The sequence below is a fragment of the Lepidochelys kempii genome, chromosome 1 (assembly GCF_965140265.1).
Source record: "Lepidochelys kempii isolate rLepKem1 chromosome 1, rLepKem1.hap2, whole genome shotgun sequence".
NCBI classification, from domain to species: Eukaryota; Metazoa; Chordata; order Testudines; family Cheloniidae; genus Lepidochelys; species Lepidochelys kempii.
The window spans coordinates 35657277-35758439 of NC_133256.1; the positions used below are offsets into that span (position 1 = coordinate 35657277).

At 42.8% G+C, this 101163-nt stretch overlaps 1 protein-coding gene across 1 annotated transcript; it reads right to left on the reverse strand.

The window, feature by feature from the left end:
- Nucleotides 1-1078: 1078 nt before the first annotated feature.
- Nucleotides 1079-80240, reverse strand: ALKBH8 (alkB homolog 8, tRNA methyltransferase). Its single transcript, XM_073338719.1, has 12 exons — nt 80201-80240; nt 75994-76183; nt 67963-68203; nt 66424-66555; nt 65421-65516; nt 63935-64039; nt 61513-61583; nt 30226-30332; nt 25863-26014; nt 22693-22958; nt 3622-3771; nt 1079-1792 (listed from the first exon to the last, which is right to left on the reverse strand). Exons 2-12 carry the CDS (start codon nt 76120-76122, stop codon nt 1223-1225), a joined length of 2019 nt encoding a protein of 672 aa, XP_073194820.1. The 5' UTR covers nt 76123-76183; nt 80201-80240; the 3' UTR covers nt 1079-1222.
- Between the last annotated feature and the right edge of the window lie 20923 nt (nt 80241-101163).

Below are 101163 nucleotides of genomic sequence, written 5' to 3' on the forward strand. Positions count from 1 at the left end.
CAGGAGACCTCAGTTCTACTCCCACCTCTGTTACTGTGTCCCCTTGGGTGGCTCACTTCATAGAATCACCTCTCTATGACTCTGTTTCTGCTCCACCCTCCACCCTCTGTCTGTCTTGTGTATGTAGACTGAAAACTCTTTCAGGAGGTACAGTAATGCACACAATGGGGCCCTAAGCCCAGTTGGGTCTTCTAGTTACCATCATAACATAAATATTACTACGACCAACATCCTAGCATTAGGGACTGACACCATCAGGTCTCCTCACATCTACCTTTAACATGTTGTTGGGATACCATTGCTAGTTTCTCTTAGTCTTATTGAAATACTGAGTTGTAGCATTTGGATGCTGAGTGAAAGGTTTCCAAGGGTCTGCCTACAGTTTCTACCACTGCAGATCCACTAACAGTAGTAGTGCGGGAATAGATTGTTAAGTCTAGAGATGACAGTGGTTAAAATGCCTGCAGGCAGTCTACATTCGGGCTCCCAACACTAAAGCTGCACCAATGGAAAGTCAATAGTGGAGAATTTAAAGAGAAACATTACTAAAAACAAAGCCTAAGAAAATGAGAAATTAGCAGTGTGGTGTCCTATCAACATCTTCTGCCAAAGTGCCTAACTGCACTTTCTTTCCACTTCACCAACCAATAATGTTACACCAAAGTTAATTTCCTGATAATGGCCTTGGTTCTCTGCTCTAGTACTACCCTGGTGGATTGCAGTGTTCTACCCTTACCAAGGTCAGTTCAGTTACACTGGCATAAAACTGGCATAACAGAGTGGATAATCAGGCCATGTGTCTTTAAAACTATATACCCTCGATGAAATCCTGGCCTCACAAAGTCAATGTGAGTTTTGCCACTGACTTTCACACGGTCAGAATTTCACCCCTTCTCTCTTTCCTATTGTGAAAAGTAAAATAAATTCCTCTGTTAATACTTAATTTATAATTATAATACTTAATAAATTTCTCTGTTAATACTTCTCTCTTTCCTATTGTGAAAAGTAAAATGAATTTCTCTGTTAATACCAAATTTTACTATAATTTTAGTAACACAAGGAGACAACTACCAGTATCTAACCTTGGCTAATGTCTTAAAATAACTGTGTTTATTGTACAATTTTAAAGGCAGTAACAACTACAGGATGGGTTTTAAAATGCCTCTGCACAGTACTACCACACGCAAAGATTTAGGCTGAAAATAGCGTCTCTTTCAGCGGGTTACTGTTTTTCAAGAACCACACACCAGTTTCCCTGATCATAGTAACTCTTTTGAATTCTTATGCAATCCAGGGTTTTGCAGGCTGCTTCCAGTTCTCCTTCACAGAACACATGATAATAGCGGTGGAAAACAGGACTGAATTCTTGCAATTCCTTAGAACCAGCTGGAAGCTGAAGGACTTTGGCATATTCCCCTTTCTTGTTAGTGCCCCCTTTCAGGTGCCAGGGAACCAGCACATCTTGAGAATGAAAGGACGTTCTGTTAGTATGAACAGGCAGCTTGGAGTTAATTACCTGCTTTGCATTGCTGCCTTTATCCTTAGAGTCATTAAGGATTTGGTCAGAACATGCTGAGTCTTGGCTACCATTGTCATGCGTTTGATCACAGAACAATCCCCAGGCCACATCAGTATTGATTTCCTCTTCTTTCCCTTTACTAGCTCTCATTTCCTTAAGGTACTTTGACTTCTGTTTGTTGTATTCTTGTTCCATTGCCCAGACATAAATGAGTGCCTTTCCGCCAGGCCTTAGGAGCCGGGCTAATTCACAGACAGCAGCCAGTCTTCTTTCCTAGTAATGAAAAGACTCAGTGAGTACATATGCAGTTAGTACATAAGCAGGAACACAACGTAATGGAACTGACAGCAACACCACTGCTGCAATGAACAGAAATGATTCCTCCCTGCTCTACCCCCAGGTACGAAACAGACTAGAGATATTTTTTTTCCATCCTACTCTTTGGTTATGTGTTCTTAGCCTGACAGAAGTGAGCATACTCCCCACTTGTGGGTGATGATGAGTAAGGGGGCAGGGGAGTAATTCATTCATAAAGTAGGTTTCAGAGTAACAGCCGTGTTAGTCTGTATTTGCAAAAAGAAAAGGAGTACTTGTGGCACCTTAGAGACTAACCAATTTATTTGAGCATAAGCTTTCGTGAGCTACAGCTCACTTCATCGGATGCATCCGATGAAGTGAGCTGTAGCTCACGAAAGCTTATGCTCAAATAAATTGGTTAGTCTCTAAGGTGCCACAAGTACTCCTTTTCTTTATTCATAAAGTAGTCAACCACTACTCAAATGGGCTAGACCAAAGCTACATGGGAACTACTTTTTGTCTACAATATGTGGTAACATCAGCTGTATTGATTTTATTTATTTTTATTACAAGTAGCACTCAGAGGCGCCAATTGAGATACAGGCCCCACCCTGCTGGGTGCTGTACAAACACACAGTCCCTGCCACAAAAATCTTACAATCTAAATAGACAAGACAGACAAAGTGTTGTGATCCCCACTTTAGAGAGAGAGAATTGAGGCACAAAATCTCAGACTGAGCCAGGAATTTAATCAACATCTCCTGAGTCCTAATGCAGAGTCTTCCTCTCAAATGTCATTAATTGTAACAAGAGCAAATGAAACATAGATGACTATACAATCAAACCAAATTCTTAAGAGAAAGTGGAATACCACCATGGTGGTCTGCACAGAGTGGGAAAATGACAGGGACAGGGATACCACTGCAGATTCTGATGTCTAAGGAAGTCTTTGAGTTGTAATACAGATCTATTGCAACCTTATCACCTAGGACAGCACCCAGCAAGCAATGGGAAGTGACTGGAGAAGCAAAGGCAGCTGATAAGGAGGGGAAATCACATGAAGACAATTTGTCAGGAGGAGCAGCCGTGAGTCAGGTTAGCTGGTGTGCTCTGCCTGCTGATCATCACACTAAACTCAGTCATTTCTCTGTCTACTGTGTCCTCCTTCCTTTTTGTCTGTCTTCTTCACATCTTTCTCATCATCTGCTTAGATTGTAAACTCTTAGAGGCAGGGACTCTACTTGATGTGTCCAGTGCGTGCACCCTAATCTCTGAAGGATGATTCTAGGAGCTACTGCAATACAAATTATTACTATTATTTATATTTGTATTATAGTAGTATCTAGAGGCATCAGCCCCATTGTGCTAGGCACTGTATAGACACAGAGCAAAGAGATGATACCTGCCCCAAAGAGCTTACATTCTAAATAATCTAAACAAATATTAAATCTATATAATAACAACATCAAGATGCAGCACAGCCCAATCTTATCAACCACCCCATGTGTAACATCTCTTCACCTTATGATCCTTTTAATGCCAGGGAGTAGGGAAAGTGTTGGAAGTTTCTGAGGCGGAAGGAGTTGCAGGAGACAAGAAGAGAAAGGAATGAGAAGGGATGAAGTGGCTATATCCATCCCCTCAGGCCTTCATCCTCCCTATCTGTACTTTCTCCTCTTTTCTTTCCCTCTCATTTCCTTACACTCCCACATTCTCTCCTCTTTTGAGATCCTCTTTTGCCATTCACTTTCCTGTGGGACAAGCTGGTGACCTCTTGTGAGATCTACAGATGTGAGTGGACTTACTGCTGTAGAAAAATGGTGGATTACAGCAATGGAGATGCAGGCATCACAAGAACTATTTCGAACTGGCACAGACAATGCGTCACAAACAAAAGCCTGGAATTTCTTTTCTCCACAGATGTCCACCAGGTTTTGGCTACGATCACAGCCAATCTGTAACAGAAAGGGTATTGTTAAACTGCTGGTTTTCACAGGAAGATAGTTACAGGAATGGCTCCATCAATTTCTTCTGTTCAGACACTACACTGGATACATTTTAGTAAAAAAAATAAGTTTTAGTTAAAGGGAGAAAAAAAAATAGTCCAAATTATTTTTTTTGTTGCTGCTCATTTAAAATTGGCCTGTGGGGTACTGAACTCTCCAATTATTGCTTATGGACCCTTGATTCTGAAAAGCATGAGCTAAAATAGCCTTGGGACTGCTTGGGATAGTTCTCAAGGTACCCAGGCTATGAACCACCTTGTTACTTCCTGCCTCCAGCATGAGGGAGCCTTGCCTGTGCTAGCTGAGGGTTTGCTCCTTAACACCACCAGCCTGCCAGGCACTCAAACACTCTCCTCAGGGCTATGCCAATCCCGTCTTTACCTTGCAGATTAACAATCGATGTGCCCCTGTTCCCTTGAAATATTCCCCTGTGATATCCATCCCGACACTGGCTACTCACAGAAATCCCACATCCCCTGCTCTCAAAGGAACAGTGCACCCCACTTTACCAGTTTTACCTTATATCACCTATATATCCTGTATAATGCACAGCACTTGTGAGCACTTATAACAAAAGAAGCTTTATTTAAGAAAGAACAGGGATTCTACTAGACAAGAGAGATGGAAACAAATGGTGACAACAGAAAACAAAATCATACAACGCAAATTAGGGTCTGTGCTTATTAATGACCTTTCCTATTTAATAAATAGGTTTTCTCCACCCCAAAAGTTCAGTCTGTTGCAGAGCTGGCTGGCTTCTCAGGAACCAGGATCCAACTTTTCATGACACCACCGCCCCCAAGATATCTCCTCAGTGAATGGATGCAAAGTGTCTTTCTCCACCCTGTGATATAATGAATCAGTCTTTTGTCTTTACTCACAACCAGGGTGATTTCTGGTCTGGTATAATGTTCCCTTTTTACCTCAAAGTGGTTTCAATTGTTTGCAGTTGTCTTTTGTGATTTTCCATTCACTATTCAGAAATGGGGCAAAGCTAGACCACCACAGACTAACCACAGAGAGGTGATAACTCCCTTCTGCTTAAATGGGCCATCACCAAGTCATCTGATTCCCTCGTGACTAACTTTTACTCCAAATCTATAAGGCATCATTTCAATATAGTTACATTATGCCTTAAATATTACTGTACATGCATCTTTCAATGATTATGAATATTGATAAGTTATAAGTTTTCAGTAGAGATCTCACATGCTGTCCTGTATGGATAAATACCATGGAAGTGGTGTATTAAGTGTTGTGAGTTTATCATATCTGAGACATGAGTTGCTTGAAAAGAACAGAAAACCCTTTGCCAGTTGGCACCAATGGGCCTCTGTGACACTGCTCCAACTTACATTACTGACATTTGGTCCTTCAGGTAGACAGGAACGGGGGAATGGAGTTCTGTCCTGCTCCTGATATTCTTCCTCTTCCTTCCAGCTGTTGGCTTTACACAGGGAGAAGTACCTATGTAGCTGCACACAGTCCTTCACCACAGGAACTGTTAATTGGCTACTTATAATCCAACCACTCTGCACCTTGTGTCTGACTAGTAACCCCTTAGGTATTTAAAAACGTGGGTAATATCCAACAGGTCAACTGTAGTATCAATGGTAAAACTCTCATTCACTGACTTCACTGGAGCCAGGATTTGGCACCCAGATGCCACCTTTTTGTCTGATAAAATTTTAAACAGCTAAAATACTGAACTCCCCATAGTTGGATTTTCTAATGGAACAAAGCAATTCAGCTCTAACTCTGGTGGTGCCAGTCGTGTCGCTATAGTATTTGCTATAAAGATTCAATACACATCGACACTTCGTAGTTTCTGTTTGAGTACGGAAATGTGAAATGTGTAGGTATACACATCCCAGCCCCAAAATATCATCACAAATACAAGGGTTAGAATTGAATGTTCAGCCCTTGTGTAACTTTAACAGAGTCACAGTATATACCAAGGGAGATGGGCCACAGGGTCAGTCTTAGGGCAGATTTCATAATATGGTATTTACTTAGTTTGTACTTCCCTTTGCATTCAAGTCAAGAGTGAAGAGAAACAGCATCTACAAACATCCTTTTACATGCCTTACATCAAAAGAATAAATCCGCGATCAGCAAGGTCCTTCTGTAAAACAATCCTGCAGTGATGCATGCATCTCTTTGATTTCCAGGTCTGCCACCTGTATTGAATTTAATAGTCATGTTACCAAAATATAGTCCAAATGCATGTTGGCTGGGAATATTAAATTTATTTTTGTTTTAAATAATCATCAATAGGAAGATAATGGAAAACAAGATTCCTAAATAATATTTGCTGGCAGTGTTTGTTTTCTTTGAAACAAAAAGAATTCTAAGTCAGGCGGAATGGGAGAAGAATAGCAAACCACGTGTTCCAGAGTAACAGCCGTGTTAGTCTGTATTCTCAAAAAGGAGTACTTGTGGCACCTTAGAGACTAACCAATTTATTTGAGCATAAGCTTTCGTGAGCTACAGCTAAATTGGTTAGTCTCTAAGGTGCCACAAGTACTCTTTTTCTTTTTGAAACCACGTGTTCTGACTAATCAATTTACTAAAGGTGACAGCATAGTTTAAATTTAAAAAAATCTCTGCTGCATTAATTTGTAAAAATTACTATATCGAGAGAGAGTGTAAGAAACAGCTGAGTTATCCATAATACCATCACATTTTCTGGGTTCAATATAGCTTAGCTTTTGAGAATACAGTTAAGGCTTCTTTGCAAATTCCTACAGGGGCTGGCAGAATCTGAGCATGCCCAGTTACCTACACTGGATGGTTCCAGCTTTCCTCTGAGTGCCACCCTGCACTGGGCTTGGATCACAGGTGCCTGGATCTTCTGTCCAGGTAGGTGTTACACCCCTGCTCCGCCTGAGGCCTCACCCCTGCTCCGTCCCTTCCCCCAAAGCCTCACCCTCGTCCTGCCTCTTCCCACCCCTGCTCCGGCCCCTCCCATCCACAGCCAAACAGCTGATCAGCAAAGCCCACCAAACAGCTGATGGGTTTTTTTCCATGGGTGCTCCAGCCCTGGAGTACCCATGGAGTCAGTGCCTATGACTTGGATCCTCCCTTTTAAGGAGCTGCCCCCTCCACGTTTGACAGGCCTCACAGGTATACCCAGCTAGGACTGACTGTGCTCAGAGGAGCTCTTTAATCACTTTCTGACTGCAGTAGGATCTTATCCCACAATACACCCACTCACACCTAAGGACAATTTGGCCCTACACTTGTACAGTAGAAATGGGCTTGGTAGTGTGAATTAAATAAAAGCCACAGAAATGACCTTGAAAGAAACCACACTGTACACTAATGAAATCCAGTGAACTGAAACTAACTGAGAAGAACAAATCACATGACAGCCAGAATGTCAGGTCCTAATTTGCATCTAAATTATATGAAATAATTGTGAAGTCAGGCTTACTTATAATGTCATACTTATTAAAGTGAATCCACTTCCCAAAACAAAAAGACTGTATCTTGTGATGATCAAGGAGACCTTGAAACATGTTGGTTACAATGCACAGTGGATCTACAAAAGGTTCACTAGGCTTAATATAACATTGTATTTAATGTAATTATGATAGAACCTGTGTGTATATGCATAAGTACTGAACACAGAGAACCACCATAAATCTGTCTCTTACAGGAGTTAAGCAAGTTTAAGATCCTTACTAGGATTAGCACAGGATGATTTTTTATATATAGTTATCAAAGAATAATTACGATATTCCAGCATTTTATATGTTACAGTGTGAGAACTATACACATACTGTATCACTTCAAAACAAATACACATTGGCTTACGTCTTTTAAAAACAATGAGCCAGATCCTCAGCAAGTGTAAACTGGGTGAGTTCAATGGAGTGGCCCGTTATTTTTATGAGTATTTTTTTTCCATAGTGAAAAGGCAGTTTTGTCTTGTGAGATGTTGTCTGGCATTTACTGCCAGAGACAGAGAGTCAGAACTCTGGGCTCCTGTTCCCAGCTTCGTCACTGACTTGCTGGAGTGAGCTAGGGAAAAATATCACTTCACCATCAGAGTGATATGGTGAAGCTTCATGTTCACAAAGCAATTTTAGGGTCAGAGAAGTGTCCCATATTATCATCTAGCATACCCTCTCCCTTACATTGCTCTCTGATTAAAAATAAAATAAATAATTAAGAAAATGCCCTACGTATAACAGGGAGCATTTTAGTTTTTGTCAAGATAAGTTTTTAAATATTGTTTTGTTCAGCAAGGGATGCTGTCTTCACTGTTATTTTCTGGAACAGTGGGGAAAGGAAGGAATTATTATTGTGTGTCCAAAAATGTGGTAGGAACCTGACAAAAATGAGTGAAGATATCAGTCAGCTGTACAATGGTAAGTTACTGAATGGTCTTCCTCTTGCATGTCTGTGCAGCACCTAACCCATTTTTTGAGCCATCACAGCCTAGATAACTAATAATAGTCCTGGAAATCCCTGGAGTCTTTGGTTAGTTCCTCAGCCAGCATCTTCACCTCCTGTTTATCCTTCTCCTCTTCTGGTTCTCACTATATGCTCTCTTTGGAAGACCTCTGGGGCTTGACCTACTACCACTTCTGCTAGTCTCATTTCTTTCCTCTTGTGGCGCGTTATGCGATGGAACCCCAGCTCTTTCCAGGATTTTTCACCCTCGGCCACATCTCTCAGAATTTAAATGCAATCTCTGTAGGAAAACCAAAGTTTAGGGGGAAAACCCCAGTGCTATTTTTACGTTGACCTGACACAGGTGTTTTGGTAATGCCGCTGACCTTCCTTTTCTTTCCCCAGAGTTTCAGCAGGGCATGTCCTTCTCTAACAATTCTCACTAAGGGTACGTCCACGCAGCCTGTGGCAGTGAGACTCCAAGCCCAGGTCGAGAGACTCAGGCTTTTGGGTCTCACGCTACTGTATTAAAAATAACGGTGTAGACGCTGCAGCGTGAGCTCTGAAACCTGGGGCAGGGGATGGACTTTAGAGCCTGAGCCACAACTTAAGAGCGCTATTTACACAGCTATTTTTATCACAACAGCATGAACCCCACGGAGCCTGAGGCTGTTGCTTCCCATGAGCCTAGGCTCAGAGGCTCTCTGCTGCTAGCTGACAGACCAGCCATGACCCTGGTTCTCACGCAGCAAGATAACCATATCCCCATGGCAAGACCTTGCAGCTGTGTCCACAGGACATGGCGTGCTCAGTCTACATGCATAGGAGTTTCTTCCTCTTTCCCCAGGAGTTCTCTGCAGCATTTCCATATATAGTTATACATTTTAAGGCCAGAGGGGCCCAGTATGATCACCTAGAATGATCTGCAAAACACAGACCATAGAATTTCACCGAGTGATTCCTGCATCAAGCCCAGCACTTCTGGTTGAGCAAAAGCATCTCTTTTTGAAATTCATTAAATCTCAATTTAGATATTTCAAGTGATGGAGAATCCATCACATCCCTAGGTAAGTTGTGTATTTTTAAGGTTCCCCCTTTTCTTATCCGTTTTGGGAATCCTTTCAATCTTATTTCAGCAAATCAAGCTCCTTGCTTGGAACCACCTGAAGTCTCTTATCTGTGTCAGGTACTGTAGCTGAATGTTCAGTTGAGCATAGCTCAAGTCTAATCATGCTAGCAGCCAGGAGTTTTACACCTTTTATTATTTCCTTGAAGGAGGCTAGCATCTCAGGTTTAAGTGGTTTTATTTTAGACAGCAATCCCCTAATGGCTGCCTTTGTGGCACACACATTCCTACCTTTTTCCATTATTCTTTGTGAATAGAACACTGGCCCACAGGGAGTTCCACAATGGATGCTGCTGCTTCTCTCTCGTAGCTTGCAAAAAACCACTTAATGTAAGCATTGCATTTCTGCACAATACTTCCAGGGTTGTAATCTTTAGACACTCGTTAGTTGCAGTTTCAGGGTCTCCTTGATTTTCTAAGGCCTCAGCTACACTGCAATTTCAGTCTGTGATACAGTTCCACCAAGGCAAGCCACTTAACGTAGACATGGTTTACAGTAGCATATCCAACTCTGTTTTACACCAGAATAAGCTGCACTGGCAAAAATCATATCTGCACTGGGGTTTGTAGCTGGGCAGGTAAAACCCCATCATAAACAAGTTCTCAGTCACTTAAATTGCCACATGTGGGCTATGGATGAGCAGTGCTGCTAAGGAGCAGACCATGTAACCCATTAGACCGAAGAGAGAAATGGAAGAATAAAAGGGAAGTTATAGGGAAGGAACGTGGGGATTGAGAAAAATGGGAAGAGCAGTGATTTGTAAGCATTTCTGGCAGCCCCTACTGTCACTACTGGACTTCTAGCAGCCCAGCTGCCATGGTTTCATCCAGAGATGGCTGCATTTCAGTGGTGAGTAAAAGGATTCTAATAGCATATAGTTAGTAAAGTCATATGGAATGGAACATGGGGACAAAAGATGCTAAATAAAGACACTATTAATGCCATCACAACCTGGGAGAGGCTAAGTCCTCAGCCAAGATTAGGTAGAGATAGAAAAAACACTATTATGTTGCTGTGACAGAATACACCCCACATGTTGTTGTAATAATGTCTGTACAAGGCATGCCTTGTGAGGTATCATTTAAAAACTCATGACTTGCTGATCAATGATACAGCAACATGCACATAGCAGTGCTGTATATAAAGTTATGAACATAAGCTGAAAACATGACTGAAGTATGTTTCCCAGATAAGTCTGGGAAGTGGCTAAACCAATTCCTCGGAGACAAAGGGCAAGCTGACGCCTCAGCCAGGTGTCAACAAGGCTAATGGACCATTCCCTGCTAAGTGGCCATTCTTTGGCAAGGAAGGGGGCAGCAAGGACAAAAATCTACGTCTTAGCAAAGAAACAGCATGGAGTTTCCTTTCTTCACCAGACTGCCTGTAGCCTTGCTCCCAGCTGGAAATGCTTCTCAGAGCGGGGCAGGACTATAAAAAGAAGGGGCAGACACCCCAAAACACCCCTCTCTCTTTCTCCCTATCACCTCATTCGTCACACCTGAGAAGACAAAAGGAAACACCCATTGGACTCTGGAGGGGTCCAGACCTGAGAGTTTGGTCAGTAATCTGCTGGAGCATGTGGTAAGAAAGTCTGCTTTGCAACTCAGTTAGTTTCTTAAGTAGATACTAGTAAACATGTTATCTTTATTTTTCTTGTAACCATTCTGACTTTTACGCCTCATTACTTGTACTCATTTAAAATCTCTCTCTCTTTGTAGTTAACAAACTTGTTTTATTGCTTTCTCTCAGCCAGTGTGTTTAAATTGAAGTGTCTGGATAGCTATTTAAAATAATAAAATGGCATATTATTCCTTTAAAGGAATAGCAGATTTAATATATTTGTACTGTCCAGGAGAGGGCTGGACAGTACAGGACAGACATTTCTGGGGGAAGATCTGGGTCTAGGGGTATGTTGGGGTCACCCTACCACATAGCCCAGGCTGGTAAGAGTCACAGTGAGACTGGCTGGCTACAGCATGCACAGACATAGCTGGGAGTGACACACATGCCAGAGGCTGTTTGTGAGCACTCCAGGTTGGAGGCTGTAGTAGCAAGGCACTGTAAAGGGCACCCCAGGTTACAGAGCCAGGGTGACACAGCTACTCATTAATCTGGATTGTGCCCCGGTATGTCATAGTATCCCATCATTATATATATTCTTTGTACTTTACCTCATTATAACTAACTCCACCTAGTGGAATTAGTTCATTTCAGTCTCTTGGAACCTGATTGATTCAACTCATCAGACGCAGATAGAGAGAACAACATCTAATTCTGAAATCCAACCACCAAATGAAATTATATGGCTCCCGAGAGAAACATTTCAGCTATAACTAATAGCATGAGAGTCTTGAGGAACCAAATTACATTCTAGCAAGTGTGCGCACATGCACGCACACACACACAGAGCAAGAAAGACGACAGTACAGCCACAGCAAGAGAGAAAAATTCCCTTGCTTTAGCTGGTCTGAGTCAGACCTTTAGGATTTCTTTCACGTAGTGTTTTGTTTTCTACTGCACAGAACCAAGATGCCTTTGGAAATAATATGCTGCGTCTAAAACGGGAGGTTCATCTCTCACTAGCATAATATCAGAATCAACTCATATACATCAATATGTTCACTTGTTTTGTGCTTCTTGCTCACCTGTTCTTTTGGAGCTCTTCAGCCCCCAGCCACCCCACCTCAAGATCTTTCACCCCTTCAGTTACTCTTTATTGAGAGAGCAGGGCAATGGAGGCTCCCCAGAACAGACTGCCTGCCCAGTGTTTAGTCAGCACTGTCTGACCACTACCCAACACAGAGAACTGGCTCCAGGGATACTTTGTAAGTCAGTTCTTCCTATCTGCTTTCACATGTCACCAGGTTCACTGAAATGCCATCTCCTCTGGGAGGACAGCATAACCAATGGAGCCCTGATACTTCCACCAACTTGCACTAATAATGCACCAAACCTTTTACTCCCCTTTCTGAAAAAACAGCACATTTTATGTGATACTCCAAATCCTGGCTGATCCTAGACTGGGAGGGAGAAAGGAGTGGGGAGAAAGAGACCCATGTCTCCCTGCAGAAAAGGTAAAGTGCTATATAAGTGCCAAGTAAATACTTAAATTAAGTAAATCATTAATTAAAGTTTGTAAAATACTTTGAGATCCTTGGACAGGGGCTGCTACAAAAGTGCAAATTTGCTACACTAAAATCCACCATTTTACATCTTATGTATTACCACAGTTCTCATTAATGTCAATATTCTTGCCAAGGTCTACTTGATACACTTTCACATAGTCACTGTTTGTTTGCACTTTCCATCAATGTGTCATCCCAATTAAAAATGGAAACTCTGAAAATGCAAGGCTACAATGCCCTTGAAGCTTATGCTGTAGCTCTTTGGAGATGCTGTACCTTCCCATGTGCATTCACACATGACCACCCCTGCTTTGGCATGCTGAAAACTTGGAGTCAGATCCAAAGCCCACTGAATTCAATAGGAGTCTTTGTATTGACTTCAGTGGGCTTTGAACTTAGGTCATTGTAGTGGTCTAGGCTGAAATACGGCATTATAAGAAAACAAAAGCCCTAGACATAGATATCAAAGTCGTACTTAAAAACAATGACATAAATGTAACAAAAGCCAGCTAAAAAACCCAGGGAATTGTTTGGTGAAAATCAGTTCCTCTGGCTCCTTTGCATATACTACAACAATGAAATACCCATGTGAGCCAAAAAAACACTGGGATCTCATATTTTATCAGATGCACAATCTTCTGTCAGTTTCTGTCCTAACTAAATGAGGCTCTGATTCCATCTCTCACTCAAAATTCTTCACCTGAGTTTCTTATTGTCATGCAATTGGTGTCCTCTATTGTAACAGAATAATACAGCCATTACAGCATAGCTGGTTTTGTTGAGTGTGCCTGAATTCATGCTGGTTCCATTGTCACACAATAATACCTGCCTAGACAAGGCTCTGTGTAATCAGCTAAAGAAAGTCAAGCAAACACAATAGCACAGACAGCTGTGGGGACATTTTCAGACAGTGCCTAAAGATTAAAACACCGTGAAACGTACCTTAACTTTGAATTGCTGTTAGAGCTGCTATTTAAAAGTACCCTTTCTAAAAATGTACTGAAACCTCTACAGCACACTGCCTACACGCAGAAAATACTTGTCTCAGTTCCTTCTCTTTACTTTCCAATATCTGCAGGTCAAAATACTTCAGGCGGCACAGTAGCATTGATATATTTGTGTGCCTTAATAAAATAACTCAATTTCTCAGCGATGTGTCACTGTATCCTGTCCTAGAGTATCTGGGCTGAGAGTTCTGAATAGGCATTATGAATACAGAGAGACCTTTTAAAAGGAACGAATAAGTATTGTCCTGTAAGGGCAGACCACAATTACTGAGAAAAACGCTGGGTCAAATACCTCCCTCAGTCAAGGGAGAAAAATGGAGGAAAGATTTTATTCTCTGTTTCTTACTCCTGGGGGAATTCTGCACCAAAAAATTAAAAATCCTGTGCCCAAAACTTAAAAATTCTGCACACAATATTTTAAAATTCTGCAAAGTTTATTTCTCAAAATAACACTACATAATCACCGAGGTTTAAATTATTTTGGTAATTTATTTCAAAATACCTGTCAGCAAGTATGTCTGAAACAATACAGACACACACAAAAATTCTCCCTGGAGTTGAGAGTTAAAGAAACCGCTATGACAACCCAGTTCCTGTTTCTCAGCAGTGTCCTCTATGTGCGAGCTGGGCTCTGCCAGGTCCAGTGGCCCCTGGTGGTAGCCAGCAACACTGCAGCCCATTTCTGTGGGGGAAAGGAAATTATGCACAAAAAACATTAATTTCTGCAAAATTCTGCATTGCGTAGTGGTGTAGAATTCCCCCAGGAGTAATAGTATCTACAGACCAATCCTGTTATCCTGATACTTCACCTGCCAAAACAAGTGTACTCTGCAAATTCCCCCCCACCCTTCAGTTCACACTCATATCTGACCCAAGTCAATGGGGCTAAAACAATGTATGAAATGTGATCGGGCTCAGACATACTCACTGCAAAAGCCCAATAAGCACCAGCAGGGACACAAGGGACAGCTGCATCCTCTCCCTGGAGTAAAAAGGGCAGAGCATGCTGACGAATCCAGCACAATAATTCTATAATGAAGCACCAGTCTATAATGAACCCCAACGGCACCTGCCACTAAAGATAATGCTTACATGTTGCCCCATGTTCTAAACTACTTCCTGTGGGACTGTGCAGCAATGCTTCAGGGAAACAGGTACAAAATCCCTTTAAGGGCTATATTTTCAGAAGGGCTGAGCCTAACTCTCACACAAATTTGCACCCACAAAATAAACTATGGGCACAAACCAAAATATATGCATGTCCAACTTCCTGGTATGCTCCCACAATCATAGGAACAGCCCTCCATTTAGTCCAGTATACAATCCCAGACAGTGGCCAGTACCAAGCACTTCAGAGGAAGGTGCATAAAAACACCTTAATGGACATTTATAGCATAAACTACCCCGGGATAAACATCCTCCTAAGCTAAACACCAGGTGATAGGGGTTATGTTCTGAAGCCTGGAGGTTTATATCACTTATAAAAAAAAATTCTCATTAGCTATGGAACTATTTAATCCTACTCTGAATCCTGTTAAGCAGTGGTACCTTGTGGCAATGAGTTCCATAAGTTAATTATGGACTGTGTGTATCAATTTTAAATAGGGTCACCTTTCAATTTCATGGTCCGGCCTCTTGCTCTCACATTATGAAAATGGGTAAACAGAAGTGCCTGATCTACCTACTCCTGGACCCCAAACATGCATGGATTTAAACATGAACAGAGTTGGGGCCATATTGATCTCCTCAAATGAAACACTTTTAATATCTTCAGTCTCTCTTCATACCATAGTCTCTCGATGCCTGTATTCATTTTAATCCCCAATCCCTAGACCTCTTATGTTTCTGCTATGTCTTTTTTTGAGATAGGGCAACTAGAACGGAGCACTGTATTCCAGGGAGGGAATCCCATTAATTTACAGAGTGGCATTATAGTACTACTAGGATGATCCGAGGAATGGAAAACTTGTCTTATGAAAGGAGACTCAGGGAGCTTGGCTTGTTTAGCCTAACTAAAAGAAGGTTGAGGGGAGATATGATTGCTCTCTATAAATATATCAGAGGGATAAATACCAGAGAGGGAGAGGAATTATTTAAACTCAGTACCAATGTGGACACAAGAACAAATGGATATAAACTGGCCACTAGGAAATTTAGATTAGAAATTAGACGAAGGTTTCTAACCATCAGAGGAGTGAAGTTTTGGAATAGCCTTCCGAGGGAAGTAGTGGGGGCAAAAGATCTATCTTGCTTTAAGATTAAACTCGATAAGTTTATGGAGGAGATGGTATGATGGGATAACATGGTTTTGGTAATTAAATATTCATGGTAAATAGGCCCAATGGCCTGTGATGGGTTTTTAGATGGGGTAAGATCCAAGTTACCCGGGAAAGAATTTTCTGTAGTATCTGGCTGATGAATCTTGCCCATATGCTCAGGGTTTAGCTGATCGCCATATTTGGGGTCGGGAAGGAATTTTCCTCCAGGGCAGATTGGAAGGCCCTGGAGGTTTTTCGCCTTCCTCTGTAGCATGGGGCACGGGTCACTTGCTGGAGGATTCTCTGCTCCTTGAGGTCTTCAAACTACAATTTGAGGACTTCAATAGCACAGATATAGGTGTGAGGTCTTTTTTAGGAGTGGTGGGTGAAATTCTGTGGCCTGCATTGTGCAGGAGGTCAGACTAGATGATCATAATGGTCCCTTCTGACCTAAATATCTATGAATCTATGAATCTATTTTCATTAGAATTCTCTCTCATTTTTTACATAATCTAACATTTTGTTGGCTTTTTTTTTACTATTGCCATGCCCTGAGATGTGTTCATTGAGCTGTCCCCAAGGACACGCAGGTGTTTTTCCTGAATTGTTAGAGTTAATTTAGAATATATAACACTTATGAGTAGTTTAAATTATTTCTTCCAATCTGCATTATCTTGCATTTGTCAACCAATTGCATCTGTCACTGTGCTGCTGAGTCACCAAGCTCTCTTAGGTCTCTCTGAAAGTTCCTCATATTCGTATCTAGCCTTGACTACCCTTAATCATTTTGTGTCATCTGTTAATTTTGCAAAATATACATCAGTGACTGTGAGTCTTGATCCTTGATCCACAGGGCATGTCGGCACTACCAAGCTCCAACCTGCCCCTAGTGGCCTGCTAGGCTAGCCTAGTGGCTAACTGTTGTCAGAATAGGAACTGAACTCTTACAGAGGACCCCAGTCCTGGAATCCAATTGGGAGACTGCTAGGTGTCCTGATTGGTTCACAGCATCTATATAAATCCAGCTCAGGAACAGGAAGTTGTCCATGCAACTGGACTCCCCGTGCTTTGACTGTTCCCCTGAGATACCTGCTCCTACTGCCGATCTCCCAGTAACCTGACCCTACCTGCCTCCTGACCTCTGTTTGCCCTCTGGCCTGTCTCAGACACTGACATCCTGGTATCAGACCTGACCTGACTCCCAACCCCAGCTCTGACTAGTAGGTCAGACCATCCACATCCCAGTTGTGACATCTGTTCCTTATAGCCCACCCCTTAGCTATTAGAACAAACCAGAGTCCGTCCTGTGCTCAGCTGACCTGAGTCTTTGAAAAAGTGGAGGTGACTTACCTGTAACTGGAGGTTACCGGAGATGTGTTGTCCCGATCTGTATTCCACACCTGAGTCCACATGTGCACCATGTGCCTGAGTCCAGAGATTTTTAGTAAGATGTGCCCATAGGTCTTCACATGTGCAATTGTTTTCCTCTTGCTCTGAACTGAGGGCTGTCAAAAACCTACAGCTAAGTAGCATAAAATCCCTCCTTTACCTGTAAAGGGTTAAGAAACTCAGATAACCTGGCTGGCACCTAACCAAAAGGACCAATAAGGTGAGAAGATACTTTCAAATCTGTGGGGTAAGGTTTTTGTTTTGGGCTTGAGTGTCCTCTCCGGAGACAAAGAGAGAGATCAAGCAAGTCATCTAGCTCCTACTGAATGATTCATCTAAACTTACAGACATAGTAAGTAATTGCAAGGAAATGCGTTAGAGTCTCTTTTGTTTAGCTTGTGAATTTTCCCTGTGTTAAGAGGGAGGTTTATTGTAACTTTGAAGTTTTCCCTAAAAGGTAATCCTCTATGTTTTAAATCTTATTACTGTGTAAAATTACCTTCCATCCTGATTTTACAGAGGTGTTTCTTTTACTTTTTTTGTCTTTGTAATAAAGTTCTGTTTTTTAAGAATCTGATTGGTTTTTAGTGTCCTAAAAACCCAAGGGGCTGGTCTGTGCTCACCTGGTTTACCTATTTGGTTGGTAGATTATTCTCAAACCTCCCCAGGAAAGGGGGTGAAGGAGCTTGGGGGAATATTTTGGGGAAACAGAAACTCCAAGTGGTCCTTTCCCTGAATCTTTGTCTAACTCACTTGGTTGTGGCAGCAGTACCCATCCAAGGACAAGGAAGGATTTGTGCCTTGGGGAAGTTTTTTACCTAAGCTGGTAGAAATAAGCTTAGGGGGTCTTTCATGCGCGTCCCCACATCTATAGCCCAGAGTTCAGAGTGGGGAGGGAATCCTAACAAGGGCATAAGAGGCAGTGTGGAACAACACCTCTCCAGTTCCTTCTCTTATCATGAATCCTGTCATGATCCTCAGCAGAGGGGACGAAGGGTGGACACTGGAATACAGGTAGGAATACAGGAATACACATCTCAAAGAACCTTCAGTGACAGGTAAGTCACCTCCTCTTCTCCTTTGAGTGTTGGTCCCTATGTGTATTCCACACATGGGAGATTAGTAAGCAGTAGTCAAACCAGAGGCAGGTGCTAGGATTCAGATGGCATGGATGTCTGTAGTACTGCTGGTCCCACAGCTGTATCTGCAGTAGAGGTCTGTAGTACTGCTGGTCCCACAGCTGCATCTACAGTAAGGCATAACACTTTGCAAAAGTATGGATAGAGCTCCAGATAGCCACCCTACATATATCTAGCAGAGATACATCTCATAGAGATGCTGTAGAGGTTGCTTGCATGCTAGTGGAGTGGGCTCTCATCCCCTTCAAGGGTGGGGGGGGGATACATACTAGTTGGTAACAAAGGATGAGGCAGTCCGAGGTCCATTTAAAGAGTCTCTGCACAGACAGTATTTGACATCTTGATTGTTACCCTAAGGTGATAAATACTCTAGGTGTTTTCCTAATTGCTTTTTACCTGAAGATGGAACCCTAGTGCATGTCAGATGACTGGAGATTGAAGCTTTCTTCCCTCACCAGAAGCATAAGGTTTTGAAAAAATACCAGTAAGTGGATGGTTTAATACATGTGAAACTCAGAAATTACTATAGGGGTGAATTTTAGGTGGAGGCAGAGAGACCTTCTCTTTATGAAAAGTGGTATATGGTGGATCTGCCATGAGCACTCCGAGCTTACTCAGACTTCTGGCTGATGTGATGGCAACTAGGAAGGCAACTTTCACTGAGAGATGGGACATGGAACAAGTAGCTATTGGTTCAAAAGGAAGTCTGTAAGTATTGAAAGGATGATACTAAGATCCCATTGTAGTGTTGGTTTCACCACTGGTGGGAAAGTTCTAATGAGTCCCTTCAGGAATCTAATTGTGACGAATCTTTGGCAGAACTTGTGGTGTTCATGGGATGGGAGGAAAGGTATATCTGAGGTGGTCCATCCAAGGTAGCAGAAGGGAATCGCTCTTGAAGCCCTGACCCAGCATTACTCTGGAGCAGTACAGGGGGAGTTACTTGTTCACCTGTGAAGTGAAGATGTCCCCACAGAATGAAGATCTTGTTCAGGACAGAATTATAAATCCCCCATTCGTGTTCCATGTAAAAATATCTGCTGAGACTGTCCTATAGGGAGTTATGCACATCAGACTGTATACTGCCAAGAGAGTTATGTGGTTTCTAATGTACCTAATTCAATAAATTTATTGGTTCTACATACAAAGAAAGGGATCCTGTCCCCCCCTTTTTGTTTATGTAGAAGATAGTCATCATGTTGTCTGACATCATCTGGATATGGTGGAATCAGATGAGTGGAAGGAATGCATTGCAGGCTAGATGTACCGTCCTTAATTCCTGTAGGTTGGGATGCATCTGGCCTCTCAAGAAGGTTCAGGTGCATGGTGCAGTGTGACTGTCCATGTGGGCTCCCCAACCTAAGAGGGAAGCATCTGTGGTGGGTTGTGCACCAGGCAAGAGAAGCCATGACCTTGGTCAGGACTGTTATTCTGGCATTGATGGTGTCTTTGTCTGGTGAGTAAATGGACCGAGTCCACTTACCAAAGCCTAGGATTCTCACTCAATATTGAGAAGACTAAAGTGCTCTATCAACCTGCTTCAGGCCTTGCACATGATCCACCACATATCACCATTGAGGGTCAGACTTTGGAGACAGTTGAGCACTTTTGCTACCTCGGTAGCCAACTTTCTCAAAATGCAAAAATCGACTGTGAAATCCAGCACAGGATCCAGTGTGCAAGTGCTTCCTTTGGGAAATTTAATCTGAGGAGTTTTCACAGATCATGACCTACGGCAGGACATCAAGATCCAGGTCGATAAGACAATTGTTGTTCCTACACTCCTCCATGGATGGGAAACTTGGATGACCTATTGACAGCACCTCAAGTGCTTGGAGAGGTATCACCAACTATGCCTCTGGAAAATCCTTTGTGTAAAGTGGCAAGATAGCTGAACTAATGTCAGCACCCTCGCTGAAGCCAATGTCACCAGCATTGAAGCAATGATCCTCATGCACCAACTTCACTGGGCTGGACGTCCTGTGCTGATGCCAGACTCTCGCCTCCCAAAACAAGTCCTCTACTCTCAGCTCACCCTGGGTCAGTGATCCCATGGGGGTCAGAGGAAATGCTACAAAGACACACTGAAAGTGTATCTTAGGAAAACTGATGTGGACATCACTAGCTGGAAGGAGCAAGCCACTAACTGACCCCAACGGTGTGCATACATATCTGTGAGTGGAATACACAGAGGGACCATCACTTGAAGAACTTTTTCTCTCTAGTTAGATGTGGAGATTTTTCTTTCTGGAGAGCGCTCAGTCAGGAATGAAAGATTGCAATGTACTTGACATACCAGTGGACTAATAATTATTTTCAGGCTAGAGGGGTCAGGCATAAACATGCCTGCTTATAAATCAGTTCTTTCTGGCTTGTAACATCAGTAATGCAAACAGCTGTATTACAAACAGCTTATGTTTTATAGTGGAGTATAAATAGTAGGACAAACTCCTAGATAGATAAACAAGTCAGACTTTCATTATTATTAATGAAGGGAGGAGAGTGAGTGTGTGGGGATGTGCCAGAGGGTAGAAGATACAGTTGAGTGACAGAATACAGGAGATTAGTGAATGTTAGTGATGGGGGTGTCTTTGATGATGGGAAAAGAGAAAGGAATCGATAAGGAAGATGAGAGAAAGAACAGTGATTGAAGGGAGACAAAAAACTGCAAGAACACAATCACAACAATGAAAGGAGAAAGGTCAGAAGAAGAGAAAAAGGGGCGATGGAAAACTTATACACCACAAAAACTGGTAAGAAAGGAAAAGAGAAACAAGGAAGAAATGTTACACCAAGATTTATTGGGCAGAATGGACATTAAACGGGAACAGAAGCAATAACATGTAGGAGACCAAGTAGGCCAGATCGTTAGGTGGCATAAATCAGTGTAGCTCCATTGACTTCAATGGCTCTATGCCAATTTTAACCAATGAGGATCTGGCCCAGTATGTTTGGGTTTTTTAAATGACTACTGAATAGCATGCAAAATGTCAAAGGTTACATTAAATAAACTGATAAAGAATAAAACATGGATAGAAAAGATGAACAAGGAGACAGGAGAACCATGCTGCAGGAAGTTCACCTTGGGCAGAAAATTGCCTACAGCTGCCCCTATTATGCATGCCAGGCTGAAAGAGTTTGAATGATGCCCTTTTATTTTACACTTTTTTCCTTGTTTGTTTATTCTGAAACGTAGGCCCCAAATGTGCAAATGGGGTTTTAGACTACAAGCTCTTCATGGGGGTCTTGTCTTTGCTTCTTTCATGAGTACTTTGGCACATTAGAAATAAATACCACGGATAATAAAATCCACAGAAGGTGTGGTACCTACTGACTATAAATTATGCCCGTGTGTTAGCTTCTGTCTCTAGCAAAGTGCATCTGTGTAGAGATTTAGTGGATGTTACACACTACGGGGATCTCATGTCATACCCTGTTCCATCAGCAAGAGGCACTCTACTGCTATCTACTAGCATACGTGGGAACTGGATATTTTTATACAGATGCATCTCTCTGGCATATTTTTTAACAATTCTGCTTTTTGATATTTGTTAGATAAAGATGTATCACTTGCACAGAGTCAAATGCTCCCCTTCACTGTGTAATGTAGAAGGAAACAAAAGAGCATAAGGAAGGGGTGAAAGGTCACAAAAAACAAAGTGGGGGAGCATGGTGGCTTACTGGCAGCTCCCTTCATCCCTGAGAACTCACAGAAGCCCTCTTTGAGTGTGCTACGCAGCTGGGTTTTTGCGGGGAGAAGACGACTGGTGAGCACTTTACTTTACAGGCTCCCCTCAAAACTTGGTAGAGTTCTAATTGGAGGTTTGTGTTGAACTTGATACTCCTTGAATATCCACTTTCTTGTCTGTGGCTGCTTCTGAATACACTCAACATGTGTTTGTGTAGGGGTGAGGGTTGGTGTGCAGTCATGACGAGGACAGCCAATGGCAGCTCAGTTCCCAAGTAAGCCATGTTGCCAGAGAAAGAGGACCATGGTGCAGTATACAGAGGGCACACCTTGCAGATACACATTGGAGATCTTATTGGTACTGCAGTTTCAGAGACATGTCCCACATCCCTTCCACCCACCTTCCAAGTGGAAAATCTACTGGGACACCTGGAATTGTCTGACCATTTGCCCCTTTAGCAGGTTTTTCACAGCAGTGGTGAATACAGACCATTGTAATTATTCACTACAGTTTTCCACTATGACATACTTTGATTTGTAAACCAAAAAGAAAAGGCGACAAATGGAACGTGCAAACTTAGGACAATCGGTAATTGCTCTTTGGGGTTGGGAGCATCTTATAATTCCGTGTTTGTACAGTGCCTAGCCCAATGGGGTTCCAGTCCATGACTGGAGTCCTAGGTATCACAGTAACACAAATAACAATAAGAGAAGACAAATAACATCAGTGACTTACCATGTACAAGTCCTTGTTGATTCCGAGATATTTCCCATTTCCACAACCTATGTCAGCCACTATAGAGCCTTTTGGTAAAGTCCTAAGAAACTCAACAATTTGGGGCCACGGACTATGCCTGGTGCTGCTGAAGTGTGTTGCGATCTCTTCATACACCTTGTGTACGTACTCTTGTTCCAGCTTTGGGGCTTCTGTCTCACTGTCATGGAATGAGGGTGCTTCCTCTCTTTGATGGCCTTGCTGACTGTCACATACAGAAGGGTAAACTAGGGTACAGGAATAAAAAATCCAGATAGGAAACTTTTAACTTGTTGGTTACATTTACTTAATAGGAAAACAAACAAAAAAAAAAAGAAAAAGAAAAAATCCATTAAAACCGTAGAATATAATGAAGGCTTTGTAAAAGACATCTGTCAATATAGCTGAACTGCAGATCAAATTGTAAAAGTCTGAAAAACTTTAAAACAAACAGCCAGTATATTAGTCAACGTACTAGCTTACTAGAAGCTTGTTGTAAAATGATCATCTGTCATGTTATCCAAGATTCCCACCAGCTTTTGCATCCAAAATGATACATTACCACTCGTGTCGAAGATCATGTGCTTACTGTCATAGAGCCTCTACTACAGCGTGTAAGTTTTAAAGGTGAAATTCACCACTGTACACACGGGCTACACCGTACACACCACTTAAATCCCTATTTTGAGGGCTTAAGTGATGCATATGTGTTGTGATGTCTTATATGGTCCCCGACACCATAGTATCTGAACACCTCACAGTCTTTAATGTATTTATCCTGACAACACCCCTATGAGATAAGGAAGTATTATTGTCCCCCTCCCTTTTTTTTTTTTAAACAGATGGGCAACTGAGGTACAGAGAGACTAAATTACTTGACTAGCCCAAGGTCATAGGCAAGTCTGTGGTGAAGAAGAGAATTTAATCTAGGTATCTGAAGTCCAAGGAGAGTGCCCTCACCATTGGACCATGTCTTGGCCTTTCCCTTAATTTCACCCAATAAGGAGTATGGGCTTCAAGCCTCTAGAAAGCATCAATTTGGTATTTTTAGATGGCAGCCTCCCATCAGGATCTTCCGACATTCATTTATCTTACTTTTCATGTCTGGCCAGATCAGCCCCAAAATAGAACCTGACTAGAGTCAAGCTGATTAGGAGCAATCATGTTATTTTTTTAGGAACTGTCCCAGATGGAGATGTCATTAGAGGAGATTTTGGAACAAACTGATAAATTAAACAGTAATAAGTCACAAGGACCAGACGGGATTCACCCAAGAGTTCTGAAGGAACTCAAATGTGAAATTGCAGAACTACTAACTGTGGTATGTAACCTATCATTTAAATCAGCTTCTGTACCAGATGACTAGAGGATAGCTACTGTCATGCCATGTTTTTAAAAGGCTCCAGAGGCGATCCTGGCAATTACAGGCCAGTAAGCTTAACTTCAGTACCAGGCAAATTGGTTGAAACTGCAGTAAAGAATAGAATTATCAGACACATAGATGAACACATTTTATTGGGGTAGAGTCAACATGGTTTTTGTAAAGGGAAATCATGCCTCACCGATCTACTAGAATTATTTGAGGGGTTCAACAAACATGTGGACAAGGGGAATCCAGTGGATATAATGTACTTAGATTTTCAGAAAGCCTTTGACGAAGTCCCTCACCAAAGGCTCTTAAGCAAAGTAAGCTGTCATGGGATCAGAGGGAAGGTCCCCTTATGGATCAGTAACTGGTTAAAATATAGGAAACAAAGGGTAGGAATAAAAGGTCAGTTTTCAGAATGGAGAGAGATAAATAGTGGTGTCCTGCAGGGGTCTGTACAAGGACCAGTACTATTCAACATATTCATAAATGATCTGGATAAAGGGGTAAACAATGAGGTGGCAAAATTTGCAGATAATACAAAACTACTCAAGATTGTAGACTGCTTTGGATGTAACTAAGACTTACAAAGGGATCTCAAAAACTGGGTTACTGGGCAACAAAATGGCAGATGAAATTCAATGTTGATAAATGCAAAATAATGCACATTTGAAAACATAATCCCAACTATACATATAAAATGGTGGGATCTAAATTAGTTGTTACCACTCAAGAAAGATTTTGGAGTCACTGTCGATAATTCTCTGAAAACATCTACTCAGTGTGCAGCAGCAGTCAAAAAAGCTAACAGAATGTTGTGAATCATTAGGAAAGGGATAGATGATAAGACAGAAAATATCACATTGCCTCTACATAAATTCATGGTTCGCTCACATCTTGAATATTGTCATCCCATCTCAAAAAAATATATTGGAAATGGAAAAGGTCAACAAAAATTATTATGGATATGGAACAGTTTTCATATGAGGCGAGATTAATAAGACTGGGACTTTCCAGCTTGGAAAAAAGATGACTAAGGGGGATATGATAGAAGTCTATAAAATCATGACTGGTGTGGAGAAAGTAAATAAGAAAGTGTTATTTACTCTTTCTCACAACACAAGAACCAGGGTTCACCAAATGAAATTAATAGGCAGCAGGTTTAAAATAAACAAAAGAAAGTATTTCTTCACACAACACACAGTCAACCTGTGGAACTATTTGCCAGAGGATGTTGTGAAGGCCAAGACTATAACGGGGGTCAAAAAAGAACTAGATAAGTTCATGGAGGATAGGTCCCTCAATGGTTATTAGCCAGGATGGGCAGGGATACAAAATCATACTTTGAAGTGTCCCTAGCCTCTGTTTGCTAGAAGCTGGGAATGGGTGACAGGAGATGGATCAATTGATGATTACCTGTTCTGTTCATTCCCTCTGGGATACCTGGCACTGGCCACTGTCAGAAGACAGAATACAGGGCTAGATGGGCCATTAGTCTGACCCAGTATGGCCATTCTTATGTTAGACAAAATTCTCCTGCTGTGGAGATGTATGTGGGAAAAAGTATCCATTCACTGATACTGTATCATATTGCTTTTAAGAGGAAACAGTGCCCAATAAGCTTTGTTCTGTGGCTTTGTTCTAAGGAAAATGCAAGCTTTGAATGTGAAGACTGTTCATAGAAATTATATCAAAACATTCATTATATAAGATTTCAAATAACTGTGCTTAAGGGTCCGATAAAAGGACAACACACAGGATTCAATGATCAACCCAAAACACTTACTGCAATTGCAAGGGCTTCGCCTCACTTTCCTAAAAGTAAACGATGTCCTTGTTCCCCTCCTGTTTAATGTCAAATCTCCAACATCAGGAGTGACTGATCCAACTTTCTGTCGCTCAGATGCATGAACAATATCAAACTTTCGAGGCGTGATCCTAATACAAAATAAAGTGATTATTTAATCTGCACTGGGCAAACTGCTCATTGTGACAGATGGAGCAATTTCCAGCCATATCCTTGAGAGACCTCATTGAATTTAATTTAAGTAGCTTTGGGGTCCATTGTACTAAATGAATGGTTTATGATTATTGTGAGCTAGGATTGTATGTACCCTCTTGAGGGGGAGGTGAATGCAAATTCCCTGCTTCCAGCTATGCAAAAACCCAGCCTTTTGAAGCAATACCCTGAGGAGTCCAATGTCTGATTTCTTTCTCATGGAATCTGAAGCTCAGAGGCCCAAGCTGAACAAAGGAAAGATTGCACTATTCACGAGTGTGCTAATTCTCAGCTAAGGCTGATATGAACTTGTAACCACAGGAAAACCCCCTTGTGGGGTTTGAAGACTGACTCCTACCAGAGCCCTTGTTAGAGTTGACTTCTGGTAAGTGACTTCTGTTCAGTGACTTCTGGTAAGCTTATGTATGTTCTTTTATTGTTTTTTATGTTTTTCTGTCATACGTTTACCTTCAGAATAAATGTGCTTGCTTATAAAGAGCTGACTGGTAACTTAACCATGGCAATTACACTGTTTATAGCCTTCAAAGAGAAAGCAACGTGCAGGCACTGGCCTGTGTAGGCAGTATGGCTTGCTGGGAATACCAAAGGGTAGGCAGGGAACTATGCGGCCTGGAAAAACTCTGGTCTGGAGGGAGAGAGACACGGGTCTCTGCCCAGGAGAGGAGACAGTTGGGGAGCTGGAAGCCCAGAGTGGGTACCTGTGAGGGATCATGGAGGGGGAATACAGGTGCAGTGACCTTGAACTATAACACTCATAACTAAGGCTGCGTGTCTGTCACTGAAATCACTGATTCTGTGACTTCTGCAGAAGCCAGTGCAGCCCCTGGGCCAGCCACACTGACGGCTGCTAGGGCAATATGTATGTGGGAGGGGGCTCAGGGCTGGGGCAGGGCGTTGGAGTGTGGGGCGGTGCTTACCTCGGGGGTGGGGGGCTCCCCAGAAGCAGACAGTACATCCCTGTAGTTGCCCCTCCTGGGGGCACCGCTACCACAGCTCCCATTGGCTGCGATTCCCCACCAATTGGACCAGCGGAGCTGGAGCTTGTGGCAGGGTCAGCATGTGGAGGCCTCCTGGCCCTCCCTCTCCCTAGGAGCTGCAGGGACATACCAGCCACTTCCAGGTAGCTGCGCAGAGCTGGGTAGGAAGCCTGCCAGCCCCGCCAACCCTCCCCACACCCAGCACCAGCAAGGGTCCCGGGCCATGCGCCGCCGCCCGGTCCCCTCCCCTCCAGCACCAGCGAGGGTCCCACGCCACCTCACCAGCACCCACAGAGACCCCAGACCACCCCCCCATAGAGCACCCACAACACCCTGGCCCAAGTTTTATTTAGGGGTAAATAGTACAAGTCATGGACAGGTCACGGGCCATGGATTTTTGTTTAGTGCCCGTGACCTGCCTGTGACTTTTATTAAAAATACCCATGACTAAAACGTAGTCTTACTTATAACTAATTATATTTTTAGAGGGCAATTCTTAAACAGATCCTGCTATAAACTTTATTCCAACATACTATTTAACGCGCTCTTGCTTCTCTAATTACAAATATGCAACATGCAATCCACGAGCATTACACATGCTATATAGAGTGGTCTCCATTAAGGGGGCAGGATTTCCAACAGTTACCACACAGCGATATCTGAGATACCTCAGCTACCCTCATACTTGAGTATCTGAGATGCCTCCAGTACTACTGGGTGGCAGCTGTGAGCAAGTCTTTCCTGCATGAAGGCAACTCGCTGTTCTGGCACCACAGCGGCCTCTGGTGGGCAAAAGGCAGAACTGCAGCACTTCTTAGGCAAAACGTATTTTATGCAGGAAAATACAAAATTATGCGGGACAGACGAATTTTCTCATCCGCAGATGCGCAGAATTCCACCAGGAGTACCTCTTGCTTATCAATGTACACAGTCTCCCCTATCAGTATGTTCAATGAAGTGGCCTCTTGTATCCTTCCACAGAGAGAAAACTAGGGGGCCCTGCCTGAAAACCAGAATGCAGCAAATTAACTCCCTGTCTGCATCTTCCACAGATCTAGAAAGGAGTTATGAGACAGGGCTGGGAATAGAAGACTTAATAAGGCAGTCCAGGGACACCTGGAATCTATAGAGAAGCAGCTACCTGTAAGCCAGAAGGGAGGAGCCTCTGAGAATGCACAGCTCCAACTGCATGGCCAGCTTATGTACGTCAGCCTAGGTCCATTGAAGTCACCGCTATTGTGGGGTCATGTGGTGGCCCATTGTACCAACTTACGCATTTGTATTCAACCAAAAAAAATACCCATTGGAACCAAAATGAAAAACCCATAAGGAAGTGCAAGACTAATTGTATTGACAAGGCAAAATGAGTACTTTGTGCTCCATATCTCCTTTCCGATATTGTCTAATTTGTTTCTTAACCCTATGCTGCTCTTAGAAACAAGAAATGACACTTTTCCCTACGTACATTGTTAATAGGATTAAATGAAGCCTCTGATTTCCCTGGCCTCCAAGTACATGCAATGAAAACATTTCCAGAATGATTTCAAAATTGAACCTCTTGCTCTCAGTAATTTGATTTGTAAGAAGTAGATAAAAAGCAATTCAGATGATCTTAAATACATCATGATTAGTTATATTTGCAAATGAAGTGACTACATTTGCTTCCATAGCAATTATCTAATTTTGTAGAGACTGCAATTGCATGCTTCACTGGTAGGCTACACACCACACCAAATGTCTGTCTAGTTGTGTCTACTCTCCTTAGTTTCTTTACTATGAAGCACCAACTGTTAAAAGTGTCCATTTTAGACACAAAGGGCCAGATCCTCATATGGTGCAAATGGACATTGCTCTATTGATTACAACAAGTGGCATTTGAGAGCAAAGAAACTAAGGGGAGCAAACACAACTAGAAAGATATATGAGGTGGGTGTTTTGCCTCCTAAGCATATGCTGAAATCAATGAAGCTATGCCAATTTGCATAAGCTGAGGATCTGGCCCACAAATGCCTTTTCAAAAAATATATGTGGCTCCCTTTGAAAATGTAGGACAAAGCATTTTTAGGAAAGGTGAATAAAAGCCTGGCCAGGAATTACTGCCTCAAGGAGAAAAAGTCCTGGGATCCCTGGTTTGAATCTGTCCCAAGTCCATGGACCTAGAAGACACTGATCGTCTGAAGACGTGTGAAATGAACTGGCGATCTCAGTCTGGTTCTTAGTTGACATGTGTCCATAGCACAAAATCCACCACAACTGGCATCCTTGTTGGAAGTCTCAGCAATAAGGAGAGGGAGCTGACATGGTAAGTGAACTGTATTCTTAACCCTGGCTAGAGATAATCCCTGCAGAGGAAGGTTGAGAGAGGACAGTGCAAGAAGCTCATATTACATGTTGGATCTATTCTGTCAATAAAGAAAGGGCTTTACTGCCCAGAGCATTCAGTATGATGGACTAGGGAGACAAATGAGCTGATCCCATATGCCTATTTCTATGTTCCCAAGTTCCTGTCATACTTGTTTCCCAGTTGTGCATGATTTTAACAGTTTGTCTTTAACCTCTATAATAAATAACACCTCAAGATGTATTCATCAGGAAATCCCTACTGCAGGAACCGCACTTTGTTAAGGCCACTTTGTGCTGTATAAGCAGTCCAAAAGTGGCCATAACCCAATTGGACACAGCTGGTAGAAGGGCCCAATCCCTGTGCTGACAGAGGTGGGTCCACAGCCTCCTGAACCAAACCCCTCTCCCACCCAAACCCAGGCATAGGGAAGGGGAGGGAGATGTGTCAGGGGTCAGGCATGGGTTGGACAAGGTGGGGTGTAAACTGGAGTTCTATTATACCCAATCCTTCACCAGCATAAGGTCCCTGAGCAATCTTATGCCAGTGGTGAAAGTCAGGGCTACCCCTTTGCAGCTGTGAATCAGGAAGCAGCAAATGATTTTCTATAGTCCCCTGCTTTTTCACTTGGTCTGAGCACACTTTGAATAGAGGGGAGAATCGTGGCCTGTATATTTAATGATAACATTAACATCAAGTCAATTTCCTTCAGAACAGATTTAAATATAGTACATTAAGTGGCGAAAAAAAGTTCTAGCCACCTCCCACTTTATGTAAGTAATGCAGTCATTATAGGAGTTTCCGCACTTACCCATGAGTCCACAGATATCTAGATTCTCCAGTCATCACCAGTAAACTCCGTTGAGGAAGCATAACCGCCACTGTACGGCCGTCTGGGTGCTTAAAATCCATCACAATCTAAAAACAAAGACAAAATCCTTCAGAATTATTAGTACTTATGCAGCCCCCTGTAAGGGCATGGCACCTGCAGACAAACAAAGCATGCTGGGCCAGATCTTCAGCCAGTGTGAACTGGTGTACCTCCATGGAACAGCCACTTCTTTCTTGAGAAGCAAGGGCTTCAAGTTCTCCCCACAGTCCTTAACATCTCCACCCTTCACTACTGCTAACTTCAAGCATTCAGAAGTCTGAGGCAGGCCCAAAAAACATGAGATTTGTTTTTGTTTTTTTAAGTCTCCAAACTTTAAAAAATTAATTCTTTCTATCGTAGGTACTTATATGGCCCCCTTCACTGCAGCATCTGAGCATCTCACAGTCTTTAAAATATTTATCCTCACAACACCCCTATGAGGTAGGAAGTGGTATTATCCCCTGTGGAAGTATAACATTGTATAAGTATAACGTTGTATAAGGGGACATGCTGGATACATTGTATATGAGAGGGCATGCCAAAACATGTTACAAAGTATCTGAGGGAGCACACTTAGGGACAGTTAGCTTTTGAATGGAGAAGCAATTAAGATAGAGCCAGCACGTCTAAGAAGCAGGCATCAGAATGGAAGGTATGAAGGGCAATTAGTTAGGTTAACTGGAAGCTGTTAAAGGAGATTGTTAAGGGTGGCAGGTAATTGAAGATACTTGACTGGTCTCAGGGATCTCGAAGGGTGGTGACTAAAATCTTTTTCTTTTGTCTGTAACTTCTCTGTAACTTGTTCTCCAAAAAACTGTATAAATTAAGAGACACAAGCCCCTCTCGGGGGGCTCACTTCTAAATGTATTAGCAGAGCAGCGTTGCTAATAAAACAGAGTGGTCTGATAAATTGTGAGTCTGAGTCAAACTTTGACACCCCATTTTACAGATAGGAAACTGAGGCAAAGAAACACTAAGAGACTTGCCAAAGGGCATATACAAGAAGTCTGTGGCAGAGTAGGGAATTGAACCCACGTCTCCCAAGTTCCAGACTAAAGCCCTAACCACTGGGACATCCCTTCCTCATTTAATTTACCTTCTGGTCTCTGAACAATTAAGGTGTACTCAGGTCAGATTTTCAAGTTTAACCCTTATGGTTGTGGATAAGAGGCTTTTTTCCCCCTACTAAAAGCTAAGATTCCACAAAATCAAGCAACTCCAAGACTGGGGCACCAAATATCATTAAATTTGAAATAAAATAATGAGATTTGGCAACACTGTTTTGTTCCTGGCTGCCTACTCCCTGGATTTGTTGGTACACATTTTCCAAACTGGGGAAGTCCCTGATGAGGAAGACAAGGAGCAGGGCAGATAGATGGCCCTTAAACAAACTAGTTAAGGGAAGACTTACCCTGAAAGAAAGGAGGACCAAAACATATGAGAGGCAATGTCTCCAATTATGCTGGAGACCGAGTGTCATGCACTGGACAGTGCTGCCACCTCATTTGTAACCTATCAAGTGTGTGATTTTTTTTAAAAAAAGAACTTTTTATAGTATGTTGAATCCAAACAAATTGAGCTGTGTCCAGCCTATGGATGTACAGAAGTTTAGTAAAGATGAAATGGTACAGTGATCAGTCATTTAGCTGAGAAAGAAAGAAATGTGAGACAGGGAATCTCATATGTATGCTCTTCTTCAAATGCTGCAATTAACAATTGAAATAGTTTTCTTTAAAATACATCATCACCAGTGAACACTGGGAAAATCTATAATGGCATTTAAATACATAGGAAGAGCTCACTGTTGTTCATGTTGTGGTAGCACCCGCCATCAAGGCACCACTGTCCAAGGGTTGTAGGAACACATACAATGACATGGTCCCTCCCCTGAAGAATTTACAATCTAAGCTGAGACAAGAAACGATGAGTTTAACAAACCACAGCGTTGAAAGGGGAGGGAGGAGGAGGGTAATAGGAATAAGCTTACATGGCTACAGGTCACCTGTGTTGCACTGTTTGATGGTTCTGAACCATAACTATACATATAACTAAATAGCAACCCCCACCTGCCCCCACCCTCACACTTATCAATTGGCAGTTTCCTGTAGGCATCATGGGAGAAGTGTGTCGTGCGCAGGAAGAGGCCATTGGCTTTGTATGGGGAGGTAATTCCAGGGATAAAGGGTGGCATGAAGTGGACACATGGAGTGTTAAGGCTGCTCTCACTGGCAGAGCAAAGAGGGGCAGGAAGGACAAGCTAAAGGATAAAAGCAGAGAAGCAGGGACGGGCAGACTTGTGAAGGGCCTTAAGGGGGGGAATAAGAAGCTTTAACTAGCTGAAAAAGGCATGGGGCGGGGCAGGATAAAACACCTGAGATGACACACTGAGAACGACAGACAAGGCAGAGGATCTTGGGAGCTGTGTTTTGAGTTAACTGGATGGGGCATGTGGATGTTAGGAGGCGAGAGAGAATAGGTAGTCAAGGCAGGAGAACATGAAGACCTGGATGAGAGAATTTTAGCTGCCAGGACAATGAGCGAAAGCTGCATTTTAGGATTGGTCTACAAGCAAACCTGCAGTGAAATCAGTTTTAGTTCACTCCTTTGTTGTTATTGGTTTTTATCAACTGAAGCAAAATCGAAATAGGACCCTTTCAATCTGGAGTAAGAGTACCCACATGCAGGTGTGCACCAAAATAACAAAAGGTGTGAACTGAAACCAATTCAGTCATTTCAGTGTAAGTCTGTGTGTAGTCCAGCCCTCAGAGACGCTGCGGAGGAAGCAGCAGCAGAAACTGGACAAAGCAAAGGATAGGGCCCAGTTTGCAGGCCTGAATAACAAAGAGGATGGCAACGTTGCTGACAGAAGGAAAGGGGCAGGGTTTTGACAGAAGATCAAGAGTTCCATTGGGCCATGTTAAGTATAAGATGACAGAGTCACCCAGGAAGAGATGACAGAGAGATGGTCTGAGATGAAATTTGCACTTGCTCAAAGCTCAAGTCATCAGGTCCTGTGCGGAGAACTTAACAGGGATGGGGCAGAATCCACCTCCAAAACCACAGGCAGGACACAGAGCTGCAGCACCGCCCTGCTATTGCTTCTATTTCAGCCTATGCACTGGAACCATGGCTTTGGTCCCTCATGCCTCTCATATGAGGATACCGGGCCATGGGATCAGCATACATGTGGATCCAGTAGCCTCTCCCTGTACTCCTTGCTCATCAGCTTATTCAGGCCTGGCATTGAGGCCCCTGCATGGCTGCTCTATTTCCGCTCACTCCCTTCTCTGTGGAGGGAAAATGTGAGACTACTTAATAGCATAGAAGCCTTGTGGGGCTCTCCCCTTCTGACTGAATTACACACTTATTGCATATAGCCAGTGCCCATTCCAGAATGGATTAACCAGTTACATTTCAAGAGTTACTGATAAAAGATTAATTTACTTGGCAAAGAACAATTATACTAAATGTACATACTGACAGTAAGGGCAGGAGTTGTCTCTGGCTGAGAACTGGGGACTGGAAGTCAGGACACTGGCTTTCTTTGGGACATTGGGCATGTTACTTAATCTCACTGGGCCTGATTCTCACTGCCACAGCATTGTAAAGTGGCCTGAGGATAAATGGGAATCTGGCCCTCCTTGCCTCTGTTTACTCATCTGTACAATGGGTAGAATATTCACATACTCCACAGGCATGTTGGGGGAGACAGTCAATTATTGTTTGTGAAAGCAACTGGAGATCCTCAGATGAAAACCCCTCTCAAAACGTATTTATTAACAATAAAAGCTTAGTATTGGATGCACCTAGAGCAAATAATAATTTGACTTTTTTTGTCTCAGCAACATATCTGAGTGTCAGACTAAGAGCCAAAATTTAGGAATACACTATGAACATCTGAGAGAAGTGACTGTAATTCCTGTTAGTGTTTCTTTTTTCCTCCTAGAATCATCAGACCTGAAGACTTAAAAACCTAAACAACATAATTTCTGCCACTCTTAGACTCTAGTACAGTAAAGAACATTTGACCCTGCTGAGTTTTTGATGACTTCTCTCCTCGTCTCTGAAAGAAATATTGCTGACTGAAGTAGATAATATTCCCATACTTGTGTGTGTTGTTTATTCTATCAGAACATTCAGTTGTTACAGTCAGACACATAAAAAGGAAAGATTAAGTCATTTGGTCCTCTTTTTAATTCACTAAGGACTCACAATCAATAAAGCTACTCTGCCACCACTGAATCAATCTGCCTCATGACAGCTCTGCTACACAGGAGCTATTTCCAATTACTATTTTTGTTTTTTACCCATTATCTTTATTCTCTGAGGTGGCAAAGTCAATAAAGATCAAATTTTCAGCTAGCCCATGCTGCCTCACTGGGGGTGGCAGCTGATGATAAAAATTCTGGATGCTTTGATCTTATACACCCTTTACAATCTTTTCTATGGAAAAAAAAATGTCTCTCCACACACCAAAAATCTGAAAGATGCGTAAGTTGCTAATAGTTCCCCTTATAGAGGAACTATCATCATGATGATATGATATGAGGAACTATCATCATGAATACCACATCATGATCCTGGGTTATTTAAGGGATAATGTTCATGATGATGGAGTAAATGAATCAGTAAACAGCTTTCAAAGATGGCTAAACATCAAAGCAAAGCAGACGCCTACATCCTGAACACTTTTCCTATTACATAAAATATAGCAAAATTCAAAGAAAGAAAAAGAAAAAGAGAAAAAGAGATAAAATAAAAAAAAGAGTACGAGAATTCTGTGCTGCCTCTGAGTTGACGTTGTATTTCATGAAAGGCAAGGAGGACAGAAGTGAAAAATTGTCCAGGACTCTAGAAAGGGAGTCGTTGTCCAGAGGTGGATAAGGAATGATGCAACTGGACTTACATAATGGCAAAAAGGACTTCACTCTTGGCTGTGAAGGACTAACTTTCCATTTTTCTGGGATTTGACTCTGGTGTAATTCATATTCAATATTAATCTAAAACTTTATGGCAAGGATGGTTTAGTGGCTAAAACACTGGGCTGGAAGTCAGACAATATGGAATATTATTCCAGGCTCTGTCACTGATTTGCTGTGTGAAATAGGGTAAGCCACAGATAGGTGTCGACTTCTTCTGGAGCCGGGGGGTGCTCAACCCCCCTCTGCCCTAGCCCTGCCCCAACTCCACCCCTGCCCCGCCCCTGCACTGTCCCCTTCCAATCCCTTCCCCAAAGTCCCTGCCCCAACTCCACCCCTCCCTGCCCCTATTTGACTCCTTCCCCAAATCCACACCCCAGCCCCGCCTCTTCTCTGCCTCCTCCCCTGAGCATTCCATGTTCCCGCTCCTCCCCCCAAGTGCTTGCTACAGGTATTTGGCAGCAGCAATGCTGGGAGGGAGGGAGAAGCGGAGACGCAGTGCGCTGGGAGGCAGAGGAGGTGAGGCCGGGGGGGGGCGGGGAGCTTGGCTGTCAGTGGACGCAGAGCACAGAGTCGGCGCCTATGAAGCCACATAACCTCTCTGTGCCTCAGTTTCTCAAAATGTAAAACAATGCCTACCTCATAAGGCTCCTGTGAAACTAAATGACCCAATCCTGCAAATAAGTCTGCCTGAACAGACACCCTGTGCCCACACAACGCTCCAGGGAAATAATGGGATTCCATGTGAGTGCTGGAGTCTCTCTTCACAGAGTCACTCAAAAGATTGATGCCTAAAATATTACTGTTGGTACTGTGCTTTGTGATTAAATGCAAAGAGCACATTAAATGTCAGCTTACACAAGTTCTCAGCACCAGAATTCTGAGTAGCACTAGAATATAGTGGGGGGAACAGGGGGAGAGAGGTGTCATTTCACCAAAATAATCTACTCATTTAAATTATATCAGATCTAGAAAAACATGTTATCTAATCTATCCAGGTATTTATGGTGCACACATGACCACAGAATCTGAATGTGCTCTGAAATATGAAACTATGACGAAGTTGATATGCCTCCTCACTTCTCACCCTCAAAATCTCAGGACACACACACAAAATCAGACAAACACTTTATCTGATTTATGCCAGAACATATTAACAACTTAGATACTATGCTGATGGGAGTCAGATAAGTAACAGATTTTCTTTCACCAAAAACTGTTCAGTTTTCCCTCAAAACGTATAACATTCTTTTGATACTTTGCTTCATCTATCAGTCACAATGTGTTGCTTATACTACCCTGTTTTGTTAACCCTTCTTCTTAAATGTAGTCCATTATACTGATTTTCAAACCATTAATTATCGTCTCAAATACATTATTGGCATCATTTCATTTGTTTCTTTTCAGGATCTTATACAGCCAGTATCTGCTTGATAACCATAAGAAAGGCAGCATAGCTAATGATCAGGGCAGGATACTATGATCCTGAACTCTGTGCCCAGCAAATGACTCAGTGAGACAGATTCTCTGTCTGCTCGGCTCCCTTTGCATGATTCGGGTGGTGCCAGGGGAATGGAAGGCAGCTGCAACTTCCCCACGGGGGGTTCCTATTGAATGCTCCGTCTGTGCGCAGCTAGCAGATGGGTCCTTGGGAGTGGTTACGAGCTGCTGCAGCTGGGCCTAATGCAGAACTGCCCAGAGGAACAGGCAGCTGCATTGATCTCCCTCACCGCCCCCACTCTGCTGCGCTCTGTGGTATCCGACTGCAGCAGTGAATACTGGCCACTGGCCTTGGGCTAGTCACTTTATTTCGCAGGGCCTCAGTATTCCTCATCTGTAGCATGAGCATCAACACTCCTTCCTTTCTTCAAAGGCATACTGCATGACTGAACTCACTCATGTTGGTAATGAGCTTTGAGAGGTTTGGCTGGAAGGTGAGGTAGAAGTTCAGAGTATTAGTATATTCCTAATCTCTGAAGTCACTTCCATCAGATGGTCTGCCATTGCAATAGCCCATGTTTCTGCAGTCCTTCCTAATGTGTTTGCTTGCCATTCACCAATCATTCATCCTCTCCAAACTTCCACATCATTAGTAGGCTACTAAAAAACAAACCATCCAACCAATCACACACCACCTCTGCAATGCTAAAGACTCTCACTATCTCTCCTTCCAAGGCTCTTATTTCTTCAGCATGCAGGAATGTAATTCGTCAGGCCCTCCTGCTTTCTCAGCTTCCCAATTACATAAGCGGCTCCCTGTGCTAAGCCTCAAAGCATCTGATGTTAGAATTTTGTACCTGTAGTGGAGAGGTAAATCATTTCATTGGCTCGCTCTCTCCTTCGCCACAGTTATAACCTAATCCCCTCTGGAAAGTGTGATCCAGCCCCAGAATGTGACCTTCAGCTCCTTCGGTCATTACTGAAACAAAGATACAGTCAGGTTCTCAGCAGTATCTAGTTTATTACATTTCACTAACTTCCCACTCTCACCCTTTAATGAAGGGCCTCTCTAACTGCGCTTGGCCACTTGCTTTCTGAGTACTAAAAGTTTAACGGCTTAGTTTTCAATTTATTTCTTCTACTGACCTAGCTTTTCTTAGCAATATTTTACCACTTGAAGGCAGTGGTCCCCAAACTGTGGGGCACAACCCCTGGGGAGGAGGGGTGCGGAGGAACACTGAGGGGTGGGATGCAGTGGGGCCTGGATCAGCCCCCACAGGGGGTGCAGAGAGAGCTCCATCCAGCCCCGCTCCGCCCCCAGCCCAGCTCTGGCCCCAGCCCCAGCCCCAGCCCCACTCCGCCTTTTTTTCCTTGCAAAAATTACTGCCTGCCCAATGTGTCCGAATGTGTGTGTGTGTATTAAGAGAAAACATGCCCAACACCTGTTAGCTGCCATCTTACTGTCTACAAAATGTACGCAAATATATCCATCTTTGCTGTAACCTTGTCCTCACCCCACCCATCTGGTTGTCCACCTCCTGAACCTTGTTATAATTCTAATTTGTGCATTTTCTGGGCAAGGACTGTCTTTTTGTTTTTAGTAATTTGTACAGCACCAGTACACTGGGCCCCCGACTAGGTCCTACAGGCAATTTAAGGAATAATAATTAAACTGACAATAACACTGGACAAAGAATGTGGTGAATGGGCCTTGGTGGGTTCAGAAAATGCTGCCAAACCTGAAGCAATAGGTAGCCTGGGGCATGTGAGGAACCACCCCCGCACCACGGATAGGATGAAATACTAATTTGTTGTTTACTGCTACTGCACCACTGCCATGTGGTATCTGTTATAACAGCATGAGAGTGAGGACGTCCCCTCTGCTTTATGGCCCTGGCTAGAGCATACTGAAGATTCATCCTCCTCCCAGTTAGTCGGAAAACTGAGTCCCCTCTCTCCACAAAGACAGCTCTGGAAACATTCCCTATCTTCCCCACCTCTGTGAGTCTGAATCTCCTGCCCTCCGCACATTAGCATAGGAATCAGAGGTAGCTGGGGGAAAGGAATGAATTTTGGGCCTTGTAAACAAGGGGTCCAGTTGGATTGATTCCCAGGAGAGCAAAGATTTGTTCTGCCTGCCCTGTCTTAACTGCAACCCCATCCCCTGGCACTGTTCTAGCCACACCACCATGTTCCCAGTACGTTGCATCTGAAACTCCCACTCAGTAAACTGCATAGTACTCAATGTCCATACCTCAGCCGGACAAAAGGCTAAACTGACCTCGCCCGGATTTGAACCTGTGGTTGTAAAGAGATTAACACTTCTCTGACTCCAGCTCGTAATGGCCCCGCAGGAGCTGTTTCAAAAGGTGTGTATTACCAGAGCACAAGTCACACACACACTTTCCTGACCCTCACATGCCCCTTCCAAGAGATGGGTGGGATAGCATCTAGGGATACCCCTAGGCAACAGGAATCACCAAGCGGCCTGGTAGGGCAGCCTTATGTCCTCTTTGTGCTGCAGCATTGAGCAGTGGGAACATATCGGGGGCCCAGAATCTGGTCCTATATATACAAAAACAGTTACACCACACAAAAGTAAAGTCATTCCTTAGCAACCAAAATCGCACGCCTTACAGAGACCATAAAAATAATGAAAGCCATCTTCTTGGCCAATGTTGTCTCACAGGGCAGCGAAGTATAATTTAAACACAGCATGACTTTCTTTGAAATAGATTTCTTTAAATTTATTTGGGGAGATTGCTTTATCCACTTCCCGCCATAGCTGTGCTCTTCTCCACGTCTCAAAAACTACCATAGATGCATGAAAAGTCGTGAAATGTAACATTTTAAATAGGTAAAAGAAAAATCCATAACTGCTAGGCAGCTGGTATGCTGAGACCACTGGATATCATGCTGACCAGTACTGTTTCATTGCTTCCTTGAACTATTCTCGTCAGACTATCTCTATTTTCTTCTGCCTTATACTTTGCTTTATCCACCTGTCGTCTATATTGTTACACTTAGATTACAAACTCTTTGGGGCAGGGACTGTGCCTTTGTTATATGTTTGCACAGTGCCTAACACAATGGGGCCCCGGCCACTAGGCTATACCATAATACAAACAGTAATAAATCATCCTTTATTCCATAGGTGAAATCTTAGCCGCACCGAAGTCAAAAACTCCCTCTGACTTCAAATGGGGAGAAGATTTTATCCTATATATTTATCTAGAAATCAAAATAAAAGTGTTGACAGCCAAAGAAAGAACAGCTTATCAATGCGGAATTCAATTATATGAATTCAAAGAAATTTGAACCCAATTTCTAGATACATTTGGATAAAAAAGTTGAGATACTCAAAGAATGGCAGATGTCCATTTCACCTAGCCCCCTTCCTTCCCTCCTCTCCTATTCATGTGTTATCTTCTATTTTATTACCGTAACCCCCACTCTAATGTGCTACGTCTATGTAGTATTTTCTGGTCTCACAGTTTTGATGAGCTGTAAAACTGCATGATTCTATCGGAAATTGTGGGAAGCATTTGGAAATACATACAAGCTGTACGTCATTTACCTTTTTGTACTTTTCATTGTCTATTTCTTTATGACAATCAATAAGAAAAATCACCAAAAAAAACAGAGATAAAGAGACCTATAACAAAGACATACATAATGTATAAAACCATGTTCATCTCCAACAGAATCAATGCTCTCCACAGAGTTCTCCTGACCTACCCACTCTAAAATCCCCAGCCCTGCAGTGAAAGATTGGATGAATAGACAAGCTGTATCCATACCAGCATTAATGGTTGGTGTATTGAAAAAAACAGGGTGTGTGTGACCTTGTAAGCAGCAGGGAACCCTTCCCACTGCTGTGGTATGACCAGATTTTCTAAGTAAAAACTGGGGTATCAAGGGGAAGATGAGGAGCAGCTGCCTTGGGAGGGCACTGGTAGTGGGGGCGGAGATAAAATGGTAGAAAGCAGACAAGGAACAGGGAAGGAAGGGTGCTCATTCTTCTCTCCCCTACCGCCCATTCTCTCAGCCTCACAATCAACCCCTGGCTCCTTCCAACAATTCCTCTTCCCTCATCAAAAGGACAAGAGCTCTAGTCAAATTCCCCACATGCTGGAGCAATGGGCTTCCGTAGGCTCATCAACCGCCCTTGTTACTGGGAATCCACACCTAACTCCCCACACCTCTCCCTGGGCTCAGAACCCCTTCCCATCCTGTGACTCTGAACACAGGTTTAATAGCTCCAGCTGGAGTGCACTTCAAAAAGGAACTGGCATATAACTAACACACACACACAGTCAGAGCTTCATCAAAGTCAATGGAGCTCTGATATTTTAAACCAGCTGAGGATATACCCGTAAAAGTCTAAACACTGCTGAAACAGACCCCAATTACGAAAATGGACACAGAAGATACTGTAGCATGCAAACTGCTCAGCTTTAAAAAGACAGTGCAAAGGCAGATCGATTTTATACTCCATTTGCTACAATGTGTTCAGATCGTATCAAAGACCAATTTAAATTCATGAGAGGCAATATGCCATGCTATGGGCTTAACAAATTAAGCTTGTTTCTTTTCTTAAAGACTAATTGTGACTGGTTCTAATTTTATCCTATGGTGGCTTTATTTGTATGCATGAACTTTTAAATGAAATTCACCACCGTTCTAAAATAGACTCCTATAACAATAGAGAATGTCGTCACTGATGAGATGAAATTAGCTTTCTTTATTGAATTCCAGAACTGAAATATTACTGAAATGCAACAGCTAAAGATAATGATTTTCTAATGCCCTAAAGTTCAGCTTATTCACTGTTAATTTATGGCAGGCAACAGGGGTTTCATTTCATGCACCATGTACTGATCTTCCAAAAACAGCAAGGAGAACGAAAATAATTTCTGATAAGGCTCTTCCAGAAATTAAGATTTCTTTTTAAAAAATCCCACTACATGTCCACCAACAGGTAACAAAATTGATATCTCTAAGATCAGATGCAGACTGCTACATTCCAAGAGAGGTTTTGGATTCTAGGGCTTCAGAGAGAAAAGCTACATACACAGCTGTCTAAAACTTACTGTAGTTTAAATTACAAGCTGTTTTAAGTTTTGCTCCATTACAACTTTTATGGGCTCACAAGTAGGATTTCATATTTTTCCCTAAAACAGGCGGTCCCATTGTGACGTTGCAATCTATATGTTTATGGAAATAAGCTTAAGTGTAAATATAACATAACTGGAATATGCTTTATGGTAGATAGGCACTGCAACATATCTTTGCAAAGGTTATGATCTACTGAATATATTCATCCTATTTGTATGCATGTATCATTTTTATATCTGAAGTCATGAGTGTTGGTTCTATGCTTGTATTTGAAGCGTTTACTGTAGGAAACACATAAGGGAGGTTTGGCCAACATATTGTGAAGGGACTATTCAAGTAATTGGGAGTACTTAACTAACAATAGACATTGGGAAAAAGAAAAGGAGTACTTGTGGCACCTTAGAGACTAACCAATTTATTAGAGCATAAGCTTTCGTGAGCTACAGCTCACTTCATCAGATGCATATCGTGGAAACTGCAGCAGACTTTACATATACACAGAGAATATGAAACAATACCTCCTCCCACCCCACTGTCCTGCTGGTAATAGCTTATCTAAAGTGATCATCAGGTGGGCCATTTCCAGCACAAATCCAGGTTTTCTCACCCTCCACCCCCCCACACAAATTCACTCTCCTGCTGGTGATAGCCCATCCAAAGTGACAACTCTTTACACAATGTGCATGACAATCAAGTTGGGCTATTTCCTGCACAAATCCAGGTGTTCTCACATCCCCCCCACCCCCATACACACACAAACTCACTCTCCTGCTGGTAATAGCTCATCCAAACTGACCACTCTTCAAGTTTAAATCCAAGTTAAACCAGAACATCGGGGGGGGGGTGGGGGGGAGGAAAAAACAAGAGGAAACAGGCTACCTTGCATAATGACTTAGCCACTCCCAGTCTCTATTTAAGCCTAAATTAATAGTATCCAATTTGCAAATGAATTCCAATTCAGCAGTTTCTCGCTGGAGTCGCCAATCCACATTTGAGCTTTCCTGGGAATGTTCAAACTAACATGTAAACAATGACATCAGCCTGCAAAAAGCTGAATCATTCATGGACATGTGACTTGCCCAGGTGGCTACAAACTCCATCTTGTTGCTGTGATTTTGCACAGAAGAACAAAAGGGTTTCCACCCACAAGAGAGAGAATATAAAAGGCCCTGGAAGTCTCTCCATTTTGGTCTTCAGCTGGCTCAAGAGATGCCCTCTCCACCCCAAAGAGATGCCTAAAAGAAACTGGAACAAAGGACTGTAACTATGGGGGTGTGCGTGATTGCTGGACCCAGGCGATAAACTACAACGTTGGTCTGAAAAGGATTGTACCTGAGATAACAACTAGGGTGAGAAGTTAGTATTTGTATCTAGAACCTTACTGTATTAAGTTAACCTTGCGTATTTTGATTTATTTTACTTAGTAACTTACCTTGTTCTGTCTGTTATTACTTGAAACCACTTAAACCCTATTTTTTATACTTAATAAAATCACTTTTGTTTATTAATTAGCCCAGAGTAAGTGATTAATACCTGGGGGAGCAAACAGCTGTGCATATCTCTCTATCAGTGTTATAGAGGGCAGACAATTTATGAGTTTACCCTGTATAAGCTTTATACAGAGTAAAACGGATTTATTTGGGGTTTGGATCCCATTGGGAACTGGGTGTCTAGGTGCTGGAGACAGGTGCACTTGCAACAGTGCTGGCAACAGGAGCACTGGCAACAGTGTTTTCAGTTCAGTCTGCAGTTTTGGGGGCGTGGTTCAGACCCTGGGTCTGTGTTGCAGCAGGCTAGCATGTTTGGCTCAACAAGACAGGGTTCTGGAGGCCCAAGCTGGCAGAGAAAACAGGCTCAGAGGCAGTCTCAGCCCATCAGGTGACAGTCCCAAGGGGTCTCTGTGACCCAACCCATCACACCCATTCCTAAAAATATAATCAGTGATAAGCATGGGGGGAGGGGAGGGGAAAGAGAGGATCTAGTTTCATTTATTTGTAAAGTATACAGATGTACTATTTCAATCTCATTTGAAACTAGATCCAATTCATCTTCCACTGAAGCCAGTGGAAAGGCTCCATGATACTTGATCTTCCTCCAAAGGTACGAAACATTTTAGGATACCTAGCTATAGTCATACTCCCCATTACATGGAAGACAATTAGAATTCTCTAAGACAAGCTATGGAATAACAAGACACTTTAGTAAGCGAGGTGATTCCACTGGAAAATTCCGTCTATGCATTTGTATATCACACTAAAACCTGAACAGCCAGGCAGCCACAAAGTGGAAATGAAATGATGCTGCCTCAGCACACAAAACAGGAATGACACTCTACAGAAACAGCAAAAAGGCTTGGAGGCAATGGGCAAGAATCAACAATGCTCTGCTAATTCAATATCAGATTGATAAAATAATTTTGTGGAAGTTTTGCTTGTTTGATAAGAAGCTGGAATTGTTTCTCAGAAGACCTGAAAACCCTCAGCAGATTTCCAATGCTTTTTTTTTTTAAAGTCCACTTTCTCTTAGGTGGATTTTTGGTGTGGTTCCTGAACTATTTCACCTGTACTGTGTATTTTTCAAAACCCCTTGTACCTTTGCACTCAATATCAGATGGAATTTTTTTTTTTAGCCTAGTATCTTCCCAATTACAATTTCACTGTCTCACTTTCCAAAGTCTTGGGTTGGGGGCTGGTGAAGCAGCTCAGTGGAGTTGTAGTGAACATCACTAAGTCTCCCTCCACCCCTTATTCAACTCTGGGTGCATGGAGTAGAGTGGCGGTACTTACTTGATATTCTCCCCGGGGAACAAACGGGATAGGAGAGAAGCAGGGAATGGGAGGAGCCCTGGCTCTGCCTCCTCCAAACATCAGCCAGGGTGCATGGGGAAGAAGTAAGCTGCTCCAGAAAAAGTGGTGAATTAACTTACTCCCCTCCCCGAGCAGGGAACAGGAGATGGACTGTGACCCATCAAGTCATGATTCATTCTCTGGTCTGCTCCTACAGTGGTGAAGCTACAGGCTACCCCTTACTCAGGGCAGATTGTAACATTACCGAGAAGCTGGATATGATTCATAGATTCATAGATATTTAGGTCAGAAGGGACCATTATGATCATCTAGTCTGACCTCCTGCACAATGCAGGCCACAGAACTTCACCCACCACTCCTAAAAAAGACCTCACACCTATATCTGTGCTATTGAAGTCCTCAAATTGTAGTTTGAAGACCTCAAGGAGCAGAGAATCCTCCAGCAAGTGACCCATGCCCCATGCTACAGAGGAAGGCGAAAAACCTCCAGGGCCTTCCAATCTGCCCTGGAGGAAAATTCCTTCCCGACCCCAAATATGGCGATCAGCTAAACCCTGAGCATATGGGCAAGATTCATCAGCCAGATACTACAGAAAATTCTTTCCCGGGTAACTTGGATCTTACCCCATCTAAAAACCCATCACAGGCCATTGGGCCTATTTACCATGAATATTTAATTACCAAAACCATGTTATCCCATCATACCATCTCCTCCATAAACTTATCGAGTTTAATCTTAAAGCAAGATAGATCTTTTGCCCCCACTACTTCCCTCGGAAGGCTATTCCAAAACTTCACTCCTCTGATGGTTAGAAACCTTCGTCTAATTTCTAATCTAAATTTCCTAGTGGCCAGTTTATATCCATTTGTTCTTGTGTCCACATTGGTACTGAGTTTAAATAATTCCTCTCCCTCTCTGGTATTTATCCCTCTGATATATTTATAGAGAGCAATCATATCTCCCCTCAACCTTCTTTTAGTTAGGCTAAACAAGCCAAGCTCCCTGAGTCTCCTTTCATAAGACAAGTTTTCCATTCCTGATTCAACAGTGTGCCCTTGTTGCCAAGAAGGCTAACGGCGTACTGGGCTGCATTAGTAGGAGCATTGCCAGCAGATCGAGGGGAATGATTATTCCCCTCTATTCAGCACTGCTGAGGCCACATTTGGAGTACTGCGTCCAGTTTTGGGTCCCCCACTACAGAAAGGATGTCGACAAATTGGAGAGAATCCAGCAGAGGGCAACAAAAATTATTAGGAGGTTGGGGCACATGACTTATGAGGAGAGGCTGAGGGAACTGGGCTTATTTAGTCTGCAGAAGAGAAGAGTGAGGGGGGATTTGATAGCAGCCTTCAACTACCTAAAGGGGGGTTCCAAAGAGGTTGGAGCTAGGCTGTTTTCAGTGGTGGCAGATGACAGAACGAGGAGCAATGGTCTCAAGTTGCAGTGGGGGAGGTCTAGGTTGGATATTAGGAAACACTATTTCACTGAGAGGATGGTGAAATGCTGGAATGGGTTACCTAGGGAGATGGTGGAATCTCTATCCTTAGAGGGTTTTTGAAGGCCTGGCTTGACAAAGCCCTGGCTGGGATGATTTAGTTGGGGTTGGTCCTGCTTTGAGCAGGGGTTTGGACGAGATGACCTCCTGAGGTCTCTTCCAACCCTAATCTTCGATGATTCTATGAACAAAATTAATGCGCAAGTAAGAGGAATGAGTCCACCAACGCTGGGGCAGGAAGCTCATTGTTTGCTGGTGAGAGCAGTAAGAGAGTTAGGAAAAGGGGCTCTGTGACAGTCTACCAGGAGTGGCCAACCTGAGCCTGAGAGAGAGCCAGAATTTACCAATGAACATTGCCAAAGAGCCACAGTAATACGTCAACAGGCCCCCATCCGCTACCCCCCTCCAGCACCTCCCACGCACCGGTAGCCCTGCCAATCAGTGCCTCCCCCTCCCTCCACACACCTCTCTCCGACCGCAATCAGTTGTTCTTCAGTACGCAGGAGATTCTGGTGGGGAGGGCGAGGAGCGATGGTTTGGCAGGCTTGAGAGAAGGGGCAGGGGCCTTGGGGGAAGGGACGGAATGGTGACAGGACCTGGTGAACAGCAGGGAGTTGAGCAGTGAGCACTCCACAGCTCATTGGGAAGTCAGCATCTGTAGCTCCAGCCTCGGAGTCAGAGTCTATGCAAGGAGCTGCATATTAACCTCTTAAGAGCCGCATGCGGCTCCAGAGCCACAGGTTGGCCACCCCTGGTCTATACCATTATGTTCACCACTTTACAGCATTACGACAAATTCTGTACAAGGTATGCCTTGTGAAGTATCATTAGAAAGCTCATAATCTGCTGAACATTATTGTCCCAACAAAGTGTGTGCACCAACATTGTATGTGAAGTTATAAGATTTTATTGTATAACATTCCTGTAACATATTCCAAGTTAGAAAAGCAGGCCCAAACCAGTTTTCAGAGACAAAGACGCTGGCATCCCAGCAAGGTGTTAATGGACTATCACCTGCTTAAGCGGCCAATCTCTGGCAGAGAAGGCGTGAACAAGAAATTTGCATTTCATCTCAGGCAGTTCAAACCTCAAGTCCACAAGAGACTGTTTGTCACCATCACTCAGCAAGGATGTTTTTAGCACATGGAATTGCATTATAAAGCGGGGAGAACAATGCTTGACCTCACTCTCCTCCTTCATCTCTGCTCATGACATCAACGACTCTTAAGGAACTAAACTGGGAGTGGGGGCTGCCAGCAGAGTGCAAAGCTTATGCTGAGAAAAACCTTTTTGCTTTTAAGTTCACTTTGCTTATTCAGTTTATTTTCTTTGTAACCAATCCTGACCTTTATGCCTTATTACTTGTAGTCACTTAAAATCTCTCTCCTTTCTGTAGTTAATAAACTTGTTGCACTGTTTTAACTAACCAATGTGTATGGAGTAAAGAGTGTGGGAAACTCCATTTGGGATAACAAAGCTGGTGCATATCATTTTCCATTGATGAAATGAGGACTTCATATGAGCTTGTTTTGTCCAGTAGTGTGCTGGGCCATACAAGAGGCACATATCTGGGGGGAAAGTCTGGGACTAGGGAATCTACTAGTGCTCTTCTGCGGTGTAGTTCATGAGTGGCTAGCTAGTAGTACTCAATACAGTGTAGCTGGGAGCAAGTTACATGCTGGAGGCTGTGTATTAACAGGTCAACTGGCTGTTCACCAGTCCAGCAGCGTAGAAGGCGTCCCAGGTTGGAGAACAGAGGAGAGACAGCTATGCAGCAGTGCTGATTGTACCCTGGGTATGTCACCAGCTCCTACAGAGGAGAGAGGTGAGAGCCAAATTTCCTCAGCTGCTCTCTCAGGTGAGGCCCTAGGCAGTGAAAACAAAAGTTCTAAGGCTCACTCTACTATTCGCCAAAATGGGGGGGGGGGGCAGAATATTTTTTTTAAAACATCCTTTAAAAATTCAGATGTTTTTGTAGCTTAACTTTGGCTTTGTACCTTATACAATAGTTGGTGGGATTGGGGTGAGGTAAGAATCAGATGCTTCTGTCTTGCTTCACAGCAAATGACTGTCAAACAGTTCCCACAGAAATGACGAGAGCATCATAATTCTTGGGGCAATTCTGTATGAATGCTTGTCTTGACAGCATCTCACTGTGAAGCAAGGTCTGTAAGTAGATTGCAGCAGCTTTCATGAAAATAGATGCTTGGCCATGTCGTCACTCACATTGGGTGTCTGCAGTTATCTTTTGGCAAAGTGAGGAGTTAGCTGAGAAGCAGATGTCATGGGAGGGAGAATGGGGAGGTGGGGATTAGGAATTTACAGCATGGAGTCCCATTTGAACAATTTATATGCAAGAGGAACCTGAGCTTCGACGAGCCCTGCAAAGATGAAAATAATAACTGATCAAGTGGAAGCAACAGTAGGACATGAAGGTGACGGAAGGAATCTTTAATAAAAACAGGAAAAAAAGAGAAGGTCAGACACAAAAAAACTGGGATCAGTATGTTTTCTGAATAGAATATTCTTTCTTGCCTAAAAAATAGTGAATATATGTCAAATGTCACCAGGCAGAGCTGAGGACTACGTTTTTGTTCCCTTTCTCTGAGGGCCAAATTCAACACCCTTTGAAGTAAATAGGAGTCTTTCCTCTGACAGGCTTTGTATCAGGACCAAGCTCAGTGCAGAGTAGACATTGCTTTGGTAATAGACATATAGGCCACACATATTCAAAGAAAACGTCACATGAATGTAAGCTGCATCAAACGGTTTACCTTACTTGACTCTACAACAATTTGGCATGTTCACAAAACAGCATTGCTTGGCACATCCACTCCAGATGCCTTACAACTGTGATTACACCAATGCATTCTGGGATTCTTAAAGCATCTATCCCATGATTAGGGCCCTACCAAATTCACTGCCATGAAAAACGCGTCACAGACCGTGAAATCTGGTCTTCTGTGTGTTTTTACCCTATACTATACAGATTTCACAGGGAGATCAGAGTTTCTCAAACTAGGGATCCTGACCCAAAAGGGAGTTGCAGGGGGGTCACAAGGTTAGTTTAGGGAGGATACAGTATTGCCACCTTTACTTCTGCACTGACTTCAGAGCTGGGAGGCTGGAGAGCAGTGGCTGTTGGCTGGGCGCCCAGCTCTGAAGGCAGCACCCCGCCAGCAGCAGTGCAGAAGTAAGGGTGGCAATACCATACCATGCCACCCTTACTTCTGCACTGCTGCCTTCAGAACTGGGCAGCCAGACAGTGGTGGCTGCTGACTGAGGGTCCAGCTCTGCCCAGCGCAGAAGTAAGGGTTGCAATACCATACCCACCGCCAGCCACTGCTCTGCAGCTCCCAGCTCTGAAGGCAGCGCCGCTGCCAGCAGCAGTGCAGAAGTAAGGGTAGCAGTACCGCAACCCCCTCCTTGCAAACCCCCCACGCCCCAACTCCTTTTTGGGTCAGGACACCTACAATTGCAACACCGTGAAATTTTATAGTTAAATAGCTGACATCATGAAATTTACTATTTTTAAAATCCTATGACAGTGAAATTGACCAAAATGGACTGTGAATTTGGTAGGGCCCTACTCATGATGCCCAAAACTGCTGATGGGAGCAGGAACTTTTTCATTACTTCCAACCATGAGCTACTAGGTTGTGGCATACCTTCAGGGGGATTGGATAAACAAGTGCACCTGCAACCCTTGTGGCATCCCCCTCTAGTGCAAAGAAACCACGGGAGACTGCACCAATCCAGGCACCCAACCAATGCTTGTAAAAGGCCTGGGATGGCAGTTCTATGCAGATGCAAGGCATGCTATCCTCATTGCAAGCTCAAGGGAATCCATACAATGGTTTGATTAGGTGACTTTTCATGCAGTGAAGACAGACCCTTCCTATTTCAAGCACAATTGCTTGGACTAACTCCTAGGTTTTATTCAAGGTTAAACTGCAGTGATTAAAATATTAAGTAGGATATTTTTACAGGGAGGTGCAAAGGCTCTAACACACTTTTTAAAAGAATGTTTGCTTTTATTTAACAATTTCACTTACTACAGTTATGCTGTTAGTGTAAAGAGGGAATAACTTTGTTTAAACTCTCTTAATTACCACTAGAACAATCAATCAATCCCATAAAATACTGTATGCCTGTAGTGAAAGACAAATAAAGGAAACAAAAAGGCAGACGAACATTAACCTGAGCAGGTGTCTAAAGAAGATAAGCAAAAAAAAATTGGGACAGCATGGCTTACGTGAAGGTAAATACTGTCTGTCTAACTTGTTTGAATTCTTAGAAAGAGTTAACAAGGCAGCAGGTAAATGAGAACCACTAGATATAATCTAGAATTTCAAAAGGCTTCTGATAAAATCCCTCTCAAGAGGCTGTTAAGAAATCTTGGTTTTACTACAGGGTGAGAGGCAAAGTCCTCACGACTTCTAGGTCTTTACCCATATGGATTAGAAACAGATTAAAAGATAGGAAACAAAGTGCAGAAATAAACAGCCCCAGTTCTCAGCACGGAAAGAGGTTAATAGCGGAATGCCCCATAGGATCAGCGTTGGACCAGAGCTGCTCATGAATATCTTTAAGGATTTTATGGCCTGTCTTTTTCTGGTGTTCCCTGCTTCCAAAATGCTGGATAGAGCCACAGCCACATCTGTCCTTTCAGATTGAGAGCCTTAATAGCCATAGTTAGACTATCCAGAAGAAATTCTAAGATGTGTGTGACTTTGGCGGAGTTTAGGAACACACCAAGCTCTCTGCACCACAATTTAAACCTGACCCATGAATCTGACTGATTAGCTGAGCATCCTGAAACTTCCCTTGTCCAAAAAAAAAAAAAAAAAAAGAGGCCTGTTGCAAACAGACTGTTCCACTTCACTGTTTGGGATGACGGGGAATGGGACTGCACTGCACCACTGGGGTAGGAGATCCAAGGTCAGGAAAAACGTCCGTCTTGCAATACAAAGTTATAGTCTGTGTTCTATACAATAGTACATTTAGGTACTTTACGGGACTTGCATGCCTTCTTCTAAAGCATACAGAATACACCAATGTCAAAGACAAGACATCAAATGACACAGACCATTGGACTGTTCTGATATCATAATTCCTATGTTTCTACCTTTTTAACAACGAATTACAAGCTAACTGGGACTCATTTGTGATACTGTGTTAAATGTCAAATTAAACCAGTATCAGGAAGTTCAAGGAGGGAAAATCTTATTATTAAGTTCCTTTCACAGTCACTGCAGGTCTGCAAAAGGAAACCCTAACTCCTTTCACAATCTTAAACTTTGACTTCTGAGATCATTGCAAAGCTAGCCTCAAATAGAAGCCATGCTCTTCTGATAAGACGTTGTAACTTATGCATCTCTAGAGACCTCGTATGGAGGCAGAGAAAATAACAGCTTCCAAACAGTGGAAGTTATTTGTAAAAGAGCTGCTGTGTCCTGTTTCGCTGCATTTTGTTCAAACAATGGACACTTTCAGGAAGAGGAGGTGGAACAGTTAAATCCTCAGGATTCGTTTTATCCCCTCAGCTTCTCTCTTTTTTTTCCCCCCCTATTGTGACATTTTCTCAGCAAAGAAAGGAAAATTGAACTCAGTGCTCAGTCGTCTTCTTCCCATTATTATTATTGATATTGTAGTAGCTCCTAAAGGCAAGGGGAATATAGTGATTGGTATGCCCTATGGAAGCCCAACAGGATGTTTTGGTGGCCTCACTCAACCCTCTGTAGTTGCCCAAAAGATGTGGGTCACTCCAGCTGAGTTCAACGCTGCAAGGTGCTGAGCACTTCCTGCAAGCTGCAAATGGCCTCAGCTCCCACTGAAGTTCAGTGGGAGACAGGACTCTCTGTACCTCTCCGAAGGTGCTATGCACGTCTCAGAATTCGTCACTGTCTTTCTCTCCTTTAATCCCTCCAGCTCTCCTTTGCTGTTCTGTAAACCTATCTCCTCTCCCTTCTTTGAGCTCCTACCTCCCCACTTCAAGGCCGGGTTTAGCCTGCCCTGTAACCTCTTTAGAGGAATATGTGCTGTCTTAAATAATGGCAAGTACTATTTTCTGTATTGTTCCTTCCCCCCATGATAAAGACATGTGTAATCACAATAAAAGGGAGGGGAGAAAAACAGCTGGGGCTCAATTCCCTACTCCATTATACCTGTCTTACAGCAGCATCACACCCTGGATTCCAGTAGAGTTACAACCATGTAAAACTAGTGCAACAGAAAGGAAAATCAGGCTCCCTATTTCCTTTTTGGGAGATTACTTTTTAAACATTTAGGTGCATGCTCCGTGAGCTGCTAAATGCTGTCCTCTCAAACGCAACTCTGCCTCTGGCATGGGTAATGGTTTTCTGTGCTTTCTAAACAAAGAATGGGAGGCAGAAATCATTACTAAGTTTATCACAGAAACAAATTAGACTTGCACAGGTTGATCTTAGAAAGGAATGGTCTGAAGAACTTTCCTACTGGATGGACTCAGCCATCAGTAAGAAAAGGAAAGATGCTGAACACTGGGTGTTACGTGGCAGGATATTATTGAGGTAAATACCTCCGTAGATTTGAGAGGAAGGGTGGTCCACTGGTTAACGCACTAGACAAGAACTTGGGAAACCCTGCTCCATCACAGATTTCCTGTGTGACTCAGGCAAATCATATAGCCTCTTCATGCGCCAGTTCCCCATCTGTAAAATGGGGATAATAGCACTTTCCTACTTCAAAGGGGTGTTGTGAGGATAAATGCATTGAAGATTGCGAAGCGCTCAGATAATATGGTGATGGGGGGAAAGGGGACGCAATAAGAACCTAGGATGGATTTCAAAAAACTAGATTAGCCATTTATATGAATGGAAATAACATTCAGCAGTTGTGCTAGCTAGAATAAAAGTTAGAAGGGTGCTCCAACCTCATGCTTGTATAAGTTGCTCATCAGGCAGAGGTCAGAATGAAATATTGCCCCATGGCTTAGTACAAACATAGATTATGCAAATGCATTATGTTTTTCCTTCTTTTACAGCATGTAGTAGTGGCCCAGCTCAGAGACAGAACAGTGGACCAGAGAGATTCCTAGTCTATTTCTTCGTATTTAACGAGTTTATTACGGTAGTGCCTAAGCTTTAGGGCAATTCTTTTTTAAAAGTATGGTATTTCTCCTTTGGAGAAGGATAAAGGGAAGATCAGCAATACAATGATTATATAATTTTTTTCATTAGGGATGCAAAGCAAGCTGGAACAAGAAGTCACAACCAAGAAGAACAGGGAATGACACTCAGGCTGAAATCAGGAATAAATCCTGTTCAATCATACACTATTCAGGTGGAGCTAATGTAATTAAAAGATGTAAATGGACATGCCAGTGAATGTTAGAGAGACAAGGTGAGTGAGGTAATAGCTTTTATTGGATCAATGTCTGTTGGTGAGAGACACAACTTTTCAAGCTACACAGAGCTCTTCTTCAGGTCTGGGAAATCTGTTCCACCTTGCATTGTGCTGGGTCACTGGGAGTACCCTTCCCAGACTTGAAGAAGACCTGTGTGAGGCTCAAAAGCGTGTCTCTCTCACCAATAGAAATGGATCCAATAAAAGATATTAACTCACCCACCTTGTCTCTCCGATATCCTGGGACTGATACAGCTACAACTACACTGCATTTCCCAGTGAATGTGCTAGATAAATGTGAAAGGATAAGGAGAACAAAAGACGAGTACAAAAAGCATGCTGTAATGTAATGCGCCATCAGAAATGGGCATAATTTTTGTACGTGGGGGGAAAACTGTTGGGCTCAGACAAAGAAATGCTAAAATAGCTAAGTGCGTACTACTGCAGCCATGATTAACATATTAAATGCAGATGAGGGTCTAAACATGCAAACAATGTGTATTACCAAAGTTTAAACAGTTAGGTACCAGAAGGAAAGGTTGTCAAATAATGCAGTAATTTATGGGCCATTGGGATTGTTTTACGAGCCCTTAAATATACACTTTGGCTACCTCCATCAGAGAAGTGTGTTAACGGTCTATCATGAAAAGGCATTACAATTTTGGGCTGTACAGGAACAGACCTTTCTGACAGACTGTTCCCAATGCTTACATCTAAATGTTCAGCGTGTATTAAAAAAAATAAATTGGGTAGGACTGGATTGGTCACGGGAGCGATAAGAGGATACAGAGCCTCTCTCATCTAGCCAACCATTTCCAGTGCAAGGACTTTCTAATAGCCAGATGCCCACATTGGTAAAAACACTTTAGAATAAAATAGAAACTACTGCCTCAAAAGCAAGGCCAAAAACTGAATGGACATGAAGATAAACCATGGCTAGAGGAAAGGGGGTATATCCAAAACAGGGCTGGGCAAAATGGGGGAGCATGCACTGATCCTCCTCATGTTATACTCACAGCTGGTCCTAGAGACATGAGAGACATCCACAGTTAGTGGAAAACATTGGGCCTAAGCGACCTGCCCAAAGCGAAAGAGGAAGTCAGTGTCAGAGCCTCAATTAGAACTCCAAGGAATTCCTGACTCCCAGTTCTGTGCTCAGATAGCATGACTGTGCCTCTCTCCCTCGGTCTATCCGCACCAACTCAATCACAGGCTAACAATCGGGTTACGGTTTCATACCTCCAGGGCCTGATTATCAGCATTCAATCTCCACTTGTGCAGGTGCGTCTTTGCAGATGCACATACTCGCATTCTTTGTGCACTAGTACCTGAATGAGCAAGTGACAGCATACATCACCCACACGTGTAGTCATTAGTTCACAAGACCCCACTGAAAATTAGACCCTTATTGTCCACTGCTATATAAATTTAATGGTCTCATTGGGATTGTTGCTGCTATTTACACAGCACCACAGATGTATGTGGCAACTAACAATGGCTAGAATACAGGCAACGTCCCTCCCCCAAAGAATACAATATAGCAATGGGAGTAGTTCACAGTTGAGTTATATGCGGGTGTCCATGCATGTAAGTACTGCAGAACATGTATGTTGCCGGCACCCAGTGCCAAGAGGCAAAACAATAACAGGGGTTTGTTACCCAGTATGATTTATTTAATAATCACAACGGGGTGGAGAAGCAGAAAAGTTTATTTGCAGCTGCAAACAAGGTACAGGGAGAATACAATTTTAAATTTTGCACATTAGAGCAGGTTATTATATATATTTTTATATTTTTAATGCTATTGCACTATATATTAGCTCATGAAAATTTTATATAAATATTTTGTTTTTTATATGGGTTACAACAATATTTATTTTTTGTAATTTTTAATAAGCATTTTTAGTAACTTAAACAACTAGCACATTTTGTTTGGCTTTGTAACTGTTTTTTTTATTATTTTTAACTTGGCGTTAGCAAACTTTATACCATAAGGTATTATTTGCGGCTGCAACATTGTTTTAAGAGCAAAAGAGTTTATTTAAACCGGCCAGGCTTGAATTTTATTAAGGGGGGTTGAGAAGAAGCCCTTAGGCCTTTAGCAGGGAGACTTTTTTGACCCTTATGGCCTTTTATTTTTTTAATTTAATTAGTGGCTATGCTCTGGGGTTTTTAATAAAAATAAATATTCTAAAAAAAAATTATTATTTGAGTTTTATTTTTTTTTTATTTATTAGCGGGCTATGCATAAAATTAAAATTTTAAAAATTATGTAAAATAAGCATTTTTATACAAGACTATATATAACACAGTAAACATAACATGATTAATATAGGAAAAGAAACTTAAATAATTGGCTAAACAACTTACTTAGCCACGGGGAAAGGCCCCAACCAGAAAATAGAGAGCCTAACCAATTTTTTTTAGTTTACTGATGAATGCTTTTTGCTAGCTGTTTTAGGCGTTGTAAATTAGCTTTTACGGATGGCCCTGAATTTGTTATATTAAAGCAATACATGCCAGCAAACTTTTGGCATAGGTGACCATGGTGTACAAGCAAATAGTTTACAGCCAGCCTGTTTTGTAGCATACCCTGATGTCTTTTTTTTTAAACTTATGTGAGAGTTGGGCCACGACGGTTGAGGTTAAGTTAATGGCCTTTGCCACCGTGCGTTTACTGCACTCTGGGCCAGTGCCAGCCAGGTATTTACGGGTACAATGCCTGAAACAGAAGTAGCGGTTAGGCACATGGCCAAGAGGGGGAATAAAATATATTTATTTATTTATTTGTTTGTTTTTTCGGCAGGCTGCTGTTTAAATAGTAATTTTAGTTTAAGATTTTTAGTGGAGGGGGCTGAATGCACAGTTTATTTTTTAGCTGGGGGGTTGATACCGCTTTTAGCCGGGTATAATGAATTTAATTTTTGTGGTTTTTGACCTTTGCTGCCGTGTGGGAGACCAGCAGGACGGTATAGGGTTTATTTACTTTTTTTGGAGGGGGTTGTTTTTTTTAGGTATGTACGAGCACTGAATTACCAGGCTGCAGGGAGTGGATGGGCGAGTTTAAGGGTAGAGGCTGGGAATTTTTAGTATACCTGTGAAGAGACAAAAGAACAGCAGAGAGGGAACACATATACTGAGACAGAAACCCATTTTTTAATTTTTACTTTTTTTTTTTTTTGACACAACCGGTGTATTATTTGTAGGCCATGCCCTTTTAAACATAATTTTAAAGGGACTAAGCCCTAATTTACTTTTTGGGAGAGCACGGATGCGGAGCAGAACTAGGGGCAGGGCATTAGGCCACCGTAGGGAGGCCTTCTGGCATACTTTTGAGAAATGTCGCTTAAGGGTCTGATTGGTTTGCTTTATTACCCCACTGGCTTGCGGTTTTTACGGTGTATGGAGTTTTTAGGGAATCTGTAAAGCGTTTGAGATGCTTTTGACGATTTTTAACGTGAAGTGTGTTTTATTGTTAGATTTTATTTACTGGGGAAGTTTAAAGCAAGGAATAATTTTTTTAACAAACTTGAGAGCCACTGTCCTGGCAGTGCAATTGTGACATGGAAAGACTTTAGGCTATTTGCTGAATTTATTTACTATAATAAGGAGATAGTTGAACCCTTGGGTCCGGGGAAACTTAGTAAAGTTTATTTGCCACACGTGTCTGGGGCCTGGAGTGGGTTCCAGGGCTGCTGGTGGTACTGGGTGTCTTGGTCGGGGGCTATTTTTTTGACAGACTAGGCATTTTGCCTGTACCTGGGCAGCCAGGGGTTTGAGTCTGGAGGTTATGAAGTACTTTTTTATTAGTTGAATAAGTGCCTTTTTGCCAGCATGAGTGGTTTGATGTAATTTTTGTAATACTGGAAGAATTAGGCCTTTTGGTAAGAGGACTTTTTTTGGGGGGGGGGGGGGGGTTGAAGCCTTTTTTTTTTTTTTGGAGACCAAGTTTGTTAGCTAGCTGTTTTTTTTTTTGTTGTTGTTTTTTAGAATAATGAGGGGTTGGGAGCTCCCCCACTGATGGGATAAGGGCAAGCATATAGGTGTTTTTAGTCTGAGGGGACATCAGGGTGGCAGCATGCTTTGCCTTTTTATTTGCCCTGGCATTATTTTTAGTTTTATTTTGATTTTTTTTTTTGATGGGCCTTATAGTGTACTACTGCCACTTCTGAAGGGAGTTGCACTGCCTTTAGAAGCCGGAGAATTTGGGGCCCATACTTGACTGGAGAGCCTTGGGCTGTTAGCATTTTTTTTTTTTTGCTTTTAAAGGCCAGCATGAGCATGCAGCACACCAAAACCATATTTGGAATCAGTGAAAATATTGACTTGGTTTTTTTTGGACAGTTTGAGTGCACGGGTCAGGGCCACTAGCTTAGCCAACTGGGCAGAGGTGTCAGCGGGCAAACTTTTAGCTTTTATGGTGTCATTGAGGGTTATAATAACATAACCCGCCCTTTTTTGCCTATTTATTACTATGCTGTTACTATTAGTGTACTACTTATAGTTTGCATTTGGGAGGGGCACATTTTTTTAATTTAATTAAAGGGTGGCTAGAATATTGGGCATTTATGATTTTTAAACAGTTATGTTTTTGTTTTTTAGTTTTTGGTAAGAGGGTGGCAGGGTTAAGGGATGGACAAGGCTGCAGCGTGACCTCAGGGTTTTTTAAGAGCTTTGCTTGGTATCTTGCCATACGCACTTGTGTGAGCCAGAGGCCGCCCTTAACATCCAGTAAAGCGCGTACCATGTGTGGTGTAAAAACCTGCATTGTTTTTTTTAGTGTTAGTTTTTTTGCTTTTGCCAGGGTCAGAGCGGTGGCTGCCACTGCCTGCAGGCACACTGGCCAGCCCTTGGCTACTTGGTCTAGTTGTTTAGAAAAATATGCCACCGGACCATTTTATGTTTTTAGCAGCTGTGTGAGTACTTTTAGGGCCACCCCCTTTTGTTTATGTACATACAACTGAAATGGCTTGGAGAGATCTGGCAGACCTAGAGCTGGGGCTTTTATTAGCTTTTTTTTTAGGATTTTAAATGCCCTGTCAGCCTTTGGGGTTTAATGAAAGGGGTTATGGTTTGCTTTTTTATACAGTTGTACAGGGGTTTAGCTCATAGTTTAAACTTTGGGATTTATATTTTACAGAAGCCTGCCATCCCCAGAAATGCTCTGAGCCGCTTGCAATTACTCGGAATAGGAACTTGGCATATGGCTTTTTTTTTTTTATTTGAAAGCTGGCGTTTCTTTTGCCATAAGTAGAACCCGAGGTACTGTATCTGCGGGAGAGCAATTTGAGCCTTACTTTGTGTTACCTGATATTTTTGGAGTTTTACAAAATTTAGGAGACTCACGGTGGCTTTAAGGCAGGGAGTTAAGCTCACAGTGGCAATTAACAGATTATTTATGTATTGCAAAAGGAGGGCTTTTTTATTATTTTATTCTTTTAGGTTTTTGGTCAGAGCCTGGCCAAAGAGGGTGGGGGAATTTTTAAACCCCTGGGCTAACACTGTCTAGCAAAGTTGCTTTTTAACTTTGTTAAGGTCTTTTTATTTGAAGGAGAAAATTTTTTGTGATGAGGTGTTAACTGGGATGGCAAAAAAAGCATTTTTTAAATTAAGAACTGAAAAATGGGTATACTGTCGGATTGTGTTTTGAATGCGCTGCAAAAAGGCTCCAGGGCTTTTTTGGGGGGTTTTGCACTACTTTATATGGTTTAGTTTAATTATTTTGTCTGACAGCTGCGTGACAGAGTCCATACAGTAGCAGCTCTTTATAGGAGGTGAGGTGGGTCATAGCTTGATTGTTATTTGGGTCCCACCTAGGATTTTTTATGGGAACCTGATTATTTGGGATTAGGACATTGTTACGGTCCTGGTTATATTGCCTTTTTGCTTTTTTTTTTTTTTGCTTTAGCTATGATTTGTTTTTGTTTAACCTCAGTTAATAATGTTTGCAGAAGGACATTACAATGATTTTAGTTTGGCTTGTAGCTACTAAGACATCTCTCAAAAACCGATACAAACTTGCTTGGGTTGATAGAAAATTTTTTAGCCTGTGCTTTGAAAGCGGCCAGGTTTATAGGATTAAAAGGTGCATGAGTATAGACCTGCATGGTAAGAGCAGCTTGTTTTTTTTATTGCATTATGGGCAATTTTAGTTTTGGTAAGTAACGGGTATAGTTTAGCAGATGGAGCTGAACCTTACTATGAGCTTTACTAGGAATTTTACTTTGAGTCTTGCTTTGTGTGGGTGTAGGGGCCGAAGGAGCCTCAGTTTGTGTGGGTGTAAGGGCTGAAGAAGCCTTACTTTGCGTGGGTGTAGGGGCCGAAGGAGACACCGGATCTGCCATTACATTTGGGGTGGGGGTCCGGGGACTGACGTTAATTGCTACTGGGCCAATCGGGGTTAAATTACAGTATTGTAAAATATTAGTAGGAGACCACAAGGTTATAAACAAGTAAGCATAGGAATGCTTATTTTACTTTTTTGTTTGTTGACAGAACAGGAGTAACTGGAGGATTGTATTATGATTTAGTGATTTTCCAGGAGGCCACTGTTTTTGGTATTTTAATTGGTACTGAGGCCAGTTAACTGTATAAAATTGCTTAAATTTATTTTTAGTTATTGGATTTGATTTAAATACTTCTTAATTTACTAAAATATACTTTAGGGGCATGCACCGTACTTTATCTTTTGTGCTCTGTTTTTGTTTTATACTTACAGGGTAACTTTGGGCGTTTTTAGGTTTTAACAGAGCATATAATTTGGATTTTAAAAGGTTTTTATTTTATTTAAGGGACTGGTTTTTTACTGTTGCCCACAGCTGTTTTTTTACTATATGAGTGCGTTGCACTGTTGTGCCCTTTGGGGTTGATTAAACTGTGTTTTTTTTGAGGCCCCCGATGAACTTACCGGTGCGCGCTGGGCGTTGGTTTTTGCCACAATTTTTGACCGCCGGAAGGGATTTGGGCAAGGCTAAATTGCAGGCTTGTTGCCCCACGCTGGGCGCCAAAAGCTGTTGCCGGCACCCAGTGCCGAGAGGCAAAACAACAGCAGGCGTTCGTTACCCGGTGTGCTTTACTTAATAATCACAACGGGGTGGAGAAGCAGAAAAGTTTGTTTGCAGCTGCAAATAAACTTTTCTGTTTCTCCACCCCGTTATAATTATTAAGTAAAGCACACCAGGTAACAAACCCCTGCTATTGTTTTGCCTCTGGGCACTGGGTGGCGGCAACATGTAGGTATTTAGGAATGACAGGAAGGAAAATGGGGTTGGCACTTAGCCAATGTTTGTTGTGATGCTGTTCCAAGCACAGAAGGCACAAAGTAGAGAGTGGGTACGTATGCTCTCATACCACGGTGATAAGTGTGACAAGAACTGAATTACAAAGCAGAATAGAAAAAAGGGTGTGGAGAGGGAACGGAACTAGGAGCAGAAAAACATGGATTCTATTCCCAGCCTTGCCAATGACCTGCTGTGTGATCCTGGCAAGTCCCTTCACCTCTCTATGCCTCCATTTCTCTTCCCACCCTTTGTCTGTCTTGTCTGTTTCGGATGTAAGCTCTTTAGAGCAGGGACTGTCTCTAGCTAGATGTCTGTACAGTGTCTACCCCAATAGGAACTCTACGAGCTACTGTAATAAACACAGGAATAATAGGAGAGAGGCTTGGACAGACCAGAGAGAAGAGGAAATGGTACAGGAAGAAATGAGGTAGAGACATACACGGGAGTACTAATATGAGAGTTTTGAAGGTACTAATAAAACTGAGGAAGGGCAATGGACAATTGAGTCCTAGTAGTTTAAAACAGTCAGTTTCATGGAAGATTTTATTCTATGGTGAAGTCCTAGCCCCACTGAAGTCAACGGCAATTACTTCAATGTTGCCAGAATTTCACCCCTTTAAGTATCGCACTATTGTTACAGGTTAACATGCCAGACATCTGACGCAAAAGACTGAGAAAAAACGTCATGTAAAACATGGAACCTTTTATTAAGATCTACTCAGATCTTTACTTTTATGTCATTTGAGTACCATCAAAATATAAAAAGAAATATTAAGCATACCTCAGCTCCTAAACTGAGAGAGGTTATTTCATCCTCAAACGCAGAATGAGTATCAATATGAGGAGGAATTCCTATAACACAAAAACCAGAGAATGAATAAATAGTCACTGCAATTATATTGAAATACCATCACTTTTAATGTAAGCTTCTCCTAAGTCCCATTTTCACAGCTGTTCACATGTAAACCATAACACAGTAACCTCGTGCATTTTTATGCCTACTATGTGTAGTGCAGTACTACAGCAGATCAAAACATGGAATTTCCTTCCCCTCCCATGGGAAATTCTGATATTTCAACAGTTGTTTTCATCCCAAATCAACATTTGTTTTCAAAATGCACTGCAGTAGCTCAGCCACAGGGAGACTCCAGTGCATCATGGGAGACATAGTCTGGCTAGAAAGCAGGGCCCATGGGGAGAATGGGGACACAAAGGACTTGGAAATATAACTTCCCTATGGCACTGCAGCTGCTCTGGCAGACACACAGATTAATGAAAAGAGAAAAGGAGTACTAGTGGCACCTTAGAGACTAACCAATTTATTTGCGCATAAGCTTTCGTGAGCTACAGCTCACTTCATCGGAGTTTTTCCACTTAATGCATCCGATGAAGTGAGCTGTAGCTCACGAAAGCTCATGCTCAAATAAATTGGTTAGTCTCTAAGGTGCCACTTGTACTCCTTTTCTTTTTGCGAATACAGACTAACATAGCTGCTACTCTGAAACCTGACACAGATTAATGGCGACCTGACCCCAAATTAAACATTTTGTTTAGATTCTCCTGATCAAAACTTCAGTCAAAATTGATCTCTCCCTGCAGAAAGTTTTGATTTTTACAATATCCCATTTTCCAACAGGAAAATGTTTTGTTTTAATTGTTTTGACCAGTCTTATATACAGTACCAATATCAGAAGCCAGATTTTGCCCCCAGGTGCACATGTATTGACTTCCATTAGTTTCAAGAGGAGCAATGTACTTAATCCCATACAGAACTACATAGGTTAAGCATCTTACAAGAAGTTCACTATATTACAACATGGTTACAATATGAAGTGTAGAAATTCTGCCCTCAGAAATATATTGAAGTCAGCCTGATAAGACATGTGCATCTATTATTTCTTCGTAGCAGCATCCAAACACTCCATTCAGGATCTCATTGTGCTAGGAGCTGTACAGACACATACTAAGAGACAATGACCTGAATTTTTGAAAGTGAATAGAGATTTCAGGTGCCTGAGTTTTTGGATCTTCAACTTGAAATACCTTATAGTGGCCTGATTTTCTCAAAGTGACCTCAGAAAAATCAAGCCCATCTAAAGGTAGCCACCCAAAAACTGAGGTTCCCAAAATCACTAATCATTTTTGAAAACTGAAGTCAGTGTCCCTGCGTTGAAAAGCTTAGAAGGTAGGGATAGAATTTGACTCAGTACAGATACTGGATAGTATTTATATCAATGTACTGGATTGCACATACTGTATGCTAATTAATGTCCTAAATGATTAGAGCTTAAGAAAGGTTTTATATAAATTCTGTATTCCTGGAAGAAAATTACAATTCATACTAATTAATTCAGATAACTCAGACAGCAGCACATAACCATACCAATTTAACTGGCTGTCAGATATGTGAACGAACAGGGTCAGATGTCTAGACCCTAGGTTGGCAGATAATAAGTACACTGTCAGAGATTAATTCTGGAAGGGAAGTGTTTGTCCTTCATTCATAAGGACAAACCAGATATATTCCAGAGACTGGAAAGCCAAAGCCAGGTACCTTGCCTTGATGACTGAATTCAGTAAAAAGCACAGCATATGCTTTACCCTGTGGATGCATGAGTGGAAGTAACTCTCTCTTCTGTCCTACTGAGTCTGGAAGAGACTGTTGGAGCAGCACTCCCTTCCTCCAACATGGGGATACAGTCTGCATCATCCTGAAGATTCTCTCATATGTACCTATAGAAGGGGGTTTCTTGTTGCTTGGCAAAACATGGCAGGAAAGGTTTGAGTTTGGCCAGCCCGTTGAAAGCCCTGCAGTTATACTTGGACCAGGTGATTTTCCTGAATCTTTATCTCAGGAAGTGAGTGAAAAATGGGTTTGGTTGATCCTGTCATACATGGACTGTTTACCTCTCCAGGTTACCAACTCTTCTATTACATAATCAGCTTCCGTGACCTGGCCTAAGACTCTTGGGCCAGATTCTAATCTCAGTTACTCATTTTCAGTACCAGGATATCTCTAAATGTGAGTTCCCAAGTTAGGAAGACTGCATCCAGACACTGCCCTCAATTCATGAAAGCCTCCCTGTGGAACTTAGCAGATGCAGAAGTGCTGTCTCCGAATCATACCCATTGTAGTTGGTTTTCTGTTTTCAATTCTAGATAAAATATTGAGTTTGATTTTTTTAAAGGGCAAATGCACTTACCTTGTCCAGGTTCATACTGGTTTATTGTCAACTGATCGGGTTTATGTTTGATATATCCCTGCTTCAAGCACTTCTCCAGAAGCATGCTGCAAATTCCCGGGAGCCCTGTTATTACAAACAGAAGTATAAACCAGATGTTTTCCTACTCTTTTTTTCTGCTTTTGGTGAAGGAGAAATCTAACAACTGGACAAAATACACAGAAATATGATAAAATATCTACAGCCAAAATGGGGCTTGTAAGTCACTGCACCCCATCAATTACACAGGCAATATTGTACTCACTATGATGTGTGCATGGAAATAGTGGGTCTAATCCTGCAAACCCTCTACATGTGTAACTTGCATAGACTGTAAGTAGTTCTTAGAAGCCCGCCACACACAAAGGACTGGCAGCACTGGGCCCATTGTTTGTATGTGCAATTTCTATTGTCTGTGAACATAAATAACTGGATGCCAAATTCGGTGTCATTGAAATCAATGGCAAAATCCCCATTCACCCCAATGGGTGCAGAATTTCACCCAGGTGCACAAGTGCTTTGCACAAAATTAAAGGCTGAGTTAGGACCCTGTCTTAGGGCAGTCCCTGCCTGGAGCACCCTTCTGTGGCAGGCTGCTGAATGACAGAATGCCTGCCTCAGTTTCCCTCCTGCAGACTCCTCCAAAATAGTCCACAGAATCTTTCTGGGGGCAAATATAGCCCTTGTAGGGTTATCTTATTAAAAAAGTACAGTCCACATAAATCATAACAAAAGTCCCATTATCATCGTCCAGTTTTCCCCCAGCATAGTGCAAATAGCACATGCAAAACATAGCCCTGGCATCTCTTACTACACCTGCAGCCTGCTCCTGTCCTTGTACCAGGACAGCCACTGGGCCCTTCCAACCAAAGTGCAAGCCCACTCTTCCCAGCTGGGACCCCGACGGCCTCTCTGCTGGGAGCATCCCTCACACCTACCAGCCCTCTCACAGTTCCTCTCGGTCTCACTCTCTGGCCCTGAAATGTCAATGGGTAAGCCCCTCTGCTGTTCCCCAGCTGCCAGCCCTCTCCACCCTTAGCTGCAGCAGGCAACTTCCTCATATAGCGGTTGCTCAAAAAAGTGACCAAAATTTAGAAGTTCACAATCTACATTTGGCTAGACCTCAGTGAAGAATGGCATCCATGACTGTTTTAAAAAGTTTGAAAAAAATACCAAGTTATAAGTGATTAAAAATGGGTTCCATCCATGCATGCTAAAACATGATTTACTACAGCACTGATTCAGGAAAATATCCCTATTCAAGAAGGGTGTTTAAGCGTGTCATTAAATTCCATTGAAGTTAATTGGATTTAAACACCTGTTTAAGTGCCTTCTTTAATCAAGGCTTTAGTTATACAACTTCCTGGAACACTACACTGTACTGAAGTTAGGTTCTGTGTGTATCTGTTGGAAAACAGATTTAAAACAAATGCCATTTTAAAATGCCTTTTCATAGGAAAGTTCTCACCTCCATGCAAGGGTTTATCTTTGTCTACATTGTTGTTGTCATATCGAAACTCATATCCAAAATGCTTTACCCTTCTGTGTTTTAAAGACTTCTGGGCTGTGAAGCAGAAAAATTAAACAATGTAAAAATATTAAAATATGTAAAATATATTAATTTACACAATTCGCTATGCTTGCAGGGTATTTGCCTATTGCCTATTCCACACAATCTCTGTGCAGCTCAAAACTATTCAATAGTTGAAAACACTATTATTTTTGAACCTCAATATACAACTCAACTTTCCCATGTACTAAGAGTGACAAAACAACACAGAGCTTTAATACCACTTCTCTTTGAAGTCAAAAATGCTTTTACACATAGCAGCAATCCCACAGACATCAATGCTTACACATGGGAGCAAAGGCTGTAGGTCCCTGGACCGTGTGTTTGTCTCTCTCTGACAACAGTACCAATTTTCTTGAGCCATGGCTGACACTTTGAACAAGCTCATGATATGGACATAATAGGAACTTTCACTTCCTTGCATCGTTACACTTCACACTAACTAAAGTTAATATAATGCTTTGTGCTGTGTCAAGGAGTAAAAGTTACTTTGTAATATGGAAGCTAATTGGAAAAAATAACTGGCTTTGTTAAGAAATTTATTCCACAGAGCTCATTTGAAACTACATGAGCAACTGGGAAGGGAGCTTCTTTGACTTCTCTTTGGTCAAAAGCTCCAGCTCCCAGGCAGGCTATCAGATTACAGGTGCTGCATTCTCAGAACAAACTCACTGACTGACTACGCTGTCAGGAAATGACTCTACAGTAGCTGCTTCTGGAAGCAGGAGCATAACTCAAATGTAACTATAAGATATAAAACTCAATTTTAAAGGGACTAAATATACAGAATGATTTTAAGGAATAAATTGTACAAGATGCAGACTTCGTGCAGAAATTAAATTTAACAAAAGGACAATTTGCAGTTATTTTTGAAGGTCTCACCTTCTATGGTTCTACTAACCATTTTGAATGACTTCATTTTCTGTCCAATCAATACTTTCCAACATCTTTTGTTCTTCTTCAGGAGACACAAGCTCTTCAACCATCATCAGGCCTGGAGGCAAGCTAATAGGTATAATGTCCTCCCAATGCACTGTGGGTATAAAAATAAAACAGTGCTACTGCTTATGGAAAATGATCCCCTTGTGTTCTTTTATCAATAATGATAAACCCTAGATAGATCATCATCATCTGAATTAATTATCCTCCTTGGTAGCATAAAACAGGATCAGAATCCATGTTCTGTGCTATACAACCCAATTCTCAAATTTCACTGTGTAGGACCCGAGAGACTTAGTGTTTTCCACTCTCAAAAAATATCGGATTTGTCTGTCAAAATAAAGGTCAAAACTTTCCCATGCGTTTCAGGGGAGATTCTAGTTGGATTCAATTTTATCTTGCCAGGACTCAGGATTTGTCACTGCTCATGGTTGACAAGCATAGAGTACAGTGAAGAAAGTATCATGTCTGAATGCTATATGCTGTTTCTTAAATGTAAGAAATGATATAAAATTAAGATGGTCATTTGTAGCTGTGCAACCAGATGTGATCAAATGTTCACTACAACACCTATCTTAATAGAAAATGACTTACGTAACAGGCTCCCATCTTACAGCCCTATGAATTATTATTGAAAATTATCTGTACTGTGGTAGAGTTTAGGGGCCAAGATCAGGACCTCATTGTGCTAGATGCTCTACAAACATAGAGACGGAGTTCACAATCTAAACGGGCAAGTGTTATTGTTCCTATTTTACAGATGAGAAACTAAGGTGCAGAAAGATCAAATGACTTGGCCAAGGTCACACAGGAAGTCTGTAGAATGGGAATTGACCTCAGACCTCCCAAGTCCCAACCTATTATCTTCACCACAAAGACTATCCTTCCTCTCCAGCAACAAATGGTTCGGCTCCAAGCTACCAGAGAGACCATCTCTCTCTCTCCACCTGATACGACCACATGTGCTCACGGAGGTGTTCCTGCTGCAGCCTCCTAGCATTAAACAAGAAGGAGCTGCTAGCAGGACATTTTCTGTGAAAGGTCTTTAGTTCTGACATTCACTCCATACCTCAGTCTACAAGAGACCAGATTTCAGGGTATGCTACAAGACCCCTCTTTTTTCCCTAGACTTTAGTTAATGAGGAAAGTAGATTATTGTTCCTATTATTGTTTGATCCTTTTGGGCAATTAATTTTGCTTTTCAGCTTCCTGGAAAAGCTGACCCTTATATTTAATACATGTATTTATTCAGCCATATAAAGTATTGTTTCAAGCATCCACAGATTGCTCTAAGTTCCATATAATAGAAGACAAAAACCAGGAATGATTCACCAAACACAGTTCAAAAATATAAGGTGAATTTCTGACCCCACTGATGTCCATGACAAAACTTCCATTGACTCTCATGGAGCCAGAATTCCATCCACAGTTCCACTATAACAAGCAACTGAAAAGCAAAGGAAGAACAGTGATGCTTTATGGGATAGCAGAATATTGATACCTTTTTCCACAAAGTTAACATACAGAGTAACATTTTGGTTGGAGTCCTCCAGTGTTATCTCTTTCCCATTGAGAGTGTCGTAGGCTTTCTTTGCTTCTTCTGTCGACCCATATTTCATAAATGAATACGGTTTATTTGGAGGCATTAAGAGTGCTTCCACCAATCCACATTCCTCTACTAGCCTGAGCAGTTGGTGTCTATTCACACCATTACCCAGACCTCCATTGGCAACGACCAAGCTCTAATTTAAAAAAATTAAATAGACACGTTAGTGGTCACCACTGATTTGTTTACTTGAAAATAGCATTTCACAAACAAAAGTGTCATAAAGAGAAATGAAGCTATTATCTCTAAATTGGTCTGTGATTATTCTGTTTGATTTCCCAAAGGAAATGTTTCTATTTCAATTAATCTGCGGTTATCTGAAGCCCAGAGCACATTAGTACAGCACACATTTAGGGGACAGGCTTTTAAGAACAAGAGCATTCAAGCTCAGAGAGACATAACATGCCCATGTTTGTGTGTACAGACACCACAACTGTGCCTGCAGACAGGTATCTGTGCGGGCGGTGGGAAGGGGAGTCTACACATTTACAATACAGGGATGACATGTGCCTTGCACATGCCCTGAACATTCTTGTCCCTCAGCTACAGAATTTATTTGTATTTGCAGATTCCATAGCCAACAGTTGGCTGTAAGTGTCCTTCAATACCCTTGAAAGGGTGGAACAAAAATAAATCCCATTGCATTAACTGTATCCACCTGATTTTTTTCATGACAGCCAAGTGCTATGACTCCCACAAATGAACTCAGAGAGAACTGAGCTCAGCAGCCAATTTCTAAACTCCCCCAATAACTTTTTTGAAGGAGTGGCCTCCAACATCATCCTCAACATTTTTCTCTTTACTCTCTTCCCCAAGGAAGGGTAACCCTTTCCTCTGTCTGAGGAGAGTCTGATGCATTCATTAGCATAACCCACTCATGCTATTCTTTCATTGGGCGAGGGGAGGAAGGCCACTTGAGAGCAATATGAGGTATCCCTCATGCCCCATGTTAGGGACTAACATCCAACCAGTGCTGAGCAGAATCAGCTCAGAACCCAACTTCAGACCCCCTTCAGGGTACTTCTCTGAGTTGATGCTAGCTTGCTGGGGATGCCCCAAAATGCTAAAAGTAAAGATATATTGGTGAATATATATATTCTATATATAGTATATATCCTGCTGAAAGAATAGAATCACCCATTATCCAGGGGGCCGCTACACAATTCAAAATACAGCGTTAGGGCCACAGTTCATCCTCCAAACACTTATGCACGGGAGTAGTCTCAATGGGACGAGTTGCCATCACTGATGTGCCAGTGTCTCAGTGCAGCGACACTCAGGGTATGGCTACACTGCAATGCAAGCCTGGGCTCAGACCCAGACTTGAGCTCAAACCCCTCTTCCATTTACACACAAGCCTGGCTGACTCAGGCCCAGGCCCCAGGACTTTGCAGGATGAGTCGATTCGAGCCTAGGTCCCACTGGCACTCGGGCCCAAACTCCATCATTTTGCATATGTGGATGCAGCTCAGGTGAGAGTTAGCCAATGCTATCCCACAAACCCATCAGACACTGTTCTTTATCCTCTCTATCCCAAAAGTAGCCAATTGACCCCCAGGAAATGGAAGCAACCCCGCTTGTACAGCCAGGCTGCGTTTAACCCTTCCATTTTATTCTGACCACTGAGCTACAGAGTAAACCTTCTCTGTCGTTAGCTACAGCCATCAACCAGAAGTCATCTTTTGTCAAGCGTGCCACTTCCTGGTCTCGAGAGCACAGTCAGATTTTGGTGAATCTCTGATGTGAGGCCAGCAAAAAGATGTGTTTTAGTAGGAGTACTAGCAATGACCACGTGTAAAAAGAGATAGAGAAGAAGCTGGCAGTGCTGGGAAGTCACTGGACCAGTGACCACCCAGAAAATGGATCAAGCAGCTCAAGACCAACTACTGGCAATCCAGGGATGAGAACTGCACCTCTGAGAACCCGCCTTCATCCTGCACCTTTTATGAGGCGTCTGACTGGGTGTGGGGTACTGCACCGAGAACGGAGCCAATAGTGCTTACAGCCTGGGTGGCGAACTTCTGATCTCTGAATCCAATATAGGAATGGAAGAGTCCAGCAGGCACCGACTCAGGCCAGCAAAGTCACTATGGTGCTGGAACCGGTCCAAGGACGCTTTGCCACTGGAGCAGCTGCAGCATATCCTGGGTCCGGAGGAGCCTTTTGTTGCCCCCCCCCCCCCCCCCCCGCCAGCTTGAGCAGCAGCCTGCCACAGAACTGGAAGAAACAGAATTAACCCAAGAGCCTGGTAAGTTTCTGGCTCCATGTTTGTTCTGATTAATATAGGAATGGAGAGGATTTCCGGATTATGAAGCAATGCAAAAGTTATTACAAGCTGTGGCTGCAGCGGGTAGCCACTCATGGCAGATTGCACGGACAGCACTTTGGCGCTGGGGCGTTATAAAAATAAGAACTTTATATTTTTTTCCCTGTGAGTACACTGCTCTGTACTTATACAACAGTGTAACGAGCCACCTGTAAACAGTGAACTGTCCAGGTGGTGGTGGTGCAGGTGGGGGTTGAAATGTGGCCCATTTAAATATGTAGTCCATTGGTGACAAAATCATTTGTCCAAAATAGGAGTGGAGGGTAAGTATGCCATCCGGAAATGTGTCTGGGAGGGGATGGGGTGGCCGTGGAGTTCTCTTCGAGTCCATATTAAGGTGTGTGCTTGCATGCAGTCATAAAAGCCTGTATGAGACGCTGTGGGAAGACAGTAAGCCATACAGATGCTAGCGCAGCATCTTGTTGATTCCCCCCATGAATTTTGACCCAATCCCAGGGGCTGATAGCTGCAAACTTTTCCCGAAGCAGGAACTCCAGACAGCTAGGCACATTTTGGGAAAGGGCATATTTTCGAGGGCCACCGCAGTAGCTGACCAACACACTCCACTCACAGATGTGCTATTCGGGTACCATAAGTTTGAATACTTTGGTGGCAAACACAGTTGGCTTGCCTGCCTGGAAATGCTTTAATATTGCTATTTTTGTAACACAAATAAAGGCTTTTATTTTATTCAGAGAGTTTATTGCCATCACTACATCATGACTTACAATGTTTGTTTTGAATAATAAAGATAACCATAGGGTAAGGAACAATGAGCAAGTTATAGCCATACACAATTTTTCAGTACCTCTAGGTACAATCAACCAATAATGAAAATGCACAGTTCCCCGTCCATTACATTAACAGTCAGGTCATCCAAAATAAAAATATGTGAGGGCAGGTCTAGGTTGGATATTAGGAAAAACTATTTCACTAGGAGGGTGGTGAAACACTGGAATGGGTTACCTAGTGAGGTGGTGGAATCTCCATCCTTAGAGGCTTTTAAGGTCCGGCTTGACAAAGTCCTGGCTGGGATGATTTAGATGGGGTTGATCCTGCTTTGAGCAGGGGATTGGACTAGATGACCTCCTGAGGTCTCTTCCAACACTAAACTTCTATGATTCTATGAATATGCCCCATTCACTGTGTACAGTGACAATATCTCCCCTCACACACATTTCAATGATGTATTGTCACAACACACATTTACTGTCAACACTGATGTAGAAAAACATTCCTAAACATGCAGTTCTCTCTCTTCCATTGGCCCATGCCAACCCATAATGTGGGAGCACAGAACATCCCGGATTTGTGTTCTTTGGGTGCATCCTGCCGCAGCTGTCACAGGTGCACTTTCTTTCTGGCTGAGTGTACTGATTCAGCAATCCATCACTGCCATAGTTCCATTCAGGGGCAAACAGCTCACCTTTGGCTTCACACAGATTGTGAAGAGCACAGCAAGCCACAGTGATGCGGACAGCATTGATGACACTGGAATCCAAACACGTAGACAGTGCCAGGGGGATTTCAGTCAGCCAAATGCACATTCAACCACCATTTTGCACCTGCTCAGAGTGTGATTAACCCTTCTTTTGCCAGGTACCGAGCTCAGGATACAGTTTCATAAGCCAACGTAAAAGGGGTTATGTGGGGTCCCCCAGGATAACAGTGGGGACAGTAACTCCATTTATGACAATGTCCTTTGGTGGAAATAGAATCCCAACCTCTCCATAAAGGTAGACTCCCGCCCAGCAGAAAACCCTGGCATCACGATTCCTCCTTCCAGTGCATCGCACACTAGTGTCCATAAATCAGCTTCTGTGGTCCACAAGGGCATGCGTAACAGCAGAATAGTGCCCTTTGCAGTTTATGTACTCATTTGCTCCCTAAGGAGCACAAGTCCCATCAACGGCTCCGATGCAGTTTGGAAAGCTCATTCTCTCAAAACCAGCAGTTACTTCACAAATATAGTTTCTGTCCACCGCAGCTGGGTAAACCACTTGCCTGATCATCTCAGAACCTACATCACCACTTTACCCACAGTTGATTTTCCAACACCAAATTGGTTAGCAGTAGACCTGTAGCAGCCTTGAGTAGTCAGCTTCCAAAAAGTGATAGCAATCCACGTCTGGATCAATATGGTCGCCCGCACACAGGTCTCACGATGCTGGAGGGACAGGACAAGCTGCTCACAAAGTTCCAGGAATGTAGCTTTCTTCATGCGAAAGTTCTGACCCCATTGCTGGTCATCCCAGGTCTGCATAACGATGGGATCCCACCAATCTGCGCTTGCAGCCCTACTCCAGTAGCACCGGTCTACATAGAGGACATCAGCAACTATACTGAGAGTCGCGAGTCGTACCAGCCAGTACCATTCTTCCATATCTGTATCGTCGTCCTCCTCCTCCTGCTCCATCATTAGCTCCAGCAGGTGCTTTCGGAGGGTCACAAAACATTGCTGAAATGTGCACCAGCATCTCATGGACGCTTCGCCTGTTTCCTGATACAGGAGTGGAAGCCCAAGCAAGAGAAGTTCTTCAAATGGTGACTCCTCCATGCTGCTGGCTTCAGTAGCTGGGAGCATGCACGTCAAAACAATGGCTTGGCAGGATGTGTTGGCGGGCTGTGACAACTTCCTGTGATGTGCGGGATGGACTGTCAAGTTTTTCAATGCTGCACCATGAACCAAGGGCTAGAGCATCCACATTTTGGGAGGACGCTAAGTACTCTGGCATATGGTTGGTTGGACTCGGGTCTGCATAGTGCAGTATGGATGCTGGTGCCCCAGTGTGGGGCCCTGACTCAAAATTTCTAAACCTAAGGCCACCAATGAGCATGGACACTCAAGCCCCTGACTTTTCAAACCCAGGGTCTGCAGACGCAAGTCCCACTAACCCTGGGCTTGCATTGCAGTGTAGACATACGCTCAGCTGCCCCAGCATTGCTTCATGGCGCACTGAGGAGTAGTACCAGGGCTCTCTTAAAGCACTAATGCCACAGCACAGACTGAGTCCCTCAATCACAGGCTTCCCACAAAGTCCCCGTCTCCCCATGCCATCAGGTTCATCACAAAAAGATGCAGACTCAAAATGGAGCTGATAGCTGAGCTTCTGAGACTCCTTCATATGGAATTTCTCTCTCTCTCTCTTTCAGGGGTGGAAGAGAGCGAGCCAGCCCCGCTGTTTATTTAGGTTCAGTTGAGTAAGGAGGAATCACCTTTTGAGTGTTTAATTTTAGAATTTCAGAAGTGGCTGATACGCAGTGTTGTTGTAGCTGTGTCGGTCCCAGGATATGAGAGAGACTGGGTGAGGAAATCTCTTTTATGGGACCAACTTCTGTTGGTGAGAGAGACAAGCTTTTGAGCTACACAGAGCTCTTCATCAGGTCCAGGAAAGGTACTCTAAGCATGGCAGCTAAATACAAGGTGCAACAGATAGTTTAGCATAAGCAATTACCACATATTCTGAGGGACCATTCAAGGTGAAGTGGCCCATTAACATCCCTACAGTAATACGACAAAAAGGGAGGGTTAATGGGTTACAGATTGTCATAATGAAACATCAATCCAATGTCTTTATTAAGACCATGATTTTTAGTGTCTAGCAAAGTTATGAATTTAAACTTCATCTTTTGAAAGTATTGGGCAGGTTCCCTTTGAGGTTGAGGACTGATAGGTCAACATAATTTTGTAGTGTAGACAAGCTCTCTCTCAGGAAAATAATAAAAGACAAAAACACAACATCACCTGTGGGTGAACGTTTTTCACAAAGATCTCACTCTATATCTGACCTATCAGTCCTCATCCTGTGTAGCATGAAAGCTTGTCTCTCTCACAAACAGAAGTTGGTCCAATAAAAGATATTACCTCACCCACCTTGTCTCTAAAACTAGCTGATGTCCAAAGATTTATCAGAATGTGTGTGTGTTGGGGGAGTGTGGTTGTTTTGCTAGTGGAACTAAACAAAATATGACAAAATTTCAAAAAAAGCATTTTAAAATATTTCCTCTGCAAAAGATTGTCCATATTTTTGCAAAAATTACAGACAAAGTCCAATTGTCTTCTGAATAGTTATTTTGCCAAGTTTGGATAGTAAATCAATCATTTCAGTGTGAAACAGAGTGATTTTAGTCCTCCTTTAAGGGCAAACTAAATGCAACCTTAAGTATGCAGTCAATATTGGTGCCTTCATATAATTATTAGCAAGCATATGCTGTTATTGGCCTAAAATGGCATATCTGCCTTTCACACATTTTTTCTCCTCAACATCTTTCCCAGAATGAGTCAGCCAATCTTTTTCTAAAAGTATTTCTATAAATGCTCTATTACCTTTTCTGAGAGCAGATCCTAAAAAGTTTTGTTGTTTCAAATTATAGTGTCTAATTATTCCAAATGAGAGCAAATTGGCTTGAAAATGGGAGGAAAAGATTTAATAAATGGAAAAGGATGACAGTACTCTTAAAATCTTAACAAGGAGTGCTAGGTGACATGTCTGAATAACTACTGACAGATATTTCTATTATGGAATCTCAGGACAGTGTCAGTACTTGTGTACTGTAACAAATCACATTTTCCAGAGGTTTACAATGCAAACATAAAAAAAAAAAATCATTCTGGCTTGAAACCTATCAAACAAAGTCTCAATGAAGAGGGAATTTCAGGAAATTCATTACCTCATCTGTGTATTGTCGCTGTATCACAAAGTTCAGAGGATTTTCAAAGTCTCTGGGTTAAATTCAGCTACAAATTCTGACTATTATTACTAAATTATTTTCATTTGGATTGCTGTAACACCTACAAGCCCCAGCCACGGACCAGGATTCCACTGTACTAGTGCAGTAAAAACACAGAACAAAAAGACAGTCCCTTCCCCAAAGAATTTGCCATCTGCACTAGGTTTTCAAATCATTATTTACCTACATCCTCACATGGTTTTAAATCTCAGTGTAAACCAGGCCCAACAATTTGCCTTAAAACAACTGCCAAGATTGCAATGGCAACCGTAAGACTAGAATGAGGAAGAGCCCTGAGACAGACAGGGCAAGACATGGGATGACAGTTTACAGAAGAGAAGCTGAAGTGAGATTACTAGCGAGGATCGGATTAGTGTTGGAAAAGATTTCTAGGAGTGGGGTTTAATAGTGAGTTTGAAGGAGAGAGATTATGCTTTGTGGAGAAGCATGGAGGGAAGAATAATGAAGGCACAAAAATGAAAGCAGAGGAGACAAAGAAAGTAATATGGGAAACGGAATGTGAAGCTCTAACATGTATATTAATGGATGAAGGTAACAAATTTTATTAGTAACATAATTATGGCTATCAGAACTTTTCCCAGCCACATGAACTATCCTTTCAGCCTAAAAGACCTAGTCCAAAGACCATTAAAGTCACTGGGAGTTTCTCCATGGACAAAGAGCTTTGACCAAAGCCCAAAGTGCAGTTCTACTTTGGAATCAATGTGAAACAATCGACATGGAGTCTCACTGCCCTTTTCACAGTCACTTTTCAGAGCAGAACTGCACTTTATCCAGTATATAGGGGAGGCTAGGATATGGATAAGCTGTGCAATCAGGCTCACATAACAATTGGAACCTCACGTCACCTTTGTGGTGTGCGATACACACTCGATGCCCTCATGCCTCATTAAAGTGTTTCTGGCCTTGATCTGTTTCCTCAATAATTTCTTCTCAGACTTATTCCGTTTCAGATTGTTTTGACCGGTGCTGTCCATTTCTGCACTCGAGATTTGCAAAGACAAGGCCACAGCAGACGGGAGAAAACATTCAAGATTCCTAAAAAAAAAAAAAATAAAAAAAAATGAATATGTCATTTATTCAAAGGCCATTTTAAAATAATTTTTAAAGAGCCACTGACAACATAAAACTCCTTTGTAAAAAATCCACTATTTCTATTACTAATAACACCTCTGTTCTAATACCATGTTGAATACAAATCCCTCACAGATCTTGGGCGAATGTCCCATTTTTTCCCCCATTTGAAAAATGGAGAACAAAATTCACCTAGTTCACACTGTTTCGGTGAGATTATTCACCTCCCTCACAAGTCCTTTTTCAGGTAGGAATGGGGAACTTCATTTAGCTTACAATTTTGGAGGGGATGGGGGGAGAGGATCACAAAATTAACTTGAATGCAGAGACTGTTTTTTCCCCTTCAATTCATCCCCACAGGATTTTTTTTTCTGGGGGGTGATTCATGCAAGATAAAGGGCAATCTATGCTATATATTAGGGAAGAAAAAATTCCCAACCAGCTCGGCTGCTATGAGGGGAGTCCTAAGTATAGTATATAATGCCAGATGTTTTTTTTATTTCAGTGTTTAATCTCTTCCCCATTCTGTTCCTTTATTCACAAGCTTGCAACATTAATTTTTCACCCTACCTGCTCCTCCACTATGGTTTTTAAGGGGAACTATAATTAATAAAAAATGGAAATAACAAATTTGGAACCCTGAAATGAAACAGTGCTGAAGAAATTCCTTTGAAAAAAAACCAAAAACCAATTCTCTCTCTTTCCCTCCCCGCTTCTTAAACCCTAAGGTGAATTCAAATGCTTGTGAAAGAAAATGAATTGCCAGCACTGGAAAGTGATGTCCTCGATCAATACAACAAGTTCCAGCAGGGACAGCAGCAACAGCTCTGTTCTGAAAATGTGTTTCAACTGATTACTCATAGGGTTGAGGGGGGTAGGAGAATTTCCATGCTCATTCTGTCTTTGACCTCTTTGCCAAGTAGTGTCATGCAATCTTTGAACAGCCAGGTTCTCACATTTACAACTGAACTGAGAAAGGGGATTCTCTGCTGGTGCAGTTACTTTAATACCATGCTGGGGCACCAGTTCAGACGGGAAAAGCACTCCCTAATGAAATATGTCACTTACATGACCACAGAAACACAGATACAGAGGCAGAAAAGATCTATGAAGCTACCTAATCCATCTTCCTAACAGTGTGTGATTATTCCCCATTATTACATTTATTAGTGGCAGTCCTATCTATTTTAAAAGTCCTGAGTGATGGGGCATTCACTGTCTCCTTTAAGAGACTATTCCAAAGGATAACAGATCTCAGTTTTAGCCTATACTCAATTCTGATTTGCCTTTTCTGCATCCCAGTACTCCCTGTTTTACTAGTGTAAATGACCACTTGCCCTCCTGCGGTCTCCTATGAATGAGAAAGCTAGAGGAAGTTGTGGGCTCAGTCCACAGCCAGGTCCCTTGAAGGGCGCTCACATTTGCCTATGAAAACTGCAAATTCAGAATACTTTTCTTATCTGAAATAGATTGCAGTTGAAAACAAAACAAAATAATGAAACACGTGGAACATAGCAATGCCTGTAATGTGTATTTCAGAATACAAGAAAACAAGAATCAGCCAGGTAAAGACAAGGGAAACTCATACCTGCTTAAACAAAAGGTGCAGTGAATTTAGTTTTCACTTGGGAAAGGACAACACAGAGAAAAATATAAGAACAAAGTTAAAACTTCTGTTTATCTTTGTAAGAACACATTTTGAGAAATCAGTTACACAATTTTCCTGAGAGACTTGAAACTAGACCTCTTTTATTGCTGGAGCAATTCTGGTCTGATTCACTAATCAACCACTCCAGAATCAGCCCAGGGACTTGAATATCAAAGGCAAACACAGGTTGGGATTTAAGGACAATGGTATGGCAGACTCTATAGGAAAGCTTGCACACTGTCTGCCTGCACATATTGGGGCTGATTTTCCACTGTCTTGTACATTACATATCCATTTAAGGCTCAGTCCTATGTCTATTGAAAACAATGACAAAGCTCCCATTAACTTTAATGGTACAAAATCAAGCCCTTTGACCTTTGCATGGTGAGTGAAAAACTCTATCATTCCCATTTTGTAACATTTTTTTACCCACTTTGCACTAGGTCAAAATTACCATAGAAGGTACAAGGCAATGGAGACTCAAACGCCTTATTATGGACCTTAACTCATTTGCACTGAAAAACAACCCCTCAAAATGCATCAAAATTAAAACAAAAACACAGGAACAATCATGCTCTACCAGCAGTTTTAGCTGTGAATATAATGATCCATATCATGCCACAATGAAATTAATGGAAAGAGTTAATGGAGAGTTTTGCTCAACAATGGAGAGCCTGGACTGGCCCCATATGTTTTAGGAGCAATTTCTGAAGAGAACAGCAAGATTAATTTAGATTGTAGTTACGTATGCTAGTTACCAGCAGATGGAGCACTATGCCCAGTTATAAAGTGACTGACTTCACTTTGCAGGTGCTCAGAACTTCTGGAAAAAGATTCCTAGATAGACAATGGACATAAAACAGAGAAAAGAAGAGAGGAGGGCAGAGGGAGCAATCCTTCAAATCCTATTACCTATTATTTCCATAATGTCTTGATGATGTTTTTAATATTGCCTATAAAATGTAGCGTATTCATGATAACATGTCATATATACAGGTTTCAGAGGAACAGCCGTGTTAGTCTGTATTCGCAAAAAGAAAAGGAGGACTTGTGGCACCTTAGAGACTAACCAATTTATTTGAGCATGAGCTGTTAACTGTTGGTCCAATATATAACTTCTCATAGACACAATAGTCTTATTTTATACCCTTTAACCATTAAGACCCCCATCCTGCAATGAAAGGCAACTCCTGCACCTGTATGGAAGTCCACTGACTTCAATGCAGGTCTACATAAACATATTGCAGAATAAGGGCCTTATTGTGTAAGATTGCTGACATGAAACACTAATGGGTGACAAGATGGACTTCCGTCTGAATCGCTAAAGTTCTGCATAATCTACTTTGCATTTATTTACAAAGTCAAAGATTATAATTGGAGATGAGCTCCAGATGCAAGTTTCAGATACAGATCAGGGCTGCAAATATCACAAAGTCTGCAGTGCTTTGAACCTCCCATTTATAAAGGTGGGATCATTTGCAAAATTTGAATCTAGGTTTGTATTTTAAAAACCGACTCCCAACATTCAGGACTGGCTAGATCTAGAGGTCTGATCTGGGCTCAACCTGTCACTAATTATAATAATTCCAGAAATTATTATTATTTATTCACCCGTCAAGATTAGATTGGGTTCAGCCCCATTGTGTTGTACAAACACACAATAAGAATGTTCCCTTCCCCGGAGAGCTTACAGGCTAACTAGAGAAGACAGGAAAGGGTGTGAACCAGTGCTTAATTTGTAACGCAAGAGGTGCCAGGGCTCAAGCAATTTTTTTTTACATTCATAACTTCTGCAGCAAGCTCAGAGGTGCTGGGGCTCAGCCCTGGCAAAAATTAAGCACTGGTGGGAAGGGAAACAGAAAAATGAAGCGACTTGCCCTAATTCATGCAGAGATCAGTGGCAGAGCATGGGTTAGAACACGTCTCCACCCTCTCAGTCCTGTGGGCTATCCACTGGACCTTGCTGCCAACACTGACCTTCTCCTACAGCACCGTGGCAGCATGGCAAGGCTGAGCAGAATTGCACTCTGCCCTGGGGGGGCTGAGAGATGAATGGTCTCCTAAAGCCCCAGTTATCCATGTCACTGAGGGGGCCCTGAACCGGCTGCTGCCAGACCAAATTCAGACGCAGTGACCCCTCCCCCCGCCCTTGCAGCACAGACCCTGAGCTCCAGCCCTCCCGCAGGGACTGGGTTTGACAACAGGCCGTTACTCCTGGTCACGTTAACACGGCATTCGCCGGCGGCGTCCGCCCAGCTTTGAGCGTGGCCCCCGGAGCTCAGCTGAGACCCGCGCAGCCGCCGGAAGGTGGCAGAGGGAGCCACGCGCGTTACCTTGCGGGAGGCAGCCATTCTGGGGAAACCTTGACTACAACTCCCATGAGCCTCACTGCCTACAGCTCCCGTCATGCCCGTGGCGGGCAGCGTCCCTTCCCGGTTAACCCCCTCGTCCCCATGTAGCTGTGTGGTCTCAACGTCTCCTCCTGCGCGTGCTCGCCCTGCAGCACCCCTGAGGCAGTGCGGTACCCCCCCCCCCCCCCGCCCTGACGTGGCCGTGGCTGTGGCTGAGGCAGGTTTTGCTGCCGACCTATGCCAGGGGTCTCAGCCTTTTTCTTTCTGCAGCCCCCCAGCATGCTATAAAACCTCCACAGCCTGCCTGGGCCACAATAACTGGTTTTCTGCATTGATTCTGCAATGGATTAAAAGCCAGGGGTGGAGTTACGGGATAGTAGGCTGGGCAATTGCCAGGCGCCCCATGCCAAAGCCACCCCCCCCCCCCCCCGGCGAAGCTAAGTTGCTCAGGCTTTGGCTTCAGACCCGTACAGTGGGACTGGGGCTCTGGCTTTCTTTCCTGGGCCCGCCCCCAGTGACTCTTAACGCTGGCCCTGCTCTCTGGTTTATTTTGGTGGACCCCCTGAAACCTGCTTGTGACCCCGCACAAGGGGGCCGCGGACCCCTGGTTGAGAACCACTGGCCTACACCTGTGGTTTTCAACCTTTTTTCATATGTGCAGACCCCTTTGGAAATTTTAGACATAGTCTGTGGACCCCCAGGCGTCCACAAACGACAGGTTGAAAAAACCACTAGTCTACACCTTAGCCTTTAGATCTTTAGCTTAGAAACTGAACACCTAAGAGTGCAGGTTTGATTTCGAACCAGAAAAGTCTTCTGTTTTTCCCCAAAGAAAACCAAATATACTTCCCACTAGGTTCTGAATCCTAATATGTAGCCTTGTTAATTCTTATTTTGAGCATGTGTTCCTCACTGATCTGGATAGCATCTATAAACGGAGAAAGACAGGGACAGAAAACTCAGTATCTTTGCACGCAGAAGCTAGGATTCTTTCCTCTTCATTGTCTATGGCATCTAGATACTAAGGTGGTAGGTGCCTTAGAGATGGTAATTATATAAATCCCCAAACACAGTGTTGTCTGTTTTGATATGTATTTGGGGACCACATTTTCATCATGAAAAGCAAGGCTGTGGCGACAGTGCCTGGAGTGGTGGGGGGCAGGGTAAGGGAAGTGAAAGCAGAAGGAGTTTGGAGGGAAAGCAGGGAAAGGTGAGTGAGATATCCCTCTCCTTTCACTACCCTTCTTAACTGGATACCCCACTTTCTCCCTTTGGAGCAGCATAAAAAGGCACAGAAGGAATCAGATTTTAGCTTCTTATTTTTAGTCTCACATGGTCTGAATGGAACTTTATTCCTGCCCTCTTCTCTCTATATCTTTCCTTTCCTCTTGGATTTTATGTTCTTCATAATCATCTGTGCTTTCCTTTCACCTTTTCTTTTCTCCTCCTGTTCTCTTTTTCCTTTCCTCATTTTGTCCTCTAAAGTGTTACTCAAAAAGTGGGTGGTGGCAACCCAGCAGTGTATCATGGGAAGATTCTAGATGGGTCACCACGTCCAGGGCTGGATTAATCTACCACTTGGCCTTGGCCTAGGCAAATATATACTTCTCCCAGTGCAGGGTGGAGGAGATTCTCTAAGCGTGGTGGGGTTGGAGAGTGAACCCACCGTGCACTCAACCCACGGCGGTCCCATGACGCTGTGACTGGATCCCATCTCCAGGCATTATGATCTGGGACCAGAGTCTGGCTAGTGCAGCCAGGGTCTGGCATGGCGTGGCCAGAGCTGGGATCCAGCTGGCACAGCCAGGTCTGGGGTCCGGCCGGAGCAGTGCGGCCAGGGCCAGGGTCCGGCCAGCAGGGCTGAGGGCCAGCCAGTGTGGCCAGGGTTAATGGTTAAGGTTGGTTAACCAGTTAACCAGTAAGCATTGGGCTGGCTGGAGTTAATGGCTAAGGTCAGTTAACCAGTAAGCCTAATGCTTACCGGTTAACCAGTTAACATTTTACATCCCTAGTCCCATCCCTCTTAGAAAAACTCCTCCGTCCACTTCCTCCTGATTTCTGTTCTCCCTTCAGCCTACCTTTGCCTTCTACCTTTCCTCTTCCCAGAATTCTCTGTTGTCCCCATTTTCTCTCTGCCTCCCCCCAAAAAATTAATCACCTGTTTTGTCTCCCCATACCCAAATTCCTTTATGCAGCTCTTCCCTCCAGCACTGTGCCAGAGGAGAGGAGAGAAGTGCAATGTGGTAGCAGGGCTGAGTGTTTCCTACTCTTTCCAGCAGTACCTGACTCCTGGAGTTGGACTATCCAGACAGGCTGGCTGCAGCAGAGGGAACTCCGGTGGGGATGTGGAGAGAAGGGGTGACAATGGCTATATACCAGAATTGCTGTGATCTAGGAAAGGCTCATCCATTCAGGCATCGGCCTGCTATTTCATATGATCTTCTGCTGGCCAATGCCAACTGCATGCTGTTCAATGGAGAATGCATCCCAAAATGAGGGACACAAGAAAAATGTAACACATGCTTTAAACTGTGGAGGATTAATTTATATTCATAAACTGCATGGTTGGTAACATCTTACATTTTCAGTATTTCTGACAGGAATAGTGTATGTAAGTAAGACAGCACCAAGGTTGTGAGGAATAGTAAATGTGGGAGTAAATCTGTATCTATGGTATGGAACAGTGCTGAAAGATAGAATTCACACACAGAATCTTCACCTTCAAAAGATCAGACTTCATCTGGATCCACTTCAGTAGCTCAGATCATTACAGAGGGGAATGACGTGCCAGCAGAGGGCAGTATAGCACACACAAACCAGTAGAACACTTTCTCCATTACACATTAGCTAAAACAGGTTTCAGAGTAGCAGCCCTGTTAGTCTGTATTCGCAAAAAGAAAAGGAGGACTTGTGGCACCTTAGAGACTAACAAACGTCTTTTGTCTTTAACAAATGTCCTTAGTCTCTAAGGTGCCACGAGTACTCCTTTTCTATTAGCTAAAACAGTTTCTTTGAACTTGTACTGATTGGAAAATCCTAGCTGAACAGCCAGCCTCTTATCCATGTCCCAAATCCAACCTAAGGGAGCACTCACCCTGTGGAGCACCACAAGGATTTGTGCACAACTAACGAGCTTTTCTGAAAATTCCCTTAATGCCCCTATGGACCTAAGCAGGCCACTCGTCCCATATGAATGTTCGTAAATTCCAGCACTGACCTCTCGGCTTCAGTTTTCCCATGCGTAAAAGTGGGATGATGATAACCACCTACCTCACAGGGTGTTGTGAGGGTTAGTTAACCTTTCACTGCACTTTGTAAGTTGAAGTTAATAGTGGGGGAAGAACATCCAAACGCAATGCTGACAGCTGCTCTCTTGGGTAGAATTTTCTCTGAGAGCTACAGCATGGAATCGCTGAAATCTGAAAAATGACTCACAAGGTGATTCTAATGACTTAAGATGGCATTTCACTGCCAATCTCCAGCAAGTGGGAAATACCTGCTGCCCAGAGGTTGTTTCGGTTTCATGGTTCTAGCCACCTGCTTTGCATCTCTGAATTCTGGATCAGAGAGAATTAACAGGAGCACATTTCTCCTGCTTTGCTGTGTGACACACCCTTTTATTCATAATCTGATCATTAAAATGCATGACTGGTAGGTACTGCTGGGAGAAACAGGATGATTGGGATTTGTGCAGTGTGTAAACAGCTAGATTCTTGCAGAGGAGCAGCTGGTTGCTCTGGGCATTTTCTCTGTCATCTTTTGGATGAAGATGGCTTTTCATCCTCCTGTGGATCATTTGCCAACAGGAAGACAGAGGTATTGTATAGTTTGTCCTAGGAGTGTCTATTTAAGATTGGCATTGGTCACAAAATTGTGCATATTTGGCATTAAGTGTCTCAGTGTCTTCTTTGCAAACATATCAAGAACCTCTTGGTAAAAAATGGCAGAATTTTTTCCACATGAATGAAAACTATACAAAAAACTACTTAGGATTACTAATGCCATATCGTACTCAACGCAGAACCACATATACCAGGAGATACAGAGTTAACCCCTGAGGTACCACACAGCCCCTTTTTTTATAGTAACACCCACACCCATGAACACAGACACTCCTTCAGACACCAGATTCCTAGTGATCACCCACAAACAGGCAACTGCATATGTCCACCTACATTATCACTGACTAACACACAAAATCTCTCACAAAATACTGGGGATTAGAGCTGGCCGAAAGTTCATTTAAAGATATTTTCAACAAAAAATGGCTTTTCAACCAAAACAATTTGTAAGTATATGTGTGTGTGTGTGTGTGAGAGAGAGAGAGAGAGAGAGAGAGAGATTCATTTTTGTCAAAATTTTCCAGTTTTTCAAAAGCTGAAAATGTTCTGGTAAAAAAAAAAATCAGTTTTCAGTAAATATTTTGGGGTTTTGGTTCATTTTTCAGTATTTTTTTTTAAACCAAAAATGGTATTCTACCAAAAAATGATCTGTTTTTTGTTCTAGAAGTTCATTGAAAAACTGCAAACATTTCCCTTCTGAGGCACAATTTCCTTCTTGTTTCCCCCTTGCTCTAGGGGTGGGAAGTAAATTGCTGTTGATGTGTCAGCAGAAAATTATGACACTCTTCACCCTGGCTCTGCTGCATTAGCAGGTGCCTTGGCAGGGGGCCTTGTCCATTCCCTGTCACACCCTGCCCACTTCATAAGAGAGTAAAGAAGCATGCAACATCACTAACATCTGTGCTCTTGGCCCAATGGGTAGTCCACACAAGGGTGGCAAGGGGTTCTAACTCCCCTGCCTGGGTGGGCACTCCAAGCCATAATTCAGCCCAATGCGACCCCACTATACCTGCTGTCGTTTTCAAACCCAGTCAAAGAGAAACACACAAGAAGGTAGCATATAGGCCAACCATTTTTGCCATCTGAAATGAAATCCATTATCAGAAATAAGAAAAGACCTGAGACTTGCTTAGAACAACCCAAGAAGAATAGTGCTGAAGAGTATTACTATAAATGACGAAACAGAGGCAGATTGTTTCAGGAAAATGTTCATACAGTAGTTAGGAGCTTTGACAAATGTTTGTTGACCTAAATTCAAAATATGTTACAGCTGCCAGTCAGGATAGTAAAATTCTCCATAACGAATCGCTACAACGCCAAAGGCTCTTATTCTTCAGGAAGATATGAAGGGAGCTCTGTGCTGCATGTCAAGTTGATTATGCGTTCGTGCTCTTCAGTACTAGACTTTCATACTGAAGGCTTTTTTGTTTTAACAATTTATTTATTTAGGAAGTTTTAACAAGTTTACAAATCCTTGCAATATAAACACAAAACAACAACCATTACAACAGTGAACTTTTGTTTATAGAACCATTGTACAGGAATGTAGTCATCTGAGCTCTTTGTTTAATCAGGTGTTACCATATTGCAGTGTGAACATCCTTACACTATCCATGACACGCTCTTTCTGGTGATTTTACTAAATTGAGTGAAGTCTCTGATTTCACATATTTTACAAACAAGGCATATCTATCAAATGTTCATATTAAAAAATAAAATGGGCAGGTGTGCTGATTTTTGGGTAGGTGAAAGTACTTTGTCTGAGTATTGAATAAATGGTAACCACATATCTAAGTATCTATTTCTCTTTGGTCTACTTTGCTGGGTATGTGATTGGTACATTAATTTTTTCATGACAATCTCCCACATTTTTTGAATACTTTCTCTGGAGTTGAAACTATTTTTTTTTTCCAATGAGAGACCATCAGTAGCTTAGCAGCTACTAGCAGATGAGAGATTAATTCTTCATTTCCTTTTGCGTGACCACTTTGGCTAGAAAGCTCTCGGAGAATTACCAAAGGTTAATTTGGTAATAAATATTAAATAATTTGTGATATTTGGTTATGAATTGCATCCCAATATTGTCTAATGACTGGGAATGTCCGCCATATATGTATAAAATCCCCTCTCTCACAATGTTTTCTCTAACACTTATCCCCATTCCATATATTTAAGCTGACTGGTGTGAGGTTCCATTGAAACAGTATCTTAAAGAAATATTCTTGTATTGTGCTACAGACTGAGGTTGCTGGTCCTCTTTTCCAAAACAAATCCCATTTCTCTGAGATAATTTGTCTATCCACATCCTTTTCCCAGCATATCATATAGAGACATTTTTTATTTGGGAAGTTGTCTGCAAAGATTTATATAAAATATTTATATATTTTTTCTTTCTGAATTGACACCATCACTTCTATTAAAGTTAGCTTTGTGTATAAAACAACTTTCCTAGAAAGCTGAGAAACAAAATCCCTAACTTGAAAGTACTGGTGCCATGGAAGAGTGGGCCAGCTGAAGTTAGTTTTGATCTCTAGATAAGTTTAAGAAGTTTCTTACTGAATAGCTGGCCAACCATATGTATTCTCTGGTTCTCCCAGTTTGAAAGCTTTTCTGAAAAACAACTTAATTTTAAAACAAACAAACAAACAAAAAACCCATTTAATTATTGCATACATTAAGATTTATGATTAAGATTTAAATTAAGATTAGATGCGGAGAGAAACCCAAGCACTGCTTGATGGCTGGCCATAAAGGGTGTTGGCCCCACTCCCACCTTTCTCTCTGCCCACCTGCGGCAGTGGGGGGAGTAATAGGTGTGTAGCATTCACTTACCACTGTCCACCCAGATCTTGGGTCTGGGTAGCCCACACTGGGACATACAGGAGGTTCTGACTCCCCATTACACCCCGCACAAGTGCACAAAAAGCAACCCACAATCTAGACCAACGTACAACACCAACCCCACTGCAGGAGGCGCTGTGAGTGTTGTGGTATGGGGTCCCCTCCAGATGTTTGGTGGCACGCTCTGTGTGCCACAAGTTTGGCCACAAGTGTTGGCAGTGCTCCAAACACGAGGCCCTTGCCCACGGTGGGTTCCCGTAAACACAGCCTAAGGCTGCTAGAAACTAAAAAGTGCAAATTCCCTAGGCACAATTACTTCAAATTACTGTGACAATGAAGTTGAACCCAACGGTTTCAAACCCAACCCCTAACCCAGTGGTTCTCAAACTTTTGTACTGGTGACCCCTTTCACATAGCAAACCTCTGAGTACGACCCCCCCTTCTAAATTAAAAACACTTGTTTATATATTTAACACCATTATAAATGCTGGAGGCAAAGCGGGGTTTGGGGTGGAGGCTGACAGCTTGCGATCACCCATGTAAGAATCTTGTGACCCCCTGAGGGGTCCCGATCCCAGTTTGAGAGCCTCTGCGCTAGCCCCACTCCCAGGAAGCTGACTGTAGCCAGCTGCTCCTGTTCACACACAACCTCTAGCTCTCTCCTAAGCCTAGTCCTCAATGGTCTCAGGTTAGTACTTCCTTTTCTTCTGCTCTAGGGGTTACTGAGTCCTCTACTGACAGGGAGCAGAACTGGGTAACACATGACTTTCCACTACCTAGAAGATCCTTTCTCTCCAACTCAGCCAAGCTGGAGGAAGACATCCAGTAATGAGCTGGCAGGTTTATTAATGTATATTAGTTCACTTCTTAGTAAGGTCAGGAGATGTTTACAGAATTAGTGTGAACTAATGATTTCCCTCAAAATCACTATCCTCAACATGAGTAGCTTGTCCAGATTCTTATACCCATCATCAAATATTTTAGTTGCAAGCAACTTATTTGGAAAACACTAGTGTTTTCTTGGGCAGACCAAAGACTGAAAATGATTCTCTCTCCTTCAAAGGCTTGCTTGCATGCCACAGGTCCTTTACATTCTCCTTTTGCTCATTATTCTACATGGAAAGTGAGACATGAAGTATTATTTTGCAAAATAGCTGGTTTTCAATAATATTATTCTCTTCTATTCCTGCAGTCAAATTCTTGCACTAACCTGACAAAACCCATTTCTGTCACAAACAATTAGGATTTGGTAGGCAGTCCGAAAGCTATGCAACCTTACCCAAGGATCCTCACTACTCTATTTGCTGAGAAAACATTCTGTTTTCCTCCATCTCTTTGTAAACCATAACTTCCCAGAGGAATCCTTGAGGGTATTCATATATCATAAAAACAGTCATGGAACACTGTCATAAATATAAAGGGAAGGGTAAACCCCTTTAAAATCCCTCCTGGCCAGAGGAAAACTCCTCTCACCTGTAAAGGGTTAAGAAGCTAAAGGTAAACTCGCTGGCACCTGACCAAAATGACCAATGAGGAGACAAGATACTTTCAAAAGCTGGGAGGAGGGAGAGAAACAAAGGGTCTCGGTCTGTCTGTATGCTGCTTTACTGGGGACAGAACAGGAATGGAGTCTTAGAACTTTTAGTAAGTAATCTAGCTAGGTATGCGTTAGATTATGATTTCTTTAAATGGCTGAGAAAAGAATTGTGCTGAATAGAATAACTATTTCTGTCTGTGTATCTTTTTTGTAACTTAAGGTTTTGCCTAGAGGGGTTCTCTATGTTTTGAATCTAATTACCCTGTAAGGTATCTACCATCCTGATTTTACAGAGGGGATTTCTTTACTTCTATTTCTATTAAAAGTCTCCTTGTAAGAAAACTGAATGCTTTTTTCATTGTTCTCAGATCCAAGGGTTTGGGTCTGTGGTCACCTATGCAAATTGGTGAGGCTTTTTATCCAACATTTCCCAGGAAAGGCGGGGTGCAAGTGTTGGGAGGATTGTTCTTAAGATCCAAGGGTCTGGGTCTGTAGTCACCTAGGCAAATTGGTGAGGCTTTTTACCGAACCTTGTCCAGGAAGTGGGGTGCAAGATTTTGGGGGGAAAGACGTTTCCAAACAGCTCTTCCCCAGTAACCAGTATTTGTTTGGTGGTGGTAGCGGCCAATCCAAGGACAAAGGGTGGAATATTTTGTACCTTGGGGAAGTTTTGACCTAAGCTGGTAAAGATAAGCTTAGGAGGTTTTTCATGCAGGTCCCCAACTCAAAAAAATTAACTGTGATTAAAAAATGTAATCGTGATTAATCACACTGTTAAACAATAGAATACCAATTGAAATTTATTAAATATTTTGAATGTTTTTCTACATTTTCAAATATATTGATTTATATTGCAACACAGAATACAAAGTTCTCACTTTATATTATTTTTTTTATTATTGTTACAGTGCAAATATTTGTAAACAAAAGAAATAGGATTTTTCAATTCACCTCAAACAAGTACTGTAGTGCAATCTCTTTATTGTGAAAGTGTAATTTACAAATGTAGATATTTTTTGTTACATAACTCAAAAACAAAACAATGCAAAACTTTAGAGCCTACAAGTCCACTCAGTCCTACTTCTTGTTCAGCCAATTGCTAAGACAAAAAGTTTGTTTACATTCACAGGAAATACTGCTGACTGCTTCTTATTTACGATGTCCCCTGAAAGTGAGAACAGGCATTCGCATGGCACTTTTGTAGCTGGCATTGCAAGGTATTTACGTGCCAGATATGCTAAATATTCATATGTCCCTTCATGTTTCAGCCACCGTTCCAGAGGACATGCTTCTATGCTGATGATGCTTGTGTCACGGAGTGTGGGGGAGTCCAGGCCCTGCACCCCTCTTCCTGGGATCCACTGAGACTCTCAGCCAGCCAGTAAAACAGAAGGTTTATTGGACAACAGGAACACAGTCCAAAACAGAGCTTGTGGGTACAACCAGGACCACTCAGTCACGTCCTTCTGGGGGAGCAGGAAGCTTAGACCCCAGCCCTGGGGTTCCCTGTGTTCCTCCACCCAGCCCCAAACTGAAACTAACTCCACCCAGCAGGTTCCCTGCTGCAGCCTCCGTTCACATTCCTGGGCAGAGGTGTCACCTCCCCCTCCCCCTCCTGGCTCAGGTGACAGGCTCTCAGGTCTCCCATCCCCAGGGCACATTCCCAGGTCAACACTCCCCCCTCCCTGCTGAGTCACATCGTCACAGCTTGTTTAAAAAAAAATGCTATAATTACATTTGTGACTGAACTCCTTGAGGGAGAATTGTATGTCTCCTGTTCTGTTTTACCCACATTCTGCTATATATTTCATGTTATATCAGTTTTGGATGATGACCCAGCACACATTCATTTTAAGAACACTTTCACAGCAGATTTGACAAAACACAAAGAAGGTACCTGCCCCTGCTTCGAGCAGGGGGTTGGACTAGATGACCTTCTGGGGTCCCTTCCAACCCTGATATTCTATGATTCTACCAGTGTGAGATTTCTAAAGATAGCTGCAGCACTCAACCCAAGGTTTAAGAATCTGAAGTGCCTCCCAAAATCTGAGAGGGACAAGGTGTGGAGCGTGCTTTCAGAAGTCTTACAGAGCAACACTCAGATGCAGAAACTACAGAACCCGAACCATCAGAGAAGAAAATCAACCTTCTGCTGGTGGCATCTGACCCAGATGATGAAAATGAACATGTGTTGGTCTGATCAGCTTTTTCATAGATACCAAGGTCAGAAGGGACCATTATGATCATCTAGTCCGACCTCCCGCACAATGCAGGCCACAGAATCTCACCCACCCACTCCTGCAAAAAATCTCTCACCTATGTCTGAGCTATTGAAGTCCTCAAATCGTGGTTTAAAGACTTCAAGGAGCAGAGAATCCTCCAGCAAGTGCCCCGTGCCCCATGCTACAGAGGAAGGCGAAAAACCTAGTGACAGAGGATGTGGAAAAAGCTAATGTACTCAATGCTTTTTTTGCCTCTGTTTTCACTAACAAGGTCAGCTCCCAAACTGCTGCGCTGGGCACCACAAAATGGGGAAGAGATGGCTAGCCCTCTGTGGAGATAGAGGTGGTTAGGGACTATTTAGAAAAGCTGGACGTGCACAAGTCCATGGGGCCGGACGAGTTGCATCCGAGAGTGCTGAAGGAATTGGCGGCTGTGATTGCAGAGCCATTGGCCATTATCTTTGAAAACTCGTGGCGAACCGGGGAAGTCCCGGATGACTGGAAAAAGGCTAATGTAGTGCCAATCTTTAAAAAAGGGAAGAAGGAGGATCCTGGGAACTACAGGCCAGTCAGCCTCACCTCAGTCCCTGGAAAAATCATGGAGCAGGTCCTCAAAGAATCAATCCTGAAGCACTTGCATGAGAGGAAAGTGATCAGGAACAGCCAGCATGGATTCACCAAGGGAAGGTCATGCCTGACTAATCTAATCGCCTTTTATGATGAGATTACTGGTTCTGTGGATGAAGGGAAAGCAGTGGGTGTATTGTTTCTTGACTTTAGCAAAGCTTTTGACACGGTCTCCCACAGTATTCTTGTCAGCAAGTTAAGGAAGTATGGGCTGGATGAATGCACTACAAGGTGGGTAGAAAGCTGGCTAGATTGTCGGGCTCAACGGGTAGTGATCAATGGCTCCATATCTAGTTGGCAGCCGGTATCAAGTGGAGTACCCCAAGGGTCGGTCCTGGGGCCAGTTTTGTTCAATATCTTCATAAATGATCTGGAGGATGGTGTGGATTGCACTCTCAGCAAATTTGCAGATGATACTAAACTGGGAGGAGTGGTAGATATGCTGGAGGGGAGGGATAGGATACAGAAGGACCTAGACAAATTGGAGGATTGGGCCAAAAGAAATCTGATGAGGTTCAATAAGGATAAGTGCAGGGTCCTGCACTTAGGACGGAAGAACCCAATGCACAGCTACAGACTAGGGACCGAATGGCTAGGCAGCAGTTCTGCGGAAAAGGACCTAGGGGTGACAGTGGACGAGAAGCTGGATATGAGTCAGCAGTGTGCCCTTGTTGCCAAGAAGGCCAATGGCATTTTGGGATGTATAAGAAGGGGCATAGCGAGCAGATCGAGGGACGTGATCGTTCCCCTCTATTCGACATTGGTGAGGCCTCATCTGGAGTACTGTGTGCAGTTTTGGGCCCCACACTTCAAGAAGGATGTGGATAAATTGGAGAGAGTCCAGCGAAGGGCAACAAAAATGATTAGGGGACTGGAACACATGAGTTATGAGGAGAGGCTGAGGGAGCTGGGATTGTTTAGCCTGCAGAAGAGAAGAATGAGGGGGGATTTGATAGCTGCTTTCAACTACCTGAAAGGGGGTTCTAAAGAGGATGGCTCTAGACTGTTCTCAATGGTAGCAGATGACAGAACGAGGAGTAATGGTCTCAAGTTGCAGTGGGGGAGGTTTAGATTGGATATTAGGAAAAACTTTTTCACTAAGAGGGTGGTGAAACACTGGAATGCGTTACCTAGGGAGGTGGTAGAATCTCCTTCCTTAGAGGTTTTTAAGGTCAGGCTTGACAAAGCCCTAGCTGGGATGATTTAACTGGGAATTGGTCCTGCTTTGAGCAGGGGGTTGGACTAGATGACCTTCTGGGGTCCCTTCCAACCCTGATATTCTATGATTGAACCTCCAGGGCCTCTTCCAATCTGCCCTGGAGGAAAATTCCTTCCCAACCCCAAATATGGTGATCAGCTAAACCCTGGGCATATGGGCAAGATTCACCAGCCAGATACCCAGGAAAGAATTTTCTGTAGTAACTCAGATCCCACCCCATCTAACATCCGATCATAGGCCATTGGGCCTATTTGCCTTTGGATCGTTATCAAGCAGAACCCATCATCAGCATGGATGCATGTCTTCTGGAACGGTGGTTGAAGCCTGAAGGGACATATGAATCTTCAGTGCATCTGGCACATAAATATCTTGCGATGCTGGCTACAACAGTGCCATGCATACGCCTGTTCTCACTTTCCGGTGACACTGTAAACAAGACATAGGCAGCATTATCTCCTGCAAATTGTAACCGAACTTGTTTATCTGAGCGATTGGCTGAAGTAGGACTGAGTGGACTTGTAGGTTCTAAAGTTTTACATTGTTTTATTTTTGAATGCAGTTATTTTTTGTACATAATTCTACATTTGTAAGTTTATAACAAGATTGCACTACAGTACTTGTATTGGGTGAATTGAAATATACTATTTCTTTTGATTTTTACAGTGAAAATATTTGTAATAAAAATATCAAGTGAGCGCTGTACACTTTATATTCTGTGTTGTAATTGAAATCAATATATTTGAAAATGTAGAAAACATCCCAAAATATTTAATAAATGGTATTCTATTATTGTTTAACTGTGCGATTAATCGTGATTAATTATTTTAATCACGCGATTAATCACAATTCATTTTTTTAATCACTTGACAGCGCTAGCTTTATTTAATAAAAAACGAACATATTGGTTTGTGCATTTTAATTGAATATGAATTTCCATTCAAAGAGGACTTGACAAAAATCACAAGTAAAATATAAATCATAATCTAGTAAACAAGAAATGAATAACTCACCATTTTCTAACATAATAAAACATGTAAAAGTAAGCATAGGCACCGACTTCCCCTCTACCTGGGGGGTGCTCGACCCCCCCGCCCAGGCCCCACCCCCACTACACCCCTTCCTCCAACTCCCTATCCCACCCCACCTCTACCTGATCCTGGTCTTCTCCCGCCCCGCCTCTTTCCACCCCATCCCCAACGCGCTCCACGTCCCCACTCTTCCCCCTCCCTCCTGGAGCCTACCTGCACACCCCGAAACAGCTGTTTGCGACAGGAGGGAGGGAGGAGAAGTGATCAGTGGGGCTACTGGCGTGGGAGAGACGCTGGGGGGCAGGGGGAAGAGGGGAGAGCTTGGCTGCTGGTGGGTGCTGAGCACCCGCTAATTTTTCTCCGTGGGTGCTCCAGTCAGCGCCTATGAAAGTAAGAATATGCACATGCTAAATAAATAAGTAAAGTAAGAATCTGAATAAATGTAAGTAAAGATATATATTTGCTTAAATAAATGTTCACAGATATAATGTGTCCTCCTGGGTAGCAAAATAGAGCACCAAATTTATGGAAAAGATATAGTTAGTGGCAAATAATATGTTTTAATGGTTACCACCTAATGAGAATTTTTTTTTTTTTTTTTTAGGAAAATAACTAAAAAGTACAAATGCAAAACAAGATTAAAATCAATGATCAAATCAAGGTTTCCTGATTGCTGATTTAAATCATTATTAAAAGCAGTGATTTTAAATTGCTTTGATTTAAATCAATCTACCTGGGTGTAAACTAAAGCTCTAGCTGCCTATGCAAATAGTAAAGAACCTTAATATAAAGGACTTGTTATGGGAGAATGTAGAAGTCTTTCACTGCTGGAGTCGGGGGGCTGGTTATATTCAAGTGCCAGTCACTAGGGTATATGGCCAAGCTAGGAGTTGGGTTTACTTTGAACCCTTTAAACTGAAGCTTCGGATGGTTAGGGTCCTTATTATGGGGTGCCTGGTCATCCTACCAGCCTCCTGGAGACCATACATTCTCCTCTGCAGTGACCCCTGGTGTCCTTTCTTCCTCTTCAAACAACGACTTGTGGCTCAGCTCTCTCTGTGCTGAGTGCTATTGTCAAGTGAATTATTGTACACACTCTGGTGTGAGATTCACTAAAGCATAGTCTTTTACAATCTGGTGGGGATCTGGATTTGGGGTGCCTTAATTTCATCACACATCTGCATTCAGCTGTTGACTAGAAGGTCCCATGCCAGGACCAAGCACAGTTGCACCTAGTTTATCCTGATGTGGAGCTTGGGTTGGGTGGCTGTAGAGGAGGAGGAGCTGTGCATTGGCAGATGGGCCGAGGTCAGATGTCTGTTTAGATTGAAACTGGGAGAAAACATATTTCAACAGGCTGGGATACCAGGACAGACTTGCTAAAGCAGCACATTCCCTCAATCTGGGAAGTTTGATCATCACCTTAATTTAATCTGTCTTTCACAGTTAGGGAACTGCTGCAATAATAAAGACACGAGCTGTCGGTTCAGCTGTCTTTATTCCGCTGCTGCTTCTCCACTATCAGCAGTTTCATTGTATGTGGCAGCACACTTCTATTAAATGTATGATAAAACTGGGCCCAGTTGCCTATTGCATTAAGATTCTTTAAGTTACTTATGACATAAAGACAGCAGATCTGGTCACTAGGGAATAAGGATATCTGGATGGCAAACAGCTCTTGACACAGGGAATGTGTCAGTGGAATGACTGAGTAAGAGGGTGTGACCAGCTGTGCTCTGACTGTTCTCTGCTGACAAAATGCCCCCTCGAAGCCATAGGCAGCTGAGTGTAAATTAAAGCAGCCCTGAAGCTGCTCAAATTTATGCCAGGTGATGGGCAATCCCCTGCCAGCTCCCAGAATGAGGGCAGGTGCAAAGGTGGTAGGGTTTGAATGGAACTAAGAATCGGGGCTATTGACTTTGCTTAAAAAACTAAAGTAAGAAAATGTATCTCCAGAGGGACGTATGCTCCCTCCAGGAAGGAAGGCATTTACACTCATCTAGCGTCACTCTTGCTTCCTCTCCCTCTTCTATTGCAGTTCTTATGAGTACTTCAGTGTTAGACAAAATATTTTCTTCTTATAGTATATCTGAAGTAACAGATTATACAACTAAAATATTTCAATTACTAGCTGTATTTGTTACAAAATGTAAAATGCTACTTTATACCTGACAAAGAGAAAATAAAAGCTATATAAGCGCTGGCTTCCCATGAAAACTAATTGAATAGCAACTTCAGTGTCTTAATGGTAGCTGAGTGGCACTGGCAATGAGGAAGGAACATTGCTTGTAGGTGTTAAAATCATGATAAGTTCTTCATAGGGGCATATTATACACAGTTTGTGTCAACCTTGTCCCCAGCAGTCAAATGTACAACAACAAAAATTTCCCATCCGAAATAATAAGTAGCTTTGGCTTTTGATTTACATTAACATCAGTCATAAATATAAAGGGAAGGGTAAACCCCTTTGAAATCCCTCCTGGCCAGGGGAAAGCTCCTCTCACCTGTAAAGGGTTAAGAAGCTAAAGGTAACCTCGCTGGCACCTGACCAAAATGACCAATGAGGAGACAAGATACTTTCAAAAGCTGGGAGGAGGGAGAGAAACAAAGGGTCTGTGTCTGGCTATATGCTGGTCTTTACCGGGGATAGACCAGGAATGGAGTCTTAGAACTTTTAGTAAGTAATTTAGCTAGGTATGTGTTAGATTATGATTTCTTTAAATGGCTGAGAAAAGAATTGTGCTGAATAGAATAACTATTTCTGTCTATGTATCCTTTTTGTAACTTAAGGTTTTGCCTAGAGGGGTTCTCTATGTTTTTGAATCTAATTACCCTGTAAGATATCTACCATCCTGATTTTACAGGGGGGATTTCTTTATTTCTATTTACTTCTATTTTTTATTAAAAGTCTTCTTGTAAAACACTGAATGCTTTTTCATTGTTCTCAGATCCAAGGGTTTGGGTCTGTGGTCACCTATGCAAATTGGTGAGGCTTTTTATCCAACATTTCCCAGGAAAGGGGGGGGTGCAAGTGTTGGGAGGATTGTTCATTGTTCTTAAGATCCAAGGGTCTGGGTCTGTAGTCACCTAGGTAAATTGGTGAGGCTTTTTACCAAACCTTGCACCCCACTTCCTGGGCAAGGTTTTGGGAAGTATTTTGGGGGGAAGGACACGTCCAAACAGCTCTTCCCCAGTAACCAGTATTAGTTTGGTGGTGGTAGCGGCCAGTCCAAGGACAACGGGTGGAATATTTTGTACCTTGGGGAAGTTTGGACCTAGGCTGGTAAAGATAAGCTTAGGAGGTTTTTCATGCAGGTCCTCACATCTGTACCCTAGAGTTCAGAGTGGGGGAGGAACCTTGACAACATCTGAGCTAGTTGTGCTGGTATATGCTTTTGTTGCTGCTCCTGTCACCTTCTTTCCAATAAGAAATTAATCTTGCGGGTGACCTTGCTCTTTCCTTATGACTCCCAGCAGGTTCCATGAGCCATTGCTGGGAGAGCGTGACATTACTCAACTACTGGGAACTTGTATTTTTCTGCTGAATGTGTTTGTTTATTTTTACGGTTTTTACCATTTCTAAGTGCATAGGTGTAGGCAGACATTCCACAAATTTCCTGCGCACAAGATTTTATACAGATGGCCGGGGTGTTCTGTTTCTTATTGGGAGTTTTATGAACACCCTAGTAGCCCTGTTTACCTATCAACATCTGCTATGTTAGGGACCAGATTTTGTAGAATGGCAGGTCTGCCTTGGGAGATTTAGGCTGTTCTTTGGGCTGGAAGATGGCCTATGTGACAGACTGGACCTGATTCTCAGTTATTTTCGTCCATGAGTTGGAAAAAACGGGGGGTCGGTTGTGCGAGAAAGTGGCTCTAAGTCACATTTGTGCTCCCTGTAGATTCATGGAACCATTCAGGAGCCATTGTGTTGACCAGTGCAAATTAGAGCAGCACTGAGTTGGTTTAACTTGCATTCTGGTTCCCACAGCTTCCTACAGGCTTCAAGAAGAACAGAATCGCTGTAGTGAAGTATGCTCCCCATCCTTCCCCTTCATACTCCTGATATGTCCCTTAGATGCAGGAGCTTGGAGCAAGGCTGGCATAGCACCCTTATGCCAGCTGTACAAGGGCTGAGGAGGCTCCATGTGCAGGGTCTTCTCGGGGCGTATAAAGGGATTGTAGCAGTGTAATTGAGGGTCAGGCCCAGGGCCATCCCCAGCAATTCTGGGTGTGTGTGCGGGGCCCCAGGCCTCTGCAGGGGGGGCCAAGGGGACTGGCCCCAGGCCTCCACAGGGGGATGGTGGGGGTTGGCTTGGGGACAGGGGGGAACCACCCCCCAGCACTCACCGGTGGCACAGCTGGGGCAGGGTCGCTGCACTTCCCACTGTTGGTTAGTGCAGCCCCCACCCTGCTGCAGAGCTTAGGGGGGTGGGGCAGGGGCAGCTCACAGCTGTGCAGGGTGGTGCCCCAAATTTCCTGGTGCCCTACACAGCTGCATACTTTGCGTATGGGTAAGGACGGCCCTGATCGGGCCTATTGATTTTAATCTGTGAATGATTCATTATAGGAGGGCCTGGAAGCACCATCTATTTTTAAGGTGGCCAACACTTCCCATGGTACGAATCTGTTTTCAGTTGCTTATCACTTTGCCAAACTTAAACCATTTGAGCTGAAATTCTCCGTGCCAGGCGTCTGCCTCAGGCTAAGGTTTTTTGTTTTAATCTCAGTTAAAACAAAGGAATGTATCTGAGAATAACATTAGGGAAAAATACTGTTAAATTGATTGGGTTAAACCTCTTCTAAACTATTTTGACCTCCACTAGATGAAAAATAGCTAAAAAGCCCCACCCAAAACAAGAGCAAGTGCAAGACCTTCCAATAATTCGGACTTTGAGGAGAGAGCACCACAATCTTTGCGTATGTGAGTGTGTCTGGGTGGGACAGAGACAGAATACACAAGCAGAGGCAGACAGAAGCAAAACAGCAGAGCGAAAAAGCTAAGCAGATACAGCATGGAAGCATAATGATGTAGCCATGAGATAAAGCTAACAGAAAATGCTTTTCCGGTACAGATTGTTGCCTGGAAAGGCAGGCTTGGAACCACAAACAAGGGAACTGTTTGTATCCTGCTACTTGATTCCCTGTGTGTTCACAGAAAAAGGACTGTATGTTGCTTATAAAAAACAAGTTTGCATCAAAGAAAACACAAGACTCCACTGTAAATTTCTATTCCCAACTGGAACACCTACAACCCCCCCCAAATTTTTGGTTAGCCACTCAGGGGTAACACTACACTGTTTTGCCCATGTTAAAAAAAAAAAAAAAACAACCCCAAAAACCTTACAATCATTTTCGTAAGAAGCTCTAGCACATCCATGCTTTAGAACAAGGGCTTGACATTTCAGGAAGGGGTCGGGAGTGTTGCTCTGGTGTCAGGGATGTGCTTGTTGCTCTCTCTGTGAGGACTCATTCAAATTTGATCAAGTTATAGGCCTCTGAAATATCCCAGTTTGTACATGGTCAGTAAAGATTTGTTAGAGTTTGGCAGCTAAATTCCTCAAAGTGTTCATCTGTACTGATTATTCTCCAGAGTCCAGCCTAGGCCTGCACAAGGCTGAACAGGGCTTTCCCTGCAATTGCTTCTCCCAGCTGCTGGGGATGAGGTATCAGAACTGAGAGCAGGACTTCTGTGGAAAAAACACTATGTGATTGTGTCATAATGTATACACACAAGGGAGCTGAATTAAAGTTGTACATACAGCCTTAATTCTGGCATTTCCTAACTACTGAGTACCTGATTTTGCAACCTCAACATTTTTAGCAAAGATTTGTGGACGTAATATTGGATATAGAGAAAAAATAACTGGTAAAAATCGAATTAAAAGAAATATAAGCCTTGCCTCTTTAACAGGCAGGCAGTGAGCTATTTTCGAGGTCACATCTTTGGTCAGGGATGGGAAACATTTGAAAAGAGGTTAATTAGCCTCCCCAGGGACTTCCTCCAACACCAGACAAGCAATTGGACAGTGGATGGATACCAATGTGGGCTGAAAGTCTGCATGCATACAGCTTCAGAGAAATAGCTGGAGAAATCTATCTAACTGGAGGAAAAGCTGGAATCTAGATCTGTTTAACCAATGGCAATTATAATAATAGTGAGAGACTTTAAAGCATTCTGTGGACATTTCATGAAAGAAACAATTGTCATCTTCCCTTGAAGGGGACACCTATGTAAATATCTTTGCTTGAATGCCTGGGATTATGTTGAACAGGTTGACGATCAAAAGGATCACAGGCTACCATAGGGGTGTGGTGAGGGGGAGGGATCCAAGACACCTGATATGCATGGTGGTGGGAGACAGGGGAAAGCAGCAGATGACAGTTTAGCTAGTGGGCAGGGGCATCTCACTGGCAGGTTAGCCAATAAAGGGGACATAGAAGAAAGGGACAGGCTGGCTAGAAGTTATTTGGTCTTTATAAATGCTGTAATGACTTGAATTGTACCAACATCAGTTTATTTTTTGCCAGCTGCAGGACTAGATATGCTATGCAGCCCATTTCTTTTGCTTTAATCCTCTTTTTCCTCTATCCTCATTTCTATTTAGAGCAAATCGATCCTAACCGAGTAGACTGCTGCACCCACGTGAAGCCCCCTTTAAATCAATGGGGCTCTGCCTGGGAACAGCAGAATGCCTGCATAGATCAGAATGCAGAACTGTGACCTTCGATTGTTTTTAAGGTTCAGTCCCGGTGCTAGGTCCTTGAAGAGCAGAGAACCTTCTGCCCCTTCCTGAGAAGGGCACTTGGGGATACCTGTTAGAGGGTTGCCTTGTGTAAGTGGGGGAATAGTCCCGCTATTGTGGGGAACTTTCCTGGTTTCTGCACTACCCCGGTGAAGTGGGCTAGCGAAAGGATCTGAGTCCTCGCTCCCACTTCCTTTACCCAGTGGCCTCCCTGCCCTTGAGCACTCCCCTTCCACTCTCCTGTCTGGCAGAGTCCTCGTAACCCCAACAAGGCAGGGGCCAGGATTCCAACCCTGCTGTGGTCACCTAGAACAGGGGCTAGGGTGTCCCCACTCCGGGGTACTCTCTCTGCACTGAGCACTTCTCTGACCCACTGACCATTACATACAATTTAAAGCAAATGCAAGTTATTTAATCAACAATTAATTTTAAAAAGAATAAGGAAAAATGGGAAAGGTTAAAGGAAACACATCAACCTGCTCTGTGGCAGGAAACATCACAAACAGTGTCTCTGGAATGTCAGGGCAGTTCACAGTCTGTTCCTTGAAAGTCCCAAACCTTCTTCTCAGGCCCTGGCTGTGCTGCAGGGGTGCTGTGGGTTGGACACTTGCTCTAGTGGTGGTCTCAGGCTCTAAGTGGCAGGACCCTTCTTCCCAGAGTCACCCTCGCCCTGTCGGGGTTACGATCCAAGCCTGGCCTGCAGAGCCTCTTCGCTGAGGCGTCTCCCTGTGCTGGGCCCACTGCCCAGGGTCCCCCTCACTCTCACCGCACCCAGCTCTGGACTGCTCCAGCCCCAGCTCCACCACTCTGCCTCAGCATGGCTGCTGCTCTGCCTCCAGCTCCCTGGGCTACTTCTCTGGCCTCTCTGCCTCTGGTTGCTACA

Excerpts from the sequence above, each read along its gene's own strand:
- ALKBH8 (XM_073338719.1), bottom strand. The coding sequence starts at position 76,122 with ATGGACAGCACCGGTCAAAACAATCTGAAACGGAATAAGTCTGAGAAG. Across the intron at positions 65,517-66,423 it reads AAATGAAGTCATTCAAAATG|CCCAGAAGTCTTTAAAACAC; the intron begins GTTAGTAGAACC and ends TCTGCTTCACAG. Across the intron at positions 26,015-30,225 it reads AGATATCTGTGGACTCATGG|GATCACGCCTCGAAAGTTTG; the intron begins GTAAGTGCGGAA and ends ATTTTGTATTAG.